This window comes from Thamnophis elegans, chromosome 1 (genome assembly GCF_009769535.1).
Source record: "Thamnophis elegans isolate rThaEle1 chromosome 1, rThaEle1.pri, whole genome shotgun sequence".
Taxonomy (NCBI): Eukaryota; Metazoa; Chordata; class Lepidosauria; order Squamata; family Colubridae; genus Thamnophis; species Thamnophis elegans.
Genome location: NC_045541.1, coordinates 4,242,963 through 4,387,141, shown reverse-complemented (window position 1 = coordinate 4,387,141; position 144,179 = coordinate 4,242,963). Strand labels below are relative to the sequence as shown.

The 144,179-nt window shown below is 41.3% G+C and overlaps 1 protein-coding gene across 1 annotated transcript; it reads right to left on the bottom strand.

Annotated features, from left to right (window-relative positions):
• Positions 1-27,938: 27,938 nt before the first annotated feature.
• KLF7 (Kruppel like factor 7) lies at positions 27,939-114,689 on the bottom strand. Its single transcript, XM_032233500.1, has 4 exons — positions 113,990-114,689; positions 69,683-70,289; positions 41,624-41,747; positions 27,939-31,138 (listed from the first exon to the last, which is right to left on the bottom strand). The coding sequence occupies exons 1-4, from the start codon at positions 114,206-114,208 to the stop codon at positions 31,087-31,089; spliced, it is 1,002 nt and encodes a 333-aa protein (XP_032089391.1). The 5' UTR covers positions 114,209-114,689; the 3' UTR covers positions 27,939-31,086.
• Positions 114,690-144,179: the final 29,490 nt, after the last annotated feature.

Sequence of the window (144,179 nt, the reverse complement as noted above, 5' to 3'; positions counted from 1 at the left end):
TAGTTGTGTCTTTAAGTATGAATTATTTGAGGTAAAAGCACGTTCAAATAATTGTAGTCAAACGAGAATTGTGGTACATTGATAGTAAGATATACAAAGATTTTTGATTTAAAGTGTATAATCTAATATGAACTATAAGTAATGACTGTGGAAGAAATGCACGGAAGTTATCTGTAACCAATCGACACGCTTTCTACAAGATGTAATGAAGGATGATTCTTTTTTTGTGTTTTTGTTTAATTAAAATAAAATAAAAACTTTTCAAAAAGAATAAGTGATGGAAATGTAGACGCTGATCTGGCTGTGCTTTCTTTTTCACTCCATTCCATTCTTGTATCATCTGATTTGCCCCTCTCTTCTCAATACTAGCTCACTTTGTAGAGGTACTGGATGTATTCAATGCTCAGACCGAGGTGGCGCAGTGGTTAAATGCAGCACTGCAGGCTACTTCAGCTGACTGCAGTTCTGCAATTCGGCTGTTCAAATCTCACTGGCTCAGGGTTGACTCAGCCTTCCATCCTTCCAAGGTGGGTAAAATGAGGACCCGGATTGTTGTCGGGGGCAATATGCTGACTCTGTAAACCGCTTAGAGAGGGCTGAAAGCCCTATGAAGTGGTATATAAGTCTAACTGCTATTGCTATTGCTAAGAAGCCAGTGTATATGTTATTCTTTTTGCTACTACTATTAGTTTTAGCTATATACAAAAAGTAATTTTGGGTACTCCAGTCATTCTAAAGAAGTGGATTCTAAAAATGCAGAAGCTAGCCATTCCTGATTTAAGATATGGAAATTTAGCACATATACTTAAAATCCTAGTAAATAAAAAAAATTAGACGTAATAAAAAAGTTAATGTGTTGTTGGAATGTAACCAGTAATAACTTCTTTGCAGGATGAGGTTTGAGGTTTTGAGGTTTTATTTGCATTTGTAGGCCGCCCTTTTCCCTGAGGGGACTCAGGGCGGCTCACAGAAAACCAGGGAAGGGGAAAATACAACATTGAGACAACAACACATAATAAAATAATGAACAACATGCATACAACATTCGGGCGGGGTAGGAATCCTTATCCCCAGGCCTGACGGGCGAGCCAGTTCTTCAAGGCTGTGCGGAAGGCTTGGACGGTGGAGAGGGTACGAATCTCTACGGGGAGCTCGTTCCAAAGGGTCGGGGCCACTGCTGAGAAGGCCCTCCTCCTTGTGGTTGCCAGCCGACACTGGCTGGCCGATGGAATGCGGAGGAGGCCTAATCTATGGGATCTTATAGGTCGTAGGGAGGTAATTGGCAGAAGGCGGTCTCTCAAGTATCCAGATCCACTGCCATGTAGGGCTTTATGGGTGATCAATAGCACCTTGAAGCGCATCCGGAGATCGACAGGTAGCCAGCGCAGCTCGCGGAGGATAGGTGTAATGCGGGTGAATCGGGGTGCACCCGCAATCACTCGCGCGGCTGCGTTCTGTACTAGCTGAAGTCGCCGGATGCTCCTCAAGGGCAGCCCCATGTAGAGCACGTTGCAGTATTCCAGCCTAGAGGTCACAAGGGCCCGAGTGACTGTTGTGATAGGATAGGCTCATTGTTAAAATGCAGACTTATGTTGTTTTTTTTTCTGTATATACTTGTATTTCTCTAGCTACCCATCTTTCAATTTTCTGTAAGCTCCAAGCAGTTCATAATAAATATAGAATAGTAGCAAGGTGCAACTTTAAATCACGATTTAACAGTGTGCATATGCTGTTACTTTGAGGCAAAGTTATGCAGATATTAGGAAGAATTTTCTCACGATAAGTTTTATATAATATATTTTATGCCATATTTTTATATGATAATAGCTCCATGGAAAAGAGCTCTTTTCTGCCAAGCCAAGATGGGTTCACCGACAAATGTGCGCTAGAAAAATGCACGCCAACAAAACCACAATGACAAAACCGCCTCGTCAAAAGCGCACCCACAAAAGCGCACCGACAAAAGCACGCCATCAACAGACAACATATTGGGACGCGAAAACAATGTTAGAACCCTAACCCTAACCCTAATCGCGCTTTTGTCAGCGCAGTTTTGTCGGCGTGCTTTTGTGGGCGCGCTGTTGACGTCGCAGTTTTGTCGTCGTGGTTTTGTCGCCGCGCATTTGTCTAGCGCGCATTTGTCGGGTCACAGCCAAGATGGCACCAAAAGTGAAAAAGGACGGTGCTGCTACAAAGAAGGACCCGAGGTGGCACAGTGGTTAGGGTGCAGTACTGCAGGCCACTTCAGCTGACTGTTATCTGCAGTTCAGCGGTTCTAATCTCACCGGCTCAAGGTTGACTCAGCCTTCCATCCTTCTGAGGTGGGTGAAATGAGGACCCAGACTATGGGGGTGATATGCTGACTCTGTAAACCGCTTAGAGAGGGCTGAAAGCCCTATGAAGCGGTATATAAGTCTAACTGCTAATAATAACTGCTAAGAAGAGGGGATGAACCTCTTCTCCAAAGCACCTGAAAACAGGACAAGAATGAATGGATGAAAACTAATCAAGGAGAGCATCAGTCTAGAACAAAGGAGACATTTCCTGACAGTGATAACAATGAACCAGTGGAATGGTTTTCCTCCAGAATTGTGGGCACCTCCATCACTGTAGCTTTTCAATAAAAGGGTAGAGAGTCATTTGTTCGGAAATGATATAGCGTCTTGGGGTTAGACTAGAAGACTTCCAAGGTGTTAGACTAGAAGACTTCCAAGGTCCCTTCCAACTCTGTTCTTCCTCTGAGTTGTTAAGGCATGAAAGGGCTTGTCTAGAGTATAAGAAAGTGGATTCTCCCTTGCTGGAGCCTTTCACATGGAACTGGGTGGCTACGTATCAGGGAAAATCCCATTTTCCACATCCCATCAAACAATTCAGGAGCTCCAGTAAAAAGGGCTCCCAATAGCAGTATGCAAACACACCACCCAGTTGGAGCCCTGGGAAAAAATCTGATGATCTTCACATGGCTTGAGAGTAATCTAATCAGAATCTGATTATCCGGATGCAGAAGACAAACCATAAATTGCCACTGATTAACAGAAGGAAAATACAAATGGTTATAACAATTTTGTTCTTTGACAAAAAAATAAAACCCATGAAAAAAGACAAAAATGGCTATGTTTATTGATAGATACCAAGCATTACCAACCAGTAACACAAGCTATTTATGTTTGATTGATCACATTATTATTTTTTCATTTATCAAATGTATATGCAATCAGAAGTGACTCTGGGTGTATACAATACTGAAAAAAAATGGTGAATCTCTGGGAATCTGTAAGTATCTGATTCCAGAGTTATAAGTGGCTGAACCGGGAGGTGGTGGGAGATTAGGGAAGTTATTAAAAGGGAAGGAGAAGCAAGCCCTGAAACGTTCCTCAGTTGGAATAATGCTTCCCCCCTTTTGTTTGGTTTAAAATAGAAAGAGTGAGCGCCTAATCTGGGTGGATCACTCTTTCATTTTCTAGAAAATCCGAATTAGTCAAGGAAAAAAAAAGGACTGGCAGAGTTTAATTCAGAAGACTTGGTCCCAGTAAAAGATGTCGCTTTGGATATATGCAATGAAGAAAATGCCTCCTGCATTCACTGGCAAGTAATAGATTTAGAAAAGCAAAAGAACAGTTCATTCTTTCCTATTAGATTTCTTTGCCATCTTTCTTCATGAGTCAAAGGGTTACTCATAGCTCTCTCACTCTCAGTTATTTTGCAGAAACTATGAGGTAGGTAGGTCTCTCTCTCTCTATCTCTCTCTATCTATCTACCTCCCTCCCTCCCTCTGTGTGTCTGTGTGTATCTGTCACACACACACACACACACACTATGAGGGGAGAGGGAGGAGGGAGAGACAATGAGAATATGCCTCTAAATCTCCTCTGGGCTTCCTTCTGTGACTGAAGGAAGCCTAGCATCTCAAGTCTCTCCAGTGCCAGCCCCACAGCTTAGCCATTGCACAGGATGAATTTTCCTTTTGCTTTTCTAAATTGTGGGAAGTTATCACCCTGCCCTCTCCCAGAAAAATGAAATATCCTAGGAAATATTGAAAAGGCAGAATATTTCTCTGGATGTGAAAAGAAAGAAACATGTTTTTAAAAGACAGAATAGTTGCCTGTAGCTTCCTGCCCATCCCCACTGTTAATGGGCCATTAAGAAGGCCAAGCTAGTCCCTTTTACATAATAAAGACTTCTCCACTGCAGCCCCGGGGGGGGGGGGATGGGAGTAAAGGCATGACAATATTGGCCCTTTACTCAACTGACCACATGGCATCTGAGAACTCAACCAAACCTGGATTCAAAACGCAGCCCAGAGAGTTGCCCCTGCATGGCCCAATGGGAGTCTGACAACCAATCAGAATACATTTCTTACACACGAACAGGAAACAGAGAGGTGGGACTGAACAGGTTATAAAAAGCCTAGCAAGCCCCTCCCTCAGCCCTTCCCTTCTTCTCCACCAACATTGAAGCATGTGATCACCTTTTCTGTTCAGGGCTCAAGCCGTGTGGTCCTGCCCACCAATAAACCATCTTTCCAAGCATCCTCCATGTCTCCAGTGTCTTTTTCCCCACTTGGAGCCGAACCCAGAAGGACATTTCTTTCATCAAAATCTTTTATTTTCCAATGACACCTTTTACTAACTAGACCCTCTCTAGAAGCTTGATTGCAGGATAAGTTTGAATACTCCCACTTTCCCCGTTACATATGTATATGTATTTCCCCATAGATGTATATTTGTGCGTGTTTAAACAATTTGGAGTGCTCTAACTTCTAACAGCTCCACAACTACAGTTAGTAAAGCAAGAACGATATCAGAATGATCCAAGGACAAATATTGTATTGTGGCCTCTGTCATTCCCTTAATCCAAGGCCTGGGAGAGTAGCCAGATCTTCAGCAACTTCCTGAACATCGTCAGAGTGAGGGTCATCTGGATCTCTGATATTTCCCTGTTAACTGTTGTAGTTCTGCTCTTCGCTGTTCTTCTAGAGAAACAAATCAAAGAGGAGCTTCACTAAAACCTGAAGCAGAATTGCTTGGGAGGGGAATGAATATCTATCCGAAAAGGACCCACCCCATTTTAAAATCTGAGCTTCCCCTAAATCCAGTTTATGGTCCACTCCCCAGTTTCAGACAGGCTCATCAGAGACCAGAAATAGCATACCTGCTTTCTATATTCTTCTAAGAGCCAAGAATGACGTGCCTTGATGAATTTCCTACATGAAGTCTTTATGCAACAAGGAACTACTACCAGCAGAAAGATCCTGCTCCATGTAGTAGGGCTTCTGACTTATTGTTCTGAAGAGAACTGAGAGCATCTCCTGATTGTATAACAGCCCTACTTAGAAATATTCCATCTAAGCCAGTGTTTCTCAACCTTGGCAACTTGAAGATGTCCAGACTTCAACTCCCAGAATTCCCCAGCCAGCATTCGCTGGCTGGGGAATTCTGGGAGTTGAAGTCCAGACATCTTCAAGTTGTCAAGGTTGAGAAACACTGATCTAAGCATTCCAAATTGGTTGTATAGGAAGAAAATTCCAAAAGGCTTCAATGTTTTATTCTGATATTGGGGAATAAGCAGAACAATCTGTATTGAGGTTAGAACAAGTCATTTTGAGCCATTTTGTATGCTTAGGACATTCAAAATTATGTTGTTTGAACTGTTGAAGATGTAGTCAGAGGTATTTTGTGCTGACTTCAAAACAGCTTTCTTGGTACACACAGCACAAAACATTCAAAAGAGCTATAAAATTAGCCGTGGGAAGATGGTAGTAAGGAGCCATATGGCTTTCGATTTGTTCTCCTATGTACACTGGAAATGCCAACCTACTTTATTGTATAATTTAAATCTAAGTGAAGAACAAAGATTATTCTTTTTTTAAAAAAAAGTTTTTTATCGTTTTTATTAAACAAAAGAAAAAAAAAGAATCATCTTTCATTACATCTTGTAGAAAGCGTATCAATTGGTTACCGGTACATTTCGTGCATTTCTTCCACAATCATTACATATATTTCACTCATGTTGAGTTGAACATTTTAGAATTTATGTATTTTACTATCACTGTACCACAATTTTCATTTGATTACAGTTACTTAAACGTGCTTTTTCTCCCCCTAAGATCATTTATATTTGAAGGCACAACCACCTACTGGCACACTTTTGCAATCTCAATGAATCAGCCATAATTTTACATCTTTACGAACAAAGACTATTCTTGAAACAGTAGGTACATACAATTATATTCATTGTGTGCTGTCTAGCAAGTGCTCTGTTAGAACACAACATGCCTTTTTTTACAGTCTAATTGTTCTTTTGGGAGTTTGGCATATGAATTTTTTGAATAGGTGAAATATTTGCTATTCACGCACAGTCCTTCCACTTAAAAATCCAATTTCAACTATAGTTCCTTTCCTTCCGTTCAGGATAAGCTAAGATACTTTGCTTACCTTAGGCAAGTGACATCTCACACAAAGAACAGTCTTTTACACCTTCTGAATATCAACTCTGTGGTTAGTTAAACAGTGCCACTGTAAGTATGTCATCCTGCTATGACTCATCATGCTATCAGATCAACATGCTGTAAAGTTAAAACTGAGAATAGAGTGTGCTGGGGTTTTTTTTTTTTTTTTAAGAAAAGACTAATTTTTAATTTTAAGCTGCCCTATTTGTAGCACAAAATCACATTTTGCAATAGTCTATTTCTTAAAGACAAGTATTCCTTGCAGACAAGCAACTCATAGGTTTTGATAGTCTCACACTTCTCATTACATTCAGCCTATCTCTTTCTTATCAGAAAATTAACATATATGTTGTTCTGTGATGCATTTTTCCAGTGAGTGTAGAAGCCCTTCAATTTTTTATAGCACTTATGTAAAGCCAGAAATATATCCGTAAAATAACAGGTATTCAATAGCAATAGCAGTTAATAGCAGTTCGACTTATATACCGCTTCATAGGGCTTTCAGCCCTCTCTAAGCGGTTTACAGAGTCAGCATATTGCCCCCAACAACAATCCGGGTCCTCATTTTACCCACCTCGGAAGGATGGAAGGCTGAGTCAACCTTGAGCCTGGTGGGATTTGAACAGCCGAACTGCAGAACTGCAGACAGATGAAGTAGCCTGCAGTGCTGCACCCTAACCACTGCGCCACCTCGGCTCTAGAACAATTTCTTACAGTTCATTTACCCTCGCTTCTTGCAGCAGTGGTCAACCTGTTTTTTTTATTCCAAAACAGTATTGTGTTTTGGCTAACAGTATTATGTATTATGGCTAATTACAAAATGTTTACTAAATAGGCCAAGGCTGGATTAGATAGCCAGTAGGATAGTCTTTGTACATTTTCGGGAATTGTGTAAGAAGAGAAAGGGAAGATGAAAAAATAACAATGATGGAAATGAACATATATTTTCTAGAGCAGGAAAAAAACAGGCTTTAAAAATATATTACTATACACCAGTGGTGGGTTTCAAAAATTGTTGGCACCTACTCTGTGGGTGTGGCCTCCTTTGTGGGAGTGGCTTGCCACCCATGTGACCGGATGGGAGTGGCTTGCCGCCCATCTGACCGGATATGAAATTATGAATTAGTACTTAGGTCGGTCCAAGTAGCTATTCAGAAGTTAGTGGTTAGAAGCAATCGTAAAGCAAGATATGGAATTAAAACCAGAAATATTTCGTTGGCTATTCGAAAGGGAGTATAATATATATTTAATTTTACACATGTTAGCAGCTGCTGGAATTGTGTTTGCACAACAGTGGAAAAACAGAGATATGTAAATGAATAAATATTACAATGTGCAGGAATAAATAAATTGACAATTAAAATCAAGAAGGCTTTGAATACTTTTTCATAACTGCGGGACATTACACACCCACCAGTGGTGGGTTTCAAAAAAGTTTGGAACCTCTTCTGTAGGTCTGGCCTGCTTTCCGGTGGAACCTCTTCTAACCGGTTCGGTAGATTTGACAAACCGGTTCTACCGAATAGGTGCGAACTGGTAGGAACCCACCTCTGCTATACACTCATGCACACATTATATGCACATCACCAAAACATGGAAGAAAATAGTTGGGTAATCCTTTTTATTAAGGGTATCACTAGGTCTTGAGGGGAAATTATGGTCTAAATGCTTCAAATTACCTTTCTCAACTTGCTCTTCAGATATTTTATGCAAATCCCATAATTTTGAACAATATAATTTGGTTGGATGTGCTTTGTATACAGTATAAAATAAAATTTAAGTAAAAAGGTGAGATGATTGTTGCCTTCAAGTATTTGAAGGGATGTCACACATAAGATGGAGCAGATGTTCTATGCTGCTCCAAGAGACAAAACTGGAATAAATAGAAATGCTAATGAAATCCATTTTGATCCAACATTTTGTAGCAATAGTAACTATTCTATAGTAGAACAGACTGCATAAGGATTTAATGCACGGGTGTCAAACTCGCTGCATCACACTGCTGTCATGTGACATGTCACACTGTTTTTCCCTTCGCAGAGCTGGGGTGGGCGTGGCCCGTGTATGACATATCCAGCCCCAGTGATGTGCAGTGAGGTTTATAGCTGGTGAGGCACTGACACAGGGGTTTCAAATCTTTTTTAGACTTGTGGACTTCAACTCCCAGAATTCCACAGCCAGGCATGCTCAGTTCCTATTTAAAGCGACAGCATTTTTCCCCCTTGCAAAATAAGTTTTCCTTCATTCTTTTTCTTCTACCTCCCCCTCCTTCCTTCCTCTCTGCCTCCTTCCCCCCTCTCTCAAAAAGACACACGCTCACAGAGAAGTTGGATCCCTCTCTCACTCACTCACTCTCAAACAAACACAAACACAGAAGTTGGATTGGATATATTTTCCAATGGCTTGAAAGCAGCTCCTCTGCCATACCCACCCCTGCTGCCTTCCGATCTGAGCCTTTGTTTGCAGGTGGAGCCACGTTGCCTTTTCAAACTTGTAATCAGTGATGCTGGGCTTATATACTTTTATTCAGTATGGTGTGTGTGTGTGGGGGGGTGTTTGAAAAGGCAACGTGGCTCTGCATGCAATCAAACTTTTTGAATTCCTTCCCCTTCCCCATACACGGACCTTTTCCAGCTGTTTCAGAGAGGATTTCAATTCTGCTCTTGCCTGCCCTCATGAAAAGAAAAAAATGTAAAAGGAGAAAGGCATGAACTCTGAGGCCAGACTGAGCTAGTTGATCCCAGAGAACTCTAAAAAGCCTCTAAAAAATGCCCTCTACAGGAGGCGAGAGAACCACGTGCCTCATCTACATAAGGAATTTTTTGGCTTTTAACCCTTGCTTAGCTCTGCTCAAGTGATCATAAAGTCAGACTAAATGAGGCACCTCGTTCTCCTGCCGCCCCCTGTAGAGGGCACTTTTTTAGAGGCTTTTTTACACACTTAAGCACTAAGCAGAGTCATCCACTGTGACTCTGGCAGCAACTAGCTCAGCCTTTTTCCTTTTACATTTTTTTTTCTTTTCATGATGACAGTGGTGAGTCTCTGCCTCCCCTGCCTCCCCTGACTGCACGTCCCTGTCCAGCCCGTGGGCTGCCAATTTGACACCCCTGTTTTAGAGAGTTTCCAGTGCTAGGTTATTTAACTAGGAATGTATGTAATTCTTTTTTTGTGTGTGTGTGTATTTTTAAGGGTAGGACAGTAAGCAGGAAGCTTTTGCAAAACGAATTGCTTCCAATTCCATTCTTAATCCAGCCCCGAACCCAGAAAATATTCTAAAATTATTGTGCTGAAATTTGGGAATAAAATGGCTGAATTATGGAAGCAAAGATTCTAGGCATTTTTCTGGAAATGGAAGGTGGACATGGAAGCAGTTTCCTTCTCAGTGGTCTTCTGCTCTCCTTCGCACAATTAGGAGGACAAAAGAAAATTCAAGATTGCTGAAAATTGGTACAGGACTCATTTTTGGGGGGGGATGCTGCAAGGCTAAATGTGACCTGCGGATCATCCAGGGCAGAGGTGGGTTCCTACCAGTTCGCACCTATTCGGTAGAACCGGTTCGTCAAATCTACCGAACCGGTTAGAAGAGGTTCCACCAGTGGACCCGGAAAGCAGGCCACACCTACAGAAGAGGCTCCAAGATTTTTTGAAACCCACCACTGATCCTTGGATGTGATTATTCTACACTATCATGCCCATATTTATAAAACTCAGTGCCTCTGTGAAAGGTAAGGATGACTACTGCGTTTGTGGTGCAATCAGAACATCGCGTGTGTTGAAGCTGTTTTAACGCAAACCAAAGATGCCTTTTAAAAAACAAGTTTACATCATATTCTTATGCATGCCAGTGCTGTGTGTGAGGTCATTTAAGGTGGTTCTGACAAGCGTCGTCAGCATCTTCATATCCGGTCACATGGGCGGCAAGCCACTCCCATCCGGTCACATGGGTGGCAAGCCACTCCCACAAAGGAAGCCACACCCACAGAGTAGGTTCGAACAATTTTTGAAACCCACCACTGATCCTGGGCTAAAGTAATGGCTACAAAGCCCTCTGTTGTCCTCCAAGAGCCCTTCCCACTGAAAAGTGAAATGATTCTCTTGCTGGAAAAGAAGGAAAAGAACAATCTAGAAAATGCCTGGCAAATGCTTAGCAGCCAGAAAGGCTGAAGACCAGACCTTCCACAGCTTCTAGGAATATGGTGTTATGTCTTGCACGGTGTAATTATCTACCTTCATAGATCATGCTAATTTAATCAGACAGTACAGATTTATTTGGCTTAATTATCTGAGACTAAAACATGGCCAGTTAAAAAGGCAGAAGAGTTCTTAAAATGCCATTTTTTACACATACTTATGCAAACTGCAGGTACTGTAATACACAACTATAATTTCAGACAGCAAGTTTGCACGATACATTTATGAACGTTCAAAAGTAAGTCAAGGCATCACACTTCCTGCTTCAGAAACTGCCAATTTGGCAGTTTAATTGTTTCTTCAATATTTAAATATTAAATATTATTAAATGGTTCACTGAAAATTAATTTGATTTCAGCTTTATTGTGCATATTTGCTTAGCAGTATATCTCACTACATTCTTATCATTTTCGGTCCAGAAAATGTATGTATTTTGTTGCCTTTTACAAGAGGTAAAATGCCAGTTTATAAAATACGTAATTTATAACTGTTGGTTTGATTTAGAGCAAAGATTCAACATTCTGCCACTTCTTACTGAAATGGTAAACCTGTTTCTGGAAGAATGAGATTTATCCCTTGGTTGAAACTTATCTTTGTTCCAGTCGACGCTATGAATTCTGGATGGAAAAAAAACATGTCCAGACCCAGAAGATTTCTGTGTGTGAATGTGTCTTTGTGCCACACCACTTCCTTTTTTAGCACCTAATCCATTCTTTTTACATTGATCTATACCAGGGGTGTCCAACTGGCAGCCCATGGGCCAGATGTGTCATGCGCAGGCCATGCTCACCCCAGCTCCATGAAGAGGAAAAAACAGCACGAAATGTCATATGACAGCAACGTGACACTGCAGATTTGACACTCGTGATCTATATTAATATTTTCCTTTTGTTTTCAAATCAATCCATCTAGTGATTCCAGAAAAAGAGTAATTTCAAACTAACAGTTTTTCATCTGAATTCCTTGTTTCGTTTGGTCCTGAAAATGCTACATGAGTTATTAAGCAAGAAATCTGGGAAATGGAATTTCAAAATATTCATGACCGATTTTCGGTTATCCCTATGTTGGGGGCTCTCAAAAAATAGATTTACGGCTGCCTCTAACTTTTCAATTTATTATAACACTGAAATACCATTGGGCCTCCATATATGAATATGGATTTGCAGACCAGTTTCCCAAAAACATTTCAGTTCATCTAATGAATAAAAATCTTATCTTCCAGGAAAATAATTTAGAAGTTAACTATACTGTAATTGATATAGTTATATATATAATATTATTTTCCCCTATTTAATAAGTTTACTCTGGGCCGCTTATTTTGTTGGGAAGAAAAATATATTTGCAATAAATAAATCTAGATAAACTAAGAGTGAGACATTTTTGTTGTATCTGATGTAATGAGACTTAAATATCCCTCATTCTAATTTGCTAATTACTGTTTGTCCTATCTTGCCCTTCAAGGAAGTCCACAGAAAAGGGATGAACCAGCTCTTTCCTGTGCTAATATGTCCTCTATTTTGTTTTTACTTCAAACAGCTGCCTCCCAGTTTCTATAATGGAAAACAATTATGTCACGAGAGTCAGAGGACTAGAAACAGACAATCTCTCTTTGTCAAGGATCCCATAAGCAGCAGCTGGCCATTTCCCTTGAAGAGCACTTCCTCTGGGCCAGTCTTTCCAAACATATGTGCTCAGATGTGGTAGTGTGCAAGCTTCCATAATTTCCAGCAAGTTAGCTGTGGGAGAGGAGATCGGCTGTGGGAAAATTGCCCCAAGAAGGACTTCCAGAGGCTGTAGCTCTTGTCACCTTCTCAATGGACTCTATATCCATTGTAATGTCTAAAGATCAAGCAAAAAGAAAAGGGAAGGAACTATCTAGACCAGGGGTATCACACTTGCAATGACACGTTGTCATCATGTGATAATACAATAGAATAGCAGAGTTGGACGGGACCTTGGAGGTCTTCTAGTCCAACCCCTTGCCTAGGCAGGAAACCCTACACCATTTCAGACAAATGGCTATCCAACATCTTCTTAAAGACTTCCAGGGTTGGAGCAGTCACAACTTCTGGAGGCAAATTCTATCCCACTGATTAATTGTTCTAACTGTCAGGAAATTTCTCCTAAGTTGCTTCTCTCCTTGATAACTTTCCACCCATTGCTTCTTGTTCTGCCCTCAGGTGCCTTGGAGAATAGTTTGACTCCCTCTTCTTTGTGGCAGCCCCTGAGATATTGGAACACTGCTATCATGTCTCCCCTAGTCCTTCTTTTCATTAAACTAGACATACCCAGTTCCTGCAACCGTTCTTCATGTGTTTTAGTCTCCAGTCCCCTAATCATCTTTGTTGCTCTTCTCTGCACTCTTTCTAGAGTCTCCACATCTTTTTTACATTGTGGCAACCAAAACTGAATGCAGTATTCCAAGTGTGGCCTTACCAAAGCATTATAAACTGGTATTAACACTTCACTTGATCTTGATTCTATCCCTCTGTTTATGCAACCTAGAACTGTGTTGGCTTTTTTGGCAGCTGCTGCACACTGCAGGCTCATATTTAAATAGTTGTCCACTAGGACTCCAAGATCCATCTCACAGTTACTACTATTGAGGAAGGTACCACCTATACTGTACCTGTGCATTTCGTTTTTCTTGCCTAAATGTAGAACCTTACTTTTTTCACCATTGAATTTCATTTTGTTCAAGTTTGTCAAGATCCTTCTGTATCTTAAGCCTGTCTTCTGGAGTGTTGGCTATTCCTACCAGCTTGATGTCATCTGCAAATTTGATGAGTTCCCCATTTATTCCCTCATCCAAATCATTGATGAAGATGTTGAAGAGTAGTGGGCCTAAAACAGAGCCTTGGGGTATTCCACTGCATACTTCCCTCCATGAAGATGCAGTTCCATTGAGGACTACACATTCAGTGCGGTTGATCAGCCAGTTACGAATCCATCTGGTGGTGATGCTGCCCAACCCACATTCTTCTATTTTATCTAGTAGTAGGTTATGGTCTACCTTATCAAATGCCTTACTGAAGTCCAAGTAAAGTATATTGACAGCATTCCTCTGGTCCACTAATTTTGTCACTTTGTCAAAGAATGCAATAAGATTCGTCTGGCATGATCTGTTTTTGACAAACCCGTGTTGGCTTTTGGCTATTACTTTGTTTACTTCTAGGTGTTCGCTAATTTGTTGCTTGATTATCTTTTCCAGAATCTTTCCTGGTATTGAGGTCAGGCTGATAGGTCTATAGTTTCCTGGATCTATTTTTTTTCCTTTTTTTGAAGATGGGAACCACATCAGCTCTTTTCCAGTCCTCTGGCACTTCCCCGAATGTATGTATCATAACGTTTTTCCCCTTCGCTAAACTGTGGGCGGCGTGACCAGTGTGTCATAGATCCAGGTCATGAGTTTGGCACCCCTGATCTTAATGACCAAGTATTTCTGCAAAGATTCCTAGATTTCTTATTTGAATTTATTCAGAGAACATGCTTGTTAGTTCCTCTCTTTCTCCAAACAACTCAGCTCCTGATTAAGTACTCCTTTTCTTCTTTACAGTAATCATTCAGCTCACAGATCCAACAGTGAACTCCAGAGGGAGAGAATGGGATGGAGTAGAATATTTTGGATGTGATTTTATGAAGTGATGGCATTTTACGGATTTCCTCAGCTCTGACCATCGGAGCAAAGTGTTCTGAGAAAGTGCCTGACTCCCCAAGCAGGAAGTACTGATCCGCAGGCTCTCCAATGAGTGGACGGGCTGTGAAGTAACTGCCCCATTGTTTTGCAAAGCAATCTGAAAGATATATTTTGGTTAAAGCTGTTATCAAAGCCGAGTGTCTGTTTGTGTCTTTGCACAACCACAAGTGGTTTGTTATAATCCTGAACAAGAGATGAAAATATTCTGCAACATTGTGTTACGTGCTGACATTTTGCATTATCAGTAGATTGGAAGACTCTGTAGAGGCAAAACTTACTGGTGTTGGCCTTGAAGTTAAGCCAAACAGAAATTGCCGTCATTTATTTTGGCTTCTGCATGAAATAACCCCACATAACACCAAAAACCAAGAAGTAAGCAGAAGTTCAGCCTATAGCACTGAGATAAAATTGTAATAATTGCCCAAACCAAGAGTTAAACCAACAGTCACTTTGACAATTATGATTATAGGTTGGGTTATGGAAACAGTGGTTCTGCAAATATTGTTAAATCACAACTCCTGGCATGTCTTAACACTGACTACGTTGTCTTTTTCTGTTTAGTGTATAGTTTTGTACTTTTAGGATAGTTTTGACTCTCGTATTATTTTTAATGTGTCGGTGGGGTAAAAATCCGTTTTGGTCCAGATGTATTCGTTCATTTAAAACCTGTTTAATTCTTCCTGCCATAATTGCGGCAAATATTTTATAATCGGAGTTTAATAATGAAATTGGCCTGTAATTTTGAATTTCCTTGTAGATTGGTTTCTTCTTTTGGGATTAGCAATATTATTGCTTCTGTCCATGATTCAGGTATCTTGGCTTTTCCTAAAACTTCATTGAACATTTCCACTCCTAGCTCTTCCAATATTATTTCGTTATATTTGTATAGCTCCACCGGTATTCCATCTGGTCCTGGGGTTTTATTATTTTTCTGATTTTTCAGGACTAATTTATTTATTTATTTATTTATTAGACTTATATACCGCTTCATAGGGCTTTCAGCCCTCTCTAAGCGGTTTACAGATTTTTTTAGCAAATTGAGTCAGCAACTTGCCCCCACAGTCCAGGTCCTCATTTCACCCACCTCGGAAGGATGGAAGGCTTAGTCGACCTTGAGCCGGTGAGATTTGAACCGCTGAACTGCAGATCACAGTCAGCTGAAGTGGCCTGCAGTACTGCACCCTAACCGCTGCGCCACCTCGGCTGTTTGTTTTTTTTTAATTCCACTTCGGCTAATATTGTTGACCTGTTTATCGCCTCCCTTTGTTCTTTTGAAATTGGTGTTATCTTTTCTGTGTTTAAATATTGTTTTATTTTGATTTCCTCCATACTATCTTGTGCATATAGTTTTGTGAAGTATTTATGAATGATATGCTTCTTTTCTTCCGCTTTGTAGTGAATAGTTTTAACAAATAACATCTTGCTCATCATGGAATCTTCATGACGCTCATATTAACACACTGAGGGAAGCACAAGTTTCCAGAGTTCTACAGCATCCCTGGCTCCAGCCATTTAGTAGACATTTGACTGGTGACTTCTGCCTCAATCTCAGAAGTCCAGACTCTCCCTGGGTTGTGCTTAATCTTGAGCTATGCTGCAATATAGAGACTGACTTTGTCTCTCCCCTGCTTTAATTCTATGGTTTATAAGACTTATCTCTCCTGAGGATGAGACATGTACAAATGATCATAGAAAACAACGCATACTTTAAAACCTATGATCACCTGTGCAGTACAGAGAAAAATAACATGCAGAGGAATTCTCATGGGCAAACAATGCACGGGCAAAAAAATAAAAATAAATCCATTCTCAGCATCTTCTGTTTTCTAACTTCAAAGAGCCAATGAGGGAAACAGGATGCTCATTTGATTAATGAAGCATTGCTTTGGATAAGGCTGTTCAATTTTGTACCCCCCCCCCTTTGCTCCAAAGCCAATAGCATCTGGGGAGCAGTTGAGATTGCGAACAGGACTTCTACAAATCAAATAAGTAGCCCTTTGAAGAAATGGCATTGGGAGGGAGTGTAGCCAGATTTAATTAGAGATCCCATCACGGTTTCCTTGTCTCAAAGAGAGCAGTAGTGAAAAGGTTAATAGCCACTCCAGCTGAAAATAACTTTTTCAGAATGCAGGACTGTAAATAATTATTTGGTAACCAATCTCTGAGAAAAAGGAAATGGGAACATGGCAAAGGAAAAGAGAAAAAAGAGGCACTGAAGCTGAGGGAGGTCACTGAAGCACATGAGAGAGGGAATCACCTCATTTTCATAGGCTGTGAAAGGGCTGACCTGACACATGGAGTAAATTTCCGCTAGAGTATCACTTCGGCTGCTAAAGCTCACTTGATCCCTCCAGGGATTGCTTGCTGCTTAAAGAAACTGTCCAAAAAGCTACCCTCCCAGCTTGATTGTAAATGAAAAACAACTAACACAAGGAAGTCAATGCTGGGTAATTCTGGTGCGGGTGTGTGTGTGTGTGTGTGCAAAATAAAGTTATGGGCCCTAGCTGCTACTGTCTCCTAAGAAATATGCTTTGGAAAAAGAAGGGCACTTTGTGTTCTGGGAATGAAGTTGGGAAAAGCTTCTTTCAAAAAGGGCCACTTTGTAAGTGGGAGAAAGTGACTGCCACCACAGTGTTTTAGAAAAAGACAAATGGCATTAAGGGGGTTCCACCACAAAACCGCGTTCGACTAAACCGCGCTCGATGAAACCGCGTAGCTGACGTCATCACAGGGCGACAACAGCGCGGAGACAGAAGCACGCTGTAAACGCTAAACCTAAAATTAACCCCTAAACCTAAACCTAACCCCCCTAAACCTAATCCTAAACCTAACCCTAAACCTAACCCTTAACCTAACCCTAAACCTAACCCTTAACCTAACCCTAAACCTAATCCTAACCCTTAACCTAACCCTAAACCTAACTCTAACTCTAACCCTAACCCTAACCCTTAACCTAACCCTAACCCTAACCCTAACCCTAACCCTAACCCTAACCCTTAACCCTAAAGCTAACCCTAAAGCTAACCCTTACCTTAAGTTGAATCGGCTTCCTTTCAAAGCGCTATTTAAAGCGCCCTTCTTTTTCCGCGCTCGCTGTTGTCGCCCTGTTGATGACGTCAGCAACGCGGTTTAATCGGGCGCGGCTTAGTCGAGCGCGGTTTTGTTGTGCCACGCATTAAGGGACCTTCTGTAGACCAACATAAATTTCATAATTAGATTATAGACTTGCCTCCCTCATGAAGCGCCTGAAAGAGATCCTCTAAGCTAAAGCTAGCTCCCATCTGCAAACACAAAGCAAAACAGAGTAAAACTGGGCTTTTGATTTTGGAAAAAAAACATCATTAATTGTGTGGTATGTGAGGGGGAGCTGTTTAGGAATTCCAAACCTGAGAACATAACAATCTTTCCAATGGTACTGGATGGAAAGGAAGGAAATAAGTGTACTTTTAATCACTGCCTGAGTCGGTAGTGAGCTTCCTGACCTCTCTTCCTGCTGGTGCTCTCCAAGAATTGCAGGAAATTAAGCATCTACTGTGGAAAGAAGAAGAAACCCCACTACAGTTAGTGAATAAGTTGTAAACATCTCCACCCTGGAGAGGGAACACTTAGTGTTGCTGAGAAAATTGCAAATGAGGTTATTTTAGTAACGGTTCTCATAGCAGAAACATCTGATTCCCACACTGAAAATTCCAGTTGCTTTAGTCAAGAGAAATAAAGTAAAATAGATCTTTCAAGATGAGACAAGATGAACATCATCGTGACAATGTATAGTAAGGGAGTAGGAACACAAGGTTCTCTTTTTTAAAATCCTGTGTGAGGGATTTTGCACTAAATTACTTTTTTTTTATAGCTCAGTCATTCACTTCAACCATCTACTACATGAGACATGAGCCTTACTCCAAGCCCATGCTCAACCACTTGTAAGTTCTTTCTAGTTCAGCCTATCCCAATCACTTTTCACAATTGAGTATTTATGGAAATTGTCTAAACATCTAAAGGTGTAGAGGTATGGAGAAATCATCAAGGAAGGCATGTGATAGCCATTAGCAGTTAGCAGTTAGACTTATATACCGCTTCATAGGGCTTCCAGCCCTCTCTAAGCGGTTTACAGATTTTTTGCAAATTGAGTCAGCATATTGCCCCCAACAACAATCTGGGTCCTCATTTCACCCACCTCGGAAGGATGGAAGGCTGAGTCAACCTTGAGCCGGTGAGATTTGAACCGCCGAACTGCAGCTAACAGTCAGCTGAAGTGGCTGCAGTACTGCACTCTAACTACTGCGCCACCTCGGCTCTTCTTATGTTAGGAAAATATAAACTTAGTTCAGGACACAGGAAGGAGTGAGGAAGTAACCAAAGACATGTGAGCTTACACCTTTTCAGTATAAGAAAAGGGGAAAGAGGAACACCGCCAGACCATCAAGATTCTCTTTATCGCCTCATATCAACAAAATGGAGCTATTGCTTCTGGTGGTAGCGGTTTCTTAACCTGGTCTGTGTTGAAAGATTGCCCAAGGTTTGTGGTTCTGTAGCCCTTCAGCCACTATCTGTTTGCTTTGACATCTGTGAGGAGCAGGGGATCAAACAAGGTCAAGATGGCAGCTGCCATTAGGCAAATCACAAGTTTAAAAAAAAGGATGGAGTTAGGACATTGATTGCAAAGTTGTGGCTGCCATTTTGACCTCCATTCCAGGTTTCTCTTCAGTTTTCCTACTCTGTCCACTGTTTCCTGAAAATATTCTGCACACAAAGTTGGCACGTGTCTTTATGATTTGAAAACTACCAAGGACCACAGAAGAAGAGGCAAGAATAATGTAAATGCCAAAATCTAAATTATACAAAGTGAATATTCTAGCCAAAGAAGAGGCTTAATTTAACATGGCAAACAAAAAAAGCTTCTCAAGCAACAATGACATGGAATAAAGCAAGTATTGCTGTTAAGCTACGCTATAGGATGAAGTGTCAGACATGTTTTCTCTGCATTAACTTCTATTCTTTCACCAGAGTAAGTTATTTCTTTCTATGCACAGCAGGGGTGGGTTTCAAACATTGTTCGAACCTACTCTGTGGGTGTGGCCTCCTTTGTGGGAGTGGCTTGCTGCCCATGTGACCGGATGGGAGTGGCTTGCCGCCCATGTGACCGGATATGAAGATGCCGACGACACTTGTCAGAACCACCTTAAATTAACTCCCACACAGCACTGGCATGCATAAGAATAGGATGTCAACTTCTTTTTTCAAAGGCATCTTTGGTTTGCGTTAAAACAACTTCAACACACGCAATGTTCTGATTGCACCACAAACGCAGTAGTCATCCTTACCTTTCACAGAGGCACCGAGTTTTATAAATAGGAGCATGATAGTGTAGAATAATCATCTCCAAGGACCAGTGGTGGGTTTCAAAAAAGTTTGGAAGCTCTTCTGTAGGTGTGGCCTGCTTTCCGGGTCCACTGGTGGAACCTCTTCTAACCGGTTCGGTAGATTTGACGAACCGGTTCTACCGAATAGGTGCGAACTGGTAGGAACCCACCTCCGCATGGCAAGCAAAAAAAACTTCTCAAGCAACAATAACGGGGAATAAAGCAAGTATTGCTGTTAAGCTACACTACAGGATGAAGTGTGAGTCTTGTTTTCAAAGCATTAACTTCTATTCTTTCACCAGAGTAAGCTATTTCTTTCTATGCACAGCTACATTGCTCCCTGAATTATTGCCTCCTCCTCTCCTCCAACATAGTTAGAATAAGATTCCATTAAGAGAAGCAGTCTTAGCAGCTACAGGAGGATGTATAGTGGATTTAATAAAGATCTACAGCTCTATCATACGTGTAACTTTTCAACGATCAATGAGCCTAGAGCTTCTCCTACAAACTGTAACTCAAATTAGATGCCTTAAGATTCATTTAGTTGCTAAGTTGTGCTTGGTTCTTTGCAACCCCATGGAGGACAACACACCAAGCGTCCCTGTCCTCTACTTCCTCCCAGAGCTTGCTCAAACTCATATCCACTGTATCAATGACACTACCCAACCATCTCATCCCTGCCACCCCCTTCTCCTTTTGCCTTCAATCTTTCCCAACATCAGAGTCTTTTCCAACTAGTCCTCATTTGGTGTCCAAACTATTTGAGCTTCAGCTTCAGTACCTGCCCTTCCAAAGAACTGTCAGGGTGGATTCCCTTTAGGATTGATCGACTGACTTGATCTCCTTGCAGTCCAAGGGACTCTCAAGTGTCTTCTCCAACACCACAATTTGAAAGCAAGATGCATTAAGTACATTTCTGGAAAAACTCTTTCCTAAAACTGGCTCTAAAAACAGTAAGTGGCCTTGTAAAGCACACAGTGTGGTGGATTTTCAGGGAGTAAGTGAGTGGTGCAATTCATCTCTCCCACGGATAGAGTCGAGGTGGCGCAGTGGCTAGAGTGCAGTACTGCAGACCACTTCAGCTGACTGCTATCTGCAGTTCAGCGGTTCTAATCTCACCGGCTCAAGGTTGACTCAGCCTTCCATCCTTCCGAGGTGGGTGAATGAGGACCCAGACTGTGGGGGCGATATGCTGACTCTGTAAACCGCTTAGAGAGGGCTGAAAGCCCTATGAAGCGGTATATAAGTCTAACTGCTATATAGGAACCCACTCCCCAGAACAGGCCTATTAATGAAATCCAGAGTGGGATGAAACCTTGAAAACAGCAGATATCTATGTCACTGAATACATGCCACAGAAACTTTTCCCTTAAAACTGAACAGAAGAAACCACGAAGAGCAGAGGACAGTTCTGTCAGAAGGGAAGGGCTGGTTAGATAGTAAAAGCAGATCAGACACGTTGATCAACTATTTCACTTCACCTTGCAGAGGACACGGTGTTGCCCATGTTTCTTGCTTTGGGGAAACTCTTTTTGCAAAAGCTTTGTCAAGCTGTCTTGGTCTGCCAAGAAACATGCCCGATTTCAGAAAGGGCTAAGCAAAACCCTGAAACAATTCCTTTCATATACTGTATGTGTACAATATGTGTCTTTGTACAACCATAAGTGCTGTCCAAATTAAACTCTTCTATTCAAGAATGACGGTTTTTTTATCAATAAAATTCCAAAGAAGTGTGAGAAAAGGTGTCGTACATTCATGGATGCTTTCAACTAAATCAGTATCTGAAGTAAATCTGTTACGTTCCTCAAAGTCCTTGAGAGAAGGGTGGCATATAAATCTAATAAACCTAAACCTAAACCGAGGTGGCGCAGTGGTTAAATGCAGCACTGCAGGCTACTTCAGCTGACTGCAGTTCTGCGGTTCAAATCTCACCGGCTCAGGGTTGACTCAGCCTTCCATCCTTCCGAGGTGGGTGAAATGAGGACCCGGATTGTTGTTGGGGGCAATATGCTGACTCTGTAAACCGCTGAGAGAGGGCTGAAAGCCCCATGAAGCGGTATATGTCTAACTGCTATTGCTAACTGCTATTGCTATTGCTATTGTTATCTGCAGTTCAGCGGTTCTAATCTCACCGGCTCAAGGTTGACTCAGCCTTCCATCCTTCTGAGGTGGGTAAAATGAGGAGCCGGATTGTTGTTGGGGGCAATATGCTGACTCTGTAAACCGCTTAGAGAGGGCTGAAAGCCCTATGAAGCGGTATATAAGTCTAACTGCTATTGCTATTGCTACCTAAAGAAGGAATCCAAGAATTCTGAGAGAAGCTAAACATGGTTTACTGTAAACCATTAAAACTTTTCAGAAGGCCAATCTATTTTGTGCTTGGAACTTTATTTATTTATAAGGTCTTTTCCCTTTCCTTCTATATTATAAGTCCATCAGTATAAAGAAGAACAGGAGCTTTGCTGTAGCAGAAAACCAAATGCTACAGCATTCTATATTCTCCAGTGCAGATTATGGAAACTGAGGGTCCTCCTGTAATAGTGGGAGTGCCTGAGCTGAAGGGGATTTCACCACAGTATGTGCTTAAATGGAGGAGCATGCATTACTCTTAGATTCCTCTGGTGTAAACAGAGGGACTTTTTACTTGTGGGGGTAACTATTGGATGCAACTCAGAAAATTTTCCTTCCCCTTTGTTATGAGTTGGCACAGACCCGTGGTGCGTTCTGGATCCCGGGGCAACCGATACAGCGTCCACCACATGAATGTGCACAGTGCACACGCACATGCGTGCAGCACACTTACCATCTGCGATGCTCCGCGATGCCTCCGCGGCTCTCCAGCTGCTCGGCGGAGCATCGCGCAGGCACCGTACACTCCGTGCTCATGCGCGGAAGCACCAAAGAGCTCAAATTCAGGTAAGGATGGCGGGCAGGCCCTCCGGAGCACTGTACCAGAACGGTACGCAGTGCTCCTGGGAGGCACCGCTATGCCCGTACTGGGGCCTACCAGTCGTAACCAACCACTGGCACAGACATACAAACTTGTTTTTGTCTTTATATTAGACAGTTTCATCTATGCCTCAACAAAAATAGCCAGGATGCTTTGAACCATTTTCAGGCCAAACCACATTCTACTTTTTTATTACACATATTACATTCTTAAATAAAAATGCGTCACATAACTTTTTTTTTTTTTGCATAGATATCTTACAATATACCAATTTAAAAAAGAATTATGAAACAGACCAGTAACAAAAATAAATCTTCTTTTTTCATTAATAATCTTGTAACATTAACATACCACCATCATATAATACAAATAATATTTTTAAATCTTAAGACTTTTGTACAGCCAAAAAAATGGACAAAGTAATATATTCATATATTTATATTTATATTTATATATATATATTTATATATATATAAAAAAAGCTTAAAAAAAATAAAATGCCAACCAAAAAAAGGGAGAATGGAGGGCTACCGTTTTGGGAACTTCTGCGATATACTAGAGCCGTGTTTTTCAACTTTGGCGACTTTTAAGATGTGTGGACTTTAACTCCCAGAATTCCCCAAAACAGCAAGGGGGAATTCTGGGAGTTGAAGTCCACCCATCTTAAAGTTAGCAAGGTTGAGAAACACCGTACTAGAAATACCTGAGAGAACGAGGCTGAAGGTTCCTCCAAATGCACTTGGCAGAAACATCTGGTGAAAAGAAAAGCTGTAGTGCAAAACGAAAGTCCTTCAAGAGTTGTTGGTGGTGGTTACACAGGTATTGTTTTAAAAGAACGACTTGATTTTATATATATAGATATATAATTAGAATGAAAAAAAAAAAAGGATCCGGTGAATCTGTTACAAACACACCGACCCTTTACTTTCCCTAAGCGATATTCATTGTACCCATTGTTATAAATTCCGACATGCTTTTCCCTTGATATAATTTTAGAAAGATTAAAAGGGGGTTATTTCAAGGGAGTAATTTCTCCCATCGTGCTCTCCTGGAACCTCATGGCAAGGATTCCAGTTCTGGAGCTAATTAATGCTGCTCATTTATATAATCAGCCTTGAAGTCAAGAGCAGAATCACTGTAGAATCAGCTGCTTGGGGGATCGAACTGTACGATGGAACGTGCGCCCCAGCAGACTGAGCACATTACATGTGAAGGAAGAAACACTAATCCATGAAAATCAGTAGCTCCTTAATAGTATAAACTACAGCAGGAAAACTGACTCGAAATGGGGGCTCTGGATCTTTGGACTGATGCAACAGAGGCTAATCTTGATCACGAGGGAATCTTATCAGCATTGTAGCTAATAAGAGGCAAAGGCAAGCTTATCTGCTTTGTTATTCCTTTGGATTTTTTCCTGAACTTTCTTAGAATCCAAATTTATTTTGTTTGTTTGGCAGAACTGTGGGATGGGAGGGACACGGGCTTAATGCAATGCTGCTTGCTAATCCCATCCCTTCCCCAATAAAATTTAGGAAGGAGTTGGGCCTGAGAATTACTTCTGGAAAGGATGCACACGAGAGACATCTAACCTCTTTGTTTATTTGACATGTGTGCAGCCCATCTCGCCTAGAAGGCAAGACCTCTTAAAAACGTTCTCAAATCTTATATTTTGCTGGGATCCCAGATTCAGTGCCTCCTAGTTCAATGCATCAAGCCTGCATGTTTCTTCCCTGTCAAAAGTATATACTTCACAAGGATAATCTTGCTTTGGAAGCAGCAAATGACTTGTGAAGACTGGCAACAAAGCTCAGCTTTGGCTAACCTTGAATTGAGGTGAGATTCCAATTTTTCCTCCCCAATTCAAATCCTGATTTGAGTTCCGATTGTTGATCTGCAATTTTTCTCACATACCCCATGGCAGGTTGGAAAAAAAAAGGGCATCTGCTCAAGACCCCTAAATATGCATTGTTCACTTTATCAAGTTTGTGCACAATAATCAGCAGAAGAGCTTATGCATCTGATAAGGGTCATGTGAGGAAGAAACAGACCCGGGCATGTCCATGATTCTGGATTTGGGGCAGTATTTCTCCTCACCAGGAATGAAATACTGTCTATTCTATCCCCAGAAAAGTTATTTACTTGTTATAACCATTTCTTACAAGCATTTGTGCATTCAGGCTTCTAGCTTTGTCCTATTACCCTCCAAGTGTCTTGCATCCATGGAATTGATAGCCATGCAAAAGGCATAATCCCAGCTCCGATGCAGAATTCCTCCAAGTGCAGATGACTCCTGAAGGAACCAGACATGAGCAGAGAGAAAGTATATCCCCATTGGAAGCACTACTTTTAGAGAGAAGGTGCGGAGAAAGCAACAGAAGGCAAGGAAGAGGGGGGGGGGGGCTGAAAACAATTACTGTTACCTTGTGTGACCCCCCCCCCCCCCAAGTCTCTCTCCTCAGCCAGTATTTGTGATATTCTATTGTGTTTTTTAAAAAAATCCCTCAAATATTCTCTTTATACAGTGTTAATCTTGGGACAAAATACTGTTCTCAATACGGATACCATTATAGTACTCTCAATTTGTTGAAGACATCTTTACCATGTATTTACTTACAGTGTTCGTTTGCTGATGATACATGCTAGCATAACTGAAGTGCCGTTTAGTTTTTTTCTTAGAACAGAGCAACTTCACGCAAATTTCACTATATCTGTGAAACTAAAAAAAATAATAAATAAATAATACAATGTCTATCGGGTAATGAAGGGCCAATAGGAAATGAAGTGCTTAACAGCAGTGCTACAATTTTGGTGATCAGGGATTAGCAGATACAATGTTCAAAAATGCATAAAATACAAATAACAACGAATAACAATATGCTGGATATACTGGGGCCAGATATATATTCTGGCCTGACCATATGGCCTTCCAGGGAACCATTTATTAGCCACAGGAATAGTAATAAAATAAATGGAAAATATTAAGTGACAGGCGTGTAAAAATATTACTTTCAGGAATGGCTTCCCAAATGGACCTGTCAGCCATGCTGATTTATTTATCCAAGTAACAATCTGTCACACAGGAATTTTTTAAAAAAGATGTCCATGTATGTTAGAAATTGTATGTTATATTGATAGGTGATTTTTGCACACTGCAGCATAGATAGATAGATAGATAGATGATAGATAGATAGATAGATAGATAGATAGATAGATAGATGATAGAGATGCAGATAGATTAGATTAGATGATAGATAGATAGATAGATAGATAGATAGATGATAGAGATGCAGATAGATTAGATGATAGATAGATAGATAGATAGATAGATAGATAGATAGATGATAGAGATGCAGATAGATTAGATTAGATGATAGATAGATAGATAAATAGATAGATAGATGATAGAGATGCAGATAGATTAGATTAGATGATAGATAGATAGATAGATAGATAGATAGATAGATAGATAGATAGATAATAGACAGACAGACAAACAGACAGACTTAATGTCACTTCCTTCCATGTGGCTTAAAACTCAGAGTACTTTTGTAAACACTTTTCTTCCCCAGTTTTCATTCTGTTTTCTCATGGTATACAACAAAGATATACACAAGCAAAATTGTTCCAAATAAGCCAACATTCTTTTAAAATTCACTGTCAGTAGTAAGGTCCCTCACCAAATGAGACAGAAGTAGAAATTGTTGATTACTACATTAGGCAGAGATGGATTTCACTTCCTCTACATGGGATTACATTTTAGATATATTCAGATATTTTAGCACACAGAACCCGGGAGTTGTACGCCTGCAATTCGGCCTTATGCCCGATCAACAAAATAATAATAATATATTTATATATATATATAAACATAGTTCAATTTAAAAATATGAGTACACCAACTTTAACTTTCAAATCCAAGAATATTTTAGTGTGCTTTTGAAATTACAGCAAGTTAATACATTCTTGATACTTTTCCTCCTATTGTTCAAGGGCTTTAAAGAAAAACGAAGCATTTGCTGTATCCCCACTGAGAAAGAGAGATTCTTGTTGCTGAAAGGGGTTTGGGGGGAGGGGTCAACTCTTGCTATTTATCTGAAGATAGCCCCTATCTTATTTTAGCAAGGAAAGGCAAAATCCTTAATACATAATACACATACACTCACACACACACCACACACACACACACAGACACACACAGACGGGCCCTCTGTTAAATGTTTAAAAGAAAACAAGAGTTCTCTTTTGAACCAAATTATCATGGGGTCTACCAGAAATGTGTAGTACAAATTAGCACATAGAGTATGCCACGCAATTAACCGATTCCAAATTTTCCAGAGCATATTGTAAACTGGCCTACTGAAAACAGGATGCAGCTCACTGCTGTTGCTGAAGCAATAAGACTGCTCAAAGGCAAGGCTGCCTGAATGAAATGCCTCGTGTTGCATGCTGCTTTCGCCTGTATTTCCTATCCAAACTTCCTTACGTTAAACTAGGAAATTAAGTTACTCTCTCTTGCCTTGACATTTCCTATCCTTGAGATCATTAGCATCAGCAATAGCAGTTAGACTTATATACTGCTTCATAGGGCTTTCAGCCCTCTCTAAGCGGTTTACAGAGTCAGCATATTGCCCCCAACAACAATCCGGGTCCTCATTTTACCCACCTCGGAAGGATGGAAGGCTGAGTCAACCCTGAGCCGGTGAGATTTGAACTGCTGAACTGCAGTCAGCTGAAGTAGCCTGCAGTGCTGCATTTAACCACTGCGCCACCTTGGCTAATAAAGACTGGGTGGTAGAACCCTGCCATCACTGCTATGCTATAAAATCCTTTTATAGGATGGTAAAAGCCAAGATTAGGCCTGATAAATGATGTAATTAGATCTTTGAAATATGTACACTCTCTCTCTCCTCCCTCAATTCCTGTTGAATTTGCAATAGAAATACGGAGCCCACTAAAAATCATTTTTGGTATGGCACAATCATGGTTTTCTTTTGATAAGAAAATCTCAAGAACAAGTTGCCATTTGCGTTTGCATTTCCCAAGGCTCATAATTCAGAATCGTGCCTCCTGCCTGCCTGCCTCCCTCCCATGCATGTGAGAGTGTCAGTATGATTAGGATTGCAGTCAGATCCTATCGCTGCCAGTGGATGAGGTGGTTCCCTGGGAAGTAAGAGACTCCCACTGACAAGTGCTAACAACCTTAACAGACAAGCATTGCAAACTAGGGGCAAAGGCAGATGGCTAAGCTATGATTGATTTGCTGTACAAAGTTATAGGCTTCTGATTATTTATTTGGTGCTGCTGGCCAGCTGATAGCCGTATAATCTATAGTGGAAAAATAGCAACTTTATGCATCCGCTATGGATCAACATCTCTTGCTGGTTCATCATCTCACAGGCTGAGAGAGTAGCTCTTTTCACGTTTACTCAGGAAGAGGCCCTGTGTGATTTAGTTGGCTTACTCCCAAGTCCCTATACCCTCAAATCTACTTTGAAGAGTGAGACAAGGAACAAGCTTTTTTGTTCCTCAGATTATTTCAAGTCCTGTTAACAGAAAATTTTCTAATACCAATAAGATAGATGAACACAGTTCCTTTTGGTTTCTCTGACTTCCCATTCACATCTCTTCAGATTATTTAAGAAAGCAAACACATTTTAAATTTATGCCTAACTCTTATAGTCTCAAATTCCATTCTAGATACAACAGAACTGAATATTTTAGGCTATGGATATTACTTAAGGACTATGCCATGACAGATACATATATATTTCTGTGCGTGTGTGTGTGAGAGAGAGAGACAGCATATATACACATACATACACACACAGATATATATACATACGCACATCTATATACACACACACACATACGTATACATGCATGCACATTATGTAAAACTCTATAAGAGAACAAAAAATCTTGACAGTAGAGATTTTTCAGCTAACGTTGTCTAGATGTTCAGTCTTCTCTCTTCTCTGATATTCTAAAACTGTCACATAATATTACAATACCAAGTTACAGAGTTCTCAAATTCCCAGTGAACACCTCCGCAAACAGAAAAGATGCAAACAGAGTTAAGAGAACTATAAGATTGTCAGCAAACAATGCTCCAAGATTTCTTCACCACAAATCTTTGGAATAAAACTTAAGATCTTACCCTTATTCTTAAATTCTAATGTTAATTGCCTCTGTAAAGAGTATTCAGGATTTTGGTCCATATCTCATTCCATCGTTAAGGGCTAATCTTTGTTTATTTGCAATATAAATGGTTGCTGATAGTCACAGTATATGCAGGGATTCTGAGCCCAAGGAGGGAACTGTTTGGAACCTCAATAGCTGAATGAAATTAGAGATGGAAAGAAAACCGTCTAAGTGTTATGAGTCAGTATCTGTACTTCCATTTATATATTTGAAGATATAAAAAAGTTATTTTAATGTTTTTTACATCCTAAACGTGAATTAGGAAAATTAGTGAACAGTCAACAAGTCAAAAACAGTCCAAAGTAAGGGCAGTGAGCTAGTTTAGTGAGTGGAAGAGTAGCAACCAAGAGAGTTACAGGCCATTCCGTTTCTCAGCACATCTTGCAGGGATGGTCCCAAGTTAACTTATACACAGCCATTCTGAATCACTACCTCTTTACCTGCATGAGAGATAGTTTGAAAAGGCAGTCTTTGGAATAGTGCCAGCTCCAACTAGCTAAAAATAAACATTATGCATATATAGAGGAAGGGGTGTGTGTGTGTGTGTGTGCGTGTGTGTAAGTAAAGTACAGGAAAAAAAATCTAATTGGACCACAACCATCGAACTATCTACAAGAGCCAAGCATGAGCCTGATGCCTCCATTGTTCATTAAATAGTTACAACCATTGCTTGAAGTGCACCCATGCATCTATTTTTATTTTTGTTTAAATTAGTTGTTTGGAAAGAAGTCCGTGCTGACCAAAAAGCCAATCCTTTTTATTCAACTGCATTGTGTTGGACAAGTGGGAATCACACCACCTTAATAAAATGGGAAAGGAGAATCTAGGTAGGCATTTTCTTTTTTTTTTTTTAGAAGAAAACATGTAGGAGACTAATATTAAAAGCAAGAGGTTCTCCCTTTTCCACTCCCAACTTACATGATTGCAAGTATTCTATGGATCTGCTTAACCCCAAAATATTTCTTTTGCGGGTGGCCAGGCACACACACACACATATTATGTCACCACATATTTCACCAGGTAAAAGGGCTAGCAAGAACAAACAAACCAGAATTGCTAACCATTATTTTGTGAGTTGTCACAAGCATGCTCCCCCACGGTGCAGAAGGGAAACCTGAAGTCATGCCTGAGTGAGAGAATCCAAGACAGATATCCAGGTGCGTAAATAAGTTCTCAGAAACTTGGGAGAAAAGCTTCAAAGCTTCAAATAAGCTTCCTTTCAAGTTTTCATTAGGTAATTAAACAGGAAGTCTGAACTATGGCAATATGGTGATGCCTCCAAAGATATATACTGTGATCTTGCTCGGGGATTTCGCTTGTCAACCGTTACGCAATCGTATCATCAGTTTTCACAGTTCCTCTGTACACATGATGTGCAATAACCAAATACCAAAATTAAAGGAACACAACAGTGTCTCTCTTTCTCTCTATATATATATCTATATATCTATATCTCTATCTCCTTGACCAATCCACAAGAGGTGAAGCAAGAAAAGTGGTAGGTGTATCCTAGGATCGCTGCAGAGTGTACTGCCAATTAAGGCCATTGGTATTGACTTAAACAGATCTTGACAGCTCAGTTCTATGAAAAAAGGAAAACGGAGCAGATCAAGAGGTTCTTGAGGAATCTTGATGAATCGTTGTACGTTAAGGGTGCCTTGAAACAAAATCGGCAGAAAGGAAACCAAGAGAGTAAAGTTTTGGCTACCAAACTGGAATTTGGTTTTTCTAGGTCATTAGTTTTCCTTCCAAAATTATCTCAAAAAGAAAAGTTAGTGCTACAAATATGCAAGTCCAAAATAGGTTTCCCCCCACCCCCGCCGCACCTCCCCAGTCAGGTTGCACCAAGAAGCGAGTTACATATATGTGGCTTCTATGCTGTTTCACCTGCAAGGAATCCATCTCTTCCGTTCTGCTTTGATTTCCATTGGCAATAAACAGGAGCAAAGATTTTCAAGTTCTCAAGTGCTGTAAGCAACTGTGTCTTAAAAGACTTCCCCTGCATCCCTTTTCCTAATCACATGTCTTCTGCCTTTCAGGTGGGCAAGGCATTGGAAACAGATTAATGTACTGCTGAGAGCATGACAGCATCCAGTGCGCATTGTGTGTATAGAAGTTTACATGTGATCAAATTCTCTTCTTCTGCAAGGTAGCAAGAGACAGGCAATTGGGTTCCACCCTTCTCCCCATGACGCTATGGTTTAACTGCATCCGGGTCACATTGCAAGTTCCCTATTATTTAGATGTGCCTCTTCATATGGAGGGCAAGGTGATCAGACCTTGAGAAACACCTGCAAAATAAATACAAAAATAAAATCAGTATCAAAAGACAATTTATATCTTTGGGATTTCACTTCTCGTTGTGTGCAGTTTTTAATCAACTGGAAAAGTTTCTGCTTCCTCCTGCATAATTGCAGAAATTGTAAAGCACCCGATATGTACTAAACATGGTATGAACAATAAATGAATTTTTTTTTCTATTACATGGGATTATATAAAGGTATACCGTTATCAAATAGATAATCAAGAATGCAAGGGAATCACGATTTACTGGAAAAAATAATACTGATTGTAACTGAACATATACTGTACAATGAAAGTGAGGTATTTAGTTATACTAGATGAAAAATCTGAGATGGTAAATATTATTCGAGAATATGGATGTTAAAACACCTGTAACCAAATGACGTGCTGTATGTGATGATTTTTTTTTATTGTTGTGTGTATTAAATATATAAGTATACATACAACAGAGAGATACAAAGTGTGTGTGTGTGGGGGGGGGGGAATATAGTTAGGATAGATTAGCAAAGGTAAGGGAATAAGAAATGATACTAAATTATGTCTGGGTTGGCGGAAATACCATCCCAAGGAAACATAAACTGGGATTTAAAATAGACACACCAACAACAATAGAAAAAGAAAGGGAGAGAGGAGGAGAGAATGAAAGGAAGACGGGGGAAAGAAGAAAGAGGTAAGGAGAGGAGGATGGAAAGGAGAGAAAGAGGGGGAGAGAGGGTAGAAAGGGGAAGAGGAAGAGCAGGAGTAGGAGAAAGGTAAGGGAAGAAGGAAGGGGAAGGAGAGAAGGAAGGAGGAAAGTAGAGAAGGGAGGGAGGGAGAAAGGAAAGGGAAAGGAAAGGAGGATGGGAGAGAAAAGGAAGGAGAGAGGGTAGGAAGGGAAAGAGGAAGAGCAGGAGCAAAGGAGAGATAAGGGAAGAAGGAAGGGGAAGGAGAGGAAGAAGGAGGAAAGTAGAGAAGGGAGGGTGAAAAGAAAGAGGTAAGGAGAGGAGGATGGAAAGGAGAGAAAGAGGAGGAGAGAGGGTAGAAAGGGGAAGAGGAAGAGCAGGAGTAGGAGAAAGGTATGGGAAGAAGGAAGGGGAAGGAGAGGAGGAAGGAAGTAGAGAAGGGAGAGAGGGTGAAAAGAAAGAGGTAAGGAGAGGAGGATGGAAAGAAGAGAAAGAGGAGGAGAGAGGGTAGGAAGGGGAAGAGGAAGAGCAGGAGTAGGAGAAAGGTATGGGAAGAAGGAAGGGGAAGGAGAGGAGGAAGGAAGTAGAGAAGGGAGAGAGGGTGAAAAGAAAGAGGTAAGGAGAGGAGGATGGAAAGGAGAGAAAGAGGAGGAGAGAGGGTAGGAAGGGGAAGAGGAAGAGCAGGAGTAGGAGAAAGGTATGGGAAGAAGGAAGGGGAAGGAGAGGAGGAAGGAAGAAAGTAGAGAAGGGAGAGAGGGTGAAAAGAAAGAGGCAAGGAGAGAAGGATGGAATGGAGAGAAAGAGGAGGAGAGAGGGTAGGAAGGGGAAGAGAAAGAGCAGGAGTAGGAGAAAGGTATGGGAAGAAGGAAGGGGAAGGAGAGGAGGAAAGAGGAAAGTAGAGAAGGGAGGGAGGGAGAAAGGAAAGGGAAAGGAAAGGAGGATGGAAGGGAGAGAAAAGGAAGCAGAGAGGGTAGGAAGGGAAAGATGAAGAGTAGGAGCAAAGGAGAGGTAAGGGAAGAAGGAAGGGGAAGGAGAGGAGGAAGGAAGAAAGTAGAGAAGGGAGAGAGGGTGAAAAGAAAGAGGCAAGGAGAGGAGGATGGAAAAGAGAGAAAGAGGAGGAGAGAGGGTAGGAAGGGGAAGAGGAAGAGCAGGAGTAGGAGAAAGGTACAGGAAGAAGGAAGGGGAAGGAGAGGAGGAAGGAAGAAAGTAGAGAAGGGAGGAAGGGAGAAAAGAAAGGGAAAATAAGGTGGTGTTACAACAGGAGGAAGGGATGGTAAACAAAGCAACCCAAACAGTATATTATAACCTATTAAATGAAATAATAAATGTATAAGAATGATAAATGTTAAAACACCTGTAACCAAACGACATGCTGTATGTGATGATGGGGTTTGTTTTTTGTTTCTGTTTTATTGTTGTGTGTATGTGTTGTTTAGGTAATAAAAATAATAAAAAATTATTAAAAAAACAACAATAAATGAATACAAATTTAGCCGGCAATTTCAATTCTATTACATCCATTTCAGAATCTATCTTTTCAGTTCCCATGGTCGTGGAAGAATCCTTAAGAAGAAAAATGGGTGAGACACAATCTCATAATTTTGAAATGTACATAGATCACTGTCTCCGGTGTAATTGCTCCATGATAACTCTAAGTCAGTGGCTTATAACTGAAAAGGGTGGCTGGAAAGAAATGCCCATCTAATCATGGCCTAGCCAGAAGGAAGCAAGATAATCATTGAGAAATAAAGACACAAACTTGATCCCATATATGGAGCAGAGGTGGTATTCAGCCGGTTCGCGCCGGTCCACACCACTTTGCGCGAACCGGTGGGCGGCCATTTCACAACAATAGTGTTGTGATCTAGTAAGTAATACCACAAATAAGTAAGCATACTATTCTATCAGTAGCAACTACAAGTTAATGTACGCAGTCGGCAACAACTGTTGTAGTTTATACAACAGCAGGGATGAAATATACCACCACAATAAGGCAACGGCGATTGAGAAGGAAATGGGAAACCACTGGGCTATGAAAAATCACCATGGTTGAAAACAAGTACATGACCATGAAGGGACAAAGTAGCATCGTGGTTACACCCCACCCCACCTTACCCCATTAGGAGGCAGCATTCAAGAAGAAGAAAAGAATATGTGTCATGTTTGGAGCTAGGATTCCCCAGAAAACATGCGGGGTTTAATTAACATCACTATACTCCACTAAAAAAATAATGCAGGAAGATTCTGATTTAGAAAGTGAAATGAAAAAGGGAGAAAAAGATGAGATGGAAGAAATCTTGAGAATAATTGCCTAGCTCATTGTAAAGCAACTGGAAAGATAAGAACGCAAAGTCACACTCTCTTACCATATATTTTGAAAACTAGTCTAGTCCATTGAAAGGACCAATCAGAACCAACTTTCTCTTATCCTCATATCAATCTGTGTATCTCTGACACTACAATATAAAAGAGCCGAGGTGGCGCAGTGGTTAGGGTGCAGTACTGCAGGCCATTTCAGCTGACTGCTATCTGCAGTTCAGCGGTTCAAATCTCACCGGCTCAAGGTTGACTCAGCCTTCCATCCTTCCGAGGTGGGTGAAATGAGGACCCAGACTGTGGGGGCGATATGCTGACTCTGTAAACCGCTTAGAGAGGGCTGAAAGCCCTATGAAGCGGTATATAAGTCTAACTGCTATTGCTATTGCTAAAAGGGCCACTATCCTAAGAGGAAATCTAAGGTATTCTGAATGGCAAATGTGACATACATCCAGATCAAGGTGTCATAGTTTCAAATATAAATATAAATATTTATATAGATATTCACATAGCACAAGATATTCTACTTTAATAATACAGTTGGGATCTTCTTGTGGATGCAGAATTTGTGTGGTTTCCACATATTAGTTACTGTGGAATACAGATATCAGTACTATCAACAAATCAATTAACACTGTGATAAAGTAATATCATGGATTGATTGTAGGTTGGAATGAATTGAATTATTGTAATGTATCTGGATTCCGCTTAAGAATGAAGATGGACAGGACAGCTCCACTCCAAGAATACAATTTCCTGGCTGTTTCAAGTTAGTATTATTTCCACCAGCATCAATGAAATGGCCATTATTCTTCCATTGCTACTAAACCAGAGAAAGGCAATATTTCTTTAGTTAACCAAATTAAGCAAAGCTTAATTTTTGTTAAGTTTGTTATGGAAAAACTAAGTATAGTCAAGGATCCAGAGATAAAAAGCAAAGGAAGGCAGTGCAAGCAGATAGCAGCAGCAGGAGGAGGAGGAGGAGGAAGAGGAGGAGGAGGAAGACAGTAAATTGATAATGCAAAAGACCTCAGAAGAGAGATGCGAAAGAAGATCAGATTTCTTTCCTGTTAAGAAACAGGAGGCTAGTTCTTTGGAATGCATCTTCTTCATGGATGGGTATTGGCAATCTCATGTTCTTAGGAGGGAAATAGAGGTTTGATTGTATTATACACATTTTCTTATTATAGCCATGGACTTGAGGCTGTATGACAAAGGATGGGGTAATTTTCTAAAATCTGCCCAGAAAGCTACTTTTATAAATAGGATTTTAAAGTATGTCAAAGCCAGATGTAGCTATGTTATTTGATTAGTCCCTCAATAGGACGCTGGTTTTAGGCTGGACATAGTATTTCCAATCAGATAGTCTACAGATTGTTTAGCAAAAAGACAGACCTATTATGTTTTATTACCCAAAAATCTATTAAAGGTTTTATTTTATTTTATTTATTTATGTAATTTATTTGTACGATTTATAGGACGCCCAATCCCGGAGGACTCTGGGAAGGAAAAAAAGAAATAATAAAAAATGAAAATAAGAACAAAAATAAAAACAGGTTAAAATCAACATGCATACATTTGTTACGATCGGGGCTGGAACTCAACAATGAGGTCAACAGCCCCAGGCCTGCCGGAATAGCCAGGTTTTAACAGCTTTCCTAAAGGCCATGAGGGTGGGTGAGGTCCGGATTTCTGGGGGTAGCTGATTCCAAAGGGCCGGAGCAGCCACAGAGAAGGCTCTCCTCCGGGGAGCCGCCAGCCGACACTGTCTGGCTGACGGTATCTGAAGGAGGCCCACTCTGTGGGATCTCACCCGCCGTTGGGAGGAATTTTATCAGCAATATGCCAGGATAACTAAAGTAAACAATAAAGTAAGTTTTCAATTTTAGATTTCTAAATCGGATTTCCAGCATAACGTCTTACCTACATATGTGAGTTCATAAAGCTAAATAATAAGTATGCAGTTGTATATTCATATAATATTAATGTGTGAGATTTACATCCTGCCTTTCATTCAGCTATTATATAGCTTTCTCACCGCTTTTTCCCTAGAAGAAATAACCCTACAAAACAGGCTGGGCTGTGAAGGAGTAGCTGACCCAAAGTCACCCTGTGAACACCTGTGCTTCACTGCTCTCATAAATAAGGACTAAGAGAAAGTGTGTGTGGCAGGGGTGGGTTTCAACCGGTTCGCGGCGGTCCCTGCGAACCGGTTGGTCGGCGAACCCGGAAGTAAGTAACTTCCAGGAACGGCGAAGGGTGCGCCCGCCCGCCCGCGGTCCTTACCCGGTTTTGACGAGTTCTGCGCTTCCACGCATGCGCAGGACGCATACAGCGCCTGCGCAGTCCTCCAGGAGCAGCTGGAGCGTCGCACAGATGCTAGTATGCATGCGTGCACCGCGCGCGTGCACAAGGACGCCGCCGGCCCCGTTCCAACCGAACCGGATGGAACGGGGCGAGAAACCCACCCCTGGTGTGTGGGTGTGTGTATGTGTGTGTAACATGGAGAAATAAATCATAATTATCTTCATCCCACAGGTAATGAAAACAGTTTTGGGTTTTGCTTTTGTATTTTATTTCTTTCTAGTTTTGCTTCGTATTTCATACTGTGGTTAATTGTTAAATCAGGAACATTTTACACTTTCCCGTTTATTTATTACGGCATTTCCTATTACTGCTTTGATCAAAATCTCCATCCTCATTAACTTATTCATGAATTTATTTTTGGGGTTGTGGCTGAATAGTCAGCAGTTGTTATTTCTTCCTTTGAAGCTCTTCATATCCACACTTGGTACACCGGAACAAGACTTTCAGTGAATGCAGAAATGTGGCACGACAAAACCGCGCTCGACTAAAGCGCGCCAGATTAAACCGTGTCGCTGACGTCATCAACAGGGCGACAACAGCGAGCGCGGAGAAAGAAGGGCGCTTTAAATAGCGCTTTGAAAGCAAGCTGATTCAAGTTAAGGTAAGGGTTAGATTTAGCGTTAGGTAAGGGTTAGGTTTAGGGTTAGGTTTAGGTTTAGGATTAGGTTTAGGGTTAGGTTTAGGGGGGTTAGGTTTAGGTTTAGGTGTTAATTTTAGGTTTAGCGTTTACAGCGTGCTATTTTCTCCGCACTGTTGTCGCGCTGTGATGACGTCAGCTACGTGGTTTCGTCGAGCGCCCTTTAGTCGAATGCGGTTTTGTGGTGGAACCATGCAGAAAAGGTTCTCATTGGATCTGTGGTTTTTTTTTTTTTACTACAATGACAGATGGACCTTTGCCCATGTGTAGAATTTTTTTTTAGTTTTACTGTGCACGGTTTGATATTATGCAGAAGTGGATAATAAGGCTGACCTATAATTTGAATTCTTCACATTTCAAGATGCAGCAACTTTAAATATGGCTTTTTTATTTCTTTCAGTGCCTTTCATTGAATAAAAGAAAATCAAAACATTTGCCATTTTATGTATCTGATTTGGAGGCTGATTATTTTGCTTTAAGACTGGTTTGCAATTTGGCTTCATCTTTGATCAGGGAATCAATGAATTTGTTTATAGGTTTTCCCACAATTTTTCACTTTTGCAATCCTTAGCAAAAAAAAAAAGAGTAGGCAATCTTTGGGACTAATGGACACATTTTGAAAGCACGTTATAGATGTTTCATAAGAACCTTATTGGATGAATATAAAATGGCTGACATTAGGCTGCATTCAGAGAGAAACAGGGATAAAACCCATCTTTTTCCCAGTATTGTGGAAGTCTTTTTAAACCACCGCCACTTCTAGTCACAGATCACTTTCAGGAAGCTAGCATCTTGTTTTCCAATTCATGTTTGTCTTTTCAGATAATTAAGGAAATTTGAAAAGACGGCAAGGGGAGGGGGTAGAATCTGATTCAACATCCCTGGATATTGCCCTGCCTATTCTTGCTTAAAATCATTCCATCCAGTTTGCATATCCATCTATTTGCAACATTTTCTATAAATACTGTAAGGATTCCTTTGAATATTTTCCCCAATATCTGATTTTTTCAATAATTGTATTTTTACTAATACATATCATACAAGTAGCTGTTCTTCATTCATAAATTTCCCCCCCATTAATATACATTTTATATACATTTTCCTATTTTATTATATTTGTATATTTAAGGGAAATGGGAGGTTTAGAAATAGGATAGTATACAGAGAGATACAGAGAAAGAAAGAAAAATAAATACATGAATAAATAATAAATAAAGTGGTTTGTGCAGAAAATTTGGCATTACATAATTTTGAGACAAATGTCAAAAGACAACTGTGCATAGTTCACATTTTGATGCCAGAAGTGTACATTCTATATATTTTAAATTCTTCCTATTTCTAATTTTTTGCTATACTCCTTTCTGTCTCTTCTTACAGGTTATAATAAACATAATCCAGCAATTTGTTGTTCAAAAATCTGATCTCTCCATATATATATATATATATATCTGTGTGTGTGTGTGTGTGTGTGTGTGTGTGTGTGTGTGTAGTATCTGTGCTGATAAATAAATAAAGGGAGACTAGTATAGATCTATTTCAAGCTATTTAGCTCTCATCAGCTAGCCATACCCTTACTGGGATTTGAACCTGGGCTATATTACATACTAGGCAGACTTCTTAGCCATTAGGCCATCGGCTCTTATCCGTTATCAGCGAAGCCAGGGTGAAAGGTATCTATTAGATTTTTACAACCCCTGGTAAGCCCCATGGTATGGTATGTACACATACATACATACATACATACATACATACATACATACATACATACATACATACAGGAAAGCAGTAGGCTTATTTGGGCATACCAGGGGTTGTGACACTAAATACATACCTATTTCTCTGGCTCAGCTGATAAAGGAGGAGAACCTTGTGGCTTAGTGGTTAACACAACTGCCTAATATGTAATACAGCCAGGGCTGGATTTTTCTATAGGCTAACTAGGCTTCAGCCTAGGGCCTCAAGATCAAGAGGGGCCTACATTCAAATTGTTATCAAAATTAAAATTACACTATTCTAAAAACAGTGAAGACTAAAACACTGAACCGAAAATAAGGAGAAATTCTACGCATTTGACTAATAAACAAACATAAAAATGTATTGGTTAAGATCATTCCAGCGCCGCGGCAGTTGGGGAGCCCGCCCACAGTAAATATCTGTAAAAGTTTTTTTTTTCAAAATTTCCATTAAAAAAAGGTATTTAAAAGGGATCTGTGGTGAAAAAAAAGGTTGAGAACCATTGCTATAATGCCTATAAAAAAAAGAGAGATTGCACCAAGAAAACTAGCTATTTATTATAGCTGTCCAACTCTAAGGGATTCTGGGCCGTATACAAGCCCTCCCCAATCCATAAAAACGGATAACACATAAAACCACATAAACAGCTTAGGGTAAAATGATCCAAAAACAACACAAACCAAAGCTAAATCAGTCTTCCCTGCCCAGCCCAATAAACAGAATCCCTAGCAAGATGGGATTTTCAACCCAGCCAGAAAGAAGGGATTTGGCCAGCATCTTTCACTTGCCAGCCACCAGAAATTGGGCTAGTGAAGAAGCACCGCTAAATTGGGCTTTCTTCCCAGAGTATGGATGGTTAAGATTCCAGTGGGCACCTCCTGGACCATCAACATGGGAAAGTCCCTCAAACCAGCAGAGGGGCCCTTGGGCTAGAAATCCCCCGAGCCAGCAGAGGGGCCCATCCCAAGTCTAGGATCAAAGCTAGGTGTTAAATGCTTTCCGGAACCCCAGGAGAGATGATGTAATCCTTATCTCTTGGGGAATAATGTCCTAGAGCAGTGGTTCCCAAACTTGGCAACTTTAAGACTTGTGGACTTCAACTCCCAGAATTCTCCAGCCAGCTCTTCTGGGAGTTGAAGTCCACAAGTCTTAAAGTTGCCAAGTTTGGGAACCACTGTCCTAGAGGCTGGGGGCAATGATGCCTTAGTTCCACAAGATGACAACATTTAATAGTGGGGACCTAGGCTTACTCACTCTGCCCAAATGTACTAGACCGGCAGAAAGGATAGGAGATAAATTGGCCTTTGGGTATCTAGGCCTTATGCTGTACAGTGCTTTGTAGGTAATAAACAGCACCATGGATAGATCTGGAAGCTGAATGACAGTCAATACATCTTGCATAGCATTGGTGATCCATGGGCATGTTGACAGATGCCTATTACTGATTACATTGCTGCATTTCAAACCAACTATAGCTTCCAGCTGGTCTTCAAAGGCAGTGTATGATGTACTGCAATAACCAGTTGTGAAGTGATCAGAGTACAGAGTTACAGGCTGAAGGAGATCACCCAACTGAAGAAAGGGTGGGATTCAAATAATTTAACAACCGGTTCTCTGCCCTAATGACCATCTGGGTAGGCGGGGCTCAGTGGTCATGTGACTGGGTGGGCGTGGTCAACTCAACATCACTCACGCCGATGGGCGCTTCGCCTTAGCTGTTCCAATGTAATCAGGGTTAACCGGAGAGGCAGTTTCTGTAAGCAGGGCAATCAAGATTAGGCTAGAAACAACACTGGAATATTTCCTTCCTGCCTTCCTTACAGGATTAGCCCTGTAAAGTGGGGAAAGAACAAAAGGAGATTTCTTCCAACAATCGGTTCTCTGAATTACTTAGAAAGTTACCAACCGGTTCTCCCGAATAGGTGTGAACTGGCTGAATCCTACCACTGAACTGGTGCCCCAGGTGAACCTGGGCAAAGGCCTCCTGGACATAGCTGCCACCTGCTCTTTGAACAGTAGCTGTGAATCCAGGAGTTGCAGTATGCATTATCTTTTCTTTAGAATCTGTGCAGAGAAGTCCATCAAAGTACAAACTAACCGTAGATTTGAAAGAAAAAGTCAATATTTTTTTTTGCACAAAATAAGACAAGCGCTGTATTTAAATAATAGACAGAGAAAGCGCAATAAAAGAGAAATAACTGAAGAAAGTAACAAAATACCTGTGATTTAGAAGTAGAACAACTGTGGCTAAAGAAAGCAGAGATAGTACTAATGGTAAAAGGCGCCTTGGGTGCAATCCCAAAACATCTGGAGCACCACTTGAACACCACCAGGATTTGACAAATTTGCCATCAGTCAATTGCAAAAGGCAGCTTTACTTGGATCAGCTTATATCCTGCCACACAGTGGTGGGTTTCAAAAATTTTGGAAGCTCTTCTGTAGGTGTGGCCTGCTTTCCGGGTCCACTGGTGGAACCTCTTCTAACCGGTCCGGTAGATTTGACGAACTGGTTCTACCGAATAGGTGCGAACTGGTAGGAACCCACCTCTGCTGCCACAATATCCTTTAAAACATCATCAAACAACATCTGCCTTTCCGAGGTTCTTCAGAAAGAACTCGATGGGTGGATAAAAATGCCAAATCCAGTCTAATCGTCTGCGGGACCAATCGTCATCATCATCATATCTTAATTGCTTTGGGAGCCCTTCTTGAATTAAGAAATAAGATAAAATGTGAGAGAAAATAGAAACTGTTACCTGTCACAATGGCTGCACTTAAAGGGCTTTGCTCCCGTGTGCTTCCTGTAATGCCGCGTGAGTTCATCACTTCGTGCAAAACGCCACTCACACCCTTCCCACGAACACTTATAAGGCTTCTCACCTGCAGAGGAGATTACGGAAGTCTTGTTAAGGTTGAAAGCAACATTTGCACAAAAGGCACACTTGCCATTCATATCCCAACATTCCATAAGCCATTGAAAGTGGTTGTCGCGATGCAACGGTTACTGTCCAAACAAGAACATCTGACATGATTCTGCCCTGAATCGGCAAATGATCATAATCACTTCCTGCACAAAAGCTAAATTGAACTTGCAATGCTATATTCCAAACCAGGTATTCAGAGCACTTAATTCTCATTGTCATGGCCATCCTGTATTTGTGCTTACACACGTACTGTAGAAGTCCTTCCACCCAACATTTTGTAAGTTGTAATTTTTGGGACTGGAGAATTGGTAGCACCTCACACAGCAGCAAAGCCCTAAGAAAGGGCTTTGAAGGTGAAATGTGTTTTGGCATTCTTCATTGTCCATTCCTAAAGCCCCTAAAACAGTGTTTCTCAACCTTGGCAACTTGAAGATGTCCGGACTTCAACTCCCAGAATTCCCCAGCCAGCGAATGCATTCGCTGGCTGGGGAATTCTGGGAGTTGAAGTCCGGACATCTTCAAGTTGCCAAGGTTGAGAAACACTGCCCTAAAAGCAATATATTGTTGTTGTTGTTGTTGTTGTTGTTGTTGTTGATTACATTGGTTCCACCACAAATGCGCGAACGACAAAAGCGCGCCTGACTAAACCGCGGTGACAAAACCGCGGTGACAAAACCGCGGTGACAAATGAGTGCTGAAGTGCACCGACAACAGCGCGCCAACAGAAGCGCACTGTAACCTAACCCTAAAAATAACCCTAAACCTAACCCTAACCCTAAACCTAAACCTAACCCTAACACTAACCCTAAACCTTACCTTAATTTAAATCGCGCTTCTGTCGGCGTGCTGTTGTCGGTGCGCTCTTGTCGGCGCGCTTTTGACATCGCGGTTTTAGCGCCGCGGCTTTGTCGGCGCGCTTTTGACGTTCGCGCTTTTGTCGGGTCACGGATTACATTTATCAACTATCCAATTCCAGTGGACTCATAATGCACAGGCAGTAAACATATGCATGTACACATACTTTTCATGGCATTTAACTTATTAAATGCCATGAGATCCAGACCCTCACTACCCTTCCGGCCTTCCACAAAGCGACCAAGACCTGGCTATTCCCGCAGGCCTGGGGCTGTTGATGTGTCCAGCCCCATCCTAAGTTATGAAATGTTGTGGAATTTTAATGTTTTTATTTAATTTTTTGTATGTTCCCCCTTCCTTTTTTTATCTGTAAGCCGCCCTGAGTCTCTCGAGAGTGGGCGTCATACAAACCCTATAAATAAATAAATAAATAAATAAATAAATGAATGAATGAATGAATGAATGAATGAATGAATGAATGAATGAATGAATAAATAAATAAATAAATAAATAAATAAATAAAAATTAGACTTCTGATTTGGACAGATCAGCATCATTACTCAGAAAATTTCTAAGCACTTTTTTTTCAGCCTAGTTTCTGCACAGCTCTGAACAAATGATTTACTATAAAGGAAACAATATTATTCCATAGGAATTGATAAATATTCAAATAATGGTTAAAACAGAAACTCTGCAATGCCCAAAAGTCACTCTTTACTTCGCTTGAAACTGTGAGGCTTTTCCTGGGCTTTTAAGCATAGGCAAGTGATCAGCAGAAGGGAGTGACTTTTAATGGAACTGGCCCAGTCAGTGACTCTGTACATTGATTCCCACTCGTTCATACGTTATTTTTTTTTAGATATTCTTTAATCAATTAATTTTTTACATCGATTTTAAGCAGTTTTAAATCTACTTTTATAATTTTTAGATCTGGTTTTGGCCCCGAAATATCCCAGTAGCCTAGAAGAATCCTTCCATTCCCCACCACTTTCCCCACTTGGATGAGAAGCAAAATGTCTTCAAAGAAAAAAAACCCAGCAGCCAGAATTGTATTCGCAAAAAACTGGAAAAACGAAATAATACCAAAAGAGGAAGAAGTTATCCGAAAAATAATGGACTGTGCCGAAATGAGTAAATTGACATTTGAAATTAGAGAGCAAGAGGATGAACAATTTTATAAGATATGGGATTTGTTTTATCGGTGGCTAAGGGAAAAAAAAAACTTTGGAAATGAAAAATGATACACTTATGCCTTAATTGAAAAAAGTAAATGATGATATAATTATGCTGTGAAATAATTCAACAATGATATAAGGAAGTACTAATATAAGGTCTGGTGATATAATGTATAAGGTTAAGAACTTACTATAATGATATCTCGCTGCTGATAAGGCAATTCTAATAGGGGAACAAATGAAAACTGGTATATATAGGCAGCGATGCCTTGTTGAACAATGAAGGAATAAGATCTCTGTTTGAAGGTATGAAATGCAAGGTTAACAATGAATAGAAGTATACTCTCTGGGGGAAAACAATGCTAATGTTAACTGAATATATTGTAGAAGGAAAATGAGGCCTTTAGTTATATTAGATGGAATATCTGAGACGGTAAATATTATTTGAAGATGCAGATGTTAAAACAACTATAACCAAACGACATGCTGCATGTGATGATGGGTTTTTTTCCCCCCCTTTTTTCTTTTTTGGACTTTTTTGTCTTTTTTGTCCTTTTTGGCTTTCCCCTCCTCCCCCCCTCCCTTTTTTTTCTTTTTTAAACCCTAGCTTATTGTGGTGTTTATTAAATATACAACAGAGAGATATGGGATGTATAAATTTAGTAGGGATGCACCTGTGATTAAATGACATATTGTATGTGATGATGGGGTTCCCCCCCTTTTTTTCTTTCTTTCTTTTTTTCTCCTTTTCCCATTGTTGTCTATGTAATGAAAAATAAAAATAAATGTCAAAAAAAGAAAAAGGAAAAAGGAAAAAAACCCCAGAAAATCCAGTTGCCTCTTGAAAAGCACCTTTGGGACAGCCATGAGCTGGACAGAATCTCCATAGATAATGGATGGAAACTAATCAAGGACAAATAAGGATAAAATTCCTGCCAGTTAGAACAATTAACAATGGCTTGCCTTCAGTGGTTGGGGGGTGCTCCACCACTGCAGGTTTTTAAGAAAAGATTGGACAGCCGTTTGTCTGAAATGGCACAGTGTCTCCTGATTGAGCAGGGGGTTGGACTAGAAGACCTCCAAGGTCCCTTCCAAATCTGTTATACAGTTCTGTTCTTATTATCTTTCTTAGGAAAGATATAAGTGAAATGCACCCTGTCCATTCTCTTAGACTTCTCTGGTGCATACAGGTATCCTTCCGAGAAAATTCTTTATATAGGCCAGTGTTCTGAGCCCCCGCCGTACGGTGAGTCACGCCGACACAAGGTTACTGTTAGCCACGCTTTATTCACAGTAACTACTCACAGACAAGACTTTGGTAGCAACCCAGACTCCCACAGATAAGAGATACACACAAGAGCTTCTCCAGCTCTGTTGTGTCCTGCAAAAAGTCTCCTCCCAAAGTCTCTTCTTATATACACTCTTGGAAGGAGCCAAATCACAACCACTTAGGCCGGATTATCTTCTATGTCTCCATAATTGCTGCCTGCGCTGTTCCGCCCTTCTCTGTCTGGCGTCCAGGACCAACTCCCTTTGCTCCTCCCCACTACTCCAGGGCCTGACGTCAGGGACAAACTCCCTTTGGCTTTCACCGCTGCTCCATGCCTCAGGTGCCTCCTGGTGGACAACCAGCCTCTCTGGTCCCTGCTCGGAGTCTGAACCCTGCCCAGGGTCCTCCACATCGTCCAGAGCCGACTCATAAGGTCCCTCGCTATCGGAGTCTGTCGGCAGCTCCAACGGCTCCTGCTAGGCCACAACAGGTGAGGATGAACTGCTTTGTAATGGTTGACATGGCTAACTCCAAAGGTGGTCCTGGAGGATTTCTACTCAGTCCATAGACATTCACAATGGGGGAGAATTCTCCAACATTCCCATGTTATAGAACACCCACAGGGAACAAAGGAGATTATTTGGAGATGCAGGGTAAAGTGTCATCTGCACGCAGATGTTCTTACTCCTTTCTCAGGAATTCCAGGTAAGGAGGTGGAAGTGCTGAGCCAGCACCTGACTTCACTGAGGATTTGGATAAAAGCCAAGAAACCAAAGCTGAATCTAGGCAAGATGGAAGTGCTACTGTTGTATTTTCATTTAGGGGGGGATCAGGTTTGTAGCTTCTAATTCTATTTTTATCATTAGATACACACATCCTCTGTAGAATGACACACATTTTAGGCTGTATTGCTCTGTGTGAATAGGTCCCATTGGAGTAATCCACGTCCTGATAAACTTTTATATATACAGCTGCCCTTGAAAACAGCTTTAAATATTTGGTCCAAAAACGATGCAGCCAGCTAGGAGCTAAGTTCAATTTAAAGATGTTATCAATTTTCTATTCTTTTTTCAAATATATTTTAGACTGTTTTTGTTAAAGATTTATACTGTGTATGGGTTCTGGGAAGTCGGGGGAGGGAAGGCTGGGGGGGGTTGGGGGGAAGGGTGGGAGGGAGGGATGTATATTTGGCTTGACGAGGGATGTTAGATTCTAATGTAATATGATTGCACATGTATACTGTCTTCTCTTATTTTTTCTTTAAAACTAAGATAGGTTGTATATTGATATGTAAGCATAAATACCATCAACATAGAATGGAGTTTGCTCAGAAGCTGAAATACACCAATGAGAGGAAGAGTTGGAAACAGAAGAGAGAAGAAAGATAGGAAGAGAGGGATAGGAGAGAGGGTCAGGGGGGAAGATGAGGAGGATAAGGAGGAGTGGAATGAAGAGAGAGGAGAAGGAGAAAGGAAGGGGAAGTAGAGTAGAAAAGGATGATGGAGGGAAGAAAGGAGGTAGGAGAGAGGTAGAAGAAAGAGGTGTATGGGGAGCAGAAGAGCCAATAATGGGTTTTTATCTTTCTGGGCGTTGATGACAAGAGGAACTGATGTAATTACTACTTAATACAATAGGATATTGGCTATGTAATAGTATACATGTGATTATATGTTATGAAAATGGAAAATAAAAAAGTATATTTCAAAAGAAAAAATAAACAAAAAAATATAAAAAACAAATAATAATAATAATAATAATAATAATAATAATAATGAAGCCTACAAATACTTAGGCATTCTGCAGTTGGATAACATCAAGCATGGAGGAGTAAAAACTATTGTCAGGCGAGAATACACCAACAGAGTTAGGAAAATTTTGAAATCTAAATTGAATGGTGGAAATACAATCAAGGCCATAAATACCTGGGCAATACCAGTTATAAGATAAACAGCTGGTATAGTTAACTGGACACAAGCTGATTTGGACATTTTGGATCGAAAAACCAGGAAACTAATGACAATGCACTACAGTTTACATCCATGTGGTGATACTGATAGACTATATACCTGCCCCGAAAATCAGGTGGCAGAGGATTATTACAAGTGAAGCAAACAGTTGAAGAAGAAAAACATGCACTGGCTGATTATTTAAAAGAAAGTCAAGAACATCTATTAATCGAAGTAAAGAACAAAAATCTACTGAAGGCCCAACAGATGAAACAAGAATACAGAAAAGATGTGATAAAATCAAGAATGGAGAGTTGGCAGAACAAAACACTGCATGGCCAATTTCTGGAAAAAATAAAAGATAAAGTGGACAGTGAACAAACTTGGTTATGGTTAACAACAGGTACATTAAAGAAAGAAACAGAGTCACTAATCCTGGCTGCGCAAGAACAAGCTATCCGCACAAATGCCATTAAGGCCAAAATCGAAAAATCCTCTGATGATGCCAAATGCAGACTTTGCAAAGAAGCTGACGAAACTGTTGATCACATACTCAGCTGCTGTAAAAAAAATCGCGCAGACTGATTATAAATTGCGGCACAATTCAGTAGCACAAATGATCCATTGGAATTTGTGCAAAAATTATAATATTAAAACAGCAACAAACTGGTGGGAACATCAGCCTGAAAAAGTCACCGAAAATCAGATGGTCAAGATCTTGTGGGATTTCCGTATACAAACCGACAAAATACTGGCGCATAATACACCAGACATCACACTGGTTGAGAAAAATAAGGTCACAATCATAGACATCGCAATACCAGGTGATAGCAGGGTCGCCGAGAAGGAACATGAAAAAATCGCAAGATACCAGGACTTAAAAATCGAAATTCAACGACTATGGCACAAACCAGCAGTGGTAATTCCAGTGGTAATTGGCACACTGGGTGCTATTCCAAAAGCACTGGAATTACATTTAAAACAGTTAAAAATTGACAAAATCACCATCAGTCAAATGCAAAAAGCCGCACTGCTTGGATCTGCACGCATATTAAGAAAATACGTTACGACGTCCTAGGCCCCTGGGTGGGGCCCGACTAGTAACCAATGCCAAATCCGGTGAAACAACTGGCCGCTGTGATACAATTGTATAATAATAATAAACGATACAGCCAGAAGTGCTGAATATAGTTGGATAATGAGAGTATATTTTGCAAGTTTTGTAAGGTCCCCCCCCCCCAGTTCCAATTCAGGTTGTTGGAATTAACCTATAAAGCCCCCAAAAATGTGTTTTCCCCCTAGCTATTACCAACCATTCCCTAAGATCAATATCAGCGGTCCTCCTCAGGGTCCCTTCCCTGGCTGAGATGTAGGAATCAGCCACTGGAGAGGGCTATTCCAGTAGCTAACCAAATGCTATGTGAACCACCTGCCTCTTCTTCACAATTGAAGCAAACTGACTGAAGGCCTGAAAATACCTTCCTCATTTACATGTTTCTTCATTCAGTGAGTACTGCATAATCAACAAGGCTACACAATGCATTTTAACTACCTGACTTCAAGAAGATAGAAAAGTTACAGGAGGGCACAAAGGGATTTATGTTTATTGATAAAGTATTTCTAAGCTGCTGTAGATCAACTGATCTCAAAGTGGAACACGCTCGATAAAATGGGTTAACATAACAAATAATAGGTAATCTAATAATCAAATTCGTAATTCGTAATTTAATAAATTTATATGCCTCCCAATCCCGTAGGACTCCGGGCAGCTTACAAATACAAGAATGAAACAAAAATAAAAAATAGGGGAAGGACGAGAACAGATTTAAAAGGAACACACCATACACTAGACTTAAGATAGGGGCTGGAACTCATTCATGGGTCAAGAGCCCCAGGCCTGCCGGAACAGCCAGGTTTTGGTGGCTTTTTGGAAGGCTAAGAGAGTAGGAAGGGTCCGGATCTCCACGGGTAGATCGTTCCACAGGACGGGGGCAGCTACAGAGAAGGCCCTCCCCTGAGGGGCCACCAGCCGGCATTGTCCGGTCGATGGCACCCGGAGAAGGCCCAGCCTGTGAGATCTTATCGGCCGTTGGGAGGTATGTGGCAGGAGGTGGTCTCGCAGATATCCAGGTCCTAGGCCATGTAGGGCTTTTAAAGCTGAGAAATGCTGCAGCTAGTGCAAAAATTGTTAAAAGAGTTCTAAAAGGCTTCCCTCCATGATTTACTTGGTGAGCTGGATACCTTTTATCTAGAGACATCCTTGAAGAACCTCATTCTTGCAAACTTTATTTTGCTTTTGCTCTCTCTTTATATTTCTATTTCTTCTTTTAGAAAGTATCCGAGTGTGTCATATTGGTGGGCCTGCTGAGAGCCCTGTTTGGGATCCATACTTTTTGAACTAATGCTTATATTTGAATGGCATTGTCCAGTAGATAAAAATGGCGTGGATCGGTCGTAAAACGACCTGCTCATTCCCAAATGCTCTTATTTTCTTATTGTTTATCTGCACCTTTGTTACACTGTTTCATCCCTCCATTATTCCACTATATCCTCCTTCATTAGATGACATAATTCACAGAATCCTATAATTCTATGTCAGTGTTTCTTAACCTTGGCGACTTTAAGTCCTGCGGACTTCAACTCCCAGAATCCCCCAGCCAGCGTAGCTACGCTGGCTGGGGGATTCTGGGAGTTGAAGTCCACAGGACTTAAAGTCGCCAAGGTTAAGAAACACTGTTCTATGTTCAGGAAACCAAAAGTAATTGTAGAGAGAATTTTATTTAATCCCTCTCCTTCATATTTTCCCCGCATTCACTCTGCGTTTGATCAGCCAATGGTTGTCTAATTTAATGCAATATACTTGTTTCTATGCCACCACAATCAACGTTCTTGGCAGCTCAAATACAGTACAAAAATGCAATATAAAGCCCCCCCTTTACAAAAATAAAAACAAGAAGACAGATTTTTAAAAAGGCAACCGCACTTCAAATCAAGGGAAGGCTTTCCAGTCTCAAAGACCTTGCAAAATGCACAGAGAGGGAAACTGCCTGATCCGTAGGGACGTTTCTCCACAAGGTTGGCACCACAATGAAAAGGCAGCACCTCCTTGCTTTAGCTCCCCAAAAGTGAGATTTGTAGTAATTTCTTTCGGCAGAAAAGATTTTTTTTTTTACATGCCATTGTGAATTTCACATAGGGTGTCTGCAGTTACAAAGGAGTCTCACCTGTTATGTAACATTCCTAACCAGCAATTGAAAGGACAATTTCTGTCCTGGCACTGAAGTATGTCCAATCCAAACAGGGAAGATTCCTGAATTGGGTAGTCAGACAGGACTACTCAAAAAGCCAGAGTTGGGGGAGGGGAGGGTTGAGCCGAGGTGGCGCAGTGGTGAGGGTGTGGTACTGCAGGCCACTTCAGCTGACTGTTATCTGCAGTTCAGCAGTTCAAATCTCACCGGCTCAAGGTTGACTCAGCCTTCCATCCTTCCGAGGTGGGTGAAATGAGGACCCGGATTGTTGGGGGCGATATGCTGACTCTGTAAACCGCTTAGAGAGGGCTGAAAGCCCTATGAAGCGGTATATAAGTCGAACTGCTATTGCTATTGGCTTTTCTGCATTGTGGTGTTTTTTATTCGTGCATATGGGAAATTAGTGGTGGGAAGTACTAGGAGAGAACCAAGGACTCCTTTGCAAATGAATACCAATGAATATCAATCATAATGAGAGAGCTGGCAGAATCAGGTCTGGGAAAAACTACAGGTAACATAAACTCTTGCTGCAGAAGAAACTCCAGTGCAACCTTGGAGTGGAAGGAAATAGCCATTTATAAAACCATCCTATCCTTGTGAAACATCAAATATCTGAATGAAAACATTGAAATGAAAGATGAATGTTCCATGGACTGATGTGCTGAAATTGGCAACAGGAAATGCTGTTTTTTGAATCAGCAGAGAGGAGAAAGAACTGAAGGGCTTAAATATTAATAACTAGTGACATACTCCATGTTGAAGTAGTTAATTACCTGGGAAGAAAAGAATTAGAAATTTCCTTTTAAAATCCACTAAAAATAGAGTGGGAGAAATACAATGAACAAACATTCTCATATTGCTGAAACTTATTAACAGCAATGTTAATACGGTAGTTGTAGTGAAATAGGAGAAAGATCCAATCTGGTGGAGAAGTGGAAAAAAGAAAAAAAAAGGAAAATATGGCAATGGCAAAACAAAAAATTAAGCTTGGTAAAACACCGACTCTCATTCTCCACCCCCCCCCAAAAAAGTGGCTTAAAATACAGACAAAATATTGTTCCAACCTATCAGGTGGGTCGATATGAGGAATGCTTGCAAGATATAAACCAATTCCAAAAGTCAGCATGGCAGAGAGCAAATGTACAAATCTCTGTTCCAGGATAGTACCTGGAATTGGAATTAAATAATGGCAGATATTGTCCACACTTTCGCATAAGGTTTATTGACTGACAGATTCTGCCATGAGTTTAGAAGCACTGACACCCTGACTGTATTAATTTGCTGCTTAGCAATATGAATGGCCTCATTACAAAACACATTGATGACCTCTTACTTGTCATCTGTCAGATTCCTGAAATGGGGCAAAGCTTTCACCCATAAGAAATTGCTGATATTAGTCGGACAGGGCTGGTAATTGGCTACCGTAGTCCTAATCTCCGGAAGAATTAAGCTTCTGCCCCATTGTGTTGCGTTTACAAACTGCTATACAGGGAGGCAGAATACTGATGGCGTTTCACATAGACTGAGGTACTTTCATGCTGGCAGAATTAGGTTGTGGGTGTCGAAACAAGAAGGAACAACCTTTGTCTTGGATCCTGTGTAAATTATCAAAATGCTGCCCTGTTGTATAAAAGTGGTTTCATTCAAGAGTCCTCAACCCTCTGAAAACAGAGCTGGAAGTGCAAATTTCTGAACAGGCACAGGCATGAAGGTGTGACCGGACAAATGCGCACACGACAAAAGTGCGCTGACAAAACCGCGGCGAGAAAACCATGATGTCATAAACTCGCCCACAACAACGCGCCGACAAAACCGCACCCACAAAAGCACGATTTAAGTTAAGGTAAGGGTTAGGTTCAGGGTTAGGTTCAGGGTTAGGTTTAGGGTTTATTTATTTATTTATTAGACTTATATACCGCTTCATAGGGCTTTCAGCCCTCTCTAAGCGGTTTACAGAGTCAGCATATCGCCCCCACAGTCTGGGTCCTCATTTCACCCACCTCAGAAGGATGGAAGGCTGAGTCAACCTTGAGCCGGTGAGATTTGAACCACTGAACTGCAGATCACAGTCAGCTGAAGTGGCCTGCAGTACTGCACCCTAACCACTGTGCCACCTCGGCTCGGGTTAGGGTTATTAGGTTGTTATTAGTTGTTCATTGAAGGCGCGCATTCGTCGGCGCGATTTCAACCTCACGGTTTTCTCGCCGCGGTTTTGGCGGCGCGCTTTTGTCGAGCGCGCATTTGTTGGTGAACCGCATAAAGGCAGGATAGCACAGTAAAAGACAGGTTGGTTTACTTCTAATAGGAGGGAACAAGCTGTAAGTAAAGCTGCCTTGGTATAAGTTTAATTTTTCTCTGAAAGAGAACACAACTCAGACCAGCAAATTAGAGTGTTGATTATTCTGATAAGAATCAGAGTTGTAGGAATCTCCATCTAAAAACTGATCTAAATGCTCTCTGGGAACCCTGCCCAGATCTGAAGTTTGTATTGGGCTATAAATAGTTGCCATTGCAGTAGAAATCTATCAGGATACACCTGGACAGAACATCAGATTTGATCTCTAAAATGTGGAGCACATAAGATCCCGTAAAAACAACAACCAGACAGTTGTTTTAAAGTATGGAAGACTGGTGCTACGATCACAATCTCCACATGCTCATCGAAGAATGGGAGCGTGAAGGTGCACATGGGATTAGTTTAGGATGGAGCTTGGTCCCATCATTTGGCTTTTGAGACAGAGACCGCTAAGTTCCTCTCTGGGAACAGACCTCAAACCTTTAGAGTTGAGGGGTTAGCAAGAGAAGCAGAAACAACAGTATCAAGATTGGTAGAACGGATGAATCTTTGATATAAAAGAAGGAAAGACTCAAGGGAGGTTGTGTAGAAATCAACATTGTTTTAGTTCTCCACCGATACCACCACCACCCCCGGGAATCTGACCATTGGATTGGATTGGATTGGATTTATTTCATTTATATGCCGCCCTTTTCCCCGAAGGGGACTCAGGGCGGCTCACAATTCAGTCAGGGAAAAGGGGTACAGACAGGGGATAAAAAGACGAACATAACAGTACACAATTTAAAACACACAACAACCATACCATTCGAGGAGGGGGGCAGAAGCTCTTTAGCCCCAAGCCTGTCGGAATAGCCAGGTTTTAAGGGCTTTGCGGAAGGCCTGGAGGGTGGTGAGGGTTCGAATCTCCACGGGGAGTTCGTTCCAGAGGGTCGGAGCAGCCACAGAGAAGGCTCTCCTCCGGGTAGTCGCCAGTCGGCATTGGCCGGCGGATGGAATTCGGAGGAGGCCTAATCTGTGGGATCTGATCAGTCTTTGGGTGTCATAAGAGCTTGAAATGGAAGCAGAAGGCTTTCAGACACACAAGATGGAAGAAGCAATATCTGCCAGGTTCAACAGAATGAAAGACTGAGAGGAAAGCACTGGTGAATTTGGCTGTTTCTTGAATGTTGAGAATAATGCAGTCCATTAGCTTTAGAGTGATGAGAAGGTTCAGCGTCCTCCAGTGCCACCACTGAACAGTCCTGGTGAAGGATTGTTATGCAAAGACACAAAGATTATAGAAAGCCTTTCAAGGAAAAACTTGACAGTGAAAATATGATTTCATTTCATGTCCTTTCCCATGACAACATGATATGAAGAATGTCCATTTGGAGAATGCAGCTTGTTGTTAAAGAGTTTTGACTGATACACAAAGGATCCTTAATGCCATAAACACTCTCAAACAAAACATAAGCAAACCATGTTTCAACTCATTCTCTCTCCCTCCCTCACTCGGATAGCTAGGTATTCTGACCCGCTCCTCCGTCCAGTAATGAATGCTGAGACAAGCTTAACTGGAATGTACTTTAAAAGCAAGCCACCAAAACCTCGGTGGCTGAAAGCCAAGCAAAACAAACAGATAAGGGCCTTGGCAGCAACTCAGACAAACTCAGGCAGCAACAAACACAGATAAGGCTTGGCAGAAATCCAGCCTGCCAAGCTCACAGTAATGTCCTCCGACATTCAATCCTGCGCTGACTTCTACAAAGAGGGGCGTGTGCACAAGTCGCTTTTTATAGTCTGGAGAGGAGCCTAATGACCACCAGCTGAGTACAATCACCTCCTGTAATTGCGTAATTGTTCCTGACGCCTAGTAGCTCTTTGATGGCGTGCATCCAGGAACAACTCACTACTGGCCTCCGGCTCACTCTTGTCTCCTTCCCACTGGTCCAAGGCTCAGGCGCCTCCTGGTGGCCAACCAGCCTCTCTGCGCCCTGCTCGGAGTCGGAACCCTGTCCAGGGTCCTCCACATCCTCCAGAGCCGACTCATAGGGCCCCTCGCTGTTGGAGTCTGGTGGCAGCTCCAACGGCACCTGCTGGGCCACAACAGCTAGGTACAACTGAATATGACATGGGTAGCTCTAGTGCCGTGATGGCGAACCTATGACATGCGGGCAACGTGAGCCATATTTGCTAGCACACCAGCAGTCAGTTCTGGCAGACATGCGCCTGCCAGCCAGCTGAATTTTGGCCTTCCAGAGGGCCAGGGGGGGCCGTTTTCACCCTCCTCAGGCTTCAGGAAAGCCTCCAGAGGCTGGGGAGGGTGAAAAACAGCTCCAACAGGCCAACAGGAAGTTCGGAAATGATCCATTTCCAGCTTCTGGAGGGACTCCAGGGGGCCGGGAGAGGCCATTTTCACCCTCCCTGGGTTTCAGGAAAGCCCCCGGAGCCTGGGGAGGAGTCATGTGCTCATATATTGGGGGGGGGGTCATGCGTGCATGAGCAGGTGGACGGGGAGGATTAAATTGATGTGGGCAGGCGTGCGTGCACGATAACACGCGCGCACACAATTTTGGCACTCCATGAGAAAAAGGTTCGCCATCACTGATCTAGTATATAAAGTTATTTATAATATACATGCCTTTCGGTAGGAAACAAATGTAGAAACCAATCATTCTATAAAATTCAGCTGTAAACTCATAGCTAAGAGCGCGAGGTGATTAGGGTGCAGTACTGCAGGCCACTTTAGCTGACTGTGATCTGCAGTTCAGCGGTTCAAATCTCACCGGCTCAAAGGTTGACTCAGCCTTCCATCCTTCCGAGGTGGGTGAAATGAGGACCCGGACTGTGGGGGCAAGTTGCTGACTCAATTTGCTAAAAAATCTGTAAACCGCTTAGAGAGGGCTGAAAGCCCTATGAAGCGGTACCTAAGTCAAATAAATAAATAAATAAATAAGAGAAGAGACTGCCTTTAGAAGGATGGCTGCTAGGACAGGGTTGAGCTTGCCATCTACATAAATGATTAAATATGTACATGTTGACAGACATAAAAAGCAACATTCAAAAAGCAGGTGATTTAATTCTCAGTGCTACACTAAACACAGCACGTAATTATTTCCTAAGCAGATACATTATTGGGTAAGAATTCGTTGGAAAGAGAGTCAGCATTCCTTCTGCATTATTTTGTCTCTTTGAATGGAATTTTCACACGCATCCCACATTTGATTTGGACGTAACTAGGTCAAACCTGTTTCCTGAGACACAAGTAAGTTCACTGTAAAATTGATTTTCTTTTTTAATGAGAACGTTCTTCCTAATTCTAGTCCAGAAGTGAAGAAACCACACACACACACACCCCTCTTAGCTGTTGCTCAACTACAGTTCCGAGCAACCATTGATTATGGTGAGAAATGCCCTTCCCACTCACATCCCTGCAGCCACGGATCTTCTGCGAAAGAAAATGCTTTGTTCCCTGCAGGCAACTTGAGTTCTTAACACTAGGTAAGGGATGGGGAAATTTTGCATTCCGGTTGTCATGGCAGTAATACATTCCCTCGATACCCAATTCAAGTTACAATCTAGCCAATAAGCTCAGTAACTTGAATGAACTAATTAGAAGGATTTCAATTCTGCTAACCTTTTTTTCAAAATCACCCGTGATTTGATATGCTACCTAGTTACCAACCATAGACACATTTTCTTTTTCTCAGTTTCTGGTTTACCTTTAATACCTATGGTATCTGAGCTCCGGGGGCAAAATGACTTTGCCAAGCGTAGGGACTAGCCTCCTGTTCAGTCCTTTCCTTTGTTAACATGAGCTGCTTAGCTGCTAAATGTCAGAAAATGTCTCTGTGTTCCGGGCTTGCTTACAGGATATTGTAGAGAGACAAAAATGGAAAGACAAAGGAAAAACGTGTCCTTTAAGAGGCATTTAAAGCAATCCTTGACCCACAGATTTCAGCAGAGGCTAAAATTATCAGAGCCGTCACAACAACAAAACAAAAGGAAGAGATAGAATATCTCAAAAGAAAAGGGGAGATGAGTATTTAGAGCATTACTAACAGCCAATTTGGTGTAGTGATTAAAATGCTGCCGGTGGTAAATTCCAGTTCTAGCTTGGCATGAAAACCCCGCTAGGTGACTTTGGGCCAACTCATCTCATCGGATTATTGTTGTTGTGAGGAAATAGGAGGAGGAGGAGGGGGGAATATTATGTTCATTGCCTTGAGTTACTTATGAAATAAAGGCAGGATAAAAGAAATCTAATAAATAATGCATTATCTTTCTTTGATGTGTTTAAATGATTCCATTCCAACCAACTCTCTAGCGTGATGGCTATGCCAACTGGGTGTTATGAAATTGTAATTCGAGGCATCTAGAAGGCATCACAGTTTGGTAGAACTACTATAATGGGTACAAGTCATTCCAAGGAAAAGGAAAGAGGAGAAAAGAATCCAAACATAAGACAAAATATGGGGAATATTAAGAAGGATTAATAGTCTACACAGTTCATTATTCCTATTAGGTATAACCTCTATCTTTATAGAGTGCTGTTGTGGCCCGGCAGGAGCCGTTGGAGCTGCCGCCAGACTCCGACAGCGAAGGGGCTTATGAGTCGGCCTTGGAGGAGGTGGAGGACCCTGGACAGGGTGTCGACTCCGAGCAGGGCAAGGAGGGACTGGTTGGCCACCAGGTGGCGGCAGAGCATTGGATCAGAGGGAATGTTCAGGAAAACATTTGGGAGTTGTTTCAGGATGCACGCAGGCGCAGGGCTACACGGCGTAAAGAACAACGGAGTAACTACAGGAGGTGATTACGAGCAGTTGAAGCTGATTAAGATCCTCTCCTGATTATAAAAGGGACTGTTTGTGCCACACCCTGGTTGCAGGAGTCAACGTTCTCATTCACGTTCATGATTCAGAGGAACCAACTTGGATAAGTGGTTTGCTGTGAGAAGCTTATTTGCATTGCCTAGGTTCGTAGTAATTGCTGCAGAGAGCATATCTGTTTGTTTATTTTGGCTTGCAGCCAACGAGAGTCTTGCCTGATTAAAAGAAACCTTTTTTAGTTAACGTGGCTTTTGGCTTTCGTTCCTTGATGGAGAAGGGGGGTCAGAACAGAGAGCTATCCGATTTTGAAAGAATATATTTTCCCCCTTTATCAGAACTAATGCCTCCACTCCTGTTTAATATCTACTACATGAAGTCACTGGGTGACATCGTTCATCACCATGGGGTGAGGTATCATCAGTATGCTGATGACATCCAGTTGTATCTCTCCTCCCGATGAGCTAATTGATACTGCTGATGTCCTTTTTCAGTGCTTGGAGGCTGTGGAGGGTCTGGATGAGATGGATGGCATAAAAATTTAATAAATAAAAAAGATTAAAAACATCAAGCTTCAACTAAACATGGCCAGAATCACAATGGCTGGATGGCTATACAAAAGTGATAGGCGATAGATGACTAGGGAGCTAGGTAGGTATGTGATAGACAGACAGACATTTCATATTATGGATTGCTAGGCCATGTTTGACAGGAAGAAATGAAAAGCCTGCTATCATTGAAAGCAGTAGAGTCTGAAAGTGGTGGTTGCTTTCAGTCAAAACTAAGTTTGCCTGTAGCAGGATCTCTTGTGGAAATGGAATGGAACATTCTCTCTTTATTTATCTTGTTTCTTTGCACATCTGGTTTTCTAATACTGTACCAGGTTGTTGCAAAGTTTACTAGCTCATACTACAAAATTAGTAAGCTTGAAAAAAGACAAGCCACCTTCAAAATCAATTTGCATCAACAATATTGTTTATAATTTATGAACGCTTTCATTGGAAGGACTACTTGTGACATTGACATCTCAAGGATTTTTGTAAGGGACATCCACCGTTAATTCCATCCTACACAATACAGGTTGAACCCAACACGTTGACAGTCGTTAAGTGAGTTTTGACCCATTTAATGACCTTTATTGCTGCAGTCGTTAAAATGAATCACCGCAAAGATTAGCCTGGCCCCCTGCGCACGCAAATTCGTGACGCGTTCCATATTTTCTCCTCAGTTATTCCTGTTAGGCATAATTACAGACTGTAGAGTTACAGAGACTAATATGATTTTGAACCTTACAACGGTATCAAGATTATTGGTGGCGCAGTACTGGGAGAAGGAAGAACTACCTACTATTCAGCGATCGTGGGTGCACCGCGGTTCACCCACGTAACACCTATCCTCCGCGAGCTGCACTGGCTGCCTATTGGTCTCCGGATACGCTTCAAGGCGCTAGTCGTCACTTATAAAGCCCTTCATGGTATTGGACCTGGGTACTTGAGAGACCGCCTGCTGCCAATTACCTCCACTAGACCGATTAGATCCCACAGATTAGGCCTCCTCTGAATTCCATCCGCCGGCCAGTGTCGACTGGCGACTACCCGGAGGAGGGCCTTCTCTGTGGCTGCTCCGACCCTCTGGAACGAACTCCCCGTGGAGATTCGAACCCTCACCACCCTCCAGGCCTTCCGCAAAGCCCTTAAAACCTGGCTGTTCAGCAGGCCTGGGGCTAAAGAACTATTGCCCCCGTCTCGAATTGGTATGACTGTTGTGTATTTTAAATTATGTATTGTTTTGTGTCGTTTTAATTTTCTGTTTGTATCCCCCTTCCCTGGTTGAGTTGTGAGCCGCCCTGAGTCCCCTTCGGGGGGAAAAGGGCGGCATATAAATAAAATCAACATTCAACATTCAACATTCATCCAAGAATAGACAATAAAAGTAACAAACTTAGCAGAGATGGCTAAAATATCAGCATATCTTAAGGACCATTCAGATGAGAAATACAAGCTGGAATGGAGAAGATGGATTGATTATATTCAGAATAAATATGGGACTAAGAAATTCCAGATAGCTTATGAATGAATCAGCAAGCAAGGATACAATTTGCTTAAAGTTGGCTTTACAAAAAGGGAGTTAAACTACAAGTGAGGGATGATGTTAAAGTCTGTTAGCTTATCTTAGAATATGGATGTTAATGTTTATACCCTGTATTTGCTCTGGGAGATTGGGGGATGGGGGTGGGGGGGAGTTGGGTTTTGGGGGGAAGGGAGGTATATATTTGTAAAATATAAAAATTTTCAATAAAAAAAGAAAAAAAGAAATAAAAATGAAAATAAATCACTGCAGTTGTTAAACTAGTAACATTTGTGTCAGAAGGTCACAAAAATTGATCACGTTACCACAGGGATGCTTCAAGAGTCGTAAGTGTGGAAAGTGGTCCCCTAAGTCACTTTTTATTGTAACTTCTAATGGATACTAAACAAATGATTGTAAATCGAGGACCACCTATATGTAAATCCAACTCATACCCTGCACACCTATTGATTCCTGCAAAGGAACAGTCAAATGGATGTAAGGGGAGAGAGAGGAAAGGAGCAACTGATGAATATATCCCACAATTAAAAACCAAAAACAGAGCGTCATCATGGGAAAATATGATTGTTGAACCAATTATACAGAAATTAATTTAGAAAAAAATCTATTTCAGTTTTCTTTCATTTCTAGATGTGCCTTCAACTCATTTCAATTTTAAAAAATCCTGGGATGTCTTAATAAAAGAACAGATGCAAAGTAATGAGTCTTATTTTCACAAGTCTTATTTTCTAACTGCAAGAGAATTTTAGTGTTGCTGCTTGAAAGAGTTTACTATTTTTTTAAAAAAGAATTGTTCTTTATACAATTTGAGAATTAATTTTCTTTATTTTCGATGGTCTTTTATATTTTTGTTCCAAGCCAAAAAAAAAAAAAATGCCATCACTATCATAGGCACCTAAGTAAGAAAATAATTCAGAATTTGACACTCAAATGATAAAATAAATTTAAAGCAGTTTCTTTTGTCCTTTGAAAGCTTTTGAGGAGAAGGCAAGCAGGATCTACACAAGGAGGTGACTGACTTCAATACATATGTCAATCTTTAGCCAGCCTCAAGCTCTAATTTGCATGTTGTAAACAAGCAATTAAAACTCAGACAGATTTTTTTTCTATCACGTTATGCTAGCTCAAATGCAATGTCACTGGAGTTTGAGTGCACATTTAGTTGTTCACATCAAAAGATACACCTCTTTCCATTTTTCTATTTGAGATGACTGACAAATTACTTTTTATAAAAAATAATCCGATGAGTTACAATAACAATATCCTCCTTTGCTACCTAATCAGAACAACATTTCAACAATACCGGTAGAATATCTGATTGCAATGGGAAATTCTCATGGCTTGAACTGCCATTAATCCAACGCTCACATCTCACAGCTATTAGGATACTCTTTACTATTTTGAACATTGACAATATTAAGGAACGATGTAGGAATATACATCCTGAGCAAAAAGGTTGCCAAGATGACCTTGGTGGCCTTTTCATCTGTGCTCGCACCTTGTTTTTTTTTTTTTCAGCCTGTCTTCTTAATAGTCCAATTAGCTGCACTTTCAATAGTTTTTCCACAGAGCTGTATTTTAAAACATTATTTTCTCCCCCCCATCCCTGCCAAGAAGACTTGCAGAAAGCAATAAATAACAACATGAAGACAAGTAACAAAAAGCATCCTAAGAAAAATGTTATCCTTCAATTGTCCCTGCAAATCCTCATTTAAAGGAGCAAAGGTTTCTCAATTCCAATATATATATATATATATTTAAATATATATATATCCTTATGGGCTTAGCAAAAACTGAAGCTGGAGGCACCTTGATGTATGATGCTCAGAACAGAAGGGTTTTTGAGGGTGGGGAGAGATTAGGGGACACAGGTGCCAGCCACATGTATACTGTTTTCTCTATTATATTTTCATTACTATTATTATTATTATTTCTTTAAAACTAGGATATATTAAGCATATTGACATGTAGCGGAAATACACCAATGAGAGGAGGAGTGGGAAACAGAAGGGAGAAGAAAGATGGGAAGAGAAGGATAGGAGAGAGGGTAAGGGGGGAAGATGAGGAGGATAAGGAGGAGTGGATGGTAGAGAGAGGAGAAGGAGAAAGGAAGGGGAACTAGAGCAGGAAAGGATGATGGAGGGAAGATAGAAAGTTGGAGGGTGGTAGAAGAAAGAGGTGTATGGAGAGCAGAAGAGCTATAATGGGTTTTTATTTTTCTGGGCATTGTTGACAAGAGGAACTGATGTAATTATTATTTAATACTATATGATACGGGCTATGTATAGTATACATGTGAGTGTATGTTATGAAAATGGAAATAAAAAATATTTTTTTAAAAAAAGACAAGTGACAAAAAGTGCTCTGAGAAAAGGGATATTATCCCTCAATTGTCCCTGCAAATCCTCATTTAAAGGAACAAAGGTTTCTCAATTCCACTATATTTTTATATATATATATATATATATTATATATATATCCTTATGGGCTCAGCAAAAACTGAAGCTGGAGGCACCTTGATGTATGATGCTCAGAACAGAAGGGTTTTTGAGGGTGGGGAGAGATTAGGGGACACAGGTGCCAGCCTTCTGTAGAATGTGCACTTCTGCTCCATTAATTGCTGACACATCCTCCACCACCCCCCACTTCCATCTCCGACCCCTAGGGAGAAAAGCAGAGCGGCAGGCCCAGACTGGTACCCAGCAGCCAAAGTAGACAATTAGGTGCCAGAAGCAAAAGGGAGGGAGGGAAAGAGGGGGTAGAGGATGTAGTTGCTTAGCAACCAGGCGGCAGAAACAGCTGTGTAGCAGGCCCGAGCTGGTACCCAGGCACTGACAAGCTAGCCAATTAGCACACTGTATTTAATGCTGACGTTTCCTAGCAACAGGATACACAAGTTTGCCTGCCTCTCTCCCTCCCTCCCTCTCTCTCTCTCTCTCTCTTCATATTCCTCCCCCACCAGCATTCAAACCATTTACTTGTCTCCCTTTTGACTCAATGACTCTATTTATTTATTTTTTGTCCCAGGAGAGATTGGGGAACTTTTAAAAATCTGTAGAGCATTTAGCTTCCAGTTCACTCAGCATTAGGAACCCCATATGTATGACATGATAACAACTGCAAAAACCCACTGAGGAGTTATGAAGATACCACAGTTTGAATTCAATACGTTTTTCCTCAGATCACAGGAAAACGGTTGCATTTCATTCGTATAGGCAGAAAGGGTTATTGTTTCTATTTCTGGTAGGCATCAAATAAAACACCAACATTCTGTGCATTTGCATCTAAAAAAAGATGTTATTATTCATTCTTGCACATCAAAACTAAAATAAAATAAAACACCAACATTCTGTGCGTTTGCATCTAAAAAAGATGCTATTATTCATTCTTGCACATCAAAACTTGCTTGCTTGCTTGCTTGATGCCTCTTCACCCAACGTGGGTATAGGCGACTTCCATGGAAATTTGATGCCAACGGCGATCCATGGAAGCTGTTTTGGCTGGATATACCCAAGGGGACGCCAGTCCCAAGGGTCGACAGAGCCCGATTGGTGGGAACGGGGGGCACCACGTGAAGGCCGGGTTGTCGTTTGATAGTTGAGAGGCTTTGCAATAAGCGTTGCAATGTATATTTATATACAATATACATCAAAACTAAAGCCATATTACTATTTATCTGGATAACAAAAAAAAAACAACAACCCCTAACTGGTGCTAAATTGAAAGTATCAGCAGCATGGAAAACCTGCCTCTACAATATGTTCTTACAATAGAAGCTGATATTCATATGCATCGTATCCATGCATTAGATTGGTCATGTCCATGCGGTAAGATCATCATATTTAGCAATAGCAGTTAGACTTATATACCGCTTCATAGGGCTTTCAGCCCTCTCTAAGCGGTTTACAGAGTCAGCATATTGCCCCCAACAATAATCCGGGTCCTCATTTTACCCACCTCGGAAGGATGGAAGGCTGAGTCAACCCTGAGCCGGTGAGATTTGAACAGCCGAACTGCAGAACTGCAGTCAGCTGAAGTAGCCTGCAGTGCTGCATTTAACCACTGTGCCACCTCGGCTCTCGATAATAATTTTAACATTATTACATGATTTATATACATTGTGATATATTTTAAATGTAGCCCAAGACAATTCCTCTTCACTCAATGCAAGCCAGGCAAGCCAAAATGTCAGACCCACATGTCTTGGATGGTTCACCCTTGAGTCTCTTGATAGTAACGCCATATCTTCTTAACACAGACTGCCACTTGCCATGGGTTGATCACAGTCATATAAATGCTTTAAATCAGATCCAAAACTCTTGTTTATTTGCTTAATATTCTTGATGATATTATGTTCCACCTTGTTTAACCCCATTTACTTCAGCAATGGCACAGTTGCAATCAATATGACTGAAACCAATGCATAATATTCCCACATGTTAAGGGGACAAGTAACATGGTCTTGGCATTGAAACATACATTATGTAGTAGCCCAAAATTCTTATTTTTTTAACCTACAATCAAAACAATTGTACCTCATCATCACTTAGCTACACTTTAAAAGTGCAAAGGTCTTGTATCAATGCTTGACCTGTTTAGAATTCAAAACCATGTTTACAACTTTAATGGAAAATGTGGGATTCAGGGAATAATTCAGTGCTAGATTGGATACACTGGAACCCTTTGATACGACTGTAGTCAATTAGATTTTTCTCACCTCATTAATGCTCTTAGGAAATAAGAGTTGAGAAGAAATAAAATATACCTTCTTCTTTCATGAGGCAACATGGCATTTTATTCTGGGTGGATAAAACTGAAAGAGAACTACTCTTAACATTAGAAAATGTGCTTCAGAAACATGCTTTTTATTTAGATAGTAAGAAGCCAAGTTAATACTGTGGAATAGCTCCATATATTATCACTTAATGCAATTTCCTTCCATTCTCATCTCAGCTTTAGAACATTATCCTGTTAAGAGATCCTAACCCTATCATTTTGTCAATATCCACGTATTTGCTGGGATCATCCAAACTCTGTAGGTTTTCCTATAGTTGCATGAGATTCCTTTCTTTGCTATCCTCCATCTTCCTTCTGAAATGACCAGCACTCCTTCCAAATGGTCAAAGGGAGAGCCACTACTTCTACCTATTAATACAGTGTTTCTCAACCTTGGCAACTTGAAGATGTCTGGAGTTGAAGTCCAGACATCTTCAAGTTGCCAAGGTTGAGAAACACTGTATTAATAGAATAACAGAATAACCCCCTGTCCCTTAGGCAGGAAATCCTGTATCATTTCAGACAAATGCTTGTCCAATCTCTTCTTTAAAACCTCTAGCGTTGGAAGCACCTACATCATCTGGAGGCAACCCGTTCCACTGATTAATTGTTCGGTCAGGAAATTTCTCTTAGTTATTATACCAGTCTCTTCAATTTCCTACTACAACTTGCTGATTCTGAATAAGAGAAGCCTACGCCCTAATTGGGATTTTTTTCCCCTATCAAATTCTGCAATAAGAAAATTTGTTCCCTACAAGTTCTTGCTTAACGATTACATTAAGATTGGAGCCAGGCTAATACTTCCACAGAAAAATCAGATTTAATTTCTAATATATATTTTTTCCCTTTAAAGCATCTGCTTCCAATCTTGGATAATGACAAATTTATACACTTCCTCCTCCTGTTGTTCAATCTAAATTAATTCGCCTTCTGTCACTTAACTCACTGGCATTTGCTGAGATAGGTCTGGGGAAAAAAAATCCCCTTTCCCTTTCCACAAGTGAAAGTGTCATCCCTTCAGAACTATTTGCCACGCAAATGTGTTAAGGCTGAGGTTTTTTTTTTTTTCCTCACCTCCTTAAGTATATATTTTATAACAGATCCTTCATATAACTTAAGAAATAGGTAAGCTTTCTCCCAATTGCACATCTCACCTTCTCATAGTGCTCTCTTTCACACATATCTTTCCACATACCAAGTGACTTCTCCATTTCACTTCAGGCCAAAATCTGAATCCATCTCTTTACACGTTTGTTTTTAGCAGCAAGGCTTTGGTGCAACATCAATTAGCACCAGTTCTTTAAAAAAAAAATCTTTCAGCTTATGGGGAAGAAAATTAGCTTCTTGTGATTTCTGAGTTAAATTCCTTTCTGTACCAAAGGGTTCACTTTACCAGACAAATTTCAGATTTTTTTAATATGACAAAATCACATTAGCTATGGTGATTAGAGTGCAGTACTGCAGGCTACTTCTGCAAGCTACTTCTGCTGACTGCAATTTGGGAGTTCAAACCTCACCAGGCTCAAGGTTGACTCAGCCTTCCATCCTTCCCAGGTGGGTGAAATGAGGACCCAAATTGTTGGGGCTGTAAAGCACTGTAAAGCAGTATATAAACCTAAGTGCTATTGCTATTAATCATAGGAAACTATTGGAATGCATCTACAAAGAAATGTCCTAAATTGAGTCTCAAAGAGGAGTCTTCCTCAACCATAAATGGAGATGTCTACTGAGCCGAGGTGGTGCAGTGGTTAAATGCAGCACTGCAGGCTACTTCAGCTGACTACAGTTCTGCAGTTCGGCTGTTCAAATCTCACCAGTTCAGGGTTGACTCAGCCTTCCATCCTTCCGAGGTGGGTAAAATGAGGAACCGGATTGTTGTTGGGGGTGATATGCTGACTCTGTAAACCGCTTAGAGAGGGCTGAAAGCCCTATGAAGCGGTACATAAGTCTAACTGCTATTGCTATGTGTTCTGGGTTAAGGCTGCCACTTTCCACATGCAAAACATGCACTCCTCCGCATGTAGGTCTCTGTCTCCCAAATAGTCTATACATCCTTTTACTTTATGCCATTCCAGAGATTCCCAAAACATTGCGTCTTCTTTCAATTTTGCCTATGAAGTTCTGTGGCTTTTTCCTTGAGATTTTCCCAGACTTTTTCCAGCACTTTCCCAACAGACTATTGTGCATGGAAATGTTAAGTGTTGGCAAAACAGGACTAGTTCTGGTATTACTAGTGGTCAACCCATGCTTTTGTGAAATCTAATCACTACCTTGTCGCCTCATGTTTGAATTACTGCAGCTAGCTCTACAAGCTACAAGAAGCTAATGGGAAAAATTAAATATCAGAAACTTTTTAGACCTTCAGCTCAGTAGTCAAGAGAGCCAAATGGCTGGTAGCCATTGGCACGGTGAAGCTTGTTCACAATTGATGGTGTCTTGCAGGGACAGTTCCAAGCAACCAGGCCTGTGTTCAAAGACAACGGATCCAACAAAATAACTGCTTCATGCCTATAATCTTGGCCTTGGGACTCTTACAATACACACCAAAACTTCCAAATCCCACCTCTAAAATATTTTTCCTCTTGGGGTTTTTGGAGCCAGTTCAACTGTCTGCTTGCATAAATAAAGCGACATTATTGTTTAGAGAGATAAGGCAGCATGAACTGAAAGAAGGAAACCATGTAAACATAAACGCAGCTGTTTGGGGTAAGAATCTGAATTCACCCAACTCAGTATCTAGTCTCCAACAGAGACCAGGTTTAACTGAAGAAGCCATAACTTCCCCAAAACTCATTCCCTCGGGAGTCATGCTCCTGGATTTTGAATATATATTTTTTGCAAATTAGCCCATTTGAGATACCTCTATTCTAAAACTGTTGCTCTGTGATTTAATGTTTCACCAGTTGCAGCCCTTAACAAGAGTTTTAGTATAGATATTTCTAATTACAAGACTTTAATTTTTCAGAGAGAAGTATTTCACAGCATATATCCAGTTAAGGTCTCAGAATATAGGTTTTTTTTTTGACCAGGTGAATATTCAGATTGTAAATGAGGAATGGTTAATTAACTTTGGTTCACTGATGTTAACCAGAATTAATCAAACTTTGTTCTATCAAAATACACAAATATCACCATGTTAGGCATAGAGAAAGATTCTGAGTTTCTAGATATGTCTATATAGGAAGGTATTTCAAACAGGCAGCCCCTTTGCACTTAGCAAGGATTTCTTGAGGATCTTACATGTTTATGTGGACATCAGAAATTGGTTCAAATGTGATACATGTATAACGTAAAGGGAATACAGTAGAAAGAATTCTCAGTTTTGACTACAATACCTATTTTCAAAAATCTGTTCAGCTGAGGTAACTTTAATCAAACATTCTTTCTCTGTAATATATGAAAACAGCAAGAACGGTGATTTATTCCTACAAAGCTGTCTCTAAATAAAACTGTTTGAAGTCGAATATGTTTCACACATATTCATTAGATTTATTTGTTTAGATTTGTTATGGCCACCCAACTCAAGTAGACTGTCACTGGAATAAAATGAAACTGACAGCCTAGAATAAAATCAGACGTAACGATAACAATAAAATGGGATGCAGCCCCCACAAGCATATTAACTCTAGGGCTGGGAAGAGCGCCAGGATTTAAAAGAGTCTTCCAGAACCCCGGGAATATAAACATCTGGGAACCTTTCCAGAGGGCAGGAGCTGCAATGGAGTTTAGTTTAGTTTAGTTTAGTTTAGTTTTATTAAACTTGTATGCCGCCCTATTCCCCGAGGGGACTCAGGGCGGCTAACAAACTAAATAGGGGAAATACAAAAAACACAAAGACAAGACAAATACAAAAAAAACAGATTAAAAACTCATCAACAGCCGCAACAATTCGAGTGGGGCTGGGAACTCATCAGCCCCAGGCCTGCCGGAACAGCCAGGTTTTAACGGCTTTGCGGAAAGGCTGAAGGGTGGCGAGGGTCCGGATCTCCACGGGGAGATCGTTCCAGAAGGCATGCTTCCTTGATCCCACAAGATGATATTCAATTGAGGGGATCAGGTGGCAGAAAAAAAACAGGCTGACCCTAACATAATCAGGTCCTAAGTCGCGATCAGTATAATCAGTAAAATCAGTAATAATAATGTAAAATTAACAGTAATAATTTACCTTTTGGTATGAGTAAATATAGGTGAGGGATTTTTTTCTCCCCACAAGTAGGGAGAACTGAAATCAGTTCAGTTCAGTTCAGTTTATTAAATTTCTATGCCGCCCTTTTCCCCCGAAGGGGACTCAGGGCGGCTCACAACCCGAACCGGGGAGGGGGATACAGACAAAAGATTTAAAAAACAACAACATAACAATATATAATTTAAAACTCACAACAGTCATACCATTCGAGACGGGGGCAACGGTTCTTTAGCCCCAGGCCTGTCGGAACAACCAGGTTTTAAGGGCTTTGCGGAAGCCTGGAGGGTGGTGAGGGTTCGAATCTCCACGGGGAGTTCGTTCCAGAGGGTCGGAGCAGCCACAGAGAAGGCTCTCCTCCGGGTAGTCGCCAGTCGACACTGGCCGGCAGATGGGATTCAGAGGAGGCCTAATCTGTGGGATCTGATCGGTCTAGTGGAGGTAATTGGTTATGTGCTAAAATTATGATCCATTTGAAGGCCAGAAGCAGGCTCTCATGAATGTGGCTTGATCTACAGTGAATCATAATTCTTTGAACAGGCTGGCAGGGTAGCTATCAACAAAACTAATAAAAATCTGGTCTTCGTTTCTAAACACAATTGCATTCCACCAAATAACCAGTAGAATTATAAAGCAGCTGTGACATAAAGACCATCACCCCTCATTGATAGGATCTCTAGGAGCATTAATCTTAATCTGTTTAAAAGGAGAGAATTATACTAGTGCCCAAGGAATGTAATTTAACTTCCTCAAATAGCTAAACACAATCCCAATGAAAACTTTCCATGTCAAGTATTACTACTACTTACTACTACTACTACTACTACTACTACTACTACTACTACTACTACTACTACTATTTATTTGCTGCCTATCTCACTATGGGGCTACTTCAAGCAGCTCATAACCATAAAAAACAAGGAAATAAAAAGGAAGTTTAAAAAAAGTAAAATAATATAGCAATAAAACAAGGTATGATGTATGATTATTTGTATTCTCCGTAATCTTCAACATTCCAAAAAAATGTTATTCATATAGGAATTATAGAGCCATACGGTTAGCATTTTCATTGTGCAATAGAAAAATTCTCAAACTCCTTGACATAGTATGGAACACAATGTTCCAACCCAACTTTTTATACCAAGCCTGTAACTCTTATCCTCTAAAGCTTCATTTCTGAACAAGACAAATAATAAACAAAAGGCATAAGTGTGGTTAAAGACAGCCAAGCATCAAACACAAGTACCTGTGTGAGTCCTCTGGTGCGCTTTTAAGTGTGAGCTCTTTGTATATACTTTACGGCACCCATTGAACTGACAACGATGAACCCTCTTCTTGTTTTCCGGGGATGCGTCAGCCCCTAATCCTCCTTGTTCACTGTCACTGAGTGCGCACTTTGTTGTGTTAGCTGGTGCTATTACACCAACCTTTACAGAGCTGAGGGTGGATTTCTTTGTCACTAATTTCAGTGTAACTGTGCCATCAACTGCAGAGATAGTTTGTGAGGTTTTTCCAAGATGGCGGCTGAGTTCAGGAGAGGAAGGAGGTGTTAGTGAGGTCACTGCGTTGAGTTGGGCCTGGTTGACAGCAGCATAGCCCTCTGTAGAGGAGCTGGTAGGTTGCAGGCTGAGACAAGTCTCAGACAATAGTTTGTCCCTCGAGAGAATAATGTCCATGTTGGCATTTTTGTCACAGGTACTCATATCTACAGGTAACAAGAGTGGGTCCAATGGATGAATGCTGTCTTCTGTGCCATGAGCAGAAGTATGAAAAAAACAGTCCAGGTCCTCCACAAAGCTTTCTGGGTTCTTCCTGGGTTCTGTTTGAAGGTAGCGTTCCAGCTCAAGGCATGTCTGTAGAAACAAAAGGAGAAAGGAGCCATCACTGGGCAGTCAAACCCAACTGCAACCATTACCAAGAAGAAAAGAGTGTCTGAATAAAGCCAGCTGCCACAGTCAGAGATAATAGAAAAGCAAATCAATAGCAATAGCAGTTAGACTTATATACCGCTTCATAGGGCTTTCAGCCCTCTCTAAGAGGTTTACAGAGTCAGCATATCGCCCCCAACAACAATCCGGGTCCTCATTTTACCCACCTTGGAAGGATGGAAGGCTGAGTCAACCCTGAGCCGGTGAGATTTGAACAGCCGAACTGTCAGCTGAAGTAGCCTGCAGTGCTGCATTTAACCACTGCGCCACCTCGGCTAAGACAAGTTTCTGCAGCAAACACTACAGAAATGACTTCTTCCATAGAATAAGAATCCAATGGCTATTCAGCTCTGATGTGTAGAATCTAAAAATCCAGGTACAAATCTATTGGGCAAAAATATTTGCAAAAAAAGGAAGGCGGTTGAAAGCACAGGTTGCCAGTTGCCTAGCAACCGTAAGAACAATCACTTGCCAATCAAGTGATTCACAAACATTACACAAGCACTCCTTGACCAGTTCTGAAAAAAAATTCTCAACTCTTATTTTGTTAACTACTTTGGGCATTCATACTAGTCAGCAATGTTATAAATGTTTCAAATGAATCAATAAATATAAACTGAGAAATAAATATATAATAAAACCTCTACACTTCCTTTACAGGTTAATTCAGACTACAACTCAAGACTGAAACATGACCAGGGCACTGATAAAATCTGTACGCTCCTAGACCTCCAAGAAATTAATTTATGATTGAGTCTACACATACAAAACACATGTAATTCACGTTATGGCACACAGGGTAATTAAATAAATATATACACCCGTGATGAAGAACCTATGACACGCGTGCCACCTGTGGCACGTGGAGCCATTTGTCAGGGCACGCGTGGCGTTGCCCTGTCAGTTGGTCAGGGCCCATGCGCACGCTGCCCAGCTGATTTTGGTCTTCTTTTGAGGCCATTTTTCGCCCTCCGGAGGCTTCCTTGAAGCCTCCGGAGCACGAAAAACCGTCCCTACGGGCAAACAGGAACATCAGGAACATACTTTGGGTTTGCTCGTAGGGCCAGTTTGAGCCCTCCAGACCCTTCAGGTGGCTTCCCTGAAGGCTCCGGAGGGCAAAAAAATGATCATACGAACAAACCGGAAGTCGGTTCCCTGAAGGCTCCGGAGGGCTAAAACCGGCCTTATGAGCAAACCAGAAGTCGGTTCCTGAACTTCCGGTTTGCCCATAGGGCCAGTTTTTCACACTCCAAGGCTTCAGGGAACCTCCTGAAGCCTCCTGAGAACTGTTTTCACTCTCCCCAGGCTCCTATAAAGCCTCTGGAGCCTGGGGAGGGCGAAAAAAGCACGTAAAAATGGGGTGGGGCGCTGGTCATGCGCACATGCACGCTGGGGTCATGCGCATAGCATTATGGGTGTGGCACGCCCGTGCACAATCCCCTGTGCTCCCCCCGCTTTTGGCATGCGAGCCAAAAAAGGTTCTCCATCATTGATATGTACCCTGTTTCCCTGAAAATAAGACCACCCCAGATAATAAGGCCAATCTTTTGAGCGCATGTGCTAAAATAAGCCCTCCCTGAAAATATTGCAGCACAGCCACAGCCATGAGGTGACCACATTCGCTGTCTTCTGCACCTCAAAAATAATAAGATCTCCCTGAAAATAAGGCCAAGTGCTTATTTCGGGGGTCAAAAGAAAATAAGGCCCTGTCTTATTACACACACACACACACAAACACACAAGTTTCATACCAAAGTAGATTTAAAAAAAACCTTTTACATAACTAGTCATGTGTGTTGCAGGGGAAAATATAATGCAAAGACTTCCAAATGTATCAAAGAACAGTATTGTTGTTTTTCTCACACATATCATAGATCAAGAGCCGAGGTGGCGCAGTGGTTAGGGTGCAGTACTGCAGGCCACTTCAGCTGACTGTGATCTGCAGTTCAGCGGTTCAAATCTCACCGGCTCAAGGTCGACTCAGCCTTCCATCCTTTCGAGGTGGGTGAAATGAGGACCCAGACTGTGGGGGCAAGTTGCTGACTCAATTTGCTAAAAAATTTGTAAACCGCTTAGAGAGGGCTGAAAGCCCTATTAAGCGGTATAGAAGTCTAATTAATAAATAAATAAATAAATCATCTATGCAACTATATCACTGGGAAATACAAGCTGCTTGCAAATTCTTTCAAATGGATCGAATCAGGAGACAATAAAATACAGAGATGTCTGAACTGTTCGCTAAAGGACTGCAAATGTTAAGATTAGCGCAGGCAAGTAGTAGATTTAAAACCTTGTAACTCTCCATTTACGTAGATTAGTCTTTCACACATGTTTAGTTAAACCAAATTGTATACAATAGAAAATGCAGTCAAATCATAGGATTCCCCACCTCCTAAACAGCCAAGTGAATAAATAATAAGCATCATGTTATCGTTTTCTCCAAGCTTCAGTATACTTTCACGGAATTTCTCCTTGTCACAACAGAAGTAACAATCACAATCTGTATCTTGATGTATCCTTAGAAGAGGAAACCAAGAGGCTCACGTTTTAAATGCAAAGACCATGAATCTTTGGTTAGCAAGCGTTAGATGGAAAAAAAAAAGATTTTCAAAGAACACTAAAAACCAGCACAGGCCTTGTGAAGTCTCCAGATGATACGAGGCTGTCTTGGGTCAGCTGATATCCTGTGGAGAAGACAGGAGGGGAGCTGTCCCTGTAAGGCATTACTCCTTGTCGGATGACCACAGTGATCTTGACAGGCTTTAAGCCTTGTCATTAATTTTCCATAAAGAACTATTTCCGCAAGCCCCCTTTTGGGCGAGGCCCGATGCTTTGAGAAACATGCAATTATTCTCGGATCCCACCCCCTGCAGTCTTCGCACCTGTGTCAGTTCAAGATACCAGCTGGTCAAGGCCTGCCTTCTGTCTCAGAAATAGAAAGGCACCTCATCAAACTCACCTCCCCTTAGAAGGGAAAGGGGAGGGGAAGGTGGCCCCAATCATGGAAAAAGTATAAGTAAGCTAGCTAGCTTCCAACAGAGAGACGCTTCCTTCCCTGCACCCCCCAATCCCCTGCCAGCCCAATCCCAAGATAGCAAGATTGCAATCTGAACAACAGGGGTGATGATGTCTAGCTTGAACAAACCACAACTTGCTCCCATTAGCCTCTTGGCTACTGGCAGGATACAAAGAATGCTACATTTAAAAAAAAAAGAAATAATAAGTTAAAAGTGTATTATTACGTTCAAATACGAGACAACAGAATGCTAATTAAAAGGAAAGAAAATATCAATGTCTTTTTTAATCTTATGATTTCAAAGTCCAAATTACAATATTTTTCAGGTTACTAACAAAAAAGTATTACTGGGTAATAAAACACTCTTGGACATCCTTAGCATACAAGAATATATTGTAAGTAGGAAGCTGAATAAATGTTTAAATGTATGTTTAAAATTGTATTTGTATCTGTATGTTTTACGCTTATTGCTATGTATCATTTGTCTTTTCTTATGTTGTTGTTGTTTTTCTTTCTGTTTTTAAAGGTAATAATGTTTAATAAAAACTATTTAAAAAAAAACACTCTTGGACATCCTTAGCATATATTGTAAGTAGGAAGCTGAGTAAATCTATCAAGTTCTTAAAAGTCATGTTAGTAACAGAAAAAATATGCAATGTAATGCACAATAGCCAAATAGGGTATGCAATATAAAGGTGATTATGTTTTTTTTTTCCTGCACAACGCTCTGAATTTTATATTTCCCAATCCTGACAGAGAGGAATCCACACAAAATATCTGTAATGCAGAATAATTATCAAGGAGACATGCACTGAGATAGCTTAAAATGGCCATCTTTAGGGTAATGAAGCAGGATTCTTTTCAAACTGATAATAACCAAAGTCTGTGAAAAAATTACTTGTGAAGTCCATAGAAAATAGTGGGACCTTGTGTGGATTACCCATTCTAGTCAATTGGGATATAAAACAATTCTGAATTAGTTGAATCCAGCTGTCTTCCATATTACTAAGCTGACTGGCACATTCAGACTCTAGGTCAGTGTTTCTCAAGGTTGGCAACTTGAAGATGTCTGGACTTCAACTCCCAGAATTCCCCAGCCAGCGAATGCTGGCTGGGGAATTCTGGGAGTTGAAATCCAGACATCTTCAAGTTGCCAACCTTGAGAAACACTGCTCTAGGTAGTTACAATGAGAACATCTAAAGAAAACCAAACTGAAATGTAGAAAAGTGGAAGGATATGTGTGTGAGGGACTTTCACATTTCTAAAGTCACCCAATTTCCCAATAATTCTGGGGAAAAAAATATAAATTGAAAATCGAAGAAACAAAACAAGCAGAAAAAATGGCCATCCCATTGAACAGACATAAGAAGGCCTCATAAAGACTTCCCACACTAAGGGAAGAAACGAGTCTTTAAGATTTATTTAAAAGAGAACAGAGTTGGGGCTATCCAAATCTTAACAATATAGTTTTAGAGGACAGGTGCCACAACTGAAAAACTCTACTTTTGGGGTCCCATCAGATGAAACTGTTTAAGTGGTGAGACTCAGCACAACCTCTCTCTCAGCTTTAGGTTTATTAGATTTATATGCTGCCCTTCTCCCAAGGACTCAGGGCGGCATACAACATTAAAAGAAACACATATTACAAAAGTTTAAAAAAAAATTAGATAGAATATCCCAAACCCAATTAAAATTGACAATGACAATTTTTTTTAATTCGAATTAAAATTAACAGTGATCAATAATTTGTTTTGTTTTGTTCAGGCCAGGCCGGCTTGCTGGAAAAGCCAACATTTTAGGACGCGTCGGAAGGACCGGAGGTCGGGGATTATACGAAGCTCCGGGGGCAGCTCATTCCAGAGGGAAGGTGCTCCCACAGAGAAGGCTCTCCCCCTGGGGGTCGCTAGCCAACACTATTTGTATTGTATTGTATTGTATTGTATTGTATTTGGTTTATTTGTATGCCGCCATTCTCCAGGAGGGACTCAGGGCGGCGAACAACTCAAAGGGGGGGAAAGGGAACATAGAACACAATACAAGTAGTTAAAATAGCCAAGAATCACACAGCCACACAGGTCGAGAGGGGAGGGGAACTCATCAACCCCAGGCCTGCTGGCACAGCCAGGTTTTGACGGCTTTCCGGAAGGCCTGGAGAGAGGTGAGGGTCCGGATCTCCGCGGGGAGTTCGTTCCAGAGGGCCGGAGCTGCTACAGAGAAGGCCCTCCCCCGGGTAGTAGCCAGATGGCATTGGCTGGTGGACAGAACCCGGAGGAGGCCGACCCTTTGAGATCTAACGGGTCTTTGGGAGGTAATTGGCAGCAGGCGGTCTCTCAAGTACTGTCTGGCCGACAGCACCCTGAGGAGGCCAACTCTGTGGGATCGCACTGGACGATGGGAGGCTACTGGTGGGAGTAGGTGGTCTCGCAGGTACCCTGGGCCTAAGCCATGGAGCGCTTTAAAGGTCATAATTAGTACCTTGAGTACTTTCTCAGAACTTAGGGAGGAAACTAATGAAGATCGGTTGTTCTTCAGATAACAAGGCCCCTAACCAGCCTTTTGAATTGTACCTGGAAACCTACTGGTAAATGGGCTGTTTACAAAGCAGAAATATTTTGCAGACATACCACAGCATGCCCATAACTTCTTGTGCCCCCGAATTCTGGATCAGCTGACATTTCTGGTCTTCAAGGGCATCCCCAAATACAGCACACAATAGTCCACATGCGGACTTTTTATGTTAAATCAGTGCGGCGAACTATGATACAACTTTTATAAAGTATCATCTAACCTTTTTTTTAATACAGAAGAGTTCCAATGTGCCTATTCGAAATCTCAGCTACTGAATAAGAAATGTTGCTCCGTTTACCACAGCTGATAGATTTAGTTGCTCGATTTAGATCCCTTCAGATGGTAATAGCCTACGTTTTCTAACATACTTCACCAGGCCATTGGGAGTGGCAATTTAACAATATCCGAGGTGTAATCCCTAAATTATTCTTGTACTAAATTATGGTTGCAGTGTGATGGAAAATTGCCTCTGTGTCCATACAGAAATTAAAATGTTAATTGTTACACTAGTTCATTCAAAGTGAACTGGTAGTTTTTAGCTGTTACTTTTGCCGTATGATCTCTACTGTCTTCAATCTTATCTTTATTTGGTTTATAGCAGCATCAAACATCATTAATATGCTTCTGTTTTTTGAGAATTGGTTTTATGCAGACAGGTATTCAGTTTAGTGGTTCAGTGCTTTAGAACCAACCTTATTAAATCAAAGTTGACTCTTAAAGAGTGGGGGGAGAGAAGTTCATACTAAATGCTATTGTATTCTCACAACAAAGGCACACAGCACAGCAGGAAACAGACACACACACACAAACCTAAGGAGAAGCAAAAGAAGAGCTGTTATTAATATGAAAGCCAGTGCTGAACAAAAGATCCCTCAAGATAAATAATGCAGCACAGCTGCTACAGCATAAAGAGAAATTGATAAATGTTATTCATTGCCAGTCACTATTTGAAGACAGGGAGAAGATTGTCCAATAAACAGAAACTATAATTGGGCTTCTTAATTTCCTAGTCTAAAAAAAAGGTTCTTAGCTCTTCTGGAGTATATTATAAATCTATCCAATTCATCAGGGATGCAGTGTTGGAAGGATAATCTATTCCCACCCTTTGCTGATGTAGTAAGCCTACTCTTACTGTATTCAGTAAGTAAGCTATACAACCTCTACTTAAAAACTGTTAATGAGAGAAAATCCACCACCTCCCAGAACATTGTATTCCTCTATTAAAAAAATGTGTACCATCAGAAAATTCTTGGTTCCAATTCTTTTTACTATAATTTGAATCTTTCAACTGAGATTTTTCTTCCGTTTAGATTTATAAAAAAAATCAATGCATTCTCCATGCAGAAGCTTTTCAAATATTTTAAAGTAGTGCTTATTTCATCTCTTAATCATCTCCTCCAAGTTCTTTCAAGAAAGCTCTTCTAAAGCTTTCTTGATTATATTAGAGCATCAGGCCTTCACATCTTTGTAACTCTCCCCTAGATGAATATGTTGTATTATGCTAGAACTAGACACAATACTCCAGCTGAGCAAATACCTACAGCTGAGCAGTGTAACAGCTTCTCAACACCATACTATTTGATGTAGCCTAGGATACTTTAATCTTTTTAGCTGCTGGATCAGCCATTAATTCATATTTAGTTGTTAAAACCTTTGGGTCAGATTTGTATACACTGCTGTCAAGTCATCTTGTATTTCCACATTGATTTTTCCCAGATCAATGTAGACCTGAATTAACTCTGTGAAATTTGTTTTGCAAATTTTGCCCAATTCTCAGCATCAAGATAATCTTGAATCTCACTTTTTCCCTCCAAAGGTAATCTTCTTTTCAGTTTGGGTCACCAGGATATTTAATGACAGTTCTCTCTATCCCTACAATACTAAACCCAGGGCAGAGCCCCTGTTCCACTCAGAATGCTAGAATTTACCTTTTAGCATTCTTTCAGTAACTACTAACCACTTTAACACAGTTTACTAGTATGCGAGTGAGAACATTTTAGTGAAAGTCATGTTAAAGAGTAGAGTAGAATGGAGTGGAGTAGGGTAGGGTAGGAATAGTTCTTTATTGGACAAGTGTGTAGTATTCAAAGTATTGAATTAGTATTAGTATTCAAAGATAGCAGATATTTAAGATTAAGATTTAGTTTATTTGTATGCCGCCCTTCTCCGGGAGAGACTCAGGGCGGTGAACAACTCAAGGGGAAAAGGGGATACAAACACAATACGTAATTAAAATACACAAGAGTCATACAGCCATACAAGTCGAGAGGGGAGGGGAACTCATCAACCCCAGGCCTGCCGGCACAGCCAGGTTTTGACAGCTTTCCAGAAGGCCTGGAGAGAGGTGAGGGTCCGAATCTCCGCGGGGAGTTCATTCCAAAGGGCCGGAGCTGCAACAGAGAAGGCCCTCCCCCGGGTGGTAGCCAGATGACATTGGCTGGTAGACGGAACCCGGAGGAGGCCGACCCTGTGTGATCTAACGGGTCTATGGGAGGTAATTGGCAGCAGGCGGCCTCTCAAGTACCCAGGTCCAATACCATGAAGGGCTTTATAAGTTACGACTAGCACTTTGAAGCGTATCCGGAGACCGATCGGTAGCCAGTGCAGCTCGCGGAGGATTGTAAACAAGATCGTTTACATTTTCTTTTTTCTTAAGAAACCCAACCCATGGTCGCTCTTTGTAATTATTATCTGACCCTGACTGGCATTGAACTGTAGAGGCTGGAGCCATTAAAAGATGGTACCTGATGGATCAAAGCCTGAAGCCTAATATATCATATAATGTGTTAAAAGTACAGGTAGTCCTCATCTGGTGACTGCCTCGTACAGCAACTGTTTGCATTTAGAGTAGTGATGGAAAAATTACTTTGTGAACAATCCTTGCATTAATGCCCTTTGCTGGTCTGTACAGCTGAAGTCAAACTGTAGGTACAGTCATGGTTTCACTTATCAAGTTGCCAGTCCTAACTGTGGTCACTAAATGGGGTACCTGAAAAGAGAATAGAATGATGATGTCCAATTAAGGGAAGAATCTTTCTGAGATGGTTCTTAAGATAAAGCTCCAGCTTCAGGATGGAGGAAAAGCTGATGACAGAACTACTAACGTTGAACAGAATATAATCAGATTTTACAACATCTACAGAAATTAATCATATCTATTAAGATTATCCATTGCATTTACAGTAAACATTAAATGCAACATCAGAAAAACGAAGCAACAGAAATCAGTACTAAAAAAGAAAGAGTACAAATTCATCTCTCATTTCCTCCATGAGTGACTAGATCTACAAGCGGGAAGAAGTAAATGGCATTGGGCATCTTTCTCTTAAGTAGCCATATGTTCTTCCTCAACACATGTTCAACGTTTACCAGCGTGACTGAGAAACAGATGCGGAAAATTGGAAAAAAAACCCGAAGGCTTATTGCTCTCGTATCCAGCATGAGGGTACAGACCTTAAGCACCTTGGACAGCTACAATTTTATATTCTTAATTTTGTATTGTGTCCTTACCTTTGGGGAAACCCACAGGTGTCATGGTATGCTTAAAGATGTTAAGATGGAGAGAATAAATAGATTGCAGATATCTAACTACTGCAGATAGATTTAAAAACTGTTGATGACCTGGAATTCTCAGCTTGCCAAACATTTTATGTATCTCAAGGCTGTCCCCACACCCTCAATTCTGCAACCTTGAAAATTCCACCTAAAAAGTTATGGAAATTACATTGTTTCTAAAGGATTTGTGGAGTATGGTTATATACCTAAAAAATCTATAAGAGCAGAGAATGGAGGATTAACCATTTTCTTTTTTTTAATATACAAAAGCGCACACGGGACAAAAATTGTCCCAGAAAATAAACAAAATCCTTGGATTTTCTAAATTTTAAAAAGTTCATTGCAAATGTAACATGTTGGAATGAACCATTATAAAGTTGATCCAAATATATTTCTCTTTCTAAAACCAAAATGGAAATCAAAATTCCTTCAATAAATCTAAGGCAGTGTTTCTCAACCTTGGCAACTTGAAGATGTCCGGACTTCAACTCCCAGAATTCCCCTGCTGGCTGGGGAATTCTGGGAGTTGAAGTCCGGACATCTTCAAGTTACCAAGGTTGAGAAACACTGGTCTAAGGCTTTCTGATTTGAGGATTATGTTGTTGATTATTGTCTACATCATCAAAAAAGTGATATCTAGTTATTTGAGGGGGGGGGGGTTAAACCAACCAGCCAACCAATCCCCCCATAAAAGCAGTTTTCTGTAATTATGTGGCTTTGTTCTACCATAACCACCCAAATGGCTTTTGAGGCAATAAAATATTCAGCAACCTTCCTTCTCTTTATTTAAACACCATTACCATAATGTAGAAACCCAAATATGGAGACAAGCAACAGACAAAATACATCAACAAGCATTCTCAACAGCTCTCTTACACATTTACTACTACTCTCATTTTTCTGCTTTACATTTCGGAGTCTAATAGTCCATTTAAGGCAATAGCTTTTGTCAATTAATAACGGCAGAAACATTTGTTCTTATGAGAAATACTACAGAACACATTATGCAGATAGAATATATGGAACAATAGAAAAAGAAAGGAAGGGAAGAAGGAAGGAAAGGAGGGGAGGAAGGAAGTAGAGAATGGAGGGACGAAGGAATGGAAAGGAGTGGAGGGTAGAAGAGAGAGGAAGAGAAGGAGAGATAGTAGGAGAGGAAGAAGAAGGGTGGAGGAGAGGTAAGGGAAGAAGAAAGAGGTAAGGAGAGGGGTGGAAGGGAGAGAAAAAGAAGAAGAGGGAGGAAGAGAAAGAAAGAGAAGGAGAGAAGGTAGGAAGGAGAAGAAAAAGGGTAGGAGTAGGGAAGAGGTAAGGGAAGGAAGAAGGGGACGGAGATGAGGAAGGAAGGGAGGGAGAAAAGAAAAGAAAGAGAAAACAAGGTGGTGTCATAGCAGGTGCGAAGGATGGTAAACAAAGCATTCCAAACTATACCTTATAACCTTTTAAATGGAATAACAATAGTATAAGAATGGCAAAGCAAAAGAATAAGAAAGAAAATATAAAGCATAATATAGGTAAATAATATTTGGTCATAAGTAGCTAAGTATAAATAAATAAAGAATTGTACATAAAAATGGATAACGAACAAGGAGATTATGAACGCAAGACAGAAATGTATAGGAGGGAAAACACTAACTGCAAAGAAACCGATTCAGAACTGCGATATGATATATGATGGAACTTCTTGTTCCTATGTTGTTTTTAAGTTATGTGTTTGTTTCTGTTGATGTGCTTATGTGTTTAAAATAAAAATTTATTCAAACAAAAAAAAAGAATATATGGAATCTCTTATCTGCAAATTCTCAGATCATCTGCATAGTAATACGACAAAAACCTGCTTTAATTTCTAATGAATTGTATACAGCTGATGTTGCATGTGATCCACATCCCCAGGCTTATTTATCCAACCCATGGTAACTATTACTACTCCTTACCACAGCAACCTTGTAGCTGGTACCCATACTTAACTTTTTTGGTGAATGAAAGCTACAACTAGTGGATGAAGCCAAGGCATTCAAATGGGTATGGTAGAGATTTCCAAAGCTTTTTCTCCTTTGATTTTAGGAGAAGCTGAAGATTTTTTTTTTTTAATTCCAAGCAATCTCACTTTGGAGCTTACACTCAAGTGAATTTTGGTTACTGAATGTGATGGGAATGTTTAGTTCCAGCTAGCAATCTACTGTAGCAACTACACTCTAAATTAATTGCATTCCAAGCTATTGATTAGGTACTATTTTATTTTGTAAAAAAATTAGAAGGATTCAGATGTCATTTATAACTTCACTTTCAACTAACTTCCATCTATGATTTATATTCTAAATCACGGATCTCCAAACTTGGCAACTCCAAGCATGGCTGGCTGAGGAATCCTGGAAGTTTTAAAGTTGCCAGAGAGTTCTAAATTAATTAAATATTGGAGCAAATATGTTATCTCACAGTGGCCCTTAATGTGGCCATAAATGGGGTGAAATGCGCTGAAGTCTGCCACTGACTTGCTTTGTGAGCACATATGCACCACAGGAGCTAAGAAGCTTCTTGAAATAGAACAGGGGGGGGGAGGTAATAGCTGTGCGATTTAGATTCTCTAGAAAGCAGGATTTCCTACTTTCTAGTGAATATAAATCATGCAGCACAGCTGACTGTCGCACAGCTGATCATCAGAACTATTTCTTTTTCACTATTTTTTTACTACCGGTTCAGGCGAACCAATAGCAATAGCAATAGCAATAGCAATAGCAGTAGACTTATATACCGCTTCATAGGGCTTTCAGCCCTCTCTAAGCAGTTTACAGAGAGTCAGCATATTGCCCCCAACAATCTGGGTCCTCATTTTACCCACCTCGGAAGGATGGAAGGCTGAGTCAACCCTGAGCCGGTGAGATTTGAACCGCTGAACTGCTGATCTAGCTGTAGCCTGCAGTGCTGCATTTAACCACTGCGCCACCTTGGCTCTAACCAGCCCAAACAGATAGCATTTCACCCCTCTGTATATAAATTGTATATAACATACAAAGGCATAGTTCCCTCGCATATTAATTGCTCAATATGCTGCAGTTGCTAAATATTTTTTTCCCTTAATGCTTTTATATAGGTGCTTCTGAAATATTTAGTCCAAAGCAAAATAAAATAAAAAAAATCAGTAACCAGGGGATTTTATGAAGAAGCCTCAAGAATATTACAGAATAGTTAGGAGCTTTGATTTTTAAACAATTATTTGATTGCATGGATTTTGGGGGAGTTGGGGTGAAAAATGACATGAATTAATATACATATACATAAGTGGTGGGTTTCAAAAAATTTTAGAACCTCTTCTGTAGGTGTGGCCTGTTTTGTGGGAGTGGCTTGCTGGCCATGTGACCAGGTGGGAGTGGCTTGCATAAGTGGTGGGTTTCAAAAATTTGTAGAACCTCTTCTGTAGCTGTGGCCTGTTTTGTGGGAGTGGCTTGCCGGCCATGTGACCAGGTGGGAGTGGATTGCTGGCCATGTGACTATGTGGGTGTGGCCAACTTGTAAAATGTGGTGAAACTCACTTAACAACGCTCTTGCTTAGCAATCAAAATGTTGGCTCAGGAACTCTGGCATTTGAAGCCCGCAAGTCTTAAAGCTGTCAAGTTACAAGACCCTTGCACCCCTAACCCTTTAGAAAAAAAAAAACCCAGGGGTGTTCAAACTTGACAGCTTTAAGACTTGTGGACTTCAACTCCCAGAATTCCTCCTCTCGCTCTTCATCTTGATGATGTGCAGACAAGCGGGGGGAAGGAGGGAGCTGGAACCGGTTCTAAACGGCACTGTAGATTTGTGGAACCTCTTCTATAGAAGGGATTAGAACTGGCAGGAACCCACCCCTGATATACATATACATATATACATACATACATTAATTCATGTCATTTTGCACCCCAACTCCCCCCAAAATCCATGCAATCAAATAATTGTTTAAAAATCAAAGCTTCTAACTGGAACCACCAGTTTAAGAATCCTTTCAGACACTATTAATCCAACCTCCCACATCATCAATGTTTTCATTATCATTAGAAAAACATGTTAAATGTTAAGGTACTGGTAAAGATAAACCCCAGATGAAAGCAAGATTCCTCTTGTGCCATCAGATATGGGTACCTCTGAGATAGCAACCCCCCAAAGTACATGCGCCTCACAGAGAAAATGTTGTACCGCTAGTTAGTGGGAATTAGATTCTAGGAATGTGAGCAGCAATCAATAGAAACACAGAAAGGGCATCAGCTTCCATAGTGACCCCCAGACTCCATTTATTAAAGCAGTGTTTCTCAACCTTGGCAACTTGAAGATGTCCGGACTTCAACTCCCAGAATTCCCCAGCCAGCGAATGCATTCGCTGGCTGGGGAATTCTGGGAGTTGAAGTCCGGACATCTTCAAGTTGCCAAGGTTGAGAAACACTGTTTTAAAGCATTCTTTACATCAAGAGATAAAATAAATGGAAAATTAGCAAAACAAAGGAATATCTTTTAGCAATACTCTTATTTCAAGAATTTATCTGGATCCATGGAACTCAAGAGAATAGCCCAATGTTTCATTTGGTAGCTTAGCAACTTGTCCAAAAAAATCAAAAAAGGAAAACTGAAGGTGAAGAAAGTATATTTGGGGGGCAGGGACGACGACAAGATGGCATTGACAACTTGTGAAAATGGCTATTTTGTGACTAGCCTTGATCTCTATGTCAGCCAGAAGTCTTGGTCTAACCTTGCACTAAAATCAAAGGGGAAACTGTTGACAAATAAGATAACCAAAGAAAGAAATAGCATATATATTAAAGATTACTTCAGTGACCCCCCTACCAATTTCAGTATAGAGATTTAAAATGAAATCCTGTATTTACTTACCTACAATTTAGCGAGGCAAACTTTTAAGTTTATTACGTTTATGCGTATATTGCTTTTCGTTTCTCATTTTCAATGGTGTTATATAACTTGTTAATAGCCCACAGTCACTATGGCGATATAGGAAGACATATGAATTTAAATGAATAAATAGGATTGCGCAATGAAAACTACACTACTTTTTTTCCAAAAGAAAGGGGCTATTGGGTATTGGAAGGGTATAAATGCAATTGCCAGTAATATCTGTTGGATATAATTGTAAATATATAATTTAAGGCGTTTCGGTGGCAATACATTCAGCTGGGTCAATCCTAGAGAAAAATGTTGGTCCACGTGTCATTGTGGTATCTATCGTAGCAAGCATATTTTGATTAGAGAAAGCTCTTGTATCTTTCTCAGAAATCCCTCTGAGACATTATACAATGAATTAAGGAAAATAAAGATTAGATCTGTTATGGGAGATAATAGATAAAATGCAGTGTGCTAAAGCAGCGTGCTAAAGTAAAGGAAACACAATGCTTAATATTTTTCCCTAAAGTCTCACAGGTTGCGGGAGATAAACCTTTTTCCTCCACTCCCAAAAATGGTAATTTGTAGGGTTTATTAGAGAATTTCATAGTATCTTAAAAGCTTAATCCCTACTCCTGATGCTGCTGATTTCGTGGAAAGCACTAGAGAAATGTATGCATCTTTTGGTGCAATGCCAGAGTGTGGTTGGTATTTAGAAGCATCTTGTAGATTTTGAGTAGCCTTTATTAATAGACTATGACTTTATATTTAAAGAACAATTCTAATAGAATTTTCAAATATGGATTCTTTGACAAACTGCAAAGAAGCCTTCATCATTCAAACAGCATTGATTATGAAATGAATGCTGTGACATAAGTGGAAGGAAGGGTGTAATTATATATGCCCAGATAATTAGATGCAGCTTGTGGACTTGATAGTAAATTGAAGAAATTAGGAAAAATAATGAATTAGAATAAAATCCAGTCTGCATTTCTGTATTATGCCATTTCCCATAGTGAAATGGAAAATTCTTTTACCATTTATGCCACAATTTAATGCTGTATTTCAATATGAATATCTTTGACTTGAGTTTCTGAATTTTATATAATTATGTAAGCCTTAGAAGACTTCAATTACAATTACGTTAAAATATTTATACAATAGCTAAATCTATTTTAGTAACTTTTCCATAAACTAAAAATTATTATTAAATGAACTAAGTAAATTTATTTTCCTATATCTTTCAACAAATAAAATGTAGGTAAGCTAAATAATATTCACTATTATCATTTTTACTATTTGGCTGGTTGAAACAATCTCAACTTCCAGCAGAAATAGCATAGGTAAACTTCTGTAATTTTTCAGTTACTTCAATTATTTATCATACATTTCCTCGTGATGATGACAAAGAGGACGACTCACTAGAATATCTGGTGATATCAAAACTTGTCCAGCGTATATCAGACAAAATACCCAATTGTATTTTGTCTGATATACCTCACACAAACTTTGATATCACCAGGTATTCTAAAGAGTAACATTGCCCATCTTAGGCTGACAACTGTATGATTCCAAATTAAAATGAAGTGTGTCTTTGAGCATCCACCATTTTCCAGAGTTCATTATGCTAATTCTAATAATTATATTGCTATAATAATTAGTATTTCATCATAAAACAGTCTCCATCCCATCCAGTTCAAAGTTCAACTTTCATATTTGAAGCATAACGCTTCCTCTACTTAAAATAGATTTCAAAACTGCTAAAGGTCTTTCCTCTTCTTACAGGCTAGGCATCTCAGCAGCTGGAAATTTAACAGAAATGGATGCAGTTAAACTTATAAAAATAATTATTCGCAATTGTATTTCATATTATGCTTGGATATCCTTTTCTGATCATTAACCACTAGCTGATTTTACAGTTATTTATAATCCCTTTGGGCTCTCAACTGCTCCAGCTAGTTATTAAATGGGAGTGTGTTCTGACCCCCCCCCACCTTGTCCGTTCAGAAACGAAAGCCAAACAGAACGTTCAAAGGAATGTTTTTTATCAGTCCCGGCCCTTACTGGCTGCGAGCCCAAAATAAACACAGATAAATGCTCTGGCAAAAGTCCTCACTCATAAACTACAACAAAACAGGATTATATAAATCAAGTCACTTATCCAAGTGCTTTTCTCGATGGTTGCACACGAACGGAGAACGTCGACTAGAACAGAAACGGAACGTTGACTTCTGCAACCAGGGCGTGGCACCATCAGTCTTTTATACGCAGGTGGAGATCCTAACGAGCAACAGCTGCTCGTTATCATCTCCTGTGAGTCCTCAATTGTTCCTTAGGTCGGTCAGCCCTTCTCCTGCGTGCATCCCGGAACCACTCACAGGAGGTTTCTGTGTCAGCCTTTCTTGTCTCCTCCCCACTGATCCAAGGCTCAGTTGTTACACCTGGGGGCCAACTAGTCTCTCTGAGCCGTGCTCGGAGTCAGAACCCTGTCCAGGGCCCTCCGCCTCCTCCAGGCCTGACTCATAGGGCCCCTTGCTGTCAGAGTCTGATAGCAGCTCCAAAGGCTCCTGCCGAGCCACAACACAAATGTGTGTGTAACAGGGAATGGATATCATTATCATTATCATGAAGAGAGTCCTATGCTGTTCTTATACATTCTGCACTTGCTTAATTGGTTCCACCACAAAACCACGTTCCACTAAACCGTGCTCGACGAAACCGCGTAGCTGACGTCATCAACAGGGCGACAACAGCGTGAAGACAGAAGCACGCTGTAAACGCTAACCCTAAAATTAACCCCTAAACCTAACCCCCCTAAACCTAATCCTAAACCTAACCCTAAACCTAACCATTAACCTAACCCTAAACCTAACCCTTAACCTAACCCTAAACCTAACCCTAACCCTAACCCTAACCCTTAACCTAACCCTAAACCTAACCCTAAACCTAACCCTAAACCTAACCCTAAACCTAACCCTTAACCTAACCCTAAACCTAACCCTAACCCTAACCCTTAACCTAACCCTAAACCTAACCCTAAACCTAACCCTAAACCTAACCCTTACCTTAACTTGAATCGGCTTGCTTTCAAAGCGCTATTTAAAGTGCCCTTCTTTCTCCGCGCTCGCTGTTGTCGCCCTGTTGATGACGTCAGCAACGTGGTTTAATCGGGCGCGGCTTAGTCGAGTGCGGTTTTGTCGTGCCACGGCTTAGTTTATCTATTCTGGAGTACTGTTTGTCTGGCAGCTAAATTTGCATGAGTGGGCTAGACATTGACAGCATCTTCATCACTAACTGGTAGTTCATATGGATAGCCAAGTTAAAACACCAAACAAGGTCTACAAATAATTTATATGAGCTGTATCTAAGGAGGGACTAGGTCCCAATAATGTCTTGGCCTACACAATGCCAGATCATTGATAGTCCTTACTTTTACACTCCAGCATGAAAAAACTAAGATCATCATGTTCTTTTCATTGCCTTTATTAGCTTAACAAATAAAGTCTCTATTTTTGGCTCATTGATGCAATTCCTACTCTGCTTACACAGAAATTGCATGCATGGGGGTGGGTGGGTATGCGTGGGGGCAGTGTGGCGCCCCCCACATCCCGTTTTTGGTCCGAGGCTTCAGGGAGGCCTGCTAGGCCCAAAATGGGGCACACGCATGCATGGGGCGCGGGGGGGGGGGTTGTCACGCACACATTGCATTATGGGTGTGGGCACATGTATGAGCGCTGTTGCACGCACAACCACACGCACACTTTCGGCACGCAGCGACAAAAAGGTTAATCATCACTGATCTAGGAGCCCCACTAAACTCAGCCAGCCAGCCTTCTGGGTTATATATACAACTTTAGATACAGAATTCTGGACTTCCGTGGGAAGTATGGTGAATTAAAGGCAGCTCTGAGAAAGCAGAATGGAAATCCATGGCAAAGCAGTTAGCAATAGCAGTTAGACTTATATACCGCTTCATAGGGCTTTCAGGCCTCTCTAAGCAGTTTACAGAGTCAGCATATCAAGACCAAGGAATCAGTGAGTAGACTAGTTCCTTGGAATCTCTCTGGATAATAGCAATAGCAGTTCGACTTATATACCGCTTCATAGAGCTTTCATTCATTCATTCATTTGCCTTTGGAAACAGCCCTCTCTAAGCGGTTTACAGAGTCGGCATATCGCCCCCCCCCCCCAGTCTGGGTCCTCATTTTACCCACCTCGGAAGGATGGAAGGCTGAGTCAACCTTGAGCCGGCGAGATTTGAACCGCCGAACTGCAGTTAGCAGTCAGCTGAAGTGGCCTGCAGTACTGCACTCTAACCACTGCGCCACCTTGGCTCTAGGTGGATAAGGTGAGGATAAGGTGAGGAGAGGGCACAAGATAACTCACAAGTGTTTCAGATGCTGCTCTTCCGTTCACATAAAGTTGGTTTATTTGATCAAGGTTAGAATAAGATACATTTTATTGTTGCAAATCTGACAAATCTTTTTGCTGATATCTGGAGTGAAAGGCTGGTGCTTCATGTAGTCGTCTATAGATAAGGGAAGGGATATGGGACAAAGACATTTTCGTTTGTAACCTTACAGGGGGTGGAGATCTCCCAAATGTGTTTATAGTAGTTGTGATGAAGGTTGGAAATCTCTTCTTCATCTATTTTTATTATAGTTTGTGTTAATTTTTACCATTATAATAAAGAAAATACAAATGAATGAAAATATAATAAAAATATTCTAAAAGAGAAAGGAAGGCATGAATTCTAGTATCATTAGCTGGCAAGCCCAGTCTGTACAATAATATATACACTCTATATCAGTGTTTCTCAACCTTGGCTACTTGAAGATGTCCGGACTTCAACTCCCAGAATTCCCAGAATGCTGGCTGGGGAATTCTGGGAGTTGAAGTCCGGACATCTTCAAGTTGCCAAGGTTGAGAAACACCGCTCTATATAGTCTTAGCTAACATAATCTAGTTACAGTCATACAATAACACTGTGAAAACGGTTTTGTTTCTTACTTCTCCTTGTCTGCAATACTATAATCAGAATTGTGCACTTCATTGCAGAGTAAAGATCTTGACAGGCTGGCAATCATCCAGGAAAGATCAACAGAAATTGCTGAGGTTAGGAAAACAGCTATTTCTAGAGAAATCGTAAAGCATTTTATAGTTACCTTGTGACAATGCTTAGAGATCTCATTGCAGTTCATTTCCTGATGACATTAAAATATTGGTCCAAATTCTGACAGCCCAACAAAACTCATGTATTCATGTAAGTCATATTCCTCAGGTTAGGTTTTATAACGGAACTCCTTAAATTTAACCAATTCCACCCAAGTGAATAAGAGTTTATGTCTCAAAATGGTTACTGGACAGAGGTGGGTTCCTACCAGTTCGCACTAGTTCGGTAGAACCGGTTCGTCAAATCTACCGAACCGTTTAGAAGAGGTTCCACCAGTGGACCCTGAAAGCAGGCCACACCTACAGAAGAGGTTCCAAAGTTTTTTGAAACCCACCACTGACACACACACACACAGAGAGACTCACACAGAGAGAGAAAGAGAAAGAAAGAAAGAAAGAAAGAGAGAGAGAGAGAGAGAAAAAGAAAGAAAAAAAGAAAAAGAAAGAGATGAAAAAAAGGAAAAAGGGACAGAGAGACAAAAGGAAGGAAAGAAAGAGAGAGAGAGAGAGAGAGAGAGAGAACACATGGCCAGCAAGCCACTCCCACCAGGTCACATGGCCGGCAAGCCACACCCACAAAGGAGGCCACACCCACAGAGTAGGTTCGAAATTTTTTTGAAACCCACCACTCTCTCTCTCTCTCTCACACACACACACACACTCACACAGAGAGAGAAAGAGAAAGAAAGGAAGAAAGGAAGAAAGGAAGAAAGGAAGAAAGAAAGAAAGAAAGAAAGAAAGAAAGAAAGAAAGAAAGAAAGAAAGAAAGAAAGAAAGAAAAAGTGAGAGATAAAAAAAAGGAAAAAGGGACAGAGAGACAAAAGGAAGGAAAGAAAGAGAGAGAGAACACATGGCTGGCAAGCCACTCCCGCCAGGTCACATGGCCGGCAAGCCACTCCCACAAAGGAGACCACACCCACAGAGTAGGTTCGAAAATTTTTTGAAACCCACCACTGTTACTGGATTAAATCCAGAGGGAAACATCACCAAAGAATCCAATTTAAGTTCTAGAGATCATATGGGCATGACTGTTGTTTTCTTGACAGAAATCTGGAAGCGATTCGCCCCGCCTTGTTCTGGAATATTTTTTTCTACCTTGTAGTCTAGGCCTCATCATCAAGTTTCTTTTATTTAGCTCCCCACCATGACCATCATTACCAGATCAAGGAAAGTCTTTAAGAATTACATCTTGCTGTGTGAAGTTCAGAAAGACTTCCATTCAAATACCAGTGATGAAGTTCTAACCCTGTCACTGTTTTTCACTACAGCTTACGTCCTTGCTTTGTTATTAAAACAGGTAAAGAACACTTTGCATGATGAATAAACACGAGTAGAATACATAAACAAAAACTTGGACATCGTTCCCATAAATCCTTTGAATACAAATGCTACAAACCTGGTATCTTTGTACCAGTGGCAATCTACCTTACACAGTCTTTTCCATTTATTTGAAACCTGGTTTCTTTATAAATAGCAATACTTTGGAAATGGATCGGGATGACATTAAACAGACACTTGCCTGTCATTTTTTTTAATTTAGTAGATACAGAAAGAGGGAAGAAAGATATGAACCAATTTTTATAACAGAGTTCTCCCAGATTGTTGTCACAGCAATTTCCCCCCCCCCAAAGATCCTTTCCTATCATATTATTAATTATAGCACATCTGATCATTAGTATGCATGCTTGTTAACATAAGCAGAAACCCCTATACAGTGAAATTCAGAACAAAGGAAGAGTAAGTGTGAAAACAGCATATCCTTAACTTTAAGCCAACAGCTTTACAAATCTTAACTAATGCAGGCAATACAGATTTATTAGCTTGCGTTTCTTCCTCATCATTCACCTTCAAAATACAACATATAATTTAAATAGTGGTGCACATCACGGGGGGGGGGGAGAGAAGCATTCCTTGAAATCAAGAAGCCAGATTTATTTAAATCTCATGCCAAATAATGTTTGATGAAAACCTACAGTTCTTCTTAAAATCAAAATTCAGAAATACAACAATTCGGCGGTGTCTTTAATACATAGCAATATAGCACAGTACCAACCATGAAATTTCAAACCCTATTCTTTTAATAAGACTACTTTTGCCAAATGTGCTTTCCTTGTAAGAGGAAGGCTGTTGTTATGTATCAATGTGTACAATTAGCTAATCTTTGATTAGCTGACCCAATTTACACATTCTACAAAAGCAAAATTCAATTATGGCAGGTTACGCCAGCGTTAGTGCTATCCTGTTGTGAATAATCATATTCAAAATGATTTAGCTTCTGGGACAGAAGTGCTTTCAACTTGACGATAAAAAGTGCTTATATCAGCCCTCTAAAGCTCACCTCATTAAGTTCTTCTGGGCAAACACCGACCTACGTAGCACGGGAGTCATTCAGCGTATCTTTCATAAAAGCAGAACACCAATATTTAGAAAGACTAAAAACCTAATGGATAGGAAATAATGGTTTTGTAATTATATTAGCCTCTGATACCCCAATGACCTGAAGATGATGGTGCTTTAAAATCGCTGGAAAAGTCAGTTTGTTTTTACAGGCAGATTTACAATCCAAGTGCATTCAAAAGATAATGCAGTTCATCAGTAAATGATCTTGCAGATCAAGGATGTTAGTGAAATAAAACAATTCTACAATGTCATTTCGAAGGTTAAAATGTGATTTCTGTATCTGTAATAGCTAGAAGCTTTCCAAGATTATATTGTTCATAAAGTTTGCAATTAGGAGCCAAAAAAAAATTATCTTTTCAGTTTTTTTACTTATCAATGTATAGTAAGACACTTTAAAGTCACATCTTTAGGCCTGTCAGCTTTCTCACAGGAATGTCCTAATTCAAAGAAAGTAAATATCAAGAGCATCCTCAAATGTATTAAAGGCAGAATCAATCTAGATAATTTACTGATGGCTTTTGAAGCACATGAGATTAAACGTCCGTAAATGCACCTTCTTAAGAAGGGTTCACTGCGTCAACTGCAAAGGACTCACAAAAAGTATTTTCCCTTTATCTAAGCAGCACAATAGCTATTAAAAAGCCACATGCCATACCAGCAACTGCAGAATCACCGCTCACAGGTGCTCAAAATGCCAGTTTTGTACTATTTATGCCTGCATGCACACATTTATATGGCCATCTAATTCAAACTATGTGGGCAACATACAAGAGAGGGGAAAAAAACCAATGATTAGTATAAAATAACACAGCACATCAAAGCATACAAAGCAATAAAATGGGAAACAGAATGGAAAACTCACCCATTGGGGGACTCCACTTAACCTGACCCAAAGTCCCATTATGAATTGCTCTGTGCTGCCTGAGACTTATGTGCTTGCCCTTACATGTCACCACCAGAGATACAGACAAAGAATGCCTAATCCATGCTTCCTTCAGAACACGTGTCCTTCTCAATTGAAGCTACTGGCCTGAAATCCAGTTATACTATGTCACTAGGTATTCCGATGTTTCTTTCACTCCCAAATTACCCATCAAAATTCACATTTTGCTTGTGAGCAATAATTTTGCCTAGTATAGTATGGCCTCAAAACAAAAAACAACACCCATCCTAATATCAAGACTGTAAATTTGGCAAAGGAGGCTGAGATGTAACAACCAGCTCTGCAGATAATCAAATGCAGAAGTCACAATGCTGCCTCTGGTTAAGTGGGACATCTGTCCTCCCTACATTCAGAGATATATGCTTGTTGTGAATTAGTAACCATTTTGATTAAAACTATTACCGGGGTATCTTGGAGGCTAATAACCTAATCCTAGACATATTTAGAAGTTTAAAAATTGGTGACCAAGTTTTGCTTCTTTTTCCTTTTTCATCCCAATCCTTTTTCCTGCTTTCCTCACATCTTTTCAAACTGCAAAATTAGAATACAGGATTTATATATGTTTTCTCTGAGAGCCTTTCCAGTTGAAGAGCGCAATACAAAAGCTTCATATAATAGCTAACATCCTTACACGTCCCATTTTTTTCCCCGAGTGGTTTGAGTTAACACCATCTGAAACAGATTCATAGATCTTTAAATAGTCACTTACTACCTACTGTATATGGAATGAAAATTGCAAACCACTAGTCAGGTGACACGCAGTATTTCATCCGGTTCCACCACAAAACCGCGAAGCCTTTATCCGCACCGACATAAGTGCGGAGGGGAAATCCGCGCCGTCCAAAGTGCTAAGGAAAAACGCAACCCTACCGCGATGACATAATCACGGAGGGCAAATCTGCACCTTCCGAAGCACTCAGCACCCTAAACCTAACCCTAAACCTAACCCTAAACCTAACCCTAAACCTAACCCTAAACCTAACCCTAACCCTAAAGCAAACCCCTAAACCTAACCCTAAACCTAACCCTAAAGCAAACCCCTAAACCTAACCCTAAACCTAACCCTAAAGCAAACCCCTAAACCTAATCCTAACCCTTACCTTAATTTAAATCGGCTTTCTGCCGCCGCACTGTTTTAAAGCGCCCTTCTGTCACTGCGCTGTTTTCGCGGCGGTGATGACGCGCGGTGATGACGTTGCGGCTTTAGCGACATGGTTTTATCACCGCTATTTTGATGAGCGCGGTTTTGTCGTGCCACGATTTCATCCAGGTACATTGTTTCTCACATTCTACTCTTTCTTTTTAGGATATGACAACTAGCTATATCTGAAAGTTTTGAAACTAGCAACCCTGGAGTATCAGCACAGCTGGTTGATCTATGAAGCCCCTAACCCATTAACCGTGGCTATGTGAACAATCCAACCATACAACATTTACAAGAATTCACTACCTGCCTATTTCAGTCAGTTTTCCTTTCACTGTCTCATAGCAGCTCCATCTTAGGAAATTTCACACATTTTCATGTTTCAGCACTAGTCAGGTGCAATTTAGAAAGATTATCAAATAGTTTCAGCCACTTTTTCCCAGCCCTGGAAAAAAGCATTTCTTTTGAATAGTTTTCACCAGATTTGATAATTTGCCTTGAAGCAAATTATAATTTAAAAGTGGTATATGCACTAAAGCCCTGCATGGCATCGGACCTGGGTACCTGAGAGACCGCCTCCTGCCAATTACCTCCCAAAGACCGATTAGATCGCACAGACTAGGCCTCCTCCGGATTCCATCTGCCAGCCAATGTCGGCTGGCGACTCCCCGGAGGAGAGCCTTCTCTGTTGCAGCTCCGGCCTTCTGGAACGATCTCCCTGTTGAGATCCGGACCCTTACTACCCTTCCGGCCTTCCGCAAAGCCACCAAGTCCTGGCTGTTCCAGCAGGCTGGGGGGGGGGGGGGGTCTGAGAAGCATTTACCTCCACGGAAATTGTGAATGTTGGTTTTGTTTTTAATATGTTGTCTTTGTCTCGTTTTCCCCCTTTCCCTTGTCTTTTGTGAGCCGCCCGGAGTCCTTCGGGAGTGGGCGGCATACAAGACAAATAAATAAATAAATAAATAAATAAATAAATAAATAAATAAATAAATAAATAAATAAATAAATAGATAGATAGATAGATAGATAGATAAATAAATGTATTTCTTCACTTCCCTTTTTTTCCTCAGGGCATTAAAAGTTAGAATCAAGTCACGTGATTTAACCAGCTGAGTTGAACAGTAAACATGATAAAAATATGTTCTCCCTATGTGTGGATTGTTTACTGCTAAGCTATATTCATAATGCAGACCAATGCAATATACATAATACCTAAAATCTTGCCATCCCCGTGGAGATCCGGACCCTTACTACCCTCCCGGCCTTCCGTAAAGCTACTAAGTCCTGGCTGTTCCGGCAGGCCTGGGGCTGTTGAACTATCCAGCCCCACTTTAATTGTGAATGTTGTTGTAATTTTATATTGTTGTATTGTCTTATATATCCCCCCCTTTTTTATTGTAAGCCGCCTGGAGTCCTTCGGGAGTGGGCGGCATACAAAACTAATAAATACAAATACAAATACACCCAGCATTTCCAGTTATTCAATTTTTAAATGCAGCTTTTTTTCCCCAAAAGGAATTTACATCAGATTTTCACCGCCAGATCAATCTGCTCAGTAACGTGCAAAATTTGTCCTAGGTGGCACTCCTCCAGGTTTCCATTAGACAGCCCCACTTTTCTACCAGCCATCATACGTCAAAGATAAAGCATCATTTGGAGGATGCTTTTTTTAATGCATCCAGTGATTCTTTGCTCCCTTTCTTCCCTTCTCTCCCTTAGCCTGGCAGCTTTTTTTCTTTTCCAGAGTAATTATAACAATGAATGACAATGAACACCCAGATTTCAAAATATCGTTTCAAAGTAATTCTTCAATTAAAATATTTCAAGATAGGCTCTGCTTGAATACCACAAAGGAATACCATATAATCATAGCTAAAGCACAAACAATGTTGACATAAAAAGCCTTGATGAACGAGGGCACATGGGAAACATGCGCAACGCTGAGCCAATATGAAGAATAGATTTCAAATACAATCAGAAAGCCAAAGCAAGGCAGGAGGAATGGCCTTGTTGTTAAGGGTACCAGATGTTCCAGGGGTCCAATTTCCATATTACTGAAATTGGTGACTAATCCGCCATTGATTCTAATGCTTATGGACACACACACATATAGGAGAGGGAGAATTGTCCCTAACTGCTGTGCTGCTGCATAGCAAGCATCATACTTTTATTGTGATTATAAAGCCAGGGAAACCCCACTGAGACAACAATTCACAATAAAGTGGCCCTACACAACTATATTTACCATTGTATTCACTATACTGAACGTTAAATCTTTCTTGCCGATTACACGAGTGAGATTTAGAATCATAAACAAAACTGCACTCATAAAGTACATGCATTAGAACAACTAGTCAACTGTGAATGATTGATATTTAAAATCCAATTTCTTAGGCCTTGCAGTCCTTTTGTTAAAAATAGAATATATATATCGAAAATAAAAGTTTTATTTATATCTATATAAGGGCATTCAACATTCAACATATCTTTATATGTCATTACAAGACTACAAACCATGGTTAACACAATCCTATGTGTAGGACACTGTTCTCTAGGTGTGTGTGTGGGTGGGTGTTTTTTAAATCTACTTAAAATCTGTGTTGCATAAAACAAAGAAAACAGCTAAATACATCAGGAAGGTGGCAATACCTAATTGCTTTAAAATATATTCCTAGTTTGCAAAGCTTTTGTTTCCATTCCTATTTCGTAAGTAAGACTGAATTTGAGTCTAGTATGTTTTCAGGATAACTGGAGATTCTTGCAGAAATCTCATGTGTTCCAACCAAATAAAGGGGGAGTTTAAATCATTTTAAACATTTTAATCCAAAAATCATATTGCATCTTTAATACGTATCTATCAATAGAAATAAAGCAACTTCAGGAAATAATGCAGTCTGGGTGAGGGGGAACAAAATTATTCAAATTGCACATCCACAGAAAAGACACTCGGGGGGTGGTGGTGAGGGGTGAAGGAGGAGGTACATTTCATTTGTGTTAATGACCAGGCTAAATCAGCCATTCTGATTCTTCAAGCTTATGAAGAAGAGGTGTGATGCCACTTTCTCTGTATCACACCTAATTCAACAATTCTCACTAGCATTTTCTCATAAACCTATGAATAACAACTAAAAAGATGGCTGCTTATGCGCCTGAACACTGAAAGAGAAGATATCAGAATGATCTCATTTTCTAGCATTTGAAAAGAGAGCCTTCCATTGGTCTCAGCTTAAGGCGTTATCTATTTTATGTAGCAGCCTTTGCCAACTGAACTTTTTTTCCATGGAGTTTTCATCCAAGCAAGGGTTAAACCTTGAACCCAGTTTTAAATGCAGATAAACAACAGCCCTAGGATGAGACTGCCTTTTTCCAGTTGTTCATAAAAACTTATTTCATCACTACGGTTCTGAAATGAAAAGTGGAAACACTTCTGGGCTCTCATTCTTCCCATTTTAGAAGTAACATATTTTAACACAAACTCTTCACTGAATAATATGGGGCTACTCAATGGATCAGGATCAGCCCTCCGCAACCTAGAAACCCGCCCACCCCACATGTGTAAGACCATAGCTTCCGTGACCCATCAAAACCGCGCTCGACTAAGCCGCGCCCGATTAAACCGCGTCGCTGACGTCATCAACAGGGCGACAACAGCCAGCGCGGAGAAAGAAGGGCGCTTTAAATAGCACTTTGAAAGAAAGCCAATTCAACTTAAGGTAAGGGTTAGGTTTACGGTTAGCTTTAGGGTTAGGTTAAGGGTTAGGGTTAGTTTAAGGATTAGGATTAGGTTTAGGGTTAGGTTAAGGGTTAGGTTTAGGGTTAGGTTTAGGGTTAGGTTAAGGGTTAGGTTTAGGGTTAGGTTTAGGATTAGGTTTAGGGGGGTTAGGTTTAGGGGTTAATTTTAGGTTTAGCGTTTACAGCGTGCTTCTGTCTCCGTGCTGTTGTCGCGCTGTTGATGACGTCACCTACGCGGTTTCGTCGAGCGCGGTTTAGTGGAACGCGGTTTTGTGGTGGAACCCACAGCTTCAACAGAGTTAATGTCCATGTTCAGTGGGATAATAAGTACCAAAACCTCGTACAGTCAAGGAATATTCTATTGGGATTTGACAGGCAGTTGAAAAACAAACAAACAAAGAAAAAGAAATCACAGATGCAGGACTTCTTTTATTTGATAATAAAGAGGTAACAAGAAAACCGAAAGTTTTATCTCTCGCAACGATCTCCAAAAGCATAAATGCAAAGGAAGCAGGCTCAGGAAAGGGGCTGTTACTATGACACGGGCCCCCTCACAACAGCCTGCACTGCAATCAGCGCTGAAGAAGGTAAGGGATGATTAGGCACAAGGTCCTGCTTTCCACTGTAACACATTTGCTCCTGTCCAACATCGTCTGCTCTAGCAGCTTTTTGATCGTAGCTGCCTGAGTATGGCGTTGCAGTTTATCTTACATTTTATTGGTGGCCAAGTGGCATTAACAACTTTATAGCCTCCCCTTTATGCTACTTTTGGCTTGTAAGTTTGGATTCATTTCTGCCCGCACGTGCATTCACACAAAGCCAGCGAAGCAGTAAAAGATTTGCCAGCTGGATTCACGACTGGAAAAACAAACACCAGCACTGAACAAACCAAGGTTTTGTATTGATGAATATCCTTTCAATCCCTCCATGGTTTTGAGAGAACAAAGTCTGCATCAGAGGGCTGTTAATGCACTCCTGCATTTTTCGGGCACTCGTTAGCTTTCTGCCATATGGCTCCTGGATTCACCTCTACAAAGATCTTTGAAGCAGTTAAATCAAAAATATCAACAAGTCTCTTTACGCCCCAGAATGTACTCAACTCTTTGCTACATTTGGAATCGGGCCTAGTTAGCCCCTATAGAGGTTTTATATGGGTTTGACCATCCTAATGTCTATGCTAAACTGATTTTCACAGAGGAATCTTTGGCTGCTGTAAACCTCCCAAATGGTTTTTATGCAGCTTGGAAAAAAGGCATTGAACGTAAGACAATATGGCCTCTTGCTTCAATAGCTGATTTCACTAGAGCCTGGGGGAGACCATCAGAAATTGAAACATCTTGCTTTGGATCCACCTTCATAGTGACCAAGCAGTGGTGGGTTTCAAAAATTGTTCGAACCTACTCTGTGGGTGTGGCCTCCTTTGTGGGAGTGGCTTGCCGCCCATGTAACCGGTGGGAGTGGCTTGCCACCCATGTGACCGGATATGAAGATGCCGACGACACTTGTCAGAACCACCTTAAATTAACTCACACACAGCACTGGCATGCATAAGAATATGATGTAAACTTGTTTTTTTAAAAGGCATCTTTGGTTTGCGTTAAAACAACTTCAACACACGCAATGTTCTGATTGCACCACAAACGCAGTAGTCATCCTTACCTTTCACAGAGGCACCGAGTTTTATAAATAGGAGCATGATAGTGTAGAATAATCCTATCCAAGGACCAGTGGTGGGTTTCAAAAAGGTTTGGAAGCTCTTCTGTAGGTGTGGCCTGCTTTCCGGGTCTACTGGTGGAACGTCTCCTAACTGGTTCGGTAGATTTGACGAACCGGTTCTACCGAATAGGTGCAAACTGGTAGGAACCCACCTCTGTGACCAAGGTACTATTATCCCCTTCTGCCTGGATAGAAGCCTTTTATTCCAATTAATTACCTAACAAACGTTCTGAGGGTATCACACCAAAAAGCTTTGGCAAAATTTAACTCCCTGACTCTTGTGCTACCAAAAGGAAGCTGGAATCTCCAATCCAAGTTTGACTATGTTCTTGCCAACTAGGGAATATGGGGTCTGTTGCCCATATTTTATTGCGCTGTCGTTCTTTTATGCAGCTTGGCACACAGACTTAATAGCCCCCCAGTGTCAAATTGTTCTGGCTGGTTCAATGAGAAGTAAACTCAATTCTGGCTGATGGTTTTCTGAAACATCCAACTGTCCAAGGTAGCCAAGAACAATTGCTGTTAGGAGGCTAACAGTTTAGGTTTTTTTCAATGATTATACAGCAAACATCTGAAACGCTTATTTTTCCCCATGCCACAGATAACATTAATCAGAAGCCACTTTCCTAGTTTATCTACTTTTTCATTATGTTTATTTTGTCTTGATTTTATTTCATTTTACCTAACGAAATCCTTTTTTTTTTAATTAATGGGGTTTTGTTTGTTGAAATATATAATTATATTGTTATTTGGTCTTAATCCATGCAATCGTTAGGGTGAGACACAAAGGGAGCGAGTCAGGAAGGTGGCACGTCTACATCTGAAATTTCCTCCTGTTTCAGGTAAAAGCTTTTAGCAGTGATTACAAGAGCTGGGCAGGAGCTGTCCCTCAATTTCAGGAACGCAAGCAGAGAAAGGTTGGAAGGGAATATAACCTTGTTTTTATAATAATAGGAACAAAGAGATGTTCTATATTTAAGTGATGATATGGAGAGCAAAAGTGAAGGTACTACAACTATGCCATGGTCCTTACACTTGTCAAATTCTCAACAGTCCTTTTGGAGACCCAGATAAAGAATCGTATTTTCATAATGTCAGAATATCAGAGAACTGAATGCTAGGGGAAAGCCATCAGGTTTTGGGGTTTGTTTGTTTTTTAAAACTGGAAATCAAGTATAATTCCTTCTATGGAAGAATAGCAAATTAGGTTTTAGGGGTGTGCATCAGTCTCAAAAATATCCTCATGTTTGAAAAACAAGTTTGATAAAAGAATTTACTTCAGATTTCAGATTTAGTTTATTTGTATGCCGCCCTTCTCCGGGAGGGACTCAGGGCGGCAAACAACTCCGAAGGGGAAAAAGGGGACACAGACACAATACACGTAATTAAAATACACAAGAGTCATACAGCCATACAAGTCGAGAGGGGAGGGGAACTCATCAACCCCAGGCCTGCCGGCACAGCCAGGTTTTGACAGCTTTCCGGAAGGCCTGGAGAGAGGTGAGGGTCCGAATCTCCGTGGGGAGTTCATTCCAAAGGGCCGGAGCTGCTACAGAGAAGGCCCTCCCCCGGGTTGTAGCCAGATGGCATTGGCTGGTGGACGGAACCCGGAGGAGGCCGACCCTGTGCGATCTAACGGGTCTATGGGAGGTAATTGGCAGCAATTACTTGGAAACTATTTATGGATTATAATACTGCATACATTCTTCTACTGCATCCAAATGTTGGGTTTTTCTTTCATAACTAAGCTTTTGTTTATCAGATAATGTCTTACATTAGACCATTTTAATGTATTCTTCATACTGACATGATTTACATTGTATTTGCTAATGCTGCTAATTATTGACTACCAATTTGATTTTAATAATGTCCTGAAAGTTTAAATTAGTACAGGGCATTTTCCACCACTAATGTGATGTTACATGAATTTTTACCTTACTCTGCTTGAAAATTCCTTCTATTTTCTTTTATTGTTCTGTTCTTCTTAACAATGCTTTAAACATATATACAACCATTGCACGGTTATCAGTATAATTCCTGGCCTGGGCAATATTTATTTTAATATACACTGGGACTTGCCTACATACAGATCACGTGATTACAATTTGCAAATCTTCCCAGCCTGCTTCCAATAAGTAGTCAACGCGGGAAGCTGGAGTCATTTAATAATTGCACGATTCACTTAACAACTCTAGTTAAGTTGTAAAATTGGATGTGACTTACTTACAACTGCCTCGCTTTACCACAGAAATTTTAGTCTCAATTGTGGTTGTGAGTCAAGGATTATCTGATCTGGGTACTTGAGAGACCGCCAGCTGCCAATTACCTCCCACAGACCCATTAGATCTCACAGGGTTGGCTTCCTCCGGGTTCCATCTACTAGCCAATGCCATCTGGCTACTACCCGGGGGAGGGCCTTCTCTGTGGCAGCTCCGGCCCTCTGGAATGAACTCCCCGCAGGGATTCGGACCCTCACCTCTCTCCAGGCCTTCCGAAAAGCCGTCAAAACCTGGCTTTGCCGGCAGGCCTGGGGGTGATGAGTTCCTTCCCCTCTCGACTTGTATGGTTGTGCGACTGTTGTCTACTTTTATTATTTGTATTTTGTCTTTTTATGTTCCCCTTTTTTTCCCCCTTGAATTGTTCGCCGCCCTGAGTCCTCCCGGAGAAGGGCGGCATACAAATAATACAATACAATACAATACAATTATCTCAGGATGTTGCAACTGGCTACATACATGCCTGTTGCCCAACGCCTGAATTTTGATCATGTGACGGTAAGGACGCTGCAACATTTGTAAGCGCAAGTACCTGTTGAGAAAGTCACTTTTTCCAGCGCTGTTGTAAGTTTGATTGGTCACTAAATGCATGATTGTAAGTTGAGCACTACCTGTACTGAGATACGGCTAAGACAGGGATTGAAGCCAACACAAGGCAGAACCTTATTGGTAGCAGCACCAAAATAGAGGATCTTCCTTCCTCTTAACTTGCCCTTTGCCTGCCGAGGTGGCGCAGTGGTTAAATGCAGCACTGCAGGCTACTTCAGCTGACTGCAGTTCTGCAGTTCGGCGGTTCAAATCTCACCGGCTCAAGGTTGACTCAGCCTTCCATCCTTCCGAGGTGGGTAAAATGAGGACCCGGATTGTTGTTGGGGGCGATATGCTGACTCTGTAAACGGCTTAGAGAGGGCTGAAAGCCCTATGAAGCGGTATATAAGTCTAACTGCTATTGCTATTCTATTTAGGCATTCACCCGAGTTCCAATACCTCCCTCTCCAACGTTTTCTAACTAAAATGATAACTGGTTTACATGTTTCCAGGCAAGTAGAAACGTACTGATATATTTCTTAATAGGTTTCTCAATACGATCGTTATATATTTATATCTCGTCCGTATGCTGCTTTGTAAAGCCATTGCTCTAAAGAAAAACCCCAATAACATGATGTAGGATATTGTTATACTTAATAGGCTACATAAAAAATATTTTATTTTTTAAAAACAGCAAAGCTAAAAATGAAATATAACAATAATATATACCTACTAATTTCTCAGCTATACATATCTGAGAAAAGAATACGTATTTTGCTGGTTAACAATTCTGGTAGAACCTCCATTTTTGACAAGGTTTGCTCTGCGCATCAGCAGATTTCATCTTTAGAAGAGCCGAGTTGGTGCAGTGGTTAGGGTGCAGTACTGCAGGCCACTTCAGCTGACTGCTAACTGCAGTTCAGCGGTTCAAATCTCACCGGCTTAAGGTTGACTCAGCCTTCCATCCTTCCGAGGTGGGTAAAATGAGGACCCGGATTGTTGGGGGCGATATGCTGACTCTGTAAACCGCTTAGAGAGGGCTGAAAGCCCTATGAAGCGGTATATAAGTCTAACTGCTATTGCTAAGTAAGAAGCAGCTGTCTTTGGGGGAAATGAGGGAACAGTTCATGGTTCAAGGCAAGGATAAAAATCTGAACTGAATCCACCAAACCCTCGCTCTGCTCATTTCTATAAATTTCAAATGTCTCCAGACTCTGGCTCAAAAATGCATATAAATAGTACTGGGGAAAGAAAAAAACAGTGTGTGCACATAAATCATTTAAATGCCCATTTAAAAGTCATATGAAAGATATTTCTGGCTGAACATACAGAAAACTGAAAGACCAGAAACAGAGCAATCCTTCCTTCCCCCTTACTTTGAGGAAGCTCTCTTGGAGAGACAACCCTTTGGATTTCCCAGCACTGGCCAAAATTTCAGCAAATCAATTCTACCTGTATACTGTACGTCGCAAAGACATTTGCACTGCAGAAAAATGTACTGCATTAAAGTATCTGTAATTTAAAGATTTAGTGTTTACAGTTCGGCTACTTTGTATCATTTGTGCTATTGTGAAAGAAAGCTTTTTTTACTTACTTAGTCATTCTTTCTCACTGTATTACACAAATGGATGTTGATTCTTCCTGGAAGCTATCTACCACCAAGGGATGATGTACAATGAGCACTTAGAAATGTGTTTTGCTGTGACTGGAACTAAGATGAAATAGCAACATTCTAAGAGATGAGTTCCATTTATGGAGGAGCCAAGTATCCCATTATTCTAGAACAATGGGCGATTGCAAAGAGAAAGCAATGTCCTACAGTGTGATTTATTCATTTCCAGTTGCAGTAGAACATTACTGACAGACCAGCAAAACAGCCCCCCATTTGCCAAAGTTAAGTCTGGGTAAAGGTTAACACTGTTCTGCTGGATTAGTTGTATCACAGTAATACTTCTGCAGCACCAAGATTTCCGAATACTTCATAGGCACCATCATCATCCTTTGGGTAATATCTCTGAGGCATAAAGAATGCCTCCAAAGTCAATGCTCCATATCAGGACAATTTTTTTTCCTAATGTGAAAACCTGAGCAGGCATCTATATGACGCAATTCAAGGTGTTGGTTATGGTTCCACCACAAAACCGCGTTCGACTAAAGTGCGCTCGACGAAACTGCGTAGCTGACGTCATCACAGTGCGACGAAAAAAGCACGCTGTAAACGCTAAAGCTAAAATTAACCCCTAAACCTAAACCTAACCCCCTAAACCTAAACCTAACCCCCTAAACCTAATCCTAAACCTAATCCTAAACCTAACCCTAAACCTAACCCTAAACCTAACCCTAACCCTAATCTTAACTGGAATCGGCTTGCTTTCAAAGCGCTATTTAAAGCGCCCTTTTTTCCCCGCGGTCGCTGTTGTCGCCCTGCTGATGACGTCAGCAACGCGGTTTAATCGGGCACGCTTTAGTGGAGTGCGGATTTGTCGTGCCACGTTGGTTATCACCTTTAAAGCCCTACATGGCTCAGGACCAGCGTATTTGCGAGACCGCCTACTGCCACACACCTCCCAACGACCGATAAGATCCCACAGGGTGGGCCTCCTTCAGATGCCGTCAGCCGAACAGTGTCGGCTGGCGGGCCCTCGGAGGAGAGCCTTCTCTGTGGCTGCTCCGACCCTGTGGAACCAGCTACCCCCAGAGGTCCGGACCTTCCCCACTCTCATGGCCTGTTAAAACCTGGCTGTTCCGGCAGGCCTGGGGCTGTTGACCTAATTGTAAAGGTCCAGCCCCGATTAGAAATGTATGCATGTTGGTAAATTTTTAAATTATTCTTTTATTTTGGTTTTCTTTTTTCTTTCTTTGTAAGCCACCCGAAGTCCTCTGGGATTGGGCGGCCTAGAAATTTAACTAACTAACTAACTAACTAACAAACAAACAAACAAACAAATCTCGAACCCTACAAAGCCTTTACAGTACTATATTTTTTCTGAAGAAGTTATAGCAGGTAACTTGGGCTGATCTTAAGAAAAACTGAACAGGGGAGGACATGGTAATTATTGGGATGGGAGATTTCTAGAGAATCTCAATGACTTTAGTCTAGATTGAGAATTCCAAGTATGTCCAAGTAGTCATCAGTGGAGCTCCCCTTCAAGGAAACATAACTACTACTAGATATACACTGTCACCACACATGAGATTTATAAGCCCAACTTAAATAAAGAAGAATCCAGGCTCAAGAGTTGCCCTTCAAGGCCTTTGATTCCAGAGTTTTCATTTTATCTACTGAAGAAATTACACAGGGCCAGATATCCGCCTCAGGAAAGAGAATCATTGCATATACTTGGCAAAAAAAAAATTTAAATTAAGTCCAATATCTAATCAGAAGGTTTATTGAAAACCCAGTAGAAAGAGGACAGGAAAAGTTGCATTTTAAATAAAACATAGCATGGTCTTTACTAAGGAAAACAGGCTAGGTAAACTAGAATTAGCCAGGATCTTAATCCTTGTTTTTATTGGGCAGTTCCAGGAGACTCCACAATAAAATTGGCTTTTACTTTCTACCAACCTCTTGAAGGCAAGTAAATGAAGTATATTCCAGGAAAGGAAACTCTGACCAAACAGAATTGGATGATCTGATGTTCACTCTAATTGCTCCAAAGTCAGTTTGGCAGCACCAGATAGCAGACATTTGCCCATATATAGGCTGGGATTGGGCCCAACTCAACAGCAGTTAACTAAATATAGATTTTTAGACAACTAGAACAAGGCTCTAAGTAGATTTTCTTCTCCCCTCTGAGCTACATGTGAGAACAAGACCAAATTTTGTGAAAACCAAGTTCACACATGCAATCTGCGAGACCGCCTCCTGCCACATACCTCCCAACAGCCGATTAAGATCTCACAGGATGGGCCTCCTCCGGGTGCTGTCGACCGGACAATGCCGGCTGGCGACTCCTCGGGGGAGGGCCTTCTCTGTAGCTGCCCCGGCCCTGTGGAACGATCTACCTGTAGAGATCCAGACACTTTCCACTCTCTCGGCCTTCTGAAAGGCCACAAAAACCTGGCTATTCCGGCAGGCCTGGGGCTGTTGACCTCATGAATGAGGTCCAGCCCCACCTAGATTGAGTGTATGATGTGTTGCTTTTTAATCTGTTTTTCTCTTTCCTTATTTTTAACTTTTTTTTATCTTTTTAGTCCTGTATTTTGTAAGCCGCCCGGAGTCCTTCGGGATTGGGCGGCATATAAATCCATTAAATTTACAATTTAATGAACTAAGCAAACTGCAGTATTGCTGAAATGAGAGGAACATGGTTGAAAGTAGGGTCTGCTTCTCCGAGGGCCAGCCAGCAAAGGGAGATTTTCCATGCATGCAATTATCCCAAAGAACGTGATAACAAGAGATTGGCAACTGAAGTATACAATAGATGTCCTTCTTTTCTCTACGTCATCATTCTAACAGAAACACTTGATGCACTATAACTTTTCATCAGTTAGATCTTTCTTTCCTTTTTTCCATATACAGGCTCTCCATGTGGTCTTATTTTCACCACTGATAGTCAATCCAACCCCAATTCAAGGTAACGCAACAGCCAAGCCGTTGGGATTTAACTTGCATTCAGAAATACTGGTCAGGCCAAAAGAGTTTTCCCACCCATTTATTTATTTGCTCGTTTATTTATTGATATAGCCACCTACTCGCTCACAGCAACTCTAGGTGGCTTACAATCAATAAAAACTCAATCTAAAAAATAATAATTTATTCGGGAATCACAGAGACACATCACAGTAGAAGGATAATACACATATTATTGCTGTGAAGATGGTTTCAGTAAATGGGAGCGTTAAGATCTGCTTCTCCCCATATAAGGTAGAAAGGATATTCAATTTTTCTGGATTTAGCCATGGGTACATATTACAGAGACACATAACTAGCTTTGCCTCTTTTTTATTATATTCATGCAGGGCAAACTAGATAAAACATACAATATAAACAATTAGGTGGCTACAAGAAGCCCGATAGACAACTGCAATACCCAATAAGATCTCAAACCATGAAAAATTGAATTGAATTGAATTGATTATATTTCTATGCCGCCCTATTCCCAGAAGGGACTCAGGGCGGCTCACAACCAGGTCAGGGAGGGGGAGGGGATACAAATAGGGGAAAAAAGGGACATGGACAAAACAATACCACAATATAAAAACAATCAACAGCCACACCATTCGAGTGGGGACAAGAACTCATCAGCCCCAGGCCTGTTGGAACAGCCAGGTTTTAAGGGCTTTGCGGAAAGCCTGGAGGGTGGCGAGGGTCCAAATCTCCACGGGGAGCTCGTTCCAGAGGGCCGGAGCAGCCACAGAGAAGGCCCTCCTCCGGGTGGTCGCCAGACGGCATTGGCCAGTAGATGGAATTCAGAGGAGGCCTAATCTGTGGGATCTAATCGGTCTGTTGGAGGTAATTGGCAGCAGGCGGTCTCTCAAGTACCCAGGTCCAATACCATGAAGGGCTTTATAAGTGACGACTAGCGCCTTGAAGCGTATCCGAAGACCAATGGGCAGCCAGTGCAGCTCGCGGAGGATAGGTGTAACGTGGGTGTACCGAGGTGCACCCACAATCGCTCGCGCGGCTGCATTCTGGACAAGCTGAAGTCTCCGAATGCTCTTCAAGGGCTGCATCTATCTCTCTCTCTAACCCAGGACAACTTATTCCAAAATTGTAAAGCCCTTAATTATATTTTAAACCCGGTGCTAAATTCAGCAACCATTAAGGAAGTGCCTGCAGTAAGCAAATGTATAGTTAACAAAATCTGAATGCATTGTCTTGTTTCATTTAATTTATTCTGTTTTTACACTGCCAGGTGAGAAGGGAAAGTCAACAATGGATGCTGTTTGCTACCAGAACACATGGTAGCCTTTGAAAGTCACAACCATTGCCTGGGATCACCAGTTTAAAAAGATCAGCAGGGAAAAGGAACTGCCTCTACCAGGGATGACTACGCTGAATTCTTGCTGCGTTATTGCTTGCCTCTCAACAAGTTACCTTCCTATATGCCTAGTGAAAGTTTTCTTCTCCAACAGCCCTTAACAAACTTCGTGACCCGTCAAAACCGCGGAGGACAAAATCGCGCTCGACGAAAGCGCGCATGTGACGTCATCACAGCGCGACGAAAAAAATTAAAAATTTAAATAAAATTAAAATTAAAGCAAGCCGATTCACATAAAGGTAAGGGTTAGGGTTAGGTTAAGGGTTAGGGTTAGGTTTAGAGCGTTAGGGTTACGTTTAGCGTTAGGTTAAGGGTTAGCGTTAGATTTAGTGTTACGTTAACGGTTAGGTTTAGGGTTAGATTTAGGGTTAGGTTAAGGGTTAGGTTTAGGGTTAGGTTTGGGGGGGTTAGGGTAAGGTTTTCGCTTTTTTTTTACATTTTTCGATCACAGCGCGATGTTTTCGTCGCGCTGTGATGACATCAAATGCGCGCTTTCGTCGAGCGCGATTTTGTCCTCTGCGGTTTTGTGGTGGAACCAGCAAACTTTTACCAAAACACACCACGGTAGTCAAGTCATCTCCAAGATCCACAGACACAGAGGGTAAGCAATGTGTGCGAAAGGAAAGTAATTCCTGCTTGAACAATGCCCAGCATCCATGAGAAAGGATAGTGTTTTGACTGGAAAATATAGGTGAAAGCTATGCTTATTACAGAGATAGAAGACAGATAGCATAACAAAATATGCTCAAATCTAAAAATGCATAGGTTCAATAAGTAGCATCCTAAGCCAAACTGCCTCATGGGGTTCATAAGACCTGCCCTGAGTCCACATGGTAAATATACGTAAATGGACAAGATATAAATTACTTCTTCCATCTCTCAAGCCATTGTAAACAACAACTTCGGATTCCAGTCATCATTTCTAGTCATTTCTGGGTTTTAGGTATATTCTAAGCCTGAATCTTAATTTTTCCAGTCATGAAGGACATAGCCAAGCTGTGTGGTAAGCCTAAAATAATGTCACAAACAGTTCCAAAAATAAAAAAAGGTATGCTCCTCCAGTCTATTAAATATTTTTCCATACAGGTTCATTTTAAACCCTAGTAGTTTCTCCAAACAATATCTGGGTTGAATATTCCACCCAATGATAACTCTCCTCTCTGCCTCACTTATGTCCCTGTTGTAAGACCACACTGAAATTATGAAAGAGCCGAGGCGGCGCAGTGGTTAGGGTGCAGTACTGCAGGCCACTTCTGCTGACTGTTATCTGCAGTTCAGCGGTTCTAATCTCACCGGCTCAAGGTTGACTCAGCCTTCCATCCTTCCGAGGTGGGTGAAATGAGGACCCAGACTGTGGGGGCGATATGCTGACTCTGTAAACCGCTTAGAGAGGGCTGAAAGCCCTATGAAGCAGTATATAAGTCTAACTTCTATTGCTATTGCTATTATGCACAACACTATAACGTAACACTGAGAAAAGCTGTGTGAAGAGCTCTTTTCCAGTGACCCAGAGGTGATATGTGGAGGCATAATTATTTGCCTTGGGGCTATCAAATTTATGTCTATGGGGAGATTTGTCTATATGGCACAGGTGGTCCTCAACAGGCAACCACAATTAATCATAAAATGCCCATTGCTAAGCAAGGCAGTTGTTGAGTTTTGCCCCATTTTATGACCTTTCTCGCCACAGTTGTTAAGTGAATCAGGCTTTCCCATCGACTTAGCTTGTGAGAGGGTCACAAAAAAGTGATCACGTGACCCACCCGGGGACACTGCAACCGTCATAAGTACATGCCAGTTTTCTGACTGGAGATGCAGCAATGGTCATAAGGGGTGAAAAATGTCCTAAGTCACTTTTTTTGTGCAATTGTAATTTCAAACAAATGAATGGTTGTAAGTCAAGGACTGCCCGTATTTTATTGGTGTACATACATGAGTTTTCAAGCATGGGAAGGGGGGGAACAACAGACACTTTGGCTATCACCAAAGCAGCTTAAAATGGCACATATATCGAGAGTTACCCTGGTCACTTTAATGCTAAGAATGCTTTACTCCAGTGGTTCCCAAACTTGGCAACTTTAAGACTTGTGGACTTCAACTCCCAGAATTCTCCAGCCAGCAGAGCAGAGCTGGCTGGAGAATTCTGGGAGTTGAAGTCCACAAGTCTTAAAGTTGCCAAGTTTGGGAACCACTGCTTTACTCCAAAAGGATTTCTAGCCATGTGGTTTCATTTTTAGGAGCCTCTAAAGTTCTAATCAAGCATTTCTAGCCACATACCTATTAACACCGAAAACAACAGATGCAGACATGCTACATTGGTGCTTGCCATATTTCTTTCACCCAAGAGCAACATGGTCTTTTCTCCAAAAACTCTTGAGCTGTGTAGAAACTTCCTTGTAACTTTCCATGCAGCTAATTCTCAGAAGGACTTAACAATTTCCTCTTCCTACAGCACCAGGGAAGGAGGAGGAGGGGGAGGACAACAAGGAGAATGGATGGCAAGGGTTTATTTAGCAACTGACATGAGTTACTGCTGCAGTCAGTACAGTAGGTTTTCTGTTTATGTCCCTTGCCAAACTACATGCAACTTTTCCTGTTTTGAATTCATCAGTCACAAAACCGTAAGACTAAGATAAAGGCAGGAAGGAAGACTACTAAAGCAACACCATGTTACTATATTAGTTTTCTACAGCTGTCACTCACACCAAAATACATGCAGGGACATCAAAAAGTCTTCCATTGAAAGCAATGAGATCTACTTCCATATATTACTACCAATGGAAGTGAAGGGACCATGAAATCCCATTGAATTCAGAGATGTTTAAGTAACCTTATCCCGTAACTAAAATACTCTAGTTTGAAGAGTATCCCATTAGTGCTTTCATAATGCTGTTCCTTGGAAGTCTCAGGGCACCTCGGCATATGAGTAATATCAGTTATTATATAGCATCTGTGTAAATATGGGTGTCCTAGTAGATCATTCTTGTGATAAAGAACATTACGCTAGTCCATCTCAAGGATTTCATCTGAGCGAGAAGTTCCAAATTGCTGAAGTCATCAATGTAAGCGGTCTCTTCAATCTTTTTACCTTGTTTAGTAATTCAGAGGAGAAGCAGACAGAATGGGGGGATGGGAAAAAAATGGGAAATAATTGTGCTTTGAACAAAATGTATCTGGAATCCATTGCCAATGGATTACTCAGCTCTGGAGCAGATTTCTCAAATGTTGCTGGGATCGGACAAAGGGGAAGCAAGTCCAGCCTTCTTGCTCTTCTTTCATTTGCAATGTCTCCCAGATGTTTTGCTAATATTTTGCTAGAAGGCATTTCAATAAAACTGAACACATTTTTTTTCAAAAAAATGAGTGGGGTCTAAGATTCCTGGGACTATTCTGCTGCTTCCCAAAGCTAGCAAACCCATTTTTAGAAGCAAACATTGATTCTACGATAGTGCTTCCTCAATGAAATTATAATACCTGAAACTTAATTGTCTTTATAATCATGAGTGTCGAAATCACAATGTCTGGAGTAGAGTGAAAAAGCAAAATATATCCTCTGAAAAATTGATTTAATGTAAGCGAATTCATGCTCATTGTTTCAAGACACTTTCCATTCACTTGTCCCATTTAAGCAGAGTTTGGCTGAGGTTTATACCCTTACACTTGGAACAAGGCTCTATGTATGGGATGGGATGAAATTGGAATTTCTTCTGAGGAGACATGTATACATTCTGTATATTGGGGATAATTTTTATTCATTTGCTTTTAAGATTTATAAGCCACCTTAAAGCAGCAGCAGCCTTAAGAAACACAAGGTGGCTTACAAAGATACAAGAGGAATATCCATTAAAACAATTTAAGTTTCAGCCACCTCACCAGGAGGCTTTAAGGGCACGGATGTTACTATTCAGCTCCTCCCCAAAACACACAATAGGAAGATAAAACAGGTTATTTTACAGGGACTATTTAAAAAAAAAAATAGGGGCATGTGAACAGAGATGCTTCTACACACTGACTACATAAATGTCAAGTTTCTTGAGTGTGACTTGTTCACATGGCAACCAGGATTTAACAAAAAAAAAGCCTCCAAAAGCTAAAATTGGTATTTAAAAAATCCTTCCCACTTTGATTTCCAGGCAGAATGCTTTAATATTGGGGGGAAAAATACAAGCAGTTTCCTTTTTCTATAGTAGAATAATCTCCCAAAATATAGCAGGCAAAATCAGTGCTAGGCTTGCTGGATGTGCCAACAGATTATCTTGCCTAGAAGGCTCTAGATTGCTATTAAAATGCAACTGGATCACTGTTGGGAAGCAACTGGAGGAATCGTTAAGGCAAGAATTATTTGCCACTCCAACTGGATCAGCTGCCGAAAGGAGAACCATAAAGAGAACCAGATGTGACTCTTTCACCAATGTGTGTAACAAGCAAGCCAAATACAGGCTTCTGCTTTTCACAACCAAGAGGGTTTTGAAGTGCTTCCACCCTGTATTTTTCTTTTAAAAATACATTCAAAAAGAAACCTGGGGCTAAATATTATACATTAAATTTTAGTGTTGAGCCATTCCAGAGCAGTAAGATCCAAGGCACCCCTTCCAGAACTGAGTTGACGATGTTTGGACCACAAGAGAATAAAATATAGAGTGAACAAGCTAATGACTTGCTGTTACCAGTCATGGGCATGGAAGTTACATGACTAGCACATGGTGCATGTCCCTTGTCTTGTTAACTCCACAGGCCAGGGTTCATCTGCCCCCTCACACACACACACACACTCTGAAGACAGGAGTCTTCAGAATACCAAGAAAACATTAATGAAGCCCAGCCATAAAACTCAACACTAGCTTAGATGTCATCTTGCCCCTAACAAGGAGCCTCTTGGAAGGGCTGCCTGCCCAGCTACATTTCATTTTGCCAGCTGAGAGTTAGATGGCTAAACATTCCTTTTCCCCTTCTCAATAGTTGGGCTAATCAAAGGCTTGATAAAAGTCTCCGGTTTCTCTCCAGATTCCCATTTCTCCTGCATTGTCTACCAGCAGAGTTTAAACCTCATTACCCAATTTCCGTTTTTTGGGGGGGTAATATTTCTCAACTCTCCTAGTGTCGAAGTTCTCTCTGCTGGATGTGCAGAAATAAGCTTAGATGGCATTGTTCTAAACCAGTATCCCTCGTGCAAGTTTTAAAAATAAATGCATAAAAATAAGCAGGAACTCCAGATTATTGTTAACGCAGCATCTCCCCTACAGACTATTTTCAGTAAAAAAAAAAAACTGGCTTGCCCCTATGCCCCGATTACTTTGCAAAAGAGGGAAAAGACATGATTCTCTTTCTATCAGTTGTCAACAGCGGTTAAAAAGTGATCCTTCCTTATTCACAAAGAAAAAACAAGGGGGGGGGAGGGAGGGAAAGACTTTATTCCTTTTTTTTTTAATGAACTCAAAATATAATGGCTTAAAAAGACCTCCAAATAACTTCTGCCAGACCCTCAGGACGGTTCCCTGATTTATTTATTCTTTTTGATCTCGGATTGAAATGCCAGCAGCTTTCAACTACATCGCTTTGTTAATGAAACTGTATCAATGTAGCTTATTTTAAAAGAAGGAGGGAGGGGGGGGAGAACCGAGATGAGAGAAAAATGAGAAAGCAGAAAAGAAGGGGGCTTTGATTCATTCAACGCCCCGGCAATTTTTTTTAAAGAGATTTACAGGAGTAAAAGGTAAATTGGTTCACCTGCTGCCAGTTCTCCTCCAGGGATGGCATAGCTGAGAAGTAGCCGGTGTCATGGACAAGCTGCAGTTCCTGGAATATACTATAACTAGCCAACACATCCATGTTGTTGCTGCTTCTGCTTCTGCTGCTGTTGTTGCCGTTGAGCAAAAAAACAAACCACCACCTTTTCCTTTTAGATTTGTGTTTGAAATTTCGGGACGGGGTTTTAGTCCTGTTCATTAAAAAGGAAGATGGGGGGGGGGGGAAGAGTCTCAGGCGCAATCAATCCAGCTGTCCTTTAGCTCGCCTTTTGCTTTTGTTTGAGAGAGACCCAATATTGGCAGACACACTTTCAAAAGACCGGAGGGGGAGAGAAAAAAATAATCATCAAGGCAGGAACGAGAGTGGAGGAAGGAAGGAAGGGGGGAAAAGAGGAAAAGAGCCCCATCAACAACCTCAGTAAGAAAGGGGGGGGGGAAAAATGCACCCCCAACATGTAGAAGGCGAGCCGTCAGCCAGGCAACCAAGAAGGGGGGGCAACTTCTCCACTTGTAGTAAAAAAGCAATTGCCTCCAAGGGTTCCTAACTCCAGCGCTTGGACCAGAAAAGGAGGAGGAAGGGGGTGGGGGGTGGGAATGCAAACTCACTGACACGAGACTGCCATCTATTTCTGCATTGCTGCTCGCTGCTGAATGCAATCTTTGCTCTTTATTGTTGGGGGGGGGGGTTGCATTTTCTCCCCGGCGCGCGCTCCCCCGGTGCGCGCTCCCGCTCCCTCCCTCCTTCCCCTCCCGTTCCCTTTCTCCGCGCAGCCGCGGGCTCTTCGGAGGAAAACCGTCCATTAAGGCAGCGCGTGACCATGTAAGGCAAACAGGGGGGGGGGGGCGGGAGGGAAGACGGGGAGGGGGGGGGAGACCGCTCATGAAGTCACTGAGGGCCAATCGCGGCCCTCCTAGAGGAAAAGGGGGCCGGGCCAGAGCACGGAAGAGCCGGTGGGATTGGAGGAGGGCTTCATCCGACGGCCGCCTTATAAGGCAGTGTAAGGGGAGCTATTTTTAGAGGGCTATATAAGCGCGCAGGGGATGCGCGCTGCGCGCCGAGGCTCCGGAGAGGGCTAGATGGCGCGGTAGCTGAGCCCTGGTACATGCAAATTGCCAGGGAAATGTCTTTGCAGGGTAACCAGCCAGCCTGCCAGCCTTTTGCATGGCAAGGAGAATAAACTGCCTTTTGCATGGCAAGGAGAATAAACTGCCTTTTGCATGGCAAGGAGAATAAACTGCCTTTTGCATGGCAAGGAGAATAAACGGCCGCAAGCTGGAGCAAGGGGATGAACCAGGAGACCTGGCCGGCCAGGAGGGCTGCGGATTTAGAGACGGACAGGGATGATGATGATGATGATGATGATGATGATGGGCAACTGGGGCGCCTTTCTTCCTTAGTTGGCCGTGGCTCGCTCTCTCTATTTCACTGTCAAACGCAGCTCCTCCTTGGAACCCGTAGATCAATCTGTGCAGCTGCAAAAGGCAGCGAGAGCTCCACGCCGCAATTGGGGGGGGGGGGGAGAGGGGAGGGGAGGGAAGAAACACCAGCGAAAGTTAAGCCTCCCCCGCCGCTTGGCATCCTTGCTGGCATCAACTGGCTACAAACTGGCACTCTAGCGGGGAAATGCGCGATAAATCCCGGGTTACGTGAGATTGAGATTCCTTTGAACTCATCCGGACTTCTTAAAAGTCAAGTGTTTCTCAACCTTGGCAACTTGAAGATGTCCGGACTGCAACTCCCAGAATTCCCCAGCCAGCATTCGCTGGCTGGGGAATTCTGGGAGTTGAAGTCCGGACATCTTCAAGTTGCCAAGGTTGAGAAACACTTGACTTAGTTTGTTCTTCTGCAGTTTTGTGGCACTTCAAATGGCCATGCCATGGCAGCTTCACCAAAATAAACATTCTGGGAGTTGAAGTCCCGACAATCTTCAAGTTGCCAAGGTTGAGAAACACTGTCTTAAGTTTGTTCTTCTGCAGTTTTGTGGCACTTCAAATTGCCATGCCATGGCAGCTTCACCAAAATAAATATTCTGGGAGTTGAAGTCCGGACAATCTTCAAGTTGCCAAGGTTGAGAAACACTGTCTTAGTTTGTTCTTCTGCAGTTTTGTGGCACTTCAAATTGCCATGCCATGGCAGCTTCACCAAAATAAATATTCTGGGAGTTGAAGTCCGGACAATCTTCAAGTTGCCAAGGTTGAGAAACACTGTCTTAGTTTGTTCTTCTGCAGTTTTGTGGCACTTCAAATTGCCATGCCATGGCAGCTTCACCAAAATAAATATTCTGGGAGTTGAAGTCCGGACAATCTTCAAGTTGCCAAGGTTGAGAAACACTGTCTTAGTTTGTTCTTCTGCAGTTTTGTGGCACTTCAAATTGCCATGCCATGGCAGCTTCACCAAAATAAATATTCTGGGAGTTGAAGTCCAGACAATCTTCAAGTTGCCAAGGTTGAGAAACACTGTCTTAAGTTTGTTCTTCTGCACTTCAAATTGCCATGCCATGGCAGCTTCACCAAAATAAATATTCTGGGAGTTGAAGTCCGGACAATCTTCAAGTTGCCAAGGTTGAGAAACACTTGACTTAAGTCAAGTCTTGCCCAGGATGGAGCCCGCATCCCTCCGCTGGGTGGTTGACCTTGTAGCGCCCAAGCTCGGAGTTGAGACGCGCTTCCTTGTAGCAGAGAAGCGTGGGCGAGCTCCGCTCTCGCTCTGTTGCGGAGCTCACTTGGCTCCCAGAAAGAAAATAACGGGATCTGCTAACGTGTAGAGAAGATTTCAAGGAAGAATAAGGTGCAAGGATGTTATAAACTTGGAATACTGGACCGAGCCAGCGATGGAATGGGAGAGGAGCGAAAAGGAGGAGAGCAAAACCTTTGGGAACTTGAATGAAATCCTGATTAAGGCGTTTGAAAATGTTGCAATGTAGCCCAACTATATTGCTATCATTAAACAAAAAAACTACCTGGCCTCTTTGCGTATTGCATTCTACATAAACATCTTTTAACAGTTTCCCCATAAATGGTTAGCCTGGATGACACTGACTTTTCCTAAAGCTTTTCTGGAAGGGGGGGTGGCGGGAGGGACGTGAGATTTTGCCCAATGAATACAGAGAGATTTAAGTACTGTCATTACTTCTCCGTACTTTTACAATACTGGGTGTTTTGCGCACGCAATCTCCTTTCCAGTTTTAAAAACGTAACCTTTAGTAAAAAAATCTTTTACAAAAATAAAGTTTTGATTTACCAATCCAAGTGCCTGGCCAACTGTCCTTGTAACGCTGCAGCTGGTTTTACGAACGTTCAGCTGAAAGAAGCTGCCTAGTTTTGTGGTTCGGTGAATTGTGCAAGCTCAGCTGGTGTGGTTGTTTTATGGTTCAGTGTGTTATGCAAACTTAGGCAATTTGATTAGTTCAGTAAGCCACGGTTCAGTAACCATAACTTGGGAGTGAGGTGTGACCACACTTTCAAAAGATCATATTCCTGCCGTTATCTATCTGTTTCCAAAAGCGGCTCTCCATAAAGTTTAGGGTATATTTGTCAAAAATGGTGATCAACTGATCAGCCTAATAACCACTGGAGGGGAGCAAAGGATCCATTCCTCCTGGCTACGGCATAGAAAGCGATGCTGGCAGATCGCACAATAGAAGCTGCTGTAGAGGTGTTGTTAGGTTATTTCACTGGATTTATATGCTATTCCGGTTGAAGCTGATCTGGACTGACATACATTCGAAACAAAACAAATGCACATTGAAGTGAAATAAATAGCAATGCATACCAATATACAGTGCAAGGAACCATTCAACAGCCATCACCAAGCAAAGGAAAACTTCCACTACTAGGGAAACGGTTCCTACCATTTCATTTCTGAAGTCCTTATAAAATAGCCAGTGGTAAAAACCAGGAGGGAGGGGTTAATATGGCTGTTGAGGGAGAGAATGGCTTAGGAGGCTTGCCTCCAGGATCTCTGAAGATGGGAAACACTCAGCAAAAGGGACATATAATGAATCCAACTTAACTGGATGTTATGGAACAAGAAAATAATATCAAGAGAAATGTTCTTGCAGATAATTGTGGTTCTGAACCATGGGAAGATTATCACCTACATCTTGAATTGCTCCAAGTCAGAAGCAGGCAGAGGTGAGTTCCTACCAGTTCGCACCTATTCGGTAGAACCTGTTCGTCAAATCTACTGAACCGGTTAGAAGAGGTTTCCCCCAGTGGACCCGGAAAGCAGGCCACACCTACAGAAGAGGCTCCAAAATTTTTTGAAACCCACCACTGCCACACACACACACACACAGAGAGACAGACAGACTGACTGACAGAGAGAGAGAGAGAAAGAAAGAAAGGAAGAAATAAATAAAAAAAGAAAAAGAGTGAGTGAGAGATGAAAGAAAAAAAAGAAAAAAGGGACAGAGAGACAAAAGGAAGGAGAGAGAGAGAGAGAGAAAGGAAGAAATAAATAAAAAAAGAAAAAAGAAAGAAAAAGAGTGAGTGAGAGATGAAAGGGAAAAAAGGGACAGAGAGACAAAAGGAAGGAGAGAGGGAGAGAAAGAGAGAGAGAAAGAAAGGAAGAAATAAATAAAAAAAGAAAGAAAAAGAGTGAGAGATGAAAGAAAAAAGGGACAGAGAGACAAAAGGAAGGAGAGAGAGAGAGAGAACACATGGTTGGCAAGCCACTCCCACCAGGTCACGTGGCCAGCAAGCCACTCCCACAAAGGAGGCCACACCCACAGAGTAGGTTCCAAAAATTTTTGAAACCCACCACTGGATGCAGGCAACTCGCAACCAGCACATCTCCCAATATGGTGGTGGGAAGCACCCATAACTTCTCAAGCCACTGAATCCTGGAATAAATATGGTTGCCAAATAGTCGTCCCTGGACATTGTCATAGTCCAATAAAGATGACTAAGTCGTAAGTGACAATTTGAAGAGGTTCTGGTTCCAGAAGCAATTGTGAACTACCAACTACCGGTAGGTAAAGTAATTGAAGTCATGGGCCGACCAATTGCAAAGCTAGCCAGGGAAATTATTGAACCCTGGGAAATTTGCCTCTTGACTGTCAATAGCCAATGACTTAATAGCCAACCATCGACATCCCAGCCAATAAGAACCCACATGTAACCAGGCACCATATCAATTAGGATGCCTAGAACAGTGTTTCTCAACCTTGGCAACTTGAAGATGTCCGGACTTCAACTCCCAGAATTCCCCAGCCAGCATTCGCTGGCTGGGGAATTCTGGGAGTTGAAGTCCGGACATCTTCAAGTTGCCAAGGTTGAGAAACACTGGCCTAGAATAGCCCAAAGCATACATTCTGGTAGAAATCCCCTGAGGATGGAGTCCAGCACAAGTCCAAAAGCTCAGAAGACTAAACCGGTGATCCCACTGGCCAACTCAGATTGGATTCTGCAACATTATCCAAGCTTTTATTCACGAAAGTAACTACCAACCAGGTAAAGCCAGGTTTTGGTGTGGGAGTGAGATGTGTTAAGGCGTGTGACGTACATCCCCCAAAACTTTTCCAAGATTATAATTCTGACCAATAAGACAAATTTTTACTTGCAAAGCGTTAACTGTTTTTTTTTTAATATATCTTGGTTGTCATTTAGTCATCCAGAATTGTATAATTATAATGTACCTTACTTACTGGCATTAGTGCTGTTAAGGAGCTGGAGTAATTACTGTCCTGTCAAAACTTGTATTGAAGCTTGAAGTTTTATTTTATTTATATGCCGCCCTATTCCCTAAAAGGGACTCAGGGCAGCGAACAACTCCAACGGGAAGGGAAACATGCAACTACAAAACAGACATTTAAAATAACCAACAACCACACCTGTCGAGAGGGGAAGGGAGCTCATCAACCCCAGGCCTGCCGACACAGCCAGGTCTTAACGGCTTTTCGGAAAGCCAGGAGAGAGGTGAGGGTCCGAATCTCCGTGGGGAGTTCGTTCCAAAGGGCCGGAGCTGTGACAGAGAAGGCCCTCCCCCGGGTAGTGGCCAGATGACATTGGCTGGTGGATGGAACCCGGAGGAGGCCGACTCTGTGCGATCTAATGGGTCTTTGGGAGGTAATTGGCAGCAGGCGGTCTCTCAAGTACCCAGGTCCAATACCATGAAGGGCTTTCTAAGTAATAACTAGCACCTTGAAGCGTATCCGGAGACCGATTGGAAGCCAGTGCAGCTCACGGAAGATAGGTGTAATGTGGGTGTACCAAGGTGCACCCACAATCGCTCGCGCGGCTGCATTCTGGACAAGTTGAAGTCTCCGAATGCTCTTCAAGGGCTGCCCCATGTAGAGCGCATTGCAGTTGTCCAGTCTTGATATTTCTGTTATCATTTTTAATTTTTGACTGCAAGCATCAACATGGTTTACAATAAGATAACAAAATAGAATCAGAGCAATCAGTTAAAAACAAAACAGAATGATAAAAATATTGGTAAGTTTCCCTGGGTAGCTTAACAATACTGGCAACCAAGGTGTCTGCCGAAAACTCCCCACTGTGAGTCTATTTTCAATAGGGACACAGTGAAGGTAACCACGAAGAATGCCCTTTCCATTATTGCAAAATGAATGTTAGCAAACTGGTGTGATAAGCAAAATATGTTCGACTGAATGTAAAGATGGAACATGTCTTTACTGAAGAAAACTGTTTACTAAAGACAACTGTTCCTTACATTGCCTATCCCCTTTTTAGTGTTGTAAACAAACATGAATGTAATTTGATAGCTAATAGGTAGCTAATGAGGACCAGTCTATTTAAGGCATTGGACTTGAGCCGGAAACCTGAATTCTAGTCCAACTTTCGGCGCAAAAGCCAACAGGATGACTTTGAGACAGTCACATTCTCTCTGCTCTAGGAAGAAGCCAATGATGAAACACCTCTGAAAATACTGTGCAGAGAACTAACCATGTAATTGCCATGACACTTGAAGGCACTTGAAGGGAAGGCAGCTAATCTATCCCTCTGAGCATGTGAGTTATGTGTAGTAGGAGTATCCATGGCGCATAGCTGCCATTCCTGGTGGCAGCTCACAAAGGAAAGATTTCTCATCAATTACAATGCATTTCTGTAGTTCAGTCGGATTATGAATCTAGGGGTTGTCATGGTCTGGTTGACCGCCATCCAGGATGGATCAGAGTTGTAGCAAAAGCTGTTAATTACTACTTGCAACTAGGGCCTGGATAAGCAACAACAACTACCGAGAACTATATTAAGAATGTGTTCCTGCTGATGAAGTGAAGTAATTGATAAATTGCTCAACTCCCATACTTGAAAACCACTTACCCACTGAATTTCAGTCTCTGTGCTGGTGGGCGTGACGCAGGACTCATAGGGGAGGGCACCTGTGGTGGCCATTAAGGCAGGACTTCCCTGAGACCCTCCCTCACACTCAGTGACATGCAGTCAGGGGAGGCAGGGCCTCACCACTGTCGTCATGAAAAAGAGAAACAAATTTAAAAGGAAAAAGGCCAAGGTAGTTGCTGCCAGAGTCACAATGGAAGACTCTGCTTAGTGCTTAACTACAGGAGGAGGCGAGAGAACCACGTGCCTTCTTTATCTTTATGATCACTTGAGCAGAGTTAAGCAAGGGTTAAAAGGCGAAAAATTCCTTATGCAAAGGAGGCACGTGGTTCTCTCGCCTCCTCCTGCAGAGGGCGCTTTTTTTAAACAGTTAAGCAGAGTCATCCATTGGGGACTCTGGCAGCAGCTAACGCACCAGCACTTTAAAGTGCATGCTGCCGCGCCGGCCATACAGCGCGGGATGTGTCGGGGCTTCGGGGGCGGCTGGTGCCGAGGTGACGCAGTGGTGAAATGCAGCACTGCAGGCTACTTCAGCTGACTGCAGTTCTGCAGTTCGGCTGTTCAAATCTCACCGGCTCAAGGTTGACTCAGCCTTCCATCCTTCCGAGGTGGGTCAAATGAGGACCCGGATTGTTGTTGGGGGCAATATACTGACTCTGTAAACCGCTTAGAGAGGGCTGAAAGCCCTATGAAGCGGTATATAAGTCTAGTCTAACTGCTATTGCTGGCAGACATAGGGCGGCTTTTGCCCGCTTGCCTCACCAGCCATGAACCTCACCGCACGTCACTGCTCGCACTCATTACAATCGCCTTCCTTCTTTCCTTCCTTCCCTCTTCATTCTAATTTCTTCTTCCTTCCCCTCTTTCCTTATTTTTCTTTCCTTGCTCTCTTCCCATCCTTTCTTCTTTGTCTTTTCCCTTTCTCTTTTCCTGTCCCTTCTTGCAGGCTCAAAGGCAAAAGGGAAAACGTTTCTCCTTTTGTTTTTAGTTTTGATAGCCCCCTGCCAGCCAAAACGGGGCATGGGGGGGGAACACTGCCAGAGTGCTGCAGGAGGCCATCCAGGCCAAAAATGGGATGTGGGGGCTGCGCTGTCCCCCCATGTCTTGTTTTCACTAGCAGAGGCACCGTGGGCCTTCCTTTGTTATTTCCAGGCTGACTCTGTGGTCAGATCTAATAGCAATAGCAATAGCAATAGCAGTTAGACTTATATACCGCTTCATAGGGCTTTCAGCCCTCTCTAAGCGGTTTACAGAGTCAGCATATCGCCCCCACAGTCTGGGTCCTCATTTCACCCACCTCGGAAGGATGGAAGGCTGAGTCAACCTTGAGCCGGTGAGATTTGAACCGCCGAACTGCAGATAGCAGTCAGCTGAAGTGGCCTGCAGTACTGCACCCTAACCACTGAGCCATCTCGGCTCTTATCTAAACACCCTGCGGGCCAGATATGGCCCATGGGCCTTGAGTTTGATACCCCTGTCTTTAAAAAAAGGATTGGAATATAGGTTAGGATCTGATCAGATTTTTAAAGGAAGTAAGGGGTACAGAATTAAGGTTAAAGGAAAAAAAAACTTCAATAATTAATAGGTTATTACTTTGAATTTGAAAACTTAAGCTAATAAAACAGTTCAAATAAGCCATTTTTGGCTTTGAGGTATGGATCTTTAGAAGTCACCCTTCCAAATCAAAACTGTCGTATTGTTTTTTATTAAGAGCTGAGGTGGCGCAGTGGTTAGGGTGCAGTACTGCAGCCACTTCAGCTGACTGCTAGTTCTGCAGTTCGGCGGTTCAAATCTCACCGGCTCAGGGTTGACTCAGCCTTCCATCCTTCCCAGGTGGGTGAAATGAGGACCCAGACTGTGGGGGCAATAATGCTGACTCTGTAAACCGCTTAGAGAGGGCTGAAAGCCCTATGAAGCGGTATATAAGTCTAACTGCTATTGCTAACTGCTATTGCTATCTCCAGAAATAGCCAAGAAATAGGGGTAGTCCTTGACTTATGACCACAACCGAGCCCAAAATTTATATTGCTTAAGCAAGACATTTGTAAGGTGAGTTTTGCCCCCATTTTACAATGTTTCTTTGACACAGTTGTTAAATGAATCGTGGTAGTTGTTAAGTTAGTCAAATGGTTGTTGAATAAATCTGGCTTCCCCATTGACTTTGCTTGTCAAAAGGTCACAAAAGGTGATTGGTCACATGACCCTGTCAAGCATCTGAATTCATGATCATGTGACCGTGGTGAGGTTGCAAAGGTCGTAAGTGTAAAAAAAAAAGGTCGTAAGTCTTTCAGCACCATTATAACTTTGAACCAGAGGTGGGTTCCTACCAGTTCGCACCAGTTCGGTAGAACCGGTTCATCAAATCTACCGAACCGGTTAGAAGAGGTTCCACCAGTGGACCCGGAAAGCAGGCCACACCTACAGAAGAGGTTCCAAAAATTTTTGAAACCCACCACTGCTTTGAACAGTCACTAAATGAACTTGTTGTAAGTCAAGGACTACCTTGACATACTTCTGTGAAGTTTTACCAACCTAAGTCTCTCCATACGGGTTAGGTTTCAATTTCCATTAACACGGGGCAATTTAAAAAGGGATAAATTGACAAAGGATGCTTTAGATATTTTTACAATATATAGTACTGAACTTGTGTATGAAAACTCTTTAAGCAGCTCAGACTGGGGCAGTGGTGGGATCCAAATAATTTAACAACCGGTTCTCTGACCTAATGACCATCTGGGTAGGTGGGGCTCGGTGGTCCTGTGACTGGGTGGGCGTGGCCAACTCAACGTCACTCAGGTCGATGGGCGCTTCGCCTTAGCTGTTCCAATGTAATAAGGGTTAACTGGAGAGGCAGTTTCTGTAAGCAGAGCAATAAAGATGAGGCTAGAAACAACACCAGAATGTTTCCTTCCTGCCTTCCTTACAGGATTAGCCCTGCAAAGTGGGAAAAAACAAAAGGAGATTTCTTCCAACAACCGGTTCTCTGAACTGCTTAGAAAGTTACCAACCGGTTCTCCCGGATAGGTGCGAACTGGCTGAATCCCACCACTGGACTGGGGCTGTGTATTTTCAGAGGCTTTGCATATTTAAAGGCAACTTCTCTTGGAAGTTTCGGAACAGTCAAGCCATATATTAAACTCAACTTCAGACAGGTGACGATTTAAAGCTTCCACCTATATGGCACAATACCTAAAGTAGTTCAGGGTAAAAACAGCATGCATTTTCATGACGATGGTTGGGAGGTACAGATATTTCATATATCCCTAGATTTGGTATGAAATTCGCAAGAAGAGAAAACGAAATTAACCTGACAGTTTGTCTTAAGACAAAACAAATGACAAGAGTGATTAAACAAGACTGCTTAAATTTAGCAGAATAATTTTGCAAGCTCCTAGCCAAGACTATCCCGCCTGTTATTACAGCAAAAGAATAGGAGAGGCAGGCTTTATAAATTATTGCCTTTAAGTTGTTTCCTTATTCAACGAGAGAGCAAGTCCAGCTCCTTGTATTTCAATAGAAAATTAAAATCTCAATAAACACTATAATGCATTAAGGGCAGAGTGTCCTTTCCTGGAATTCCTCTTCTTCTTTTTTTAGGCTCTTTAAAGCCTAATTTCCTTGCGTGTATTTTCATTGCTTCCTCTTCTAATTCTCACCTCCTTGTCAAACTCCCCTCCCTTCTCTAAACGACATTCTTATTGAAGTGAAGTATTTTATTTCGTTTAACCCTGAGACATTTTTGTGAAATGCAGCACACTTTTGTGTCAGGCACTTTAAAATACACTCCTAAAGCTCTTTGTAATATCTGCAAATTCACTACAAAGCTTAAACTGGCAGAGAGAGGGGGAAAAAACCGTAATGAGCTCTGCCATCTCATTACCTGGGTTGTAAAAATGGGAGAGAGAGAAAAAGGCCTCATTTTCTAGGGCAAGGAAAATCCTTGCTAGTCCCTATTTTTAACTTCCTGGTTTTTAATTGAAAGCTTATCTCTAGGGTGTTTTTCTTTCCATGCATGTTTGCACCACTGTAAACATTTCTCTCCTTACGCCAATCTCACCGGGTGAGGAGTTCATCATTCTGGAAGGGGCTAATAAGTGAGGGAGGGTCTGCTAACTAAAAAAAGTTTCACTTCGCTTCTTTGTTCTGCTTGAGGAATACTCCAAAGGTCTTCGATAAGATGAACGACTGGAATCGCAAAAGAGCTACTTTCTTTTTATTATTCCGGCTTGAACCAGTTATTATGACTTCCAATCTTTGCAGAAATTGTGCCCCGTTATATTTTGACTCCTTGGGTATTTTATTATCTCTTTCCCCCATCTTTATGAGAACAGTCCGGGAACAATCATTGGAAAGGAATGCAAGGACATCTGGCTGGGTGGCTGAGATTTTGACTCTCCCAAGGTCAGTTCCCATGTTGCTCTGGGATCTCAGCATGTGTGCATGATGAAATTGTGAAAATCTCTCTCTCTCTTTCTCTTCCCAACTCCCTCTTTGAGTTAGTCTTGACTCCTGGCCTGAATAACCCCTGTAATTTTCTTGGCAACTGCAAGGCTAACCATTGACTTCTCCCTAAAGCTGAGAGTGCCTTCTCAATTGCCTAGGAATGAACACGAGGCAAGGAATAAACAGCTCCCTCTCAATAGCCATGTGTTCTAGGAAGGAAAAGAGATAGAGGCTCTCCCACCAAGCTTGCAATCCCCCCCACACTGCTGAAAGAGCCGAGGTGGTGCAGTAGGTAGAGTGCAGTACTGCAGGCCACTTCAGCTGACTGCTAGATCAGCAGTTCAGCAGTTCAAATCTCACCGGCTCAAGGTTGACTCAGCCTTCCATCCTTCCGAGGTGGGTGAAATGAGGACCCAGACTGTGGGGGCGATTTGCTGACTCTGTAAACCGCTTAGAGAGGGCTAAAAGCCCCATGAAGCGGTATATAAGTCTAACTGCTATTGCTATTGAAATATGCGTGTCTTTGATGGGAGCTAACTAGCCCTGCTGTAGTTATCTTGCTGCCATATGTCCTTTACTTATCCCCCCCCCCTTTAATTGTCCCTTTGTTTCATTTCTACAGCTTTGGTTGCAGTGCTGATCTATAATCGTTCATGAATCCCTTGCCAGCTGACTGATATCTTAAGTGGCCACCTTAGGAGGTTGCTGGTAGAATTTGTTTAGTCTTCCTTTTAGACTACAACTGTTTGACAAGAAATCCAATTCCTTCTTCTGTGCACCTGGAGCATCCTCACCACCCCAGTCCCTTGTGCATCCTACTGTAGGAAGTTATCAGCCAGCCCTCTCCCAGAAAAATGAAATATCCTTGAAAAGGCAGAATATTACGTTTCCCTGGATGTGAAAAAGGAGAAACGTTTTAAAGAGAAACTTCCTGCAACTTTCTGCAACCTCCTGCCTCCCCCCCCCCCGTTTGTCAATGGGCCATTAAGGTAGCAAGCCAGTCCCTTTACATAATAAAGAGTTCTCCCCTTCAAATCCAGAGTGATGGAATCAAGGCACGCTAGTATAAGCCCTTTGCCCAACGGAGCACATGGCATCTGAGAATTCAACCAAACCTGGACTCAGCCTACAGAGTTGCCCCTGCATGGCCCCATGGGAGTCTGACAACCAATCAGAATACATTTCTTACCGAGGAACAGGAAACAGATAGGTGGGGGCCGAATAGATTATAAAAAGCCCTGCAAGCCCCTCCCTCGCCCCTTCTTCCTTCCATCACCCTGGAGTTGAAGGGGAGAACCCTTTGTTATGTAAAGGGACTGGCTTGCTACCTTAATGGCCCATTGACAAAGTGGGGTGGGGGGAGGCAGGAAGTTGCCAGAAGTTTCTCTTTAAAACGTTTCTCCTTTTTCACATCCAGGGAAACGTAATATTCTGCCTTTTCAATATTTCCTACGATATTTCATTTTTTTCTAGGAGAGGGCTGGCTGATAACTTCCTACAGTTGGATGCACAAGGGACCGGGGTGGTGAGGATGCTCCAAGTGCACAGAACAAGGAATTGGCTTTCTTGTCTTCAACCTCTCCCCCACCCGGCCCCTTGTTTTAGAAACTCCTTTTGACTCTATGCTGCTTGTACTGTTTAATGAAAGTTAAAGGACTATTTCACCCAACATTGGTGTCTTCCTTCTTTATTGCCATTACAATTGCCTTATTGCTGGAGTCTGTGAGAGACTGCTACCAATCTGTCTCCATATCCTTCAGCAATCCCCCCCCACCTTCTCTTTCTTCATGATAAGCGCTGACTCTGAAATTAAAGCAAAGAAAATGCCCGAGAACAATGGAGGCAGGAAGTTTCCCATCCTAGATCTTCTTCTCCCCACTTCCCCCCCCACTCAAAGAGACAGTCTGTAATGACACGAAAAAGGCTCAGTCTGGCTCTCAGCTGCCTAGGAATCAGCCTAGTTTTTGCTGCTAAAACATCTCAAGGACCGCCTTTTGCAGGGTTCTCATTGCCGAAGCCATGCCGTGTTTTCTTATTACGTGGGAAACTGTCCCGTCATCTGTCATTTCATAAAAAATTCTCCCTTCCTTACAGCAGATTGCTGGGGTCCCTGCCTCTCAACTTCTCGCAGGGAAAGCTGGGTGCAGCTCGGAAGGTGTGCAAATAAATACGGTTGGTTTTAAAAATAGCAATAGCAATAACAATAGCAGTTAGACTTATATACCGCTTCATAGGGCTTTCAGCCCTCTCTAAGCGGTTTACAGAGTCAGCAAATTGCCCCCCACAGTCTGGGTCCTCATTTCACCCACCTCGGAAGGATGGAAGGCTGAGTCAACCTTGAGCCGGTGAGATTTGAACCGCTGAACTGCAGATCCGAGGAGAGCCGAGGTGGCGCAGTGGTTAAATGCAGCACTGCAGGCTACTTCAGCTGACTGCAGTTCTGCAGCTCGGCTGTTCAAATCTCACTGGCTCAGGGTTGGCTCAGCCTTCCATCCTTCCGAGGTGGGTAAAATGAGGACCCGGATTGTTGTTGGGGGCAATATGCTGACTCTGTAAACCGCTTAGAGAGGGCTGAAAGCCCTATGAAGCGGTATATAAGTCTAACTGCTGAGATAACAGTCAGCTGAAGTGGCCTGCAGTACTGCACCCTAACCACTGCGCCACCTCGGCTCTATATGGCAACTTAATTCGTAATTCGTAATTTAATGAGTTTATATGCTGCCCAATCCCGGAGGACTCCGAGCGTCTTACAAATACGAGATAAAATAAAAATAACAAAATAGGGGAGAGAAAACGAAAAACAGTTTAAAAAACACAACATACATTCGGCTTAGCTGGGGGTTGGACCTGATTTATAGATCAACAGCCCCAGGCCTGCCGGAACAGCCAGGTTTTGGTGGCTTTTTGGAAGGCCGCGAAGGTGGGAAGGATCCGGATCTCCGCGGGCAGATCGTTCCACAGAGCCGGAGCAGCTACAGAAAAGGCTCTCCCCCCGAGGGGTCGCCAGCCGGCATTGTCCGGTCGACGGCACCCGGAGGAGGCCTAGCCTGTGAGTTCTTATCGGCCGTTGGGAGGTGTGTAGCAGGAGGCGGTCTCTCAGATATCCAGCTCCAAGGCCATGTAGGTGTGGGAAGTTATCACCCTGCCCTCTCCCAGAAAAATGAAATATCCTAGGAAATATTGAAAAGGCAGAATATTTCTCTGGATGTGAAAAGAAACATGTTTTAAAAGACAGAATAGTTGCCTATAGCTTTCTGCCCATCCCCAGCTAATGGGCCATTAAGATGGCCAGGCTAGCCCACTTTACATAATAAAGACTTCTCCTCACTGCAGCTGTAGGGGGAAGGGATATTACTCAACTCTCCACATGGCATCTGAGAACTCATCTATACCTGGACTCATCACAGCCTAGAGAGTAGCCCCCTGCATGGCACCATGGGAGTCTGACAACCAATCAGAATACATTTCTTACACAGGAACAGGAAACAGAGAGGTGGGACTAAACAGGGTATAAAAAGCCTAGCAAGCCCCTCCCTCAGCCCTTCTCTTCTTCTCCACCAACATTGAAGCATGTGATCCCCTTTTCTGTTCAGGGCTCAAGCCATGTGGCCCCGTCCACCAATAAACCATCTTTCCAAGCAGCCTCCATGTCTCCAGTGTCTTTTTCCCCACTTGGAGCTGAACCCAAAAGGACATTTCTTTCAACATAGGGCTTTAAACTTGAAATTTTGACTCTTGGGGAGACAAATGTCTCCCTTACCCTTCATTTCTTTTTATTCCTTCTGGAGTTTTTAAATATGTAAACTCTGTATATCCTCCCATATCAAACAATCAAACTCGGTGCACCACCAGTAATCCAAATTCCGCACAGGCTCTGCAATCTGCATACATTATGCGCATATAAATTAAATGGTGTGCTACTTTGCATTATTTATTCTGCTTCCGTTAGCCATAGCAAAAGCCAACAAAGGGCATTATTGAAGCCTTATGGGGTTGCCTGGGTTTTTTGGGGTCCTCGGGGGAGACATAAACACAAAACAAGCCTTTTCAGTGGCCGATCTGAGATTCTGGGATTTCCTGCCATCTCTTTAGTTCTTTCATTAGCAGGCAAATTATTTCTACTCAGGCAGGCCTTTGACTTTAAAAATGACTTGTTGCTGAAGCATGTATTATTCTGGTGCATGCAGTTATTTATTTCCCAATTATGTCTTTTTATTTGATGGGCTTTGATGTTTTAAATGTAATGGAAACTCAAAAGCATACTTACCGGTGTTTTTTAAATTTATTGTCAATGTGGATTTGGAGTTATAATAGTGATTTTATCTGTATTTAATTTTAGCCATTATGAACACTATTTTTATGGAAATGAGACATAAATTAAAGAAATACATCTTTATTCAACATTAGCTTAAACGGAAGGAGCTACATTTAACAAATTGCCCATAACTGTTCTACAGAAGAAAATTATCTTATTAGCAGATAAATCTGCAGAAATCTCAATAGCTACCGCAAAATATTGCTCAGGCAAGATGGCTGTAAAGAAACCTGGGGTGTAAATAAAATTTGATAGATTGATTTTCATGTTATAAGGCAATTAGCCACATATTTCACCTTTTAATATTTAGTTTAAAATTTGTTTGTCTGTCTGCTCTACTCTATGAAATTTTTGATCTGTGATTCTGGATCAAATGTACTCTGGAAACAAAATTCAGTATCGGTTGCCAATAACCACACTAGCACAATGCATCATGAGATGCTCTAATTCTGTCTCATCATTTTGCTAGGTAACCAAGACTATTTTTATAGAGTTCTTTTTCTTCCCATCAGCTGTTGCTCTACATGCTTTCCTTAGGAGAAATGCAAATAATTAGAGGAATGAAAGGCCACATTTTATACATTCCTTCACTTCCTCGCCTACGGGTTCCACAGACACGCTGCTGCAGAATTCTGTGGGATGAAAGCTACATTTTTTTTTTTACATTACATTTCTACACACAAAACCCATGTCTGGGAGTTTCCCAAAATAAACAAAAACTCATAAAGGCGTCAATCTGAAACAAGGATTAATGTCAGTCAGATTTATGTGCAGGATAGCAGTGAAAAGGTTGTGGAAAGGAAAAGCCATGTAATCTTTTAAGAAACAATTGTAGATATGAAGACATACTGAAATATTCAACCTATACACAGACCTCTTACTTCCAATCAGTGGATATTTTCAGAGAGGAGACCAGTTACTTCCCTGTAATCATAATTCCAACAGCTTTTTTGTTTTGTTAAAACAATAGGATTCTAAAGCTTCCAGAATCTGGGAGTTGAGGCAGTTAGAAAGTCCTGGTACTCCTGATGGGAAGGGCAAAATGTTGGTCCAACAATGCCTTGTTTCAAGCTCAAAACCATCCCACCATGTTTGGAATGAATCACTTGGGCTTGAAATAATTAGCAATAGCAGTTAGACTTATATACCACTTCAGGGACGTGCAGTCACTAGAGACAGGGGAGGCGTGGCCTCACCAGTCATGAGGAAAAGGAAAGCATTTTAAAGAATTTTTTAAAAATAATTGAAGCCAAGGTAGTTGCTACCAGATTCACAGTGACTTGGAACAGTGCTTAGTGTTAACTATAGGAGGAGGCCAGAGAAATAGGGGCCTCCTGTGCATAAGCAATTTTTTAAGAGTTAAGCAAGGGTTAACAAGCAAAAAAATTTGTATGCAAAGGAGGCACGTGGTTCTCTCGCCTCCTGTAGAGGGCATTTTTAGAGGCTTTTTAGAGTTCTCTGGGAGCAACTAGCTCAGTCTGACTCAGAGCTCTGGCCTTTCATGAGGGGAGGGCAGGGCAGGCAGAAGCAGAGTTGGAATCGTCTCTGAAACAGCTGGAAAAAGGTTTGTGTGTGGGGAGGGGGGAGGAATTCAAAAAGTTTGATCGGAAGGCAGTAGGGGAAGGGGGGGTGTTATGGCAGAGGAGCTGCTTTCAAGCCTTCGGAAAATATATCCAGTCCAACTTCTGTGTTTGTGTTTGTCTGAGAGTGAGAGAGGGATCCAATTTCTCTGTGTGCGTGTGTCTGTTTGAGAGAGGGGGGAGGGAGGGAGGGAGGAAGGAGTGGGAGGGAGAAGAAAAAGAATGGGAAAACTTATTTTGCAAGGGGGAAAAATGCTGTCGCTTTAAATCGGAACTGAGCATGCCTGGCTGTGGAATTCTGGGAGTTGAAGTCCACAAGTCTAAAAAGTGCCTCACCAGCCCTAAAGCTGACTGCACGTCACTGGATTCACTTAACAATTGTGGCAAGAATGGTCATTAAATGGAGCAAAACTCACTCAATAAATGTTTCACTTAGCAACATACATTTTGGCTCAATTAAGTCAAGGACTACTTATATAGCAAAAAAACAACCATTGAACATTGAGGTATCAAGATTTGTTAGTACAGGAACATGGAGAACTTAAGATGAGGTCAAAAGAACTATGTATCCTGAGGTAAGTTGGGCAACGAATAAATTTTATAAATAAATAAACTGCAGCAGGATTTATTTTTCAATGGTTCACATATGCACAATTAAGAGAGATTCAGTAGAAGAGAACAGAAATAGACTAGACCAGAACAGAATTCTTTATTGGCCAAGTGTTGTGACTCAGCAGAAGTTTGCTGTGAGTTGAGTCGGGATGCAGGAATAACAATGCAGCTGGGGCTCGTTAGTGTCGTCTTCTGGAGATAAAAGGACCGATGGTGCCACGCCCTGGTTGCAGAAGTCAACGTTCGTCGTTCGTTGTGGTTTGTTTGTGAGAGGTACTTGGATAAGTGATTTGCTTTCTGTAACCCTGATTCAAAGAGACACTTGGAGAAGTGATTTGCTTTCTTTCTGTAAATCTGGTTTTGCTGTAAGAGCTCTTTGTTTTTGCATTCTGCTGTGTAACCTTTTTGCCAGAGACATTATTTATGTTTATTTTGGGCTCGCAGCCAGTGTGAGCCAGGACTGATAAAGTTATTTCCTTTTAAGTCTGTCTGACTGTCGTCTGTGAACGAGCGAAGAAGGGGGGTCAGAACAGCCAAGTGTGATTGGACACACAAGGAAGTCGTCTTTGGTGCATATGCTCTCAGGGCACATAAAAGAAAAGATACATTCGTCACAAATCATAAGATACATGACTTAATGATAGTCATAGGGTACAAATAAGCATTCAAATACAAGCAACAAAGTTACAGTCATACAGTCGTAAGTGGGCGAAGATGGGTAATAACAACGACGAGAAGATTAATAGTAATAGTAATGCAGACTTAGTAAATAGCTTGACAGTGTTGAGAGAATTATTTGTTTAGCAGAGTGATGGCGTTCAGGAAAAAAATATAGATTAAAAAGTAACCAGAACTGAACAACAAGACGGGATTTGAAAATGAATAGTGTACAAGAGATGAACATGGGATTGCTAAAGTGTATAAATGTCTGTTTAGATTTGAAAAAGAAGAACAAATCAAATACTGCACAATAATATGGGCTAAGGTTTTTGATAATATGCAAATGGACCAGTGGGAAAGAATGTGGCTGGAATTCATACTGCATTATGATTTTAAGAAAAAAACTTTTATTAAATGATACACTGTTGGCATATGACATCAGAGAAATTAAGGTGTATAAGAAATATTTCTAATCAATGTTGGAAATGTGTAAAACCGGAAGAGACATTTTACCATACATAACACTCTTGTGAAAAAGCAAAAAAAAAAGAAAAGAAATGGATGCAAATAACATGATGCAAATAATTTAAAAAATATTCAGATGAAACCAGAATTATTTTTATTGAAATTTATGGATAGCCAAGTAGGAAAGACATATGTAAGATTGGTTTTATAGATGGTAACTGCAATTAAAATATTATATGCACAAAGTTGGAAAAACACTGAAATATCTACAATGGAAGATTGGATTGTGAAGATGGTTGAATTCTCAGAAATTGAAAAATTGACTTCTTTGATTAGAGATAAAGCAATAAATATTTTTTGTAAAACACTGGAAATTTGCTACAGGCTTTTTGCTGTAAATGGGGAAAAATTGGTGGTTCCTGGATTTGATGATTAAAAGGAGTTGAATATAGAAATAATGTAATATAATCTTAGAGACAAGAGATAATATGGGGGAGGAGTTGTTTCTTTTTTGCATCTGATTATAGACTGATTTACTCAGTAATTGATAAACTTCAACCAAATATATGGACTCCTCTCATAGAAAAGTTCTAAGCATAATTTAATTTTTTTGTATTTTATTATGATGGATGACATACATGAGTTGATAATGTCCATGAGTAAATCTCTTTTTGATCTAGGATTTTTTGATACAGGTGCATAAACAATCCTAGGTGCATAAAGACTGTTGTTTGCACAAGTTAGTGTTGTGCAAAATGTTATTAAAATCTGTCACAAAAATCAATTCCACCCAAATCTCGGGTCAGATCCTTTTAATTCCAAAACCTTCTATTTTTCAACAACACCCAATCGTTCATCCAAACGAAATGGAAGTTGCATAGTACAATTTCAAGTCTAGTAAACCCAATCCTCCTCTTTCATTTGGATCTTGTACAGTAACACCTTATATTATTGTCACGTTTATTTCCCCGCCACACAAATTTGTATATATCCTTCTGCCACTACTTAAATGGTGCACCAGTTATCAAAACAGGTATTGTCTGAAACCAATACACCATTCTAGGCAAGACACTTTTTATTACAGAAATTATCTCCAACAATGATACTTGTAATTTCTTCCATCTTAACATATCATTGTAACTTCATTCCACGTCTTAATATAATTGTTTTGAAATGAACATACAATTCATATTTGTCATTTCATATATTCAGATATTTTACCTTCTCAATCTTAAAACCTATTTGATTTGCTTTTGTCATATTTTTTGCTAATATCTTCATTTTCTATTCATTAATCTTGAAACCTGCTAAGGTACCAATTCTTTTGCCAATTAGTTTCAATTTTCTTTAAAAGATTTTCCAGAATTAACACCGTCATCTGTAAAAACCCTTAACTTAAAGGGTTTTTCTTTAAAATCTTTACTCCCTTATCTTGTCTTATATCTATACTCAGTATTTCAAGAACCAAAATAAAAAAAGAGGAGACGTTAAAGTAGACGTGCTATATTGAGAATATGGAATACATACAAACACAGATTATACCCAAAAACACATTTCTGGAGCTCAGCATAAGAAACATTTTATAGACAAAAACATGATAGACAAATACTAATAGCTAACTTATCACAAATTACTAGAATTATCAAGAACAATACAATACCAATACCAATACAATACAATGAGAAGAACTGGTGCCTAGTTATATAGTTGTCAGTTATTATCTTATTTACAATATTAGAATGATCTAAAATACCCCCCAAAATATGATTTTGATCTTTAGGAGCCGAGGTGCCGCAGTGGTTAAATGCAGCACTGCAGGCTACTTCAGCTGACTGCAGTTCTGCAGTTCGGTTGTTCAAATCTCACTGGCTCAGGGTTGACTCAGCCTTCCCTCCTTCCAAGGTGGGTGAAATGAGGACCCAGATTGTTGTTGGGGGCGATATGCTGACTCTGTAAACCGCTTAGAGAGGGCTGAAAGCCCTATGAAGCGGTATATAAGTCTAACTGCTATTGCTATTGCAACATTGAGTTTGATATAAAATTATGTACAAATCATAAACATGTAATTGTTAAAATTCAGATTTATGGAAATCTGAAACAGAAGAATAGGAGAAAGAATGTATGATAAAGTGGGCTAAAATTTTAGGTTAAACAGATGGAACTATGATAAAACTAAATGTCTGAAAGGATTGTCATTTACATTACAATATGCTGTAACCTTAAAAAGATATTTTTATAAAAGTATGTACCATTGATATATGTCACCAGTGAAATTGTCTAGAATCTTAAAAAGGCATTCCAATTTTTGTTGGAAAAGTAAACAAGAAGGGATATTTTACTGTATTTGGTGGATATGTAAAAAACTAGAAAATTCTGGATTCAAATACATTCACTGATTTTGAAAATTAATATGGAAAAACACAGATGATTTCAGAATAGGGAATAGTTTATTTTATCTATATATCTAAAGTAGGCTACAACATACAATCCCATTGCTGTGTATGAATATAATTAGTGAAGTGAAAAAATAATTGATTTCATAATGAAGACCAAAATGTTCCACTTGATGCTGAATTTTTCCTGTAACCATCCTGATGATTCATTATATGCCATCACATTGCGTTGTTATAGCAGCTCTTATATGTTAGAGATTGCAGATGCCTTTTATTGGCTTAATGTGAATATTATTGCCACAGTTTATTACCAAGACCTATCTTATAATAATTGAAATACAATATGGTACCATTAATCACTCTGAATACAAAATGTTAACTTTAGAGCATTCACAGAGTGCATTATTAAATGCTGCTTGAAACATAAAACAATTTGATTTGCAACAGAACAGTTCAGAAAACTGCATCGTGATTTGGAATGGAATCCTATAGGCAAATGCAATGGATATGACACTGCATTTAAATTGCCATAAAATTTTACAAATCACCTAAATTTTACATGGTTCACTGTAGCTGAATGCTAATATCTTTCAGGGAAAAAATGAATTAATAAATAGTAAAAATGTTAAAGTGTATATAAATGTACTGGTATGATTTCCTCATTGCCATAGTCCTTTAGCAACCAACTACAACTCAGTCATTAAGCAAAGTGGTTGCTAAGTGAAATGGCAACTGTGGTTATTATCCTTTGTTTTACATATTTGCAAAGATTATAAATGTGGTCATAAAGCAGAGGTGGGTTCCTGCCAGTTCTAACCTCTTCTATAAAAGAGGTTCCACAAATCTACAGTGCCGTTTAGAACCGGTTCCAGCTCCCTCCCCAAGCCCGTCCGCACGTCATCAAGATGGAGAGTGAGAGGAGGAATTCTGGGAGTTGAAGTCCGCAGGTCTTAAAGCTGTCAAGTTTGAACACCCCTGGGTTTTTTTCCTAAAGGATTAGTGGTGCAAGGTTCTTGTAACTTGACAGCTTTAAGACTTGCGTGCTTCAATGCCAGAGTTCCTGAGCCAACATGACTGGAGGAGGAATTCTGGGAGTTGAAGTCCACAAGTCTTAAAGCTGTCAAGTTTAAACACCCCTGGGGTTTTTTTTCCTAAAGGGTTAGGGGTGCAAGGGTCTTGTAACTTGACAGCTTTAAGACTGGCGTGCTTCAAATGCCAGCGTTTCTGAGCCAACATTTTGGTTGCTAAGCAAGAGCGTTGTTAAGTGAGTTTCACCACATTTTACAAGTTGGCCACACCCACCCAGTCACATGACTGCCAGGCCACTCCCACCCAGTTACAGGGCCTGCAAGACACTCCCACAAAGCAGGCCACACCTACAGAAGAGGTTCTAAAACATTTTGAAACCCACCACTGTCATAAAGTTCCTTTTTCATCACTAACATAATTGCAGGCAGTTGCTAAATGAAGCAGTTGCTAAACAAAGATTGCCTTTAAACCCAACAAAAATATCTCACTACCTATTTCAGTAGGCTACCTTTCAGTATGACAAGATCTACTCCTTTAGAGCCAATCAGTGTTCTTTACACTGCTAACCAATAGGAATGTGTTCTGTCCCCCCTCCTTCGCTCGTTAACAGACGACAGGCAGACAAACTTAAAAGGAACTAACTTTATCAGTCCTCGGCTCAAACTGGCTGCGAGCCCAAAATAAACCTAAATAAAGTCTCTGCCTGAAGTTAACAGAATGCAAAACAAATCTCTCTTATGGCAAAACAAGGTGTACAAAAAGAAAGCAAAGCACTTCTCCAAGTGTCTCTTCGAATCAGGGTTACAGAAAGCAAATCACTTCTCCAAGTGTCTCTCACAAATGAACCACGACCGAGGATCAATGAACATTGAACGAACGAATGAACGTTGACTCCTGCAACCAGGGCGTGGCACCATCCGTCCCTTTATCACCAGAAGACACCACTAACGAGCCCCAGCTGCATTGTTAATCTTGCATCCCGAAAAGACTCACAGGAGACTTCTGCTGAGTCACAACAGGAATGCATTTAAAATATTATTCAAAGAACCCAAGGCAGTTTCATCTTTCTACGTAAAAGAACAAAAATGACTTTTTTTTTGGCTATTTCCATATTTTAACTAGATTATTGGTACAATTAATACAATAATGTTCAATTGTTTGTAAAGCAAAACTAAACAATGAGTATTTCTACTAGAACAGGGCTGTCAAACTCCCGGCCAATGGGTAGGATGCGTCACGCACTAGCCATGCCTACCCCCATTTTAGCAAAAGGAGGGAAAGTCCCAGTGGTGGGTTTCAAATTTTTTTAGAACCTATTCCGTAGGTGTTGCCTGTTTTGTAGGAGTGGCTCAGCAATCATGTGACCGGGCGGGCATGACTTGATGGGCATGTGGCCGGGTGGGTGTGGCCAACTTGGAAAATATGGTGAAACTCACTTAACAATGCTCTTGCTTAGCAACCAAAATTTTGAGTTCAGTTGTGGTCATAAATTCTCTTTTTTCTTTCTTTCTTTCTTTCTTTCTTTCTTTCTTTCTTTCTTTCTTTCTTTCTTTCTTTCTCTTTCTTTCTTTCTTTCCTTCCTTCTGTCTCTCTCCCCCTCTTTTTTTCTTTCATCTCTCTCTCCCACTTTCTTTTTTTCTTTTTTGTTTCTTTCTTTCTCTTTCTATCGCTTTTTTCTCTCCCTCTCCCTCCATTCCTTCCTTCCTTCCTTTCTTCCTTTCTTGTGTGTATCTCTCCCCCTTCCTTCCTTCCTTCCTTCCTTCCGGAACGGGTTCCAAAAGGTACACTAAATTTCACGAACCGGTTCTGGCATACCGGTGCGAACTGGGAGAAACCCACCCTTGGAAAGTCCCAATACATCATGTGATGATGATGTGACGATGTGAGTTTGACACCCCTGCACTAGAAGGAAGCTCCTGCTGATTGAACCATGGCTTATCTGGAATTTAAAAAATCCCATTCAGAGTTGCGAAGTTGCCACATACTAATTTGTAGTTCAGGGTTGGACTGGATGGGATCTTTAAGCTTTGTTGTTTTCTTGCAGATGTTTCATTACCCAGTTTGGTAATATCATCAATGCTAGAAAGGAACAGGTTTTGCTCTCTGTTTTTATACAAGTGGCTTGCCCTGTCAGTGTCAAGAAACATGGGAACGTTCTTGGTAGTTCCTTGATTAGCTAATAGGACAGTGTTTCTCAACCTTGGCAACTTGAAGTTGTTCGGACTTCAACTCCCAGAATTCCCCAGCCAGCGAATGCTGGCTGGGGAATTCTGGGAGTTGAAATCCGGACATCTTCAAGTTGCCAAGGTTGAGAAACACTGTAAGAGGAACTACCTACTTAGACAAACAATTAAACAGCCTGTAATATCTGCAAAAACAACCAACCTCAGAGAGTACTAAGGACCTCACTTGTCATATAATGCCAGCAATTTTGTCACCAGATGTTTTCTCCTATTTCTCCTTAAGAAATATTCCCCAATATCTCTAATATCCCCACAGTTAGCTCCAGTATCTGAAGTGCAGAAGAGAGAGAGAAGCAAGGAAGAGGGGCAATAAATAAATATTGGGGCAATACATAAATACCATTAAACATGATATTTATAAATGATTTTTTTTAAGGATGTGGCAACTGAACTATTGTACATTGTAAGGAAAGGTCTGCAGAATCCTCGCTGCTTTTGCCACATGAAAAGTGCAGGCTGGACCCTTTTCACGTGTGAATACAACGCCATGACCTGTGTACGAAAAGAATGCAGTTACATCAGTGGTGGGTTTCAAAAAAATTTGGAACCTGCTCTGTGGGTGTGGCCTCCTTTGTGGGAGTGGCTTGCCGGCCATGTGACCTGGTGGGAGTGGCTTGCCGGCCATGTGTTTTCTCTATCTATCTATCTATCTATCTATCTATCTATCTATCTATCTATCTATCTATCTATCATCTATCTATCTATCTATCTATCTATCTATCTATCATCTATCTATCTATCTATCATCTATCTATCTATCTATCTATCTCTTTCCTTTCTTTTGTCTCTTTGTCCCTTTTTTCTTTTTTTTCATCTCTCTCACTCTTTTTCTTTCTTTTTTCTTTTTTTATTTATTTATTTCTTCCTTTCTTTCTCTCTTTCTCTCTCTCTGTCAGTCTGTCTCTCTGTCAGTCTTTCTCTCTCTCTCTCTCTCTCTCTCTCTCTCTCTTATGTTTCTGTGTGTAGTGAGTTTCAAAAATTTTTGGAAGCTCTTCTGTAGGTGTGGCCTGCTTTCCGGGTCCACTGGTGGAACCTCTTCTAACCGGTTCAGTGGATTTGACGAACCGGTTCTACCGAATAGGTTCGAACTGGTAGGAACCCACCTCTGAGTTACATCACAATAATGCTGCTTTTGCCATTCTTCCCTTCTTCACAAATACTGCTAGGGATTTCAGTATCATCGCCATTTTCACCCAGTTGGAATAACCAATGTTCTTTAACCACTCCCTCCCTCCTTTCAGAAGGGAGAGAAAATCACCTTTAATGCTACCCAGGCTGGTATATTGCATGGTGCTTGTCATTGCTAGATTAAGCCCGCATTCTTCCTGAACTATTTGATAGGATGTCTGAAGCTAAAAAAAACTGGAATCACAAGAGGTAGGGATGCTTCTAGTGGAGAACTGAATCCTCCCTCCGCACAAGCCCTGCAGAGTATCCGTACTGCAGATAGAAAGACCACATTTGTTCAGCAATTTGGGCATTCCCCTAGTGAGGAATAAATTGTCTCAGCTGCCATGTGGGATCACCAGAGGTCCAGAGTTGTTTTTGAGCAGCAGAGTTATTGAGTTGGAAGCAGGCAAAGGGGCTGCGAAAGCCAATCTTGTTCTCTTACATCATTGAAACAACATCATTTAATTCAGATAATAGGCTAAGCGTATGCTTAAACCATTCGCGACAGATTGAAAGGATTTTAAAACAGTTTAATTTTAGTTTGTTGAGCAAGGTGGTAATACAAAACAACCATGACCCGACAAATGTGCGCACGACAAAAGCGCGCCGACAAAACTGCGGCGAGAAAACCGCGACATCGAAATCGCACCCACAACAGTGCGCCGACAAAACCGCGCCCACAAAAGCGCGATTAGGGTTAGGGTTAGGGTTATTACCTTGTTTTCGTGCTGTTTGTTGATGGCGTGCTGTTGTCGGCGTGCTGTTGTCGGCGCAATTTCAACGTCACCGTTTTCTCTCCGCGGTTTTGTCGGCGCGCTTTTGTTGTGCGCACATTTGTCGGTGAACCCAAAACAACATGTAACAGTAAGGCCCACTATACACATGATGGGGGGAGTCTTATTTTTGTATTCTCTCTGGGGGGGAAAGCAAGCTACACAATTTTTTACAGGCAAATATGAGTGGATGTGATACATTATGAAATGAGATTCCATGATTCACCTGTTGCTCTTAATGTCAGGCATGACAGAAGGGACATCCATACAATCCCCCAATTATTCTCTCTTTGTGTCCACCTTAACAATAGCATGTTTTGAGTTGTTTTGACGAGCCTCAGTGATGTTTATTTTTCTGAACTCTTGTGTGGTTTGATACAACTCAGTAGCTTAGTAAATTACATGTGTCAGGAAATCTAATAGAAAACGGATTTGTCCCAAGGAACCATCTTCAACTCAGTTTCGATCAAACTCATCCATCTATAATATTAAGACATATTTATGTTTATCAAGTGCTTTCATGAAACTTCGACCATGCAATTCTAAGCGGTATATTGCAACATCATTACAATAAATGTACTACTAGAAAAATCAGTAAAATAAATCCAAAGAATCTAAAATCAATGCCATAATCCATATTAGTGGTGCCCTCTCTCATTTATTTCAAGCACAATCTCATTCCACCATCTGGAATGTTGCTTGGCTTTTAACCAACTTACAACTGGTGGCAGAATTCTCTACAAGAATGGAGCTTCTGAAGAAAATGCTCATCATCTCTAAATCCTCTTTCAACGTACCTCATGAAGGATAAAGGTTCCTAGGAAGTATTTTTGGCAGGCGTGTCTTGGGTGGGCTGATTCTATTTGGAGTAAGTGGTCTTGCAGTAATTGGGCTCCAAACTGTATAAGTCTTAAAAGTGATAATCGACACCTTGAACCTGTAAACAAAATGGTAGCCAATGCAGCTCAAGAACATTCTGTAATAGCTGCAGTTTCAAGATGTACTGCAAAGACAGTGCTACACACAGCACATTGTAGCACTTCAAATGTGAAATTATGAGGCCATGAATTACTGTTACCAGGGCTTTCTGTTCCAAGAACAGCTATAATCACACCAGCTATAATTGGGCAATGATCCTCCAATTATGGCTTTCATCTGCTATTTCAGCAGTACCTGGGAATCTAGGATAACTCTCAAATTGTATACTGGCTCTTTCCTAGGGAACACAACACACAGTTGTCCAAGATGTAATTGGCTTCTATAACAGCAGTGTCTCCATCTTCTAAGGTTAAGCTTCATCTGGTTCCTCTCCAACCAAACACTCCTCCCAAATCATGGGATAGGAATTGTACCTCATCTTCCAAGAGATGATCTGGAGCAGAGATGCATAGCTGAGTATTGTCGTCATACTAATGATACCATGCTCCAAACCCCTAAATGTCTCTTCTCTCAGCACTTGATATAAATGTTAAAAGGGATGAGAAATTCATATCCTGAGGCACCCTGCGCTGGAATACCCTAAGATTTTACTTGTCCTCCTCCCCCCAGTGGTGGGATTCAAATATTTTACCAACCAGTTCTCTGCCCTAATGACCAGCTGGGTAGGCGGGGCTCGGTGGTCATGTGATCATGTGGGTGTGGCCAAGTCAATGTCACTCAAGTCGATGAGCACTTCACCTTAGTTGTTACAATGGTAATAAGGGTTAACCAGAGAGGCAATTTCTGTAAGCAGGTCAATAAAGATTAGGCTAGAAACAACACCAGAATGTTTCCTTCCTGCCTTCCTTACAGGATTAGCCCTGTAAAGTGGGGAAAAACAAAAGGAGATTTCTTCCAACAACTGGTTCTCCGAACTGCTTAGAAAGTTATGGTTCTCCCAAATAGGTGCGAACTGGCTGAATCCCACTACTGTCCTCCACATTTCACATGCTGAAACCAGCTACTCAGGAAACAGCACAGCACCCCAGAAGAGCCATATCCCAATGACGTTTCAGATGAATCTTCATTAGAGGTGCTTTTGTAATCAAATGTGACAGTGATTAATTATTTTTGTAATGTGATTTATTATTGTTTGGTATTATTAGTATGGAATACACATTTATTACTGTTCAGTATCAAACATTGGTGGTTGTTGTGACTCAGCAGCAGTCTTCTGTGAGTCTTTTCGGGATGCAAGGTTGACAATGCAGCTGGGGCTCGTTAGTGGGTCTTCGGGTGATAAAAGGATGGATGGTGCCTCGCCCTGGTTGCAGGAGTCAATGTTCATTCGTGCGTTCCACATTCATTGATCATCGGTCGTGGTTTATTTGAGAGCACTTGGAGAAGTGATTTGCTTTCTGTAACCCTGATTCAAGGAGGCACTTGGAGAAGTGCATTGCTTTGTAAGAGTTTTTGTTTTGTATTCTGTTATCTTCTTGAAAGAGACTTTATTTCTGTTTATTTCGGGGCTCGCAGCCAGTTTGAGCCGAGAACTGATAAAGAGAGTTCCTTTTAAGTTGTTTGCCTGTCGTCTGTTAACGAGCGGAGAAGGGGGGACAGAACAGGAGGGGATATATACCGCTTCTTTGACTTACTAGAATAGCCAAAAAGAATGACAGAACGGCTTGCCTTTCGGGGAACATCAGTAAAGCCAATTGTGAAATTTTGGAAGTTGTTACAGCATACGCACAAGAAGTCAGTGGTTAGGTTGACTTGGGATATTGATGAGGCTGGGTCCCCAAACAAAAACATTCAAAGTTCAAAGTTTCAAAGTTTAATAACACTTGTATGCTGCCCAATCCCATAGGACTCCGGGCGGCTCACAATACAAATAAATCAAAAAGAAGAGAAAGAAAGAAAAGATAGACTTAAAAACACACCATGCACTCCATTCCAAGTGGGGCTGGACCATATTTTGGGGTCAACAGCCCCAGGCCTGCTGGAACAGCCAGGTTTTAGTGGCCTTACAGAAGGCCGAGAGAGTGGGAAGGGTCCGGATCTCTGCGGGGAGATCATTCCACAGGGCGGGGGCAGCTACAGAGAAAGACCTCCCCCGGGTAGGTCTTTCTACCCGGCATTGCTCGGTCGACGGTACCCGAAGGAGGCCTAATCTGTGGGATCTTATAGGTCGTTGGGAGGTATGTGGCAGGAGGCGGTCCCATAGGTATCCAGGTCCTAAGCCATGTAGGGCTTTAAAGGTAATG

What these genes read in the sequence shown, in the direction of transcription:
- KLF7 (XM_032233500.1), bottom strand. Translation starts at nt 114,208, where the DNA reads ATGAACAGGACTAAAACCCCGTCCCGAAATTTCAAACACAAATCTAAA. An exon ending in TGGAGGAGAACTGGCAGCAG is followed by an intron (nt 70,290 to 113,989) that starts GTGAACCAATTT and finishes TTGTTTCTACAG; the next exon opens with ACATGCCTTGAGCTGGAACG. An exon ending in AAGTGCAGCCATTGTGACAG is followed by an intron (nt 31,139 to 41,623) that starts GTAACAGTTTCT and finishes TTTATTTTGCAG; the next exon opens with GTGTTTCTCAAGGTCTGATC.